Below are 124458 nucleotides of genomic sequence, written 5' to 3'. Positions count from 1 at the left end.
TTAACCTATGTATGTCTATATATAAAATTAGTAAAAGTCATATGTCATACAAGTATTTATTTGCAAGCAAATAATGCAATGATATCTCTCTTACATTTGACCGCACACGTGTAAATTGGTCATAACATGTACCAGTATATTTTTTTTCCTAAAAGTTTTCTGTAATAATTCTAGTGTCAACGTTTACGCCACTTATGAAGATGGCTAGATTAATGATTTGGTGTTGATTTGTCTTTTAGCAATTCAGCTGCGGTTGATGTCGTGAGGCAATTAAACTAGACCAGCTCCAATCATTCATTCATGCATGGGCATTACATACACATATATTTTGCATGTCCCTGTGGAATGGAGAAGACTCAAGCAGCCAAGCAGGTCATGTGCAAATTTGTCCCGGCCGGATGAATGATTGTTTATTTGGTCCGTATATATAGGCCGTTCTTGGAGGTAATGGAATGGACCAGCCTAGCTAGCCGTAGGCGCACACTACACATGGGGTGTGCCGCGTATGAGCAGCGTTTGGGCGCATGCGACGGACGCAAAGTTTTACTTGACTGACCGACCGGCCGGCCGGCAGCTCTAGCAGTGCAGTGACCGCATATGTGCAAAGTTTTACAAACGGGACTGAATTTCCTTTGCAGGAATTAGATAATTAATGAACCCGGGGCCAATGCAAAACCGGGGGCAATCATACATGCAAAGATCAGATTTGACTATTTGCACCGGCCGGTATTCCGAGAATTCGGTTTTCAGCGTGGAGCGCCACGGGCAGCAGTACTGATGCTAGCTGCGTGCAGAAGAGACATCAACAACGTCCACCCAACTAAACGTATACGGAGAACTAATAACCCCACAATCAGATTCGGATTACTTGCTAACCGTATGCGCTTAGTGATTAACTAGTGAGACTGAAATTCCACACACAGGAGAATCTTTCGGCCCGAACCGTTTTTCTCTCTTTTCTCCTCTCTCGTACAGCCTCCAACGCCACCTCCTTCTGTTCGCCGTGGCCCTCCTCTGCCCCGCCACCCAGCGGCCGCCGACGCCTCCTCCACCCCACCCCACGGCCCTCCTCTGTCCCGGCTCGCCGCTCGCCCGCCGTCGCCGCAATCTCCACCTACGATCCGCGCACGCCGTCGGAGGCACGCGACGAGGCACCGCAGCCCGCATCGCCGGACACCCCTCCTCCTTATGCCCTGAGGCCGACGCTGCCTCCTCCACCCCGAGGCCCTCCTCTGACCCGCCTCTCACCAAGCCCGCATCGCACGCCAACCCCTCCTCCTTCTGCACTGAGGCCGCCACCGCCTCCTCCACCCCGAGGCCCTCCTCGGCCCTGCCTCTGCCCGCCATGCTCGCTTGCCAACCGTCGCCGGCGATCTCCACCTGTGATCCGTGGCCGCCGTCAGAGTCCCCCGGGTCCTCGATTCCGTGTCACGGTGAGTCCGGCCTTCTGGAGCACCGAGCCGTTCTTGGCTTTCTTCATTTGATTTTAGGGTTGGTTACATCTGAAGGCATGCTGCAACTACCGAGATCTGCCTGCTAATCTTCCCATTATGTGTCAGTCTACAATTGCTTTCATATTTTTAACACAATCTGCACTTTAGAATACTAATCCTCTTGCTTTTCTCTTCTTTTTTTCTTTATTTTGCAGCCATCTAATGTAGTAAGAGAGATGTATGCAGGTACCTGGAATTGTGGATGTTCAACAAAATGTGAAACATTGGGCCCAACTGGAACTAAATATGGATATAGATAAATATTAGAATTTTTAATTTTGAAGCATCCTAGGCTCCTGGTCTGCATTATGCAGTTTTTTTTTGACGAAAACGACAGCGCCGATTCAATTAATTAAGAGTTGGATTTTACAAGCGCAAAATGCGCGAAACAGAAAGAAAAAAAAAGAGAGCAACACAGATAGCTTACACAAAGGACATCGCCACAAGAAAAGCACACACGTCGCTAGAGGAGCGCTCGCAACCCATCGAAGGGCATCTCAACACCGAGACATTGCGAAGAGCACAAACATCGCCACCCTACTCGGCAGCCATCACCATGACACTGGAGTCAACATGTCAACGAGTGCCGCCATCGCCGTCGAAGGACTGCCATCTGCCGAGACATACGTTCGAAGGGCATTAGGAAGCTGAGACCCGACACCGCGCACGAACCTTGACCGCCAATCCTGTCACATGATACCCCGAGCACGCTGTGGAGATGCTGGCCATTATCTTTTGTATGTTTTCATGTTATTTTAGTTATTTTTGCCTCAGCACTGCATAACGGTTGTTGGTGTATCATACCCAGAATAATTAGCATGAGATGAGATGCAGCCATGGTCAGGGTAACAAATTACTTTAGTTTGCAAGTGAACATATATTTTTCTGTGAATTCAAAAATATCTACTTGAGATGAGAGTTCCATGGGTACTTGTGGAATCAATATCGGTTTTATGCATATATGTATGTTTCCATGCTTCGGTTCTAAGGCAACACCTTGGTACATTTGGAATCAATACTAAGTATCCTTTCCCATTCTTGCTTTTGCTCCATCATTTTCCTTGCCCCAAGGTTGCAGCCGCAGACAATGTGAACTTGTGTGATTAAAGGAGCAGTACTTCCTTCACAGCACATCACTTCAGGTAATTAATTGGTTGGTTTTGTTTGGAAGGATAGTTACTATAAAAAGAAGCTGCACCAATGGCCATCTCATGCATGCTTTTCTGTTTTGTTTGAGAAATGGAGTGAAAGCAAAGAATGTTAAATGCTCTGGATCGAGCTGTTCTGATGATATGCTCCATTGTGTGCTGCTGTTAACAAAGAATGTTAAATGCTCCGTTTCAGAAGTTTGAGTGACACTTGGAATTTGCTCTCAGGAAAGCATGCAAAGATAATTCTAGCAGTGCCTTTGTTATCTGAAGGTTGCAAAGATCGATGACGACGATTTAAGCAATAGGGATGAGTCTTCTTGAATACTTAAACAAGCAGGTATATTCCGAATTGAGGGTAGGGAGAACACAGGTCATCTCCTTTCAATACTGATCTTTGTGCTTTTCTCTTCTTCTTCTTTTTGTATTCTGCAGCCAGCTATTGGAGTAATAGATAGGTACATGCACGTTACATTAAGAACTTAGAGCAACCTTTCTTCTGGTGTAATGATTGCAGTGGGCTTTTTAGTGATCAGAGCGATAGAGTTGTTTGGTATTGCTTTTCTCTTGTGATATAAGTCTTCAGGTGTACACATCGATTTCGAACGTCATGCAGTGGTTCTCAGATATTTTGGGAGCTTTGTTCGCATACTTATCATGCTGCTAAATGCATATTAATTAGTATGCATAATAATTGTAAAAACATAGATTAGGTTTGCTCTGCACTATAAACCACTTTGCTGCATGTTGGAGATGAGATGCGATGCTTATTGTTTTCGTTGATCTGATCTTGAGTTACATTGTAGAGAGCAGAGCCGGCCACTGGAGAGATGAGATAATAAGATTACATTTCCAGGCAACCAGGAGCTCTCCATTGGACGAGAAACCATGGGGCCCTCAAAAGAATCGTGACCGCCTCGGCCGGCAGCAGCGACTGGGCAGCGCGTTGTCGAGATTGTTGCTACTGCTGCATTACACCGACCTGAACTTAACTACGGTATGTAAGTTCTGAATCAACTTGTGACGACCACCCAGCCTGCTGTGTTCTGGTCAAGTCTCACTTCAACATTTCTGGCTGTCTCCAAGCTCGGTGACAATACACGGTATTCCTGGAAGAATTGGGTTGCATTGTAAATTAATACCTGACAATTTGATCTTATGGCCTGCTGGATACAAGACGAGATGTTCGTGGTTTTGGTTGATCTGGTATGTGCTGTGATGGAGACAGGAGAGAGCAGAATCGACCATAATGGAGTCCTTCAGAATGAATGATCGCCATGATGGTCATGGTGGAAGCTGCATTCCAACACGACTTTTAGTATAACCTGTATTTATTTTGTGAACAGATTTGTCTTGCAATATTCAGATAGAGTAAGGCACATTGCATTTAAGAATATTGAGAGGCTGAAATTTTCGTGATTAGTCTGCGTATTTGCATGTGACTTGCTATTTTTGCATGGTACATTCATATGGAGCATTCACTCTAATGTACGTACATATCTTTCCGGTTGAAACTTGAACTAAGTAGCATAAATGTTCTAGAATCATCGGTTCTTGTTTATCGTTATAGTATTGTATTTACATTATTGTATTGTTCAGGATCAATTTTTGGTACACCTGCTCAGGTATGATGGATGCGGAACCGAAGATGTCATGCTTCTATGTATTTTTAACGCATCAGAAAATTGAGCCCAATAAAAGATGCAAAATTAGTTGTGTTCTTACTTTCTACAAATGCAACGTTGATACACTTTTTTTTTCATATGGGGGTTATGCACGATGGTCGACTGCTGAATTCAACAAACTTGTTTGTAAATGGCTTCTACACATGATTTTGTACTAAAGTAGCATATAAAAACAGAATTCAAGTTGTCACGTATTGTGAAAATCGTGCAACGCACAAGCTCACTAGTTCCTCTGACATGCCATGCTAACAAAAAATAATAATAATGAGTATACGTAAATGCTTGTCATCTTCAGAAAATAACAATACTGGGCTGGAATGTCCTATGGGCTGGACCAGGCAAAAACTTGAAACTATGAAAGCCCAAGTACGGACATATAAAAAGCCTTGTTGTGAGAGTTAATGTGTCCACTGGGCTGAGCTCCAAGACTTTCGCGAAGCGGCCCATTCGGGAAAAAGGCTTCCGGTTGACCAGCTATTGGAGTTTGATACTCCAGGCCCATTTTTGTTTCTCGGAGCAGACCGAGCCGACTAGGCCCAATTTGGTTTCCTGGAGACGCAAAAGCAAATCTTGTGGGCCCCCAAGGATGACGCGCCATTGTCATACGGGCCCAGCTCGTACTTGGTGGGCCTGGCCGGAGCACGGCAACCACATGCCAAATTCCAGAAGCAGCAGCCGGAAGCAGCTTTTGCTTTTGCAAGGCAATGCAGTGCTGACCACCTCGCGAAGCAAGCAATGGCAGCAGTAGGATCCGTGACCAGCGATGATCCGATGCATAGACCGACGGACGGACGGACGGACGACGGGTATCTCGTGATCTGTGCCCTGCCGTGTTTATTTAATACCCCGCCCCTGCGTTTGCGTGTGAACGAACATACCGGGCCCGTGACCGATCGGGCAGGCCGGCCGCGTGCCGATGGATCGAGTTCGTTAATTGCTTCTTCACGATGAAGCATGTGTGTCTTTGTCTTGCGCATCAAATGCGTCTCGATCTACTGGCAGGCATCAATGCGGTGCATGGGGACGGACGGATCGAGATCGGGCGGTGGATTTGATACGGGCAGTTAATATTGTGCCAGGCCGGAGCCGGATCGAATGTTTTGCGAGCAGCGGTAACCAACGCGTAACAAACTACCCCCATTTAATGTTGTTTGTTGGATCAGTATCGTGCGACGCTGTCCAAATCTGGCCATCCATGCCCGGTCCCGGGCGGTGCGGCCGTACTGTACGCCCTTGCGCGCGCCTGCGAAACAGCAAAATAAAGTGTTTTTCATCTGAAGAATTTTTTTGGGGGCTGGCCGGCACGTTGTTTCCGCCCATTTGATAGACCATTTGGTTGGGAAAACAAGCAGAGAAAAGACCAACATATATGCAGATGGTTGTATATGTACTCCTACATTATGGAGCACCAACAGTCGTTGTAGTAATTTCCAGCCGATTTAGAGAAGAAGAAGAAAGCTCCAAATTAGGAGCAAGAGAGTTTAGCAGCAATGGAGGGAGTAACCTAGTTATAGAGTACTCCTTTAAATTTTGTGTTTTACTCCAGGAGAGAAGGGATGGAGTGAATGCAGTCTGCAGTCCGTGCACGTTTGGAGCACCCAGAGGGGCTCGTGCAAACACAGTCGGTCGTCGTGGCACTGTGTGCAGCCCAGCCGCAAGGGATCGAGATCGAGAGGGACACGACACGGACACTGTGCGCCATGAATCCGGGTTCGAGAAGCGCGTGCCCTCTGTCAGCCTCGCCGGCCAGGGCGCTGGGCACATGCCATGCCATGCCGCCGGTACTTGACGGCGCCTGGCCCGAGGGAACGTGCGCCCGCAGAGGACGACGACGACGGATGAACAGCAGCAGCAGCAAGGAAGCAACCACCTGCCAGGTAACCCGGGAATTGATGGGCTCGCATCGGTGCTGGTGCTGGCTGATGGATGCACAGAGGAAACGCGACGGATGGCGGACCGGAACAGAGAGACCAGACCAGACCATGCTGCTACACTCCACTTGTCTTGCCGGGCCAGGTGGCTACAGGCCTACACCTACAGCCTACAGGTGTCTAGTGTAGCTAGCTTTTGTTCCTGTATAAACCTGTCCATGGTCTTTGGGGTTTCTGCTTACTCGTGTAAGTCACCAATGGCCTTTACCCACGTGACCTGACGTACAATTTAGATCGACCGGTCAAGACCAAACCAAGGCGGAAAAAAAAACACTACCACTTGATTTCGGTTTCTTCTAGAATATGAAAAGTTGGTTACATCGTGTTTTGGAAAGGGATAACTATAGTATTTTGGGGGCTGACAGTAGTATTTTGGTGGGTCAAGTGTACAAGTGAAATGGCCTGTAGTAGCACCTGTTGCTACAAAATTTCTATAAAAGTTCAATGACAAGTGGAACTTAATTGATCAAATTTCTCTTCCTTTAATATGTTGTTACATTACCAGTTATGCAATATGTTACACGTGACAATTTTTCAAAGTATATGTGACATTTTGTTTCCATCAATCTGCTTCCGTGGTTACTTAGAAAACCCAGGCTGTGATTAGAAAGTAGCTCCGAGACTTGTTTTTACCTCACACGTGTCTCAGCCGCTGGATCAAGAATGGACGCCAGATGGGAGGGGTAAAGGCACCTGGTGAAGTGCAGGACCAACTTCACCGAAGCGGCGTCGGGTCTTAGGGGGCGAGAGACAGTGCAGACACCGTACGTGTTTTACGCATACGTACGTACAATTAAAAGAGTAAGTCTATAACAGCAAAGATTAGCAGGTGCTAGCAGCAGTAGCAGTAGTAGATTCCACAGGAAACCGCCATCAACTAATCGCTGACTCTTTTTTCCCTCCCGTTGTAAAGAATTTTGCAACGGAGGTGACTGGAGCCGCTGACCTTGCCACAGTCCTGAAAAGCAGACATAGTACAACCGATCTCCGGGAATAGCTACCTCGGCCACAGCGCTACTCAAAACAACAAGGCCACGACGACGACGCGACGGCTCAAAATGGTGTTGCTAGCCACGCCGCTACTCCACCTAGGAGCACTAGGAGACTACAAGGACTACGTTTCTCGCCTGGTCTGGTACGTATCTCTCACTCCAACGGTATTCGGTTCAGCAATCATTTGACGACAAATTATTTCACGAATACGTGACTAATGCGATCAAAATCATAACCACAAACAAATATATTTGTGTAGAAATATAACGAATACTTCCTCCGTCCAACAAATGATGTTTCAACTTTGACTAAATTTGAATGCATCCATACACTAAGTCGTGTTTAGATACATTCAAATTTTGACAAACTTGAGACATCTTTTATTGGACGGAAGGAGTATGAATTTATGTCATGTAATTATATATTATGTCATTTAAGAATATAACGAATATGAATTTATTGTTGGACGGAGTTAGTATTACTCGTCGGTGCATCGCTGTCACAATTTGGATCTTGTCCTCTTTTCTTCAGCCAAAAAGTAAAAAAAGCGCTGGCTGGAATCGTTGTCCTTGTTTATGGCGGCTGGCGGGCGCGAGGCCAGACGCATTTGGCGCCAAAAAAACGAAGTCTCTCGGCTTCCTCTTCCATCCGAGTTTTGGCGCGAAAACAAGACGGTCTCGTGGCGGGAAGAGCGAGTAGCTTCAGACAGACAGCCAGTGGGTCGTGGTGGGCGGCCACCCATAGGGCATACTCCTAGGAGAATGCGCGCGCTCTGCTCTGCTCTGCGGGGTCAAAAGGACATTCCGCGCATGCGCGCCGCGTGCGTCTTTTAAAATCTCATCTTCTGATCTGCATCCAACGGCTGGTGGTCCAGGCCAAGGTCCATCGACCGTCCACAGGCATCGGGATTCAAACAAGACGATTATCTGATCATGCAAAATATCTCAGCAGGGCGTCGCGTGATCTGTGCTGTTGTTGTTGCGGGTTGCATCGAGACATTCGAAGGGACCAAAATGGTAATTACAGTTAAAATCAAGGGACTTCGTTTTACAGCCTTGTCGCTGTAAAATCGATGCAGCCTTGGGATGAACCGATCGAGTACGTGCGGCGGCGCATGCACTGCAATAAACAAGACCGTAGTATTTATATTTTTGAAAGGAACAAGACAGTATTTCTAGATCAAGATCTTTTTTCTTAACGAAAGTGAGCCCTCGGAGAACACACAGTTACTTTTATCTCGTGACTTTTCGTGGTCAACACATGACTTCTCGGCGAACGAAAGCAACTGTCAGTTCCATCGTGTACATTCTTTGTTCTTGATATAAATTGCACTCTCAAGAAATCTTTTTTATTTTTTGACAAACGAGGAACACATTTTTGTTCTTCTGGCTTGGTGAGTCCGGACACATGAAACACGCCAAACCACCATTCGCTTATATGCCTCGATTGATACTGCGCTGCACTAGTGCACACCGTGCAAGCTAGGGTTGTGATCATGGTAAGCACATTCATGCACGACTCGACGCGACCTGTAATTCTCAGCGGCCGTGCTGGGTTCATTGGGCCATGATGAGAACCGCCTTCCAGAATTTGAAGAGCCAATCAATTAATTCGGCCATATGTGTATTTTTCGGGGACAAATCAACGGCCAGCCTGTGAGATCTCACTACGTGCAGCAAAATTAAATTAATATTATCCGTGAGGTTCATATGAGTTGCCTCGTTGACCTCTAACAAAAAACACGAAGATGTGTCAACGGGTGTTTAAAAGAGGAGCAGTAGTATATGAGTAAAATAGAAAAATGTTTCTATGCATGGACAAGTCAAATGATACAAAATAGGCTGTGAAGGAACACTACCCCGTACAATTATGGAATTCACAAGTCACAATAATTAAACACCATTATTTCTGTTGAGATAGTAGGAGGGACGATCGCCAGGATAGGAGTAGGCGGACCAAATTTCGGCAACCCATTTTTGGTCTGTCAGAAGTGTTTTTTCTTTTATTATTCTTAAATTTATTTGTAAACTTTTGAAAAAAAATTCTCGCTTCAAGTTACAATTTTTAAAATCTTTTAATTTAAAACTTTAGGTACAGAAAAATGAACTCCCAGCAGCATTGACTCCGGTTCGGCGGCGAACGCGATGAGGGTTGCCAGTCCGTCCGCAGATGGCTGCGGCGGAGCGGCTTTGGGCGGAAGGGAAGCCTGGTGGGATGGATCTAACCTCCCTCTGGTGGCTAGAAAGAAGAGCCACGGAGGCGGGCACGCGAGAGGCGGCACGGTGAGAGGAGTCGCTAGGATGTGCGGGGCCGAGGGGAGGGAGGGGCGGTCGGCGTGAGAACGAAAAGGGGAATGGGTGGGGCACAACGCGTCTCGAGTATGCACACCGTCAACCGGGGTCGACAAACACCAAAACGAGAACCCGCTATCATAAATCAATCTTTAGGATCAATTATTTTAGTTGAATCTTTTACTTTTTCGTCGAAGGAAAGTCTTGTCGGGGGACAACACCATCTCGAGAGATTTGTCAGCAGGAACGAAACAAAATGGCCGACCGTGGATGTCAAACGCTAACAATGAATCGGCCGGTCAACCGCATATATAACCCCCTAATTAATTAGCCTATCCTTGCACGACACAAACATCCAATAAAAAAAAATAACAAGACGCTTGCAGGCGTAACGCAAATTAAGCCGTCCCATATGATGTCATTTTCCTTTCCGGGCGGGGCCGGCGTCCCTTCACGGCCAGTAAAGCTAGCTCACGTATGTTTGACCGCAGAACATATGGATCGTGCATGCATGCGCGCGGCGCACGTACGTACCACAACGTCCGATTGCACGATCTAACCACATGCATTGCATGATCTCGAATCAGACCATACACATACATTCGTGCAGGGATTGGATCGGACTAGTGTTAACCACTAGCACCATGTCTGTACTAGTACGAACCTTAATTAACGCATTTTTATTCACGAGATGGTCTGGAAATCTTTCCATGTGATTTTGATTTTGATAGGAGAGCGTGCAGTGGAAGTGGAACGCAAAATGCTCGGCGTGATGGGCGCGTGGTGGCCGGCATGCTGCATCACATCCCTACTGCTTGTCGTATGAATCCGTTAATTAAAACCAGTACTCCGTACTACTGTCAGATCTGGCCGTTCAATTAATGCACATCGCCGTTTCCCGCGCGCGCAATCTCTGCTCGATCCATCCATCTCGTTTGCGCCATGAATGTGCCTTCACGCCGCGCGCATGCCAACGTCTCCCTCAATTCCAGATTATATTAATTACTGATGTGTTAAGGTTCAGTTTCGCATCGTTGCATTCTGCTCAAGTTATTTTATAATGTCACGTGAAAAACACACACACGAAAGTAGAAAAAAAAATGTTAGCTAAATGAAAAAATAGATTAAATAAAAAAGGTTGGAAAAGCTGGGATATCATAATCCTAAAACTCACAGTCATTTGGCCTCCGTCTTCAATCGTGGCCCAGCTCCACTGTTGAGTTAAGTTAAGCCAGGCGGCGGCGGAGGGATACATGCACTGCATATTCGTTCAGTGATTTGTCTTGTGGAATAATGAAGTAAGTACTCCGTGTTTGACCTGGTATCTGGGACAAACTATGCTCCGGTTTTGGATGGCGTCGGCTCAATGCAAAAAAGCAGGCCTTAATTTGTCCGTGCCACCGTCTCTTCTCTTGCAGCGGCACCATCGATTGATCGGTAGAGCCAAAAATCTTACAGCTCCAAGACACTTACAACTGTGCTTATCAGTTCCATTCTCCTATATACGGTGACATAGAAAAATTTAACACTACGGACTGTGAGTCGTACTACTACTAGCACGCCACAATGTCGCAACAAGAAATTTACTGTCCATAAGGGAGAAAAAAACACGCGTGGCGTACGTGCTTAGCTACTTTTTTCAAATAAAGAAGAGGAAGAAACCTGCAAAAGGAATTGTACTGGAACTAGTGATGGACGAGTCAAATACAAACAAGACGGAGGGGGTGAATGAAAAAACACGAGGCAGGCAGGCAAGGCCAATGGAATGGGCCAATGGCCATCGGGAGTTCCGAAGCTGCGAAAGATCCGGATCCATGTTTCCGTGGGCTCGCGCCGCAAGGACAGGACAGGACCGGACCGGACAGCAACGCGACAATACGGGGCCGGCCGGCTGCGCACACGAAATAACCAGCATACCCCAGCGCATTTCCGGATTTGCGAAACTTAGCAAGGGCAGTATGGTCAGTTCACCCGAGCAGTTAGAGGGATTCCTTGGGTTTGGTTGGTTCGGTGCGGCGAGCAGCGTCCGTAACGACTACGCAAGAGCGCACCACTGCCGAACCGCACGGGGCCCACTGGCCAGACAGAGACAGCTTGCTCTGCTCGTACAGAGACAGCTGCTAAAACAAAGCTTTGCTTCCGTACGTCGGTACGTGCGTGCGGCCCCACCCACCAGAGAGCAGCTCCTGTGCCGTTCAAATTCACAAACAGTTACTCTTCCATCCTAAATTCTTTCTCAAATTCGTCATGTATCTTATTTTTAAAAAGCGTGTAGATACATGTAATATTTCATCTACAACGGAGCAAACATTTCTGCCTTCAGTTAGTTTTAAATAAAATAACCATTCGAAAATGTTCATCCTAGCTTCTAGGAATTCTTCCTGTTCTGTTGCCATTCTTCCAAACTCACAAGACAAACAAACACCACCTTGTCTCAACTCTCAAGCCACAAACGCAGGTAGCTGACTTCGAATTTCTTTTTACTTCAAAAATTAGCCGGGCGTGATGGCGAGAGCCTGAGGAGTGCAAGGAAAAGAAAAGGGACCCCGTTAATTAAGCCGGACGCAAAGGCAAGTGATTTGATTTTTTGCCGCGAAAATTGAGTTCCAAGGGACAGTCCACGTGGCGACACACCTGGCTCCCACGACCGGACCCGGGCCCACCACCTTGTTTGCACCAGTAAAGTCGCCCGTTAGCATAAATAAACTCGCCCCCGCCCGCCCCCAATTCCCCATTCTCCGATTTCCAAGTTCAAACGAAGCCAGCCAAGCGAAGCGAGCAAGAGAACAAGGAAGAAGAAGACGCCTCCAAGGCCAAAGGGCGAATTCCCCCAAGCGCCTCGCTCCCTCGGGTCGTCCCCTACCTCGCCGCTTATATATAGCCCCGCCCAAGGCGCAGGCGAGCAAGAAAGAGGAGCGGGAGGAAGAAGAGGTCGAGGTCGGCGATAATGGAGTGGCTGAACGAGTACGAGAAGCTGGTGATCCGGATGGACACCCCCAAGGTCGTCATCGACAATGCCGCCTGCCCCACCGCCACCCTCGTCCAGGTCCGTCTTCCTTCAACCTCGATTTGGTTCTTCTTCTTCGATTTTGGGCGCGGAGATTGATTGATTTTGGTTGGGTGGATTGCTTTTCAGGTGGACAGCGCGAGGAACAGAGGGGTGCTGCTGGAGGCGGTGCAGGTGCTGGCGGACCTGGACCTGAGCATCAACAAGGCCTACATCTCCTCCGACGGGCGGTGGTTCATGGACGTCTTCCACGTCACCGACCGCCGGGGACGCAAGCTCACCGACCACTCCGTCATCTCCTACATCCAGCAGTCGTTGGCCGCCTGGAACGGGCCGGTGGGGATAGATCCCTCGGCTTCGGCGGCGGGCATGGAGGGGCTCACCGTGCTGGAGCTCACCGGCGCTGACCGCACCGGGCTCATCTCCGAGGTCTTCGCTGTGCTGGCTGACATGGGCTGCGGCGTGGTGGATGCCCGCGCCTGGTCGCACCGCGGCCGCCTCGCCTGCCTCGTCTACCTCCGCGACGCCGACGTCGCCGCCGCGGGTGCCGCCCGCATCGAGGCCCGCCTCACCCCGCTCCTCCGCGGCGCCGCTGCTGCCGAGCCCTTCTCCGACTCCAGCGTCGTGGCCGCCGTGCCGGCATGCTCTGTTTCCCACCCCGACCGCCGACTCCACCAGCTGATGCACGCGGCCGCCGCCCGGGAACACGACGACCGGCGCGCGTCCCCCTCCGAAGCCGACACCCCGTCGGTGTCCGTCGAGAGCTGGGCGGAGCGCGGCTACTCGGTGGTCACCGTGCAGTGCGGCGACCGGCCCAAGCTGCTCTACGACGTGGTGTGCACGCTCACGGACATGGACTACGTCGTCTTCCACGGCACCGTCGACACCTCCGCCTCCGGCGGCGCGCGGCAGGAGTTCTACATCCGCAGCGCCGACGGCAGCCCCATCAGCTCCGACGCCGAGATGCGGCGGGTCAGCCTCTGCCTCCAGGACGCCATCGAGCGGAGGTCCTTCGAGGGGGTGAGGCTGGAGCTCTGCACGCCGGACAGGCCGGGGCTGCTCTCGGACGTCACGCGGACGTTCCGGGAGAACGGGCTGCTGGTGGCGCAGGCGGAGGTGTCCACCAAGGGCGACATGGCCAGCAATGTCTTCTACGTGACCGGCACCACCGCCGGCCAGGCCGTCCACCGCAGCGCCATTGACGCCGTCAGGGAGAAGGTCGGCGTCGACAGCCTCGTCGTCGAGGAGCGCCCGCCGCAGCTCCACCAGAAGGAGACCCGGCCGGCCGACCGGAGCGACGGCGGACTTGGGCTGTTCTACCTCGGCAACCTCTTCAAGAGGAACCTGTACAGCCTGGGCCTGATCAAGTCTTTCTCATGAGGCAGAAGCTCTGTTCCTGCCTGGTGCATCAGATCTGGCAAGAGTCCTGCTTTGCTTCCAAAATCTGTTCTTCTGCATTATGGATTCTGCAGGACAAGACCAATGTGCAAACTGAAGAGATCCACACTTCTGTCTTGAGCTCATCCAGGTCCAGACAACCTTGTAACAAATGGAAGATGAAGATCATGGAAAAGACAGCTGCACAATGGAGCAGGATCATGATCCAGGAGCAGGATGATGGAACCTAGTAGTAGACAAGTGTAGCTATTGTGTTGTAAATATGATTCAGGAGCAGGATTTGATGTAATGCTATTTAGTTAGTTAGTTAGTAGTGCTAGCGTCAGTGTGTAGTGAGTGCATTCATGATGATTTGTCACCTGTACCCTGCTGTTGTTGCCACCATCTTTGGCTAAAAATTCTTTCGGGGTTAGTTGGCCCTTTCGTTGTTCCTCCCTGACATCCTGTGCTGTGTCTGTCTGCCTGTGGCTGTAATTAGCAGTAGGTTCTTTTCTGCTTTGCTGATGATTCAAGCTGCATCTGCATGTCATTCTATCCTAGTATTCAGACCAAATGTGGCTAGTTCCTTTTTGTAATTATGAAGCTGCTGGAAGGAATGTTGTTGCTTTGATGATCATGTGCTGTTGCTTGCAAGGGAAATAATGTTCTGGCCTGGGGGCCTGGTAATCAAAGAGTTTTTGCTGCATTGTCTTCTGACAAGTGGTAATGGCTCATATGCAGGGATAAATGAGGAGAAAATGTCAAAGAAAATAAAATCAGATCCTTGGCCCGTATTTACAAGAAACCAGCTATCCAGGAGGACATAAATTTGACAAGAAGCTCAAATATCTACTACACTTAAAACTGTCTAATAGTAATAAGTTCTGGCGAAGAACATGGGCAACTGTTATCTATCTGCTCTTGACCACTTTTTTTTCAGAAAGCCCAGCACCAACTGGGATTAGCATTTGTATCTACGTGCTGCCCAGCCAGATTCCATTAGTCAAATGCTGACACGGCATAAAAAGCAAGGTTTTGGCCTTTCCCAGAGACCGGCATGCATGTCTCATGCAATCATTCAGGTTAGTCTAAACCTCATCTCTTTTTTAAGCAGCTTAACTAACTTCCATCCCATCCAAGCTCTGAATAAAAATCCAGCATGGCTCGCAGCTCCAATCAAAGTGAGCCGCCGAAAGTTTTCAAATAACAATTTGAAGGAGGAACAAGATTAAGTTTAAGATTAAGCTGATGATGCGATGTCCTGTCCATCTTGGGATGACAGAGTTCTTCGTTGTTCTTGGTCATAAACAAAACACCGGTCGGCAGTTGATTCTCCCCCATCAGTTCTCAACATTTCATTTCAGCTGCAAACAAACAAACAACATTTCTATCTAAAAACTTGAACTTGTGGTTACATACTGAGATGGTAGTTTTATTACTAGTATACGTAAAGAACAAAACGGGCATCTGCTGCGTCCGTCCATGAGAAACTCCAGGCAGGCAGGCTGGCCGTTGTTCAGACCGGCCGGCGGTGGCAGCTTTTTCCGTTTTTTGCGTTGTTTTGTTTTGTTTCGTCTGCACTGTTTGGTGGTGTTGTCCTCTACTGTTTGTGTCGTTGCTGCTTGGATTGGATCGGTGAAGGATTGAAGGGCTTGTCTGGTTCCCTCTGCCATGTGGAGATGATGAACAGTCCGTGGCGAGGTTGGGCTGAAGGTCTTACTGACAGGAGAAGTCAAACATGGGCCCGTGAAGGCGTGCCCTGGATCCGACCTATGTCCACTTCGATGTTTGGCTGACAAGTTGGCAACAGTATAACATGAAAATTATCTATAGTAATATTTAAAAAATAGTAGATTTATATATAATTTGATAATTTTTAATGTAAATGTAGGGACGTCGGACTCTAACATAAGGGTCTCTTTAATTCGCAGGCTTTAAAAATTCACGAACAAAAGAAAAACACAAAATTTGTGATGTTATTTCCGTTCGAATCCTATAGAATTGTGTATATATGCATCAAAGTTGGTTTGATTGAACAATTGATAAAAACAAAATTGTCTTAACAAGAAATTTAACTAGATTGGAAACCATGCGGTACGTAGTGGAGTACAAAAGAATACTTTGATTTTTTTTCTCCATATGAGACAATACTACATACCAAACAATCCATGTAGCTCTTGAGAATGCAATTTCTTAAACTTTTTTCATCAAAGAGGTCCTAAGCTTACGGCTTGGTGTATCTGAAAACACCGCAAGTCAGCCATTTTCAACAATGCGGTCCCAATATCGCCTCACACCTCAACCTGATAGTAGCACACTAGGGTGTGGCGTTGTAATCTGGTGGGGTCGTCCTCAGTGGACTTGTAACATAACTTTCTTTTTTCCTAAAAAAGCAGGCCCTTATCTTCCTAAACTCAGGTTTAAGTAACTTAAAAAAAAATCAACGCATGTAGAAGAACTCCGGTTCAATTCTTCTCCAAATGATCCCTCCTCGAATCGCACTGGACAGGCACGCATGCTTCACGCGCGCCGTCTCAACTATGAACTCTGAACCTGAAGTCGCATGCAAATGCATGCATGAAAGGACACGCAGCAACTGAATCGAAGCGGGGGAAACGAGAAACCCAAAGGCGGGCGCCGCTATTCAGCCATGGCCTCTTGACAACCACCTCTAAGATCGAGCTTTCAGAGGACTTACCTTGTCTCGATCAGAGTCCTGTTGTTGTCGCTTTTGTTGTCTGCGCTGGCCATGGTTAAATTATTTAGCTGTAGAATTAGGTTAACTACTCGATGCAGTACAGCTAGCTGATTCGCCTTTGTCTTCTACCTCTCCAATGCTTCAGGCTACCTCTCCAACAGAATTGTGTTGGATCGGCACCCTTAATTAATTCATGTCTCTTAAATGTTCTTTTTTCTTGTGTGAATCATCCCGTGCCTCTCTATCTAGCAAAGAACCTCTTCTTCACCTCGAACTTCCTGATGATCGCACTGCATGGACTGAAACTACCCCTTCTTGAAGTTCTTCCACAGCCACCCCAAGCAAAGCAATCCGATGCCACATCCACCTGCACCATTGTGACCCTGCAGATCACTGGAACTGCAGGCCAAAACTCCAAGATGTGTTAACACAGCAGAGAAACTGAATTTAGTAATGCTAATTTCCTCTGATAAAAGAATTTTCTTGAACTGAGAAGTTACGTCAAGGAGATACTTACATCTAAACAAAGTTACCGGCCTGTGTATGGATCCAGACAAGTTAACTTAGACTGCTACCCTTCAGACCATGATTATCGGGCAGCAAGAGTGTCTCTCTATCTCTTGTCGGCTTAAATTAAAAGCCATCTTATCTTAGCACTACTACTACTGCTAATCACGTGCCTGCAGCCTCAGCCGTTGATTCGCATCGCACTGCCTTTCCCATGCACGCTCCCCTGATGCTACAATCTGCTGCTTAACTGTACTCCACTCGATCATCATCACATGGCCATATCCCTTAAGACCAGGACACTGTCGCTGCATCTGCATGACTGCACGCTGCCCTCCTTTTAATCAGCCAGAGAAATTTCATCACTAATTGTTTATTAGGGAAGCTAATAAAGCGACTGTTTGCACCGTGGGCTAATCATCGGCCCCGACGACGACCACGGCATCTTTTGACCAGCCAGCTCACCGAGGAGAAGAGCATATGCGAATTTGATTATACAGTAAGTAGTAGGTCTGAACATGATGTTAATTTATCACAAAGCTTCTTCACAGTCACTGACAGTTAAGGGTCCACAGATTTACTAGGCTTCCATGTCCTGAGTCCTGACCATCAAGCCCATTGTCAGTGAGAGAGGAAAATGAACACCTTATTTGGAGGCAAGCAGATTCAGATTGGGCAGTGAGACATGATCAGTACGGGTCCGATCAGTGCAACATAGGCAACCTTCTTCTCTGAACAAGTACATAATTTAGGAGACAGAAATAGTACAGCATGAACAGTGGAGAGGAAAACTCTAATGCATGATTAATCCGAGTAATCCGACAGATGAAGAAGGCCTAAGAACACACTAATAATAATACAGGTGTAGCAACTACAGACTGTCAAATAAGATCGACACGCTACAGCAGATGCAGTTAGACTCAACTCTTTCAGCTAGCTTGCCTTGACAGAGAAAAAAACCTAGTGGGACTGCAGATCATAGCACATCTTTTACAGGTCAGAAGGAAATGCACCAGGCCAAAGGCCCGTGGATCGAGTTCGTCGAGTCCAGTAGGTCCGGCGTTGGTTTCAGGCACCCGAGGCAGTGAGCTTCAGATCGCCCGACGAGGTCCTGGATGAGTCAACAACAGGCGCCGGCTGGACTACGGCGGGTGGCCAGCTTTGGTCTGCGCTGTATGCCGAGGTTACAACATTCGTCGTTCTCGGGGCGGCGGAGCTGTGCTGCTGCCCTTGTTGCTCGCCGCTGTGTGTCTCTGCACTGGAGAGTGGAACGGCGGGAGGTGTGTGGATAAGGACCGGTGCTGCTGCTGCTGCGTCCACCCTCGCCTTCTTGGGCTTCTGCTCCATCTGGTAGCTCGGCAGGAAGGTTCCAACAACGATCTGGCAAACATATGAGAGAACTTGTCACATATTTGCACACAGCATTTACGACTAACTAAAAGGCATTTGATGATCTCATTGCTGATGAGCGTAATAGTTTCATTGTTTGTTTTATTGGAACTATGAAAATGAGATGTTAGTCTAGAGTTTTAGATGGATTTCAGAGAGAGAAAGTTGAAGAGAGTTGAACTCGCAGGCATTCAGGTTTCAATGAAGGTATGCTGCAGCACCTGAACAGGACTTGCTGCCACCAGAAGGCCAGCAACACCACCACCGACAACACGGCCATCTGGACTGGCAAGAGAAACGCTCATCCCGCCTGATCGACTCCGTGCTCCATTGCTTTCAGTTGGCATAAAGGAGCCAGACAAGGACAGCAACTCGAAGCGTCCCTACAAACAAAATTGTGGGAAATAAGAATCATCTGTCTAGTCTTGACACCTATTCATCAAATCATCTGATGGTAAGGTATATTATGTGTATCACGGGCCAGTTAACAAACCTCGTAAGTTAATGTGCCACCAGATGAATCCGGTTGGCGGAGTGTAACGTTTGATATCACACCGTTAGCAGAGAGAATACAAATAGCTCGCGGCCCTTGTTGAGAAAATGATATAACCTTCATCGTCACATCCTGCATCAGCATGCCACAAATGTTAGTACCACTGATCATTAAGGTCTTCAAACAAAACTATATATCATTCACAAACAATATGTAGAATTGCAGCTATATAGCACCCGTAAGAGTAGCAGCTACTAAACAGGCAGTAGCAAAGTAATCAGAATTAAGGAAGACAAGTCTGAAGGCTAAAACACAATTCATGGATAGCATCAGTCTATCAGATGCATTGAGTTTATACACTAGTCTCAAAATCTGAGGAAGTACATTTGTCCAATCAAATACAGTTTATGATCTGGTGGAACACATGTCTCATCAGAATACCCATGCCAACGCAAGACTTCAAAGAAAACGTTCAAGTCCATACCTCACCAGGAGCAACAGTGATGATATGAGGAGTAAAATTACCACCAGCAGAACACGCCACCATGTCACCTGCAAGCACATACCGTGGTTAACAAACTGACAGCAGAACACCACAAAACAAAGTGAACACAACCTAAGATTACGAGTTAGCAGAACATCAGTAAGTTATCCTTAGTCCTCAACTCAAACCCAAATCATATATTATAAACGCCGAGTCCTAGCACTTTATGCTTATGCATTCACGGCGGTGCTCCACAAATTTGTTTGAACTCTAACAATTCTCCTTTGTACCATCAGACATGTAAACCAGTTGCATCAGGGCAATATCCATTGCAGTTGCACGTTGCCATCACCACAGCAGCACAACAGATAGATAAGAGGTGACCAAAAGGTACCAAGGCTGCAAGGCATGCAGGAGGAATCCTCTACATCCATCCCAACAGACATGATCCATCTCCCAATTTGGTTCCAGAATCAGAACCACCACCAGCAGCACCAAATCCACCATACCTCCCCCACAACGGGCAGAACCCCCGCCACGCAACAGCACGAAGTGCAGCAAAGAGAAGATTCAGTGAGGATATGCTGCCTCCATCTGGCCCCCACACTTAGCTCCCAGAGCTCAGAATCTTGGAAGACAGCACTAACCTAACAAGGCTGCATGAGGTCCCTGATAAGATGGCCATTGTAATTTGGATCATGGATAGAGGCGGAGGAGAAAGACAAGGAAATATTCGGGTGTGAGAGGGACAGACACAGACAGTGTCATGACAAGGGTAGCGACTAGGGACTAGAGAGTGACGCCGTTGACGAACTGCTACTTTGCCATTGGTCCTTCTGAACTGCAGCCGGCACCCACTTTGTATCTCGAAATCTCCGAGATGTAATCTAGGAGGACAAAAACACGAAATAATCCAGGCTTTGTTTTGTCGTGCATCAGCAAAAGGGTTCAAAGTTTCTTCAGAATTTTTTTTTTTGGGGGGGGGGGGGGGGGGGGGGGGCGGGGAAGAGATTTGGGGGAGAGATGGATACTGACCGATGGAGTCGAAGTGGAAGCCGAACTGCTGCTGGGTCTGCTGCGGCGGCGGCGGTTGCTGGTAGTGGTGGTAGGGCTTGGCCATGGCAGCGGTGGAGGAGGAGAAGTCGAGGGGGCGGCTGCCCCGGCCGCGCTTCATGGCGGCGCCGACGGCCGACGCCGGCGTGTACTGCCCGGGCGAGACGGCGGCGGCCAGCATCGGCGCCGATGCGGAGATCGGCGTGGCGTTGAGCGGCCGGATCAGGCTCCCGTCCGGCCCGTACTTCCGCGGCCTCCCCCTCTTCTTCCCCCCAACCTTCGCCGCCGCCAGACCTCCTCCTCCCATCGCCATGCCCGGCGGCGGCACCAGCACGCCGCCGCCCGAGAAACCTCTCTCCACCGCCGCCGCCGCCGCCGGTGACGACTGCGGCTGGAAGCTCACCGTAGCCTCCGAGGACACCACCACCGGTGACGGCGACGGCCCCGCCGCCGTCGCCGTGGCGCTCACTTCCCCCGACTTGTCGGCCTCCATGCTGCACAGAGAACCACCAACTACTACCACGGCTTCTCCCCTCACGAGCTCCCGCCATTGGAGCACCCACGCTCCACTGACCCCATCTCCGCCAACAACACCTCCTTAAAACCCAACCTCAAAAATCCCCAGATTTTTTTTAAAAAAAAACACAGAATCAGAACAAAAAATCCCACAAAATCCCGAAACAAAATCCTCAAAAAAATTCCCCCGATCCGCTGCAGCCGGGAAAGAGGCGAGAGGAAGAAGAAACAGCGAGCGAGCTTGCGCAGAACAAAAGGGAGAGAAGGAGCAAAGCAGAGAGCAGAGCTAGCGAAGGAAGGAAGGAAATAAAAAGGCGAAAAACTAAAAGCAAAAAAGGGAGAGACGAGAGCATGATACAGAAAACCGTAATTAAAAAAGAAATAAAGTAAATTATCGGGGGCGGGGATGCTACTGCTGGTAGTATTAAATTACGGGGTTAAATTATCGGGGCCGTAAAGAAATCGGGCGCGGGATTGTCGCTGTACGCTGCTGCATGAAGCGACGGGGTTTTAAAAACGGGCAGAATTCGAAAATTACCAGGGGCAGAAGGGGAAGAGAGAAATGACGCGTTTAAACATTAATGGTGCTATTAAAATAGGCTGCAGAGTGCGTGATTAGGGCCGGGTGTTACGGGTGGTTTGCGGGATTGGGCCTGGGTTTGAGGGGAATTTGCGGTTTTGCCACTGTGAGCTGCTGGCTCACTGGCTGGGCTTGTTGTCGCTGGCGGCTAGGCTTGGCTTTGGCTTTAGCCTTGTCGTTGCATGCGAAGCGCAAGTCAAAGAGTCCAAGTGTGGAAACTGGAAGTGCCCAATTTTCAACGGCTAGTCTCGTCTGAACTGAAATATCAGCTGCATGCGTGCATTGGCGGCCGATCAGCTGGGCGAAATATATGTCATTCATATACTGAATAACAATTTCTTAAAAGAAACGAATCTTCTTACCCACTATTTGATTTTTCTAAACATGCAAGCATGTCACATCATCATATAATTAATTTGTTCACACCTATTTAGTGAAAAACTCATACTTTTGCACATGCACGCATGTTACTTCCATCAAACTATTTCCACTAAGTGAAGATTGTACAATTTTATTATATGTTTTCAATTTGAAATACTCATTCCGTCCAACAAATGATGTCTTAACTTTGACTAAATTTGAATGCATCTATACACTAAGTCATGTCTAGATACATCCAAATTTTGATAAACTTGACACATCTTTTATTGGACGGAGGGAGTACTATTTATGTTAACTAAAATTTCCGCAACAACGTGCGGGACATCATCTAGTTAATTTGATGTACTCCCTTCGATCCATATTAATTGTCGAAATATTACATGTATCTAAACGCTTTTTAAGCATAGATACATTCATATTTGAACAAATTTGTGACAACTAATATGTATCGGAAGGAGTATTTGATACGTGCCACCGCAATACTGGTGTATTTGAAAAATGGCACTGCAGTTCTCATATTTCGAAAAATACCACTGCACTTTCGACCCACCGTGGTGGTATTCTTCCATGGATACGTAAATTCACGATGGCAGAAGAAAATCGTAGTATTATGGTACTATGATTTTGGAGTTATGAAGAAAATCATAACTCAAAAAAAATGATCCGAATAGACTGTAATTTTTTCTATTCGGATGAGGGGCGGCAATGTGGATAGGTTCGAGATTCGGTCACAGAGCACCCGCAGGCTGCATGCGTTCGTCCGTGGCAGCTTTTCCCGTAAAACACTGTAGCTGCTTTCTACGTACTCTGGGCATCACGTGATGTACATCTGCAGATGAGATCGGTCGGTGGTCAAAAGAACAGGACAGCTAAGCTAAGCCCATGATTAGCCCCATGCTTGCTAGAGCTAGACCAACCTAGGTTCATGGAACACGACACTTCGTGAGAGCTTGTGCGCCAAGACCAAAAGAGAGAGACGCAGGGCTGTTTGGTTCTGATTATTTATGTCTTCTCAATTTTTGCCGACTATTATCTAGCCAAAAAAATTGCTAAGGATTTGTCAACTCATAGCTGGCCAAAATTTTAGCAAAAGATGTGAAGAAGTTGGCAACCAATTTTTGGTTACCAACCAAACAGACACCTAAATAACGTTGGTTGTCATTTTTTTTGGTAGGACAAGTTTTGTCACGATCCAAACAGCCCCCACTCTCTGTGTTCTTAGATGTAAGAAATTTCAGCTTTGTTCTAAGTTAACATTTTTTAAATTATGACCAAGTTTATCAAAATTTACCAACATTTACATTCTAAATTAGTTTTATTAAATCCATGATGATACACATTTTTTATATACTGCAGTTTTTTATAAAATCCATCAGGGTTTAAAAAGTCTGATTTAGGACATTTTTTTTTCTTTTCAAGAATGCATTTAGGACACTTCTTAGGAACGGTGGCAGTGGATACAAAGATACACAGAGCGTAAGGAGTCAACTAGCTGTTAGGTGGTTTACTTTTGTTTTGTCCAAACCGAAAGCTGTTTGGCCGGCAATTAGGGAAACTTTCTGGGAGAGGATGGATTAGGTCTTGTCAGGTTAGGCATTTTTGGACTAGCAGCAGCTGCTGTCACTGACTCACTGCACTGCGCGTCGCGTTTAGGAGGATCCAATGCGGCGCCATCTCCAGATCCGCCGGCTGGCTGCTGGGGCCAGCGGGCCCCCCATGTCGGAGAGAGGGCAAAATCGGAATGTCCTTTTCTCAGTTTGACCAACCGGTACGGCGTCCGTGCACTCTGCTGCCCCCACCGCCGTCATTAAACTCTCTTCAAAACGAACTAATCATAAGCATGATGATTAAATCAACAGATTTTTATTTGCATAATCTAGTCTCAAAAAAGAGCATACACTTTGCTTATACTCCGTTAATCGGCTGGATCTGCCAATGTCTGCCCCTGAATGCTAAATCAACAGATTTTTATGTGCCTAATCTATTCTAAAAGAAGAGCGTACATTTTGCTCATTTTGCTTACACTCCATTAATCGGCTGGATCTGCCAATGTCTGCCCCTGAATGCATACGAACAACGAGCCCGAGTACCTATCGGTTTTTGAGAGTCCTCTCGAGTGGTAAATCCTCGTAGGGTGATGGTCTTTCTTATTTGCTGGATTTGTAAAATACATTGATAGAAGAAAAAAAAATGAAGGGATATAATGTTATGTTGTACGGAAACTTCTATCAATGTGTTTGAGCGGATGATATTTGTTTGTGTTAAATAGAGTGCAATGTAATTTTCAGAAGAAACTAAAAAATAAATTGTGTGAATCAAACGACCAACGTAGTGAAAATTTCTAATAATTTAAATCTTCAAAAGACCTTATAAAATTCATTTGAATTAAAGGAGCCTTTAGTCGGATGAGTCTCTAGTCAGATACAAAATGTTCAGCGTCATCGGTTGATGTATTCTACAAGAGTAGCTAGAAGCCTGGCGTTGTTTTGGTTTGGTTAATGATAGATTACCTCTGTTGAAATTTGAGTACATTACAAGGGAGATCGATGGACGCCGAAAGTTTAGCAAGAGCAAAAAGAATATGGAAAAGAAAAACAATTCACTGATGCTGCTGCTGCTTTGCTATTTTTAAGACTCAGCATGCTTAGCTAACTGTACACATAAGCACGCAGAAAAGTCAATAGTGGACAGCTCACCAGATTCAACAATATTTTTGCCCCTTTTCGTGAAAAACAAATGTATCATTATCCCTTTCATTTTCTTGCAAGGTAAGCATGGAAAATGATACAATATATTAATTTTAGCAGCCCAACAAAAACAAAAGGCATTTCGTATGCTTGGATTAGGATGGAAACATTTTATAAATGATGGCAATTGAGCAGCTAGCACTAGTGAAAAGGAGTCAATACTCGGCAGTTCATGAAAGCAAGACAGGACAGCGCGACAAAAAAATTTGGATTAATTAGTTGATTAAGATATACCTAATGACAAGCTTTAATCTATCTACCACCTATGATCTATCCATCTAATCTTAATAAATAAGAGGACAAGGAAAAGGAGATTAGATCATGGGCACTCCACCACCTGCTAACCTGTGGGAGGACAAGCAAGCAACCAAAAAGTAGGGGGATGCATTTTTGTACTTAAAGGATGTTGATGTGCAAGTGGGTCTGTGAGTCTGTCCATAGCTAGCTACTAACATGTGTTAGTTAATTAAAAAGTATACCATTAAGTGAGCATTAAGCACCCACTTAATCACAACTTGTTTGCAAAAGCTAAAACGCAACCCTAACTGGGGGGCCCATCACCAGGAAACAAATGGCACAAGCACAACCACAGCACAAGGAAGAAGTTCATCAGCTATTTTGGAGGCATATGCACATGCCCACACCCTTGATCAAAGCCTTTATATGCAACCATGTGCATATAAAGAAACATCTCCTCTCTCTTTTTTTCAGATAGTATGGATAAGGATAAACCTGTCATGTAGGATAAAAAAATTAGTCATACGATGATGATCCAGAACTCAAGAATTAAACCAAAATAAGCAGGGATCGAGGGATATGCAGTTTTTCAGTACATATATATGCCATCTAAATTCAGCAAAAATAAAATCGATGTAAATGCCTTCAAGCCTTGTGTACTTGATCGAACATATTTGTTTGGCAAAGATTCCAGCAACTGGCTTAACAGCTACAGTAACAAGGTTTTCCATTGCTTGCAGGGTTAGTGGAGGTTTGCCCTAATCTTCATTAGCCCTTGGAGGGATATATTCCTTATGCCTACACATGCATGCACGCTAATGGTGGTAGAGCTCGCATGCTTCCAGTTCCAACGCACTAGAGTAAGCTAATTTAAGCATGCACCCAACCAAACTTAGCTAATTAAAGATTATCCACTAAACTCGCTTTGGTCCTGCGTTGCATATTTGCATCGCGGCATATATATTCCGCCCACTTTTTAGTGCATGCTCTTTCTTTTGGGCACAGGCACAGCACAAAGGTACAAATGCATGCAAACACTTCTGTCATTGTGTGCACTGTGTAGAGGGGATTTATCGATCGACCTGCAAATAGGATTCCAGCACGTACGTATGTACACCAGCTGCTAAGACGCCATTAGTTTGGCACATGGCCAGTCAGAGATCAGAGAACACTGTCCATTAGTTATTGAGATAATCAATTGACACATGGCTAGTTTAGGGACGTGTTGGGTCGATATTATCCTTAACTGAAATAAAAATAAATGGTCCATGTAACTGATAAATCTCTTTCAAAATGTACGGTGCTTTAATTTTATATTCTTTACTATTTTTTACCATTTGAACCGCATATATACTGTTCGAAATCTCCATCTATTACATAATTCTTGTCTCAAATTTGCCAAAAAAATATGTGTATGTATTTCTAAAAACCGTCTAGATATATGTAATATTTCGACAATAATTACGGAACGGAGGAGTATATATATCGAGCATAATAAGTGGATCAAGAGTGTGGTAGTTAAAGAAACGGTATAGTAAAGAAGAAGGCAGCCATTAGTTAGTTCCTTGAGAGCTTCAGTAGGCGTGCATATATGGCCAGGTGCGTGCGTTCCATGATTGCGACCATGCACGAGTCATTTCTGAGATGCCCAAGGAAAGGAAAGGAGATTCTCACGCCATGCATGAATACCGTACGTACTAACTGTGTTCCTGACTTCCTGTCGCCTTGGAACTACTTTTTTTTTTCTCCTTGGAACTACTAATTGGCACCTGTCGGATGCCGAAGGAAGAGAAAGCAAAAAAGAAAGAAGGGATGGGTCAAAATGGTATGGGCCGGTTTCCGGCGCTTTTCACAGGCTCACGATAAGAAGCAAAGCACTCTTTTGCTGGGCCGGCATAACAACCATTAACGGGCCCGACGCCCATGGAGCCCTCCCCTCCCGCGAATTCTAGAAAGAGAACAACCCCCTGGAATCCCCACGCGCACCAGCACGACACGCCGCAGCAGCACTCCTTTGCTTCGCTTCCGCTTCCGCTTCCTCCCTCTCCACCGCCTAGAATCGCGAGCGCCCCCGCGTAGATCGCTGCCGGCCCGCCGCCTCGCCGGGGATCCTCTCATCAGGTCCGAATTCGGGTTCCGCTCCCCCCTAAGTCCCGCCGATGTAGTGGCGGTTCCCATTTTGTTTTTTCCCCAACTGTTTTCTCTGTTCGTGCTCTCTTCTGCGGCGATTAGGTATTTTCCTGCGGTAGTTTATCGATGTTGTTTGATACGAATCCGATCCCGCTGCAGGAACGAACCAGGGCTTTTTATTTCGCCAGCGGATTATGGGTACTCTGCGTGGATGATTTTTTTGGTTTTTGTGCGTGCTGCGAGGGGGGAAAGCAAATCCGAGCTAGGGTTTGTGCCTGTCGGGGTTTGCCCGGCGGTTCGATCCGGTAGAATGGTTTTCCTGGTTGAATGGATGCTGAATTGTTGATTCTGTGGTGATGTCATTACGATTGATGCGACGTGTTTGGTTTGCCACGAGTAGGCGGGGCTGATGTCGTGTCATTTATCAGGGCTTCCATAGCATAGGTCTAATAATGCGATGATAAAAACATAGGATGGCCGATCGCTGCTGCAGCCATTGCTACTTAATTGAGCAAGGAAGAGCATTTCAGTTTTTTTTTGGAAATTCCAGCATATGTATTTGGGTGTGTGGGTATTGCAATTTTGCAGGTTGGCTTGCTAGAATGGAACATAATGGGTAGCTTTGGTACCTTAGTAGGTTGCTTCTGTTTCGTTACTCCTGATGTAATCCATTATCGAAATTATTAACATCCTTTTTTGATAGGGAAAATTATTAACACCTTAATCTACCGCCTGCCTTTTCATTAAGTACAAAAACATCTGCTCTCATGTTTGATCCTGTAGTACATGCTGTCCTGCCAAGTAGGGCCTGGTGTGTAAACTTATGTTTTGTTCTTTTTTACGTCATCTTAGAGAAATTGTTTTGGTGCTAGTGTATATTCCGTTCACTTGTACTGATTTGCATTTGAGTTCTGGGTAGGACCGTAGGAGTACAACTTTGTGACTCTGTTTGATATAACTATCACAATTTCGTTATTCAAAAGAAAATTTCACAATTGTTTACATTTCACATGCCTTCGAACTGGGCAGAGAACTCCACAAGATGCAAAGGGGAAGAGGCGGGAGGGGTGGTTTCTTTGGTTTCGGAGACCCCTTTCCTGGTTTGGGCGGTTTTGTGCCACCTGGTGACCTTATGTCCAGTTTCTTTGGTGGGACAAATCCGTTTGATGATCCTTTCTTTACGAATCCTGCCAGTGCTATGATCAGACCTAGCCTGTTTCAGCAAAGCATGTTTAGGCCAAGCATGTTTGGGCCCCACATAGATCTCAATGGAGGAGTGATCAATTCTGGAGGCTTCCAACAGCTAGGTCCTGAACCAAGCCGGCCAAAAGGGCCAATAATCAAGGAGCTGTCTTCAGACAATGAGGATAATGCGGAGGTGAACAAAGAAGATGAGAAGACGAAAGCCAACCCTATGAAGCATCCAAGGATAGGCAAAGAGCCATATGTGCAGGACCCTGAGGAAGAATTTCAAGGTTGGCTTATTTTGTGCTGTCAATAGAAGTTCTTCCATGTACCTTTTTTTTTTTTCCTCGATCTAACTTCTTGTCAGTAAGTAATCGTTAGGTGCAATAGTAACTGGTAAAGTTATATTCAAATTCATCATTGTTTTTTTTATATCATTTGGAATTTGTGCTAGCTGGAAATTATGCTAGTGTTAGACAGCCTACACAGCTGATATATTGATGTTAATAATTTTTTGGATACTCAGTGTCTCACTCACCTGTGATTCTGATTCACAAAATGACTCAACAAGGGGAAGGTAATAATGTTTTTATAATTTTTAACAGATAATAAAAGACATAAGTGTGAGCAATTTGGGAGGGAGTATGTCAAAGCTGGCACATCATACCCCCAATCGCAGACCTTCATGTTTCAGAGCTCAACAGTTACGTATGGTGGTGCAAATGGGGCCTGTTATACCGCTTCCACCACTAGGAGGAGTGGTGGAGATGGAGTAAGCCCCTTTCATCAGTGGTATTTTCACTCATCCGTGTAAGGTCCGAAGTTCTAGCTTTGATTGTTTGCTCAATATTTGTTAGGTTACAATTGAAGAAAATAAAGAAGCAGACACAACTACTGGTAAAGCCACTCACAGAATTGCACGCGGAATTGGTAGTAAGGTGCTTGATAATCCAGAGTCCAGACAGATTATTTACTTTATTTCTTCAGATCACATTGAAGGAATATTTGAGCTATCATTTCGTTGCTGCAGGGTCATGCAGTAACAAGAAAACTTAACAGCGATGGAAAAGTTAACACCATGGAAACTTTGCAAAATTTGCATGAAGGTCAGCCCTCTGTTGCCAGGGCCCTTATTGTTGTTGTTTTTTTCAAGCTGGTTCTGATGCAATTTTCTTCTGTTACAGATGAGCTTTCTGGGTTCGAGGAATCATGGCAAAGAAATGCAGGGCAGTATTTGCCTGGTTGGGATCCCAGATACAACATGCTTAGCAGTGGTACAACCCCCCCCCCCCCCCCCCCCCTTCTCTCTCTCTCTCTCATTCCGGACATATGCGTGATATCTATGTGTACCGTGCTGATTTTCACCATTTGTTGTTGTTGGTTATTGCCATAGCAATGCTTGCTTATCTGGTTGTGATGTCCTCTGGACCCAAATACTTCAAAATGGGGTACCCGCACTAGTGCAATTGGATAGTATATCAAATTAGAATCATATATCAGTATCCGGATTCATTTCAGCTACACCTCGGAGATAGTTCATCCCTGGAAGCACACTATTGATTTATGTATATTGTTATGATAATGCAAGAAATTCTATCGTAGATTAGAATTATGTATCTCTGCCATGAGGTGGCTTCTTGTTTTCAATGAACACAAAAATGGACTTGAGCACAATTTTGCAGAAGGGTAACTAATGCGTTAACAAATCCTTAGTAAAGTGGATGCCTTTCATTCGTCTTTCATGATCTTGGTCATCTGCGTTCATTTATCCATGCTATTTTTTTCTGTGCATGAGTCTGTTGCGACTTGTTAATAATCCGAATTGCCATGTTCCTCAGATTTACTGGTTCAAGCTTTGTTCCTGTACTTTCCTTTACTCTTCCTAAATAAAGCAGGAACTCTACGCCCTGGCATCCGAGAGGAGAATGGAATGTTTGCGCTTCCAGCAACCAGTGAGAGGTTTGCGCTTCCAGCACCCGATCAACCCCGTGGCCCCAGTTCCTCAAGGATGAAGAGGCGCCTGCTGAACGATTCTTCCCAGGGCCGTCCCCGCTCATGAGTTCCTCCTTACTTTAGCAGGATAGCACATAACCTGCACGGTTTGCACGCACAGATATGATGTATCCCTAGCTCACTCCGGCTGTTCAAGCAAACCATGCATGCTAGCTTCAGTGAGCATTTGTTTTAGAGTTCTGATCTAAACGAGTACTCTCGTGTGAAGAAACACTGCCTGTCAAGTGATCCTGGAGCTACTTTGTAGTATAACTTGAAGTTCTACGAAATGTGTAATTCTGGCTGACAGTTGAATTGCATCTACTCGGAGTTGAATATGAAATGTTCAGAAATGACTTGAAAGGCTGCAGTTTTATTACAACTAGGGATATATCGTTTTTAACATAGTAGCAAGTTCTTCATGTTTTTTGCTGTTGCAAGACACAAGAAATCATTTCTTTAGCGAAAATGTTGCGCTGTACTATTTCTTACCAAGTACTCCTTCCATTCCATAATTCTTGTCGAAATATTATATGTATCTACACGCACTTTAAGAATAGATACATCCATATTTAAGCAAATTTGAGACAAGGATTATGATTTGAGACAAGAATTATGAACGGAGGAAGCAGTACAGAGATAAAGGAGGCGCTGATTTTGACCAAGCAAGTATGATGAGGACATCCCAACTAATGATACAACCACAGCTCCTACAACACCTACACCTCAAGTACCGGAGATACACGGACCAATTACTAGAGCTCGTGCACGACAACTAAATTATCAGTTACTTTCGTTCCTCGGTACTTCATTTAATACTAATGAGAATATGCTGCTGTCTAAGATGGGTTCTTTTATGTGTTTTAGGAATGAAGCACCTAACTTGGACCTCAAAGATCAGCGTTGGACAGCAAACCATGGAGGTGGCAGCAAGGTGGCGGGAGCTAGCTCAAATGATGATTTCAAAACATTGAAACCGCCATAACGAGAGATGAGAAGAAAGCTGCATCCTCTTCATCAATGGGATTTCGGTCAAGTGGAGAATTCCCCCTCCAATGTGTATCTATGGGCCAAAGATGAGGGTTATAACTTTGCTTTATTGGGCTTAAGGCCATGTAATAGGGTCCAGCCAATTTTTAGATGTTTTCGTTGTGTTTTAGGAGGATTCCTAGGCCGTCGGAGTCTCTCAAGGGCCTGACCGAAAACCACCTAGTTCCCCTCCTATTTATACCCCATGAGCCCCCCTATGGAGCCTTGGGTTTTGATTAGATAAAGTTTAGCCTTTGCTACTTTCGTGTAATCGCGTGTGTCGGTTAGACCACCTGTTTTACCGTCATCAAGACTCCAACTATATTGAGTATTCAGATTCGTGAACCTTCATATCTTCTATTCGTAATTTCAGATTGTTTTTCATCTTGTTCTTGCTTGTTCTTTGATTGCTTGCAGGAACAAAGATCTTTGTGGTCAGGTTGATCGTGCACCCGCGGAATCAATAACCTTCTGGAGTTGGTGTATCGATCGCTAAAGCGCTGCCTCTTAAGTTGTAGTCGGATTGTCAACGTCACCTCTTACCAAATCGATAATTAGGTATCTCACGAAAGATCGGGACATCCTCTAGGCTATCAAAGTATAACCACTCCGAAAGCCCTGGTAGTATCAAATGACGACTTTATTGATCGACAAAAAAGGGTAGAAAGAATACACGTATTTTGACAAACGAAAAGGAAACAATTAACACACCCACCCCCATTCTGAATGGTCCGTATGATCTTGACGTAACCAAAAGCTAGCAAGCAATCGGTGGTATATATATATCAAGCCGTGGGGTAGAAGGGCGAGGTGGCGAGGCCGCAGGTGCCGTTGGGCGAGGAGAGCACGTCCTTGGCCAGAAGGATGTAGCCCTGGTCGCCCCAGTCATCGCTCCACGAGTTCTTGGCGATCCAGAATTTATCCCCAAACTCCTCGCAGTATCCCACAATGGTGACGGCATGGTTGACCCTGGCGGGGTCGCCCGAGCACGGCCCGCGGAAGATCCCTCCGGAGTAGAACTGGAACTCCCAGGTGCTGGCGTCGACGTAGGCCGTCACGGGCTGCCTGGCCACGGCCATGGCGAGCTGGTGCTCGTCGTTGGGCGGCACGGCCTTGAACCCGCCCACGGCGGCGCCGTGGTCGAACAGCAGCTTGTCCACCTTGCACCTGCCGTTGAACCCGCCGTAGGCGTACCGCTCCCCCGACGTGATCCCGCCGCGCCTCGCCACCAGGTCCAGCGCCGTGTCCGTCCGGCCACCGGCGCAGCCGCTGCTCCCGTTGTCGCAGTCCACCAGCTGCTGCTCCGACAGCGACACCAGCGTCCCCGTCCTGATCTTGTTCATCCCCTCTATCGCCGCCACCGCCGCAAACGCCCAGCACGACTCTGCGTATATATATTGAGCAACAAGAGTTAATTCAGCATTTTTCTTATACTAAATCAAAAACACTTATTATAGATCGAAGTAAGGGCGTGCGTATTAAGGTCTGCGGGCCACCCCTTCTCTCCTGCATGATAACGTTGGATTAAGATCCGACGGTCAAGCACTTCGACTGATCTATGTATATCGAGGCGAGGCACTTTAATTACTTACGGCAGGAGCCTTGGAACTTGACACCGGTGACGGCGCCGCTGGAGCGCCAGTCGACGCAGCAGGGCTTGCGGGAGTGGTGGGGGAGACGGGTGGGGGGAGGGGTTTTGAGGACGGCGGCGGTGTTGTTGAAGCCGGTGAACTGGTCGAGGACCTCGCGGGGCTGCAGGTCGCCGAACCGGTTCATGCCGACCCTGACGGTGGTCACCGTCTGCGGGGCGCCGAAGGAGCCCACCACGGCGCTGGTCGTCGTCTGCGGCGCCGAGAAGGCGCCGATGCTGTTGCTGTTGTCCCTGAACACACCGAACCGCTTCTCCTGCTCCTCGTGGCTCGGGTACCGCTTCGAGTACTTGGCCTGCCACTTGCTCCACCTCTGCCGGAGCTCCGAGTCGTCGTCCGCCGCCGGCTTACCCGCCGCTTGCTCCTGCAGGACGCTGCTCAAAGTCAAGCACAGGAGCAGGACTAGGCAAGGCGTCCAAGAAGAAGCCATTCTCATTGGCTTTAGTTGTTAGCTAGGCTGCGGATAACACATGCACCGGAGCTAAGGTTTATATAGAACACCTTGGCGATGGATGCATGGGTTAGCATGTCGTTGTGGCCCGTACGTACGCGTCTCAAGAGTTGTTGTGGGTCAGGAGAAAGACTTTGAACCATGGAGATGAGCTTCTCGATCGGTCAGTCACTGTAGTCAGTAGGGTGGTTCGATTAAGTAAAAAACTGAGTAAAGTTTAACCTATTAGGAAATACTTGATATATATGTGTAGTCTCTGGTCCTAGCTAGGCAGGTTTCTTTAGGACTTGTGCTTCCATTTGAAAGAGGAAACTGCCTTCATGACAACACTTGTTGGTACGTCGTCGATCGTCGCACGATCCAGCAAAGCCGCTAGCTCTAAGGGTTCACGGGTACTAATAGAATTGTGAGGCAAGCACGAATTCAAATCCATTCAAATAATAGGAAGAATTTTGAACATATATGCGTGCATGTCCCTGTCCGAAATTAGAAATGTCTTTTATTGAACGGTTCACGACCCTGTAGCCAATGCTTGATTTCGGAACTAATAAGTTGCCATATCGTCAAGATTTCCAGCGAGATCGCGTGCGCATAACAGCGTACGTACGTACTAAATCCTGATTTCTTCCAAATGCAAGTTGCCCACGTGTAGGAGGGATCGACCGACCGTGTCAAGGATCGGGCATGCGTTCGTAGCTAGGCACGTGCTTGTACATGTTGTGTCATGGTCGCCAAAATGTTAAGCTCGTTCCATCCTACTTCCTTGTACGCTAGCTTGTGTTATATATTTGTTTGATTCTTATTGGAAATAACTGCTAGTAGTAGCTAGCTGCAGATCGATAGATACGTTGCAGTAGTAAACAAGTGAGGCGCGACAGAGCCATGGGAACTGCACATGCGATGAGCCGTCGGCGTCAAGGCGGTCCATTTTAACTTGTTTGAGGCGGCTGCTGACTGCCGACTCGGATCCGAAACGGGCTTCGGCTGTGAATCAAAAGGGCTTGGCGTACGATAAATTCCTGTACGATCCCTGCCCGACACCGCCGGATCCTATGGCACACCGTGATGCAGTAGTTTGATCAAACGGCCATGCACTGACGTCGGACGGCCGGTGGGTGTGGTACAAAATTCTGTCGTACGTATAGACTAGTGTTGGGCTGTGAATGGGTTCTTAGTGGGCTGAATGCTTTAATGGGCCATTAATGATACTGTTGTCTAGGCCTGCATTGTACTTCTCATTTACTGAGCTCTCTTCCCTAATAAGATTATTGATGTTGCAGTTTACAAATGTTCATCCCCGTCTCCCTTTCATGATTTCATCGTCTCGATCGTTTCCTACTTCTATTTTCATCTATGTTTGTCCATCTTGTTTCTTTCGTGCATCTATTTTCATGATTATTAATTTTCAAGAGATCAGATGGAGGTGGAGACCAAACTGTTGCTTAATTTGCTTCCTCTGTTTATTTTTCTGGATGCTCTGTTGGAAGTCCGACAGATGATTCTGAAAACAGAAACTCTAAAATCCCATCTAACTTCTGATGCGAACTTCTGTATCGAACCGTGTTGTTTTTTTCTGTCAAAATTGCAGTCTAGCTTCCAAGATTTTAACATTACGGTTACAGCTAGCTAGAGTCACATAATAATGATAATAAATGGTACAAACTAGAAAGAAATTCAAGTTGTATAGCTTGTCAAACGGGGCCATCTGGCAGGTGCAGCGGTGGCTGATCTTCCGGCGGCGTCTGCGACGTCTCACCGGCGGCCGCCCTGGTCTGCTGCTGCACCACCAGCGTCGAGACGCGGCACCCGAAGTCTGCCGAGGTGAGCAGGTCGCCGAGCACGCCGAGCTCGCTGTGCTCGCTCCAGTCCGATATGCCGGCCGTGAGCGGCGACTCCCGGCTCTCGGCCCGCCGGCCGACCAGCAGCAGGTTGAACCCGGGGCTGGTCTGCCGGATGACGGCCACCATCTCGTCGGAGGTGCCCACGGTGTGCTCGTTGTAGACGACCCGGTGGTCGTCGACCCACTGCCCGACGAACTCCCTCGTGGCCTCCTCGTCGAGCCGGTCCTCCTCGGCGCCGTCGAGCCGCCGCTGCCACTCCACGGGAAGCAGGAACCGGAACACGGTGACCCCGATCGGCGCGTCCTCCGCCATGTGCGCCGCGAACGCCAGCGCCTCCCGGTCGTCCGGCCCGCCGAGGAAGTAGAGCGCCACGCGGTACGGGAACCGCTGGAACTCCTCCTCGCCCCCCGCCGCGCCCGCGGTGGCGGCGGGGGACGCGGCGGCGCCGCAGGAGAGGCTGCCGCGGTCGAAGAGGATGGCGACGGAGCACGGCGAGTAGCCGAGTATGTTGGCGTTGGCGGCCTGGATGGCGCCGGAGCAGCCCGGCGAGGTGGGCTCCACGGAGCCGTCGATGGCGAGCCGCTTGTGGAACGGCACCACGATCAGCATCGCCCTCTTCTCCAGCGCCACGGCGCACACGTCGTCGTGCATCGTCGCGTACGGCGCGATGCACACGTAGGGGAGCAGCGACGACGAACCCATCGGCCGGTTCTGCGCGAAGAACCGGAACGCGTTCACGATCCTCTCCGACGCCGACGGGATCACCCCGATCGTCCTCCCTTCGCCATCCTCACCATCTCCGCCGTGGCCATGGCCGTGCTTGAACGGCCTGAGCACGGAGCTCGTGAGCCCGGCGAGAGGAACAAGATGGAGAAGATACACGGAGAGCGGCGACAGCGGCGTGGGGCTGGACGCGTCCAGCAGCCCCAGCATCGGCTCCACGTCCGCCTGCGAATGGATGCACGCCAGCACCCGGAGCTCCTCGCCGAGCTTCTTGTGCTGCACGGTCCTCCGCCGGTACGCCACGTACTTCTCCTCCGGGTGGTACATGAACTTCACGGCCGCCGCCGTGGAGGCGCCGATGACGAGCACGTTGATCATGAACGCCACGTACACCTGGTCGTCCAGAATCTTAGCGTCCATGAACGCCGACGCGTACACCACCTCCGTGATCCCCTTGAAGTTCATCATCAGCCCGACGAAGGCGGCCTCCCTTGGCGGGATCCCGCAGTAGAGGCAGGGGATGATGCTGGCGACGAACTTGGCGGCGACGCCGACGACGAGGAAGATCTCCAGCAGCCCGCAGACGGAGGAATCGGTTAAAGCGTGGACGTTCATCCGCATCCCGCCCTGGGCGAACAGCAGCGGCGAGAGGATGCCGACGATGAGCCGGTCGAGCCGCTCCTCCAGGGTGACCCCCAGCGGGGCGCCTCCCGGGAGCATGAGGCCCAGCATGAATGGGCCGTAGGTCGCGTGGAGGCCCAGCAGCTCCCCGGCGAAGCTGCAGGTGAGGGAGATGAGCAGCACGGCGACGAGCCGGCCCTCGGAGAGCAGCGCGCCGTCGGGGACGTCCTGTATCAGCCTCAAAATCGCCGGCCGCGCCACGAGCGCCATGAGCGCGATGAACACGGAGAAGGACATCGACGACGCGAACCCAATCCGCTGCAGCTTCTCCTCGGGACTCGACGCGAGGAGATACGACGTCACCCCGGCGATGGAGAAGGTGTTGGCGAAGTCACCGATGAGCGCCGCCGACATGGCGAGGCGGCCGAGCTTGGAGGACAAGAGGTTGAGGTCGTGGAGCGTGCAGCAGACGACGATGAAGGCGGAGAGCGACCACCAGGAGTTGAGGTTGGTCATGAGGAAGGTGTCGGACCACTGCTTGGGGATGCGGGAGGAGAGGGCGGCGCCGGCCAGGTACATGGCCAGGTGCGGCGCCGCCGTGCCGAGGAACGCGATGGCGACGGCTTTCTTGCCGGATTTCACGATCATGCCCAGGTCCGTCTTGACGCCCACCGTGAAGATGTGGAGCGTGAAGGCGTAGCCCCCCACCGTGTTGATCTGCACCCAGCCTTCCGGCGACGCGAAGAGCTTGCCGACGGAGGGGGCCAAGTGGCCCAGCACAGACGGCCCCAGCAGCGCCCCCGCCTGCAATATCAAAATCGAATGAATCAAAATCAAATCCATCGATCAAATTGAATGGAACAAATCAAATCGATAGATCAAATTGGATGAATTGGGGGGAGATCGAGATCAGGGAGTCGGGACGTACGATGATCTGGGAGATGACGAGGGGGACGGAGCGGCGGAGGAGGAAGGAGTGGATGGAGTGGGAGAGGATGAAGACGATGCAGACGTGGTAGAGGAGGAGAGGGAAGTAGAACTTGAGGGGGTCGTCGCCGGCGAAGAGGCCGGAGGAGGTGGCGCCGGAGTCGACCGGGAAGCAGAAGAGGCTCTTGTTGACCGTCGCTTCCCCCAGCGACATGGCCGCCGCTCAAGGGACGACGACGACGACGGGAGGGGCGAGTAGGAATGAGGGATTTTCCATGGCTCTCCGATGCGCGCGCAGAGGCAAGACAGAGCCATGCTCCGGGAGAGATGGCTTGCTTGCTTCGCGGAAAATGCGCGCAGCCTTTCAGATCCTGTCCGGCCCAAACAAAAGGCCCATTGGGCCGGGCCTTCTCCTCTTCCTGCCATGCGCAGCCCAGATCAGAATATTCGTTCTGAACGGGTGGTTAAAATTACCGGTCCTGAATTTGCCTCCTCTGCAGACTGCAGGAGTAGAAGGATAGATGCTGTCACTTTTTTATTTACTGCAAGATCCGGCCGTAACGTGCATTGACTACCCAAGGACCGCGCAGGATCATCAGATCAGAGGACCGAAGGACAACCTTGCCGGCCTCCTGATAAATGCGCAGCATGCGAACCGCGTGCATTTTCCATCTGCCATCATCAACATTCCGATCGTTCAAAACGGGCTCAACAGTTTCAAATAGGATCCAAGATTTGCATTGTTGGAAAAACCCTGTTCAGAAGTTGATAATAACACACCACACCGCACAACACTTTCAGACATTTACAAATACAGAGGAAAAAGGAGATAGCAGCAGTACACCACTACATCAGTGATCAGTGTCTGCATAAAGCAAAAGCTAGCTTGGGGATCGATCTGTTGAGTTCCTGAGGAAGGAAGCTGATCGACCGATGGAACTGGAGCTGCTAAAAATTAATGGCAGCTTAGCTAAGAAAAAGGAGAAGCAACCAGCTGCAGCGAGCAGCCCTGGTGCCAGTGACTACTCCGGCGAGCATTAATTAACGGTTCACTGGCTTGCGCCGAGCTGCTGCACCACGGACGCCATGGCGGGCCGCTGGGCGGGCGCCTCGCTGGTGCATAGCAGCGCGATCCCGGCCAGCTTCGCCGCTTCCGGCCTCGAGAACCTGCCCCCTAGCCTGGGATCCACGACGTCGTCAAGCTTGGAACCGCCAAACTCCGCACCGGTGCCGCTGGCGGCGTTGACAGGGGCGCGGAGGAGCAGGTGCTGCGAGACGGTCTTCTTCCCTGTGAGCACCTGGAACACGAGCACCCCGAAGGCGTAGACGTCGCTCTTGTCCGTGAACCGGCCCGTGGTGGTCGTGTACTCCGGCGCCAGGTACCCCATGGCGGCGCTGCCCTTGAGCGCTGAGAAGACCACGTCGTCGGCCAGGAGCCTGTGCGTGCCGGCGCCGGAGACCCGGGGCGCCAGCTGGTGGTCCAGGAGCACCTTGTCCGCTGAGATGTTCTGGTGGACCAGAGGAGGCTTGCTCGGTTTGCTGCTGTGCAGGTACTCAATTCCTGAAAGAAAGAAAAAACAGTACCAGATGATCATCCAGCAATTTCAATGTTATTGTCTGTTTCATGCTTCGGTCGGCAGATAGAAATGGTGGTGGATTCATCGTTTATACCTTTGGCGATGCCGGTGATGATGGAGACACGAGTGGGCCAGTCGAGGACCATGGCGTCGCCGTCGCCGTCCTTGACATCAAGATACCTGGAGAGGCTGCCGTTGGCCATGAATTCGTATACAAGGAAGCACTCCCCTCGAAGCCGGGACCGGCAGAAGCCCCTCAGGCCAACGAGGTTCTCATGCTTCAGCGATGTCATCAAGCGGAGGCCTTTCAAGAAGTCGGCTTCCTCCGACTTGCAACTGCTCTTGTTGATGCTCTTGACGGCGACCACCGAGCCGTCCCGCATTATCCCTCTGTACGTCGCCGCGAAGGTGCTCTTGCCGAGCAGGTTGATGTCCGAGAAGTGCTGTGTCGCGCACTCCACCTCTTCGAGGTTGAACCTGATGCTCGGGGATCCCTCCGGCGATAGCCTTACTCCGTGTTGTGATCCCTCGGACGATGTGTCCCAGCCACTGGAGTACTCAACATTGATCAGTGAGGAGGCACTCTTCTGATAGGCTTCCTTTGGTTGGTCCAGGCTGAACCGGCATTCCGAATTCTCTACAGAGCTACCAACCTTCTGCTTCTGCCGGCGGTGCCACGAGAACACGGATAGACCGCATGCTGCGACACCAGCTACGATTATGATTGTGCCTGCAAGAACAGCCCCTGAGGAGAGATTTGATGGTCTCGAGCACGCGCCGTTGTCGCAATTTCTGCTGAGATCTGCAGTTTGTGCAATTTGCTGTGGCTTGACAGAGGTTGATTCAGGTTTGTGTGGCACTTGATCATCGATACTGTTGTCGCCGTTAGGACAGGGTTTCAGAGAATCAAACCGAGCCCCGCAGAGCTCTGGATTGTTCTCAAATCGAAATCCTCGGTGCAGTTTCTTCAGTCCTACAACAGTTAAACGGTGACAATTCAGATGGCAGCAGAAGCTCACACATTGTAACCCATGAAGACTACCTACCTGAAGGAACACTTCCCGAAAGCGTATTGTTCCGGAGGTCCAATGTTTTGAGGTTCGGGATATCGGCAAGCTTGGAAGGGATCGAGCCAAATAGGCGATTGGAACTCAGGTCCAGCCGAGTCATCTCCGGCAAGTCTCCGAGAGACGCCGGTATCGCCCCGGTGAGCTGGTTGGACTGAAGGGCAAGAACAGTGAGCTTCTTGAGCTGACCCAGCTGAGTTGGTATGCTCCCTGAGAGCTGGTTGTAGCCAAGCTGCAGCACTGCAACAAAGAACACAAACTTTTCAGCCATTAGAAATTTGAGTGCAAGGATAAATCAGTGATGCAAATTAAGTTTGATAATAATTGATAGGTAGATGCACTAATCAAATCAACCTTTCGGGAGTCTAAATGTATAATCCTCTTTATTTAATCCTGGTGGTGAACAGACAATTAATTAAAAGGCTACTGTGAGCTGTAGGATTAGGAACAGTTCATTCACGGGGAATAAATGTAGATCGGATTTAAGAGGAGGAATGCACATCTCATCAGGTAGCCGTGGAAGCGAGTCCGCCACACATGGGCCAAACTGTGGTCAGAAAATATTCAAAGTTTTCGTCCTTTCATAGGCCCATACAGGTAATCAGCAGGAAGTAAACTGGCAGACGAATACAGCAAGAACAAACCAAATGCACTTGCCGAATACAAATTCTGTGTACTACTAATAGGTACTCCTACTTGAATTAAAATCATCACTACTGCTAACAGGAGTACTTGCCCAATTCAAATCCTGTGCAATATACTAATTCAAAAATTCTGAAACGCCCACAACCAAATGTCGTCAAATTCAGGAACAGGAAACACGCATAGCTAGAACTGAGCTCGCTGGCTGACCTTGGAGGCAGCGGAGGCGGCCGAGCTCGACGGGGACGGAGCCGTTGAGGCTGTTAACCCCGAGGTAGAGCTCGGCGAGGTCCGGGAGTTCGCCGAGCTCGCGCGGGATGGATCCTCCCAGGCGATTGTAGTGCAGGTAGAGCCCCGTGAGGCCCGGGAGCATGGCCACGGCGGGGGGCACGGTCCCGGCGAGCCCGCGGCCCTGCAGCGAGACCACGGAGACCCTCCCGCGCGCGTCGCAGGCGACCCCCTCGAAGTACCCCTCGCCTCCGCACGGGCCCCCGACGCCGCGCGCCCATGAGGACAGCGCCGGCGCCTGCCCCGCCGGGTCCAGCGCCGCCTTGAGGTCCATCAGCGCGTCCACCTCCGCGTCTCCCGCGGAGGAGGATGAGGAAGAGGAAGCTGCGGAGACGGAAGCGATTAGGAGCAGCAGCGGCGGGAGGAGGAGGAGGAGGCAGGCGTTCCTGGGCCTGGACGCCATGGCTGGCACGTAGCAGCTCTCAGAGAGACGCGGAAGAGAAGAGCAGACAGCAGAGTTTGTTGGGGTTTGTGTGGGGGGAGGAAGAGGGGTGAGAATTTTGGGGTTTATAGGGGGTTTGCGGTAAAAAAGAAATGACGGCGTGGGGTCAGTCAAAAACTGGAAAGGCGTTCTCGAGGACCGGTGAAAAGGTGAAAAGGGGAGGGGTGTTTACGGGGATTTGTGATCCGTGATGACACGTGCATGTGTGGCCCCTGCGTATAAAAGACCGTATCGGAAACCGTATCTGTGTCAAGCACGAATGCACGATCTCATGCAGAAGAACAAAATACCAAGCCGTGCTACTGGCCTACTGTATCGTACGTTAAACCTTTTTTTTAGATTGAGGGCTGTAGCGGAAGATACTTGCACGGTAACACCGCATACAGATCGTCCTTATCAGATTATTGTATTCTTATTGCAAATTAATATTCATAGAGTCTGATTTAGCAGATACTTCCTCCGTTTCTAAATACTTGTCGCTGTTTTAGTGCAAGTTTGACTAAAACAGCGACAAGTATCTAGAAACGGAGGAAGTAATATTGTTGGTATTTTAGTTCACGGTTGAGGCAAGAAAAAACATCCATGTCATGCAGAAACCCCACGCATTCATGCTGAACAAGCCAGAGCCCAGAGTCCAGAGATGGATAAGAGAAGAACAGAAGATGCATGACACGAAGGAAAGGACCTAAACTGATGTAGAACAATGATCAAGGGAAATCTTAAAAAACAAAAAACTCTGTTTTCCTAATTTTGTTTGAATATGGTTTATCTGGAACTTTTAACTGTAGCTTTTTGGGTGTGTGAGTAGCAATTTGTGGCGCGTCGTGGTCGCCGTGTTTTGACCGCCTCACACCATCTTCTTCCCAGCATTTCTTTATCAGATCATCCATCTGTCAGCAAATTCTGTAGATCGTCATCAATCATTCTGCCAGCATTTTGACCATGAATCCCGACGAGACTGACCCAAGGCCAGAAACAAAAACTGTACCTACCTCCCTGCAGTCAAGCAGAGTAAGTACTAAACATGACCAGATCGATACGGGGTTAAACTCAACTTACTAAATCAAGTACTAATTGATCCAAAAAGACATAAACAATCCCCGGGTTGTACAGACAGACGCTCCAAGTTAAGCAAAAGGGCCTTTTTTCTCTAACCAACCAAAGCTGTCGTGTCTCAAAAAACAGATCTGCATCACTGTTCTCGCTAATCAAGCGTACTAGCTCCATTTGATCTCGGCTGATCATTGAACCATGCAAAGGGGTTTCAAAATTTGAATCGGGAGCGTGTGGTGTGGACTGTGGTGGTGTGGGTGAGCGTGGGAGGAGGAGTATTAAATTAGCGCGCCGCAAGGCCACCGCAAGCATCGAGCGCGCAAATTAATGGGTCCAGTGGCAGGGGACAAGATGGCGGGGCCCATTGGCGGGCCTGGAGAGTTAATAGGCCACGTGGAAGACGGCCCACGCTCGGGTTGGGCGGCGGCTATTTTGAAATCTCGGATCGCCAACAGGCCCAACCGGACGGTATCTCTTCTCATCTTTTGTGTCTTTCCCGGCATTCTCAAAACAATATCAAAACCGGTACTGTAAAATATGTTTATGACATACTCCGTATTTTTTTATTGGTGAGATAAGCATTCTAACAACAAATCTATATAGCGCAAGCAGTTGAAAATGCGCTAAGTTGCACGACGACCTGTAGCTATAAAGTTGGTCTGGCCGCTGATGGTCGTGACTTAAAGGACGCCTGCAAAGTTTGTCTCACCGCTGAGCGGTTGTAAAAAAAAAAAAAAAAAAAAACTCGTGGGGCTCTCTCAGCCAGCTTGCATGGCTAGCCGTAAAAGTGAAAAGGCATCAACCGTTCGTGCAGCAGGCTCGCTAACAGGCCTGCTTGCTTCTTTTTTTTTGAGCGAAGCCTGCTTGCATATTCCCATCTCGGGTAAATTAAAAAAACCATCGCATTAACAGATAGGGTTGTATTGGTACCGGTCTATGTTTTGTTTATAAAAAACATCGGATTACACTAAGTGACCGATTGCTAAGAAATAACTTCTGAACTGACAGGGATGGCTCACTATCAGGCCACCGTGGCGCCAGCATGGCAAGTGTGCCCTGCAGCTTCCTCTTCTCTGCTTGGACACCGTGAGCCGCAACCTTCTTCTCCAAGGCCGGCAGCCCCCATCCATCAACTATAGCTAGCTATCGACGCACGCGGTAACTCCCACCCATCAGCTCAAAGTCTGGCAGAGCCCCCCACCCATCAGCTATAGCAGTATCATGATTGTACAGCAAAGCGGACGGATTGATAGCTAGCTCCCTCCTCTCTTTCCCCGTCTTCCTCCCTCCAAGCAAGCTTGCTATAACTTTTCCCTTCCTCCCAACCATACCGGACCCCCCCTCTCTCTCTCTCTCGATTCGTCTTTGTGGGGATTAGGGGCCGCATACGCACTGCTGCGTCCTCGCCGCGCGCAGCCTCTGCGAGCCCTCACCGCAACGCCGCCCTCGAATGGATCTCCCGCGCGCCGGAACCACGTACGGCCGCGACCGTCTTCTCAAGCTCCGGCCAGGCATCGTCAAGATTGGAGCCCGCACTTCCACACCGCCTCGTCGACCCGGCAGCTTGGACCGCCACGCCGGCCACGTCTTCGAGCTCCTCCCGACGCCTAGCCGCGCACAGCCTCACTCCTCTTTCTCCTTGCGCGCCGCCTCCGCAACCTGCTGCAGTGCATCCCCCGCCGCTGCCGCGTAGTTCCCTAGCTCCGCACGCTCGCCGGGAGCTTCGATCCGCTCTTACCCGAGACGTTGAACTGCACTTTCTCCTCTGCCTCGGCCCGCGCCCACACTTCGTCTTCCACGATGCCGGTGGAGTGAGGCTCCCCGTGCAGGCCGCAAGGGAGCCGTGGATGCGTGCCGAACACGCCACCGCGTGGCCAGATCGAAACTCGGGGGAAGTCATGGCAGAGAGGCTCAGGGCAGGAGAGCAGGCAGAGGGCCGCGCGCGGGCGGAGGCGTCACATCACGTCGGAGGCAAGGAAAGAGGATGCGCGTGGGGCTGTGCACTGCAAGGTCGCCGGACTGGATCTGGAGAGCAGCTGCTGCAGTACTGGCGATGGGAAGAAGATCACTGTGGGGAAGACGCCACGCCAGGTCGGACGTCTCAGCAAGTCAGTTCCCACGCTGGCCCGCTACGTTGGCCCTATCAGTGGACCCCTTTGTCAGTTTCGTGATTATTCTCTAACAACTAAACAATTAGTATAATTCGGTGATTTTTAGTAACTAAAACGTATACTGGTACCTATGTGAAAACCTAACCGCTAGTGCGATGGTTTTCTGTAATTTACTCTTCCCATCTCGTTTCTTGTGAAAAAAGCATCTGGGCTGGATTACGAGTTCCTAGTAAGAAGTCCTCGAGTCTGCACAAGTCCGAAAGACAAGCCTGCTTTAAGAACATTCGGGCTGGCAGAGAAACGAGCCAGTCCGACAACTGACAGAAGCCCATAAAATCCCAAACGCCCACTTCTCACCGGCCAAAGCCCACGACGGCCCACGGATCATCAGTCAATCCACCACTAACTCCACGCGTTTCTTTCATTCCTCCCCCCCTCCTCTTCTCCTCTTCGCGTGCTCCTCACCAAACGCATCCCCTCACCGCGAGATCTCCCCCCGATCCGACCCTCCCACGACCACCGGCGTCAAGCCAAGCCAAGCCATGGGCGGCAAGGAGCTGAGCGAGGACCAGGTGTCCTCCATGCGGGAGGCGTTCTCGCTCTTCGACACGGACGGCGACGGCCGCATCGCGCCCACGGAGCTCGGGGTCCTCATGCGGTCCCTGGGCGGGAACCCGACGCAGGCGCAGCTCCGGGACATCGCGTCGCAGGAGAAGCTCACGGCGCCCTTCGACTTCCCCCGGTTCCTCGAGCTCATGCGCGCCCACCTCCGCCCGGAGCCCTTCGACCGCCCGCTCCGCGACGCCTTCCGCGTCCTCGACAAGGACGCCACGGGCACCGTCTCCGTCGCCGACCTCCGCCACGTCCTCACCTCCATCGGCGAGAAGCTCGAGCCGCACGAGTTCGACGAGTGGATCCGCGAGGTTGATGTCGCCTCCGACGGCACCATCCGCTACGACGACTTCATCCGCCGCATCGTCGCCAAGTAGCCTCCCCCCACCCGTCGATCGATGCGATCGGTTTCAGACTCCTTCGTATTTAAATAACTCTTCATGTGATTTCGTTTGGTTAATCCTATGATCTGATTTGCTGCGGCGGCCGTTCTCTGAATTTGATTGATACCCCGTATGTTTTGTTTCGTGTGGCCTAGGGTTTGGATTATTATTGGTGTGATTATGGATATTGCTGCAATGTAAAGTGTGGATCTGCTTTACTTTCTTTTTTTTACGGCTCTCTGGTTTGTGCTAGTTTATGTATTCATGTTAATATATTCATTTATTTACTGCAATTGATTGGCTGGATCCTATATGGTGTTAGTAGTTTCTAATGTTACTTTGAAATTTCTATGGGGCTGTAGGACCTTGCTCTGTCACATTCTGCGCTCACGCTGATTGTTATTCCTCTTTCAGTTGATTGATTCATGTCAAGGGCCTGTTTACGTCTGGTCTAGTAATACCTATCACCTAAAATGGCAAGGTTGTTGAAATTTAGGCACCAGCAATGTGTGGAAAATATTAAAATCAACCAGTCCACATTACTAATACTAGGATTTATTACTAGTTTCACTGTAGTGTTGATTGTTATTTCTTTCGTTATATTCATTGCAAAAATGGCCTGGGGGTAGCCTTTTGGCGGTGAGTGGCCTTAGTAACATTGGATGATGAGTTGCGATGGTAAGGCTGCTCCAGTTTAGGCGTATTTCGATCTTTTATATGTATGTACGGAATATTGGAATCAATCAGTCTAAGTTCAATTTACCTACAATACTATGATTTTCTAATAACACGTAGTCATTCCATATCTGTCATGTGTGCTTGGACCTGAAGAATTTGTTCACTCGGAAATCCACCGTCTCTTTGTACGTTGTCATGACTCATCAACCACCTTAAATTTTAATTGAAACCTTCTTTGTCCATGCATCTGTTTTGATCCATATATGTTTGTCCTGTGTTCTCGAGGTAAGTATCCTATTTGAGACAGCATAGCTGTAGGGTATGGGGCTCAGCCTGTCAAGACACCAAAAAACAAAGTCTTCCCTTGATTTGCGTCTTTTTCTGAATTTGATACACCTACATTTCGTGTGGCTTCCAACTGCGTAGGTTTTGGAAATTTCGGACGGTGTTGCAATGTAAAGTGTGAATCTGGTTTACTTTCTTTTTATGACTGCTTGTTGAATCCAAAACTACGATCTGTGCTAGTTAATGTTACTTTGAAGTTTTTTATGGAGCTGTAGGACCTTGAATCATTTCATTCTGTAGTTGTATTGATCGTTACTCCTCTTTTAGTGGTTGATATATGTCATTGCACTGTTAACAGTCTGGTTTAGTAATATCTTACTCGAAATGGCAAGGTTCTTTAAATTTACGCATATTTACTATTTAGAGCTATGATTTAGTAATATGTGCATTATATGGAAATCAACCACTCTACAGTTCAGTTACCTGGTAGAATACTAGGAATCTGTACTAGTTTCAAAACAAGTATCCCTATTAGTTTCATGTCATAGCTAGACAGTAAGCAATCCTGTTTCAAATGATTTGAGTCATGTTATGGTCTATTGGCAGACCTGCCTTAAAATTTATTATCGGTGAACCGTGATGGTATGGTTGTTGGTGAAATTTAGGCATAGTTCAATTTGCCTGAAAGATGTTCCTGTTTCACTGGATCTTTCCTTCCTTCATTCTAGTCATTAAATAAATCAAAATTTGTGCAATCAGATGTCAACGCCATCTGTCATGTTTCTTCTCGGAGCATGGTGCTAATGCTTGGAAGAATTTGATTTACTTTGGATTTCCACCATTTGTTTACATGTTCCTTCATTGCTTGTGCACGCTCATCAACATTGTCATGACTCATGGACCACCTTAGTTATTGAATCGAAACCTTCTTTTCCCTTGCATATGTCTTGATTCATATCAGCTCACCTTGTGTTCTTTGTCCACGGCTTGAGATGCCCACAAGATAACATGATGTTGTTACACTGGCCTGATACTGTTGTCTGTTGGTCTACAGTAGGACATCCATAAGCATTCCTTTTATAGGCAGCATACAGATATCCTTAGTTTGATTATGTTCTTGCCCAGTTCAATCATTTGCGTCAGTTTGGGGGGAGCAACAATGCACCAATGTTCTTATCTGTGCAAGCTGCATACAGATGATCTGCATTTGTTCCAAGACATATGATATGGATGTTTGCTTTTGGATTTCGGCGCCGTTCTTCCTTTTTGATTTTGCTCCTTTACGAGCGTAGTTCCACCAACCAGCCTGCGGTGGACTGTGCGATCATTCTTTGGTTTTAAGATGAACTACCTTATCGTCTGCACAATGGAAATATGGTTCTCAGCTCCATATGCCTGCCCATCAGGCTTCTTTGTTTCCGACTTCTGAGGACCTGGAAGATCCCTCTTCTGATCCACTGTAGTCAATTATGCCATCCATTTAGTCTAGCATATTGTATCTTGTTTCGACTTTCATGATCTGGGCGCTATTCATGGCCCTGATGGTTAATGTTCATCTGTCGTGTGCCTGCTGAATTTTTTAGCTCAGACTCCACTAGATCCAGCCGAGATTGTATGGTTCGAAGCGAACCGAACATTAGCAGCAATCGAGCCAAGGAAGAAATAGGATTCACTTCACCAAATCCAGGCTAGATTGAATGGTACGAACCTAATGTTCGTGATGACCAATAGCACCATTCAACCCGAGTAAGAAATGGATTCAGCAGGATGTATAAAATAGCGAGCCAAACACAACCATTTCCAGCCATGCGTGGAAATGAAATTTTATCGTCTACTTGTAAAGAACATAAACTTAAACGAGCCAGTAGAGAGATTAGGAACATATATGTGTGCGTGTTCTACCGAAAACTCGCCATCGCCTCATAAATTTTGTTCTGTAGACGAGCATTTGCACAGACTATTTTCTCAAAAGATCCTAGGTTACTCTGGAAGGAAATTTTCAATTCCCTCTAAAGAGACAGAGACAGTGAGTTAAAAAGTGAAAGCTCCAAGGTTTATTGGGCCTGTAGTGGGCCGAAACAGCGTCCGTAATGGGCAGTGCCTTACGCACGGCCTGGACCAAGACGATGCTGCCCTAGGTTCCCCGAACTCCCCGAGCTTCTTCCGCCGCTCATTATAAGTACAACCCCAAAACCCTAACCCGGACGCCTCCATACCGCCGCCGCTCGAGCTCTCCTCTCTCGCTTCGCGCCGCCGCCGCTGCAGGCAACCGCCGCCGCCGTCGCCGTCGCCGGATCCAAGACACCTCGCCTGACGCCATGGGGCGCATGCACAGTCGCGGGTAAAACTCCTCATCCTGCACATATCGTCGCTGCTTTGCTTCTGATCCACAGTTCTAATGGCGGCGGCTCCTGTACTGCTCTGTGTTGCGCAGGAAGGGTATCTCGTCGTCGGCTCTGCCGTACAAGAGGAGTCCCCCGTCCTGGGTCAAGATCGCCACTACCGAAGTGAGAACTTCTGCTTGCTCTCCGGTTTGCCAGATTTTGTTTGGTTCAATTGGTACTGATGCGGCTGGTTCGGTTGCAGGTCGATGAGATGATCACCAAGGCTGCGAAGAAGGGGCAGATGCCCTCGCAGATCGGCGTGCTGCTCCGTGACCAGCACGGTATCCCGCTCGTCAAGAGCGTCACCGGAAGCAAGATCCTACGCATTCTCAAGGCCCATGGTGAGAGATCCGCGCCACCCTTCTCGAACTACATCGCCATTGTTCGTTTGTGCTTGTAAAAATGTGTTGATGTGTGGAAATGCTGGTTTGGTTGGTAGGTCTGGCGCCAGAAATCCCCGAGGACCTGTACTTTTTGATCAAGAAGGCTGTTGCCATTAGGAAGCATCTTGAGAGGAACAGGAAGGACAAGGATTCCAAATTCAGGCTCATTCTTGTTGAGAGCAGGATCCACCGCCTGGCCCGTTACTACAAGCGCACCAAGAAGCTTCCACCCACCTGGAAGTAGTAAGTCACTCGCTCATTGCCTTCCGTTTGCATGCTTGCTACTGCTTTTGTGCGTTAGTTTTACCTGGTCACTATTATGTGCGTCGGAGTATTTTGTTTATAGTTGAATGGGTGCTAAATACTGCCTAGGAGCTGTTGGTTGAATTGTTGTGGTCACATCCCGGTCTGCTACTGGAATGGTTGCTCGTACTTATCTTGCTATCTTTTCGAACTAGCTAGTCATGAGTGAGCATGAATTGCTTTTTTGCAGTTAGCTAAGCCTTAGATATAGGTACTGGTAGTAAGTATTAACCAAAAACTTACTCCTTCATTTTTGAGTTTTCTCCAGTGATTATGAAACTGAATACTTTCGTTCTTCTGATGCGCTATCTCATGGCACCATGGGGAAGCAATTTGGAGACCTGAACTGAGGAGAAAACCATTTTTATATCTTGTTTCTATAGCCTGTTCAATTAGAGAAAAACAGTTTTGTTTTTCATGTTGCTTCACAACTGGAAGAATGGCCTGAGGATAACAATTTGGTCATCCTGTAGAGGGAAGCATAGATGAATGGAAATACCAGCCAGCATTAAACAGCACGATGCATAATCTCACGGCGTCGTGTTACCTGTCTTCTGGCACGTTTAAGCATTCAAAAATGCATTTAACCTGAAGATATAACTATGTGAGACATAACCACCAGAGTAAAGTTTTAGTTTGCAAAGATCAATTTGTAATTTTTGTGCTTTAACAGTCATGATTAGATTAAAACTGGTCCTGATCGAAGCCTATTGTTTGTATGATGTATACAAAACATTAAAAGGTCAAAGCATCTACTATGTGAAACTGTTTTTCAAAAGTCTTTCTAGGAGCGAAGTTGCATTTGTGTTCAGTATATTTTATTCAATGCATTATTTAGTAGACCTTTCGTTGAAATACTGGCAAAGTTCCATATTCCCACACGAAATGAACTTGTCCTTGCATCGTTGACAACTTGCATATTGCAGCAACTGCTTTGACCTTTGAGCTTGTAACCTGACCATTTTATCTTTACATTTGTGCAGTGAGTCTACCACAGCTAGCACCCTGGTCGCTTAGGAGAGCTCTTCCGCTGGTGTGCTCTTTACATGCGTCATGTTGGTCTAGAATTGTCATTTTTATGTAACGCTTTTGAGTTTGGAGCGAGGTAGATGGACAAGAGACCAAACGTTTCTGTGTTTACTCAGAGAATCCTATAAACCATTTTTGGTTTCGCAATTCCAGTCTGTTATATTTGACATGCATCCACATTTCATACCTTACACCTGGCAGTTGTGGTAATTTCCCGTTATTCTAGTCTGAATGGTTGCTCCAGATAATATGACGCCGGTACGATTGATTCTAGTGTGAATGGTTGATTTTCTCCAGATAAAACAACCTTCTGTTAATTCTCGTTGATCAAGCTTAATGGGTAGCTATAATTTAGCTGAATTTCTTGGATAACGAAGTGATTTTGGAAGAACTCATCTTTTCCATCAGTCAGAGTTTACTCCGATCTCTTGTTACATTCATGTATTCTGCGTGATGCAAAGCACACAGCCACAGAAAGATGACGCAGAACAGTTCTAATGGCAGATCCTTTTGGATATACGAAGTGTGATGTGATGCCTACGTAGATTAGATACACTGACATTCCCGGGATGGTATCCGTTTCAAAATGGCAATGGATGGGAGCCAGTTCCAGACACAGCTAACTCGGATCGCCCGCCAAATGAAGCAGTATGTCGGGATGATGATGCTCGCTGAATAAACCCATGGATGTAGCATGATCATTCGGCATCTACTTTCTCCCACAAATAAACCCTACGATAAAGCTGATTTGTACTCCTCCTGATCCATAACATGCGTCGGAGATTTAGTACAAAGTTAGCACGAGGGAGTAACTCTTTTTTTCTTTTGGTGGCGTCATTTACGAGCTTTGCCAGCATACTGGCTTCTCGATGCCGCCATGCTGATGCCGACTGAAGAAATCGACACTTGCAAATCCACTGCATGGCCCCATGGCGTATAGTGAGATTGCGGTACGGTTTTGTCAAATCATTGCATGGCCGGGTGCTGGATAAGATTGCAACAGATTGCGATACGGTTTTGTCAGATCCCTAAGAGGCTTCATAATGTGTGCCAAATTGTCAATTTAGCACGCAAAGGTTGATCTTAATCAAAACAGTATCACAGATGCGGAGTGGGGTGGACGTTCGGTTATAACCGAAATTTCGGTTTGGTTCTTTTGGTTTTCATGAAATTCGGTTCTTCAAATATGAGGACCGAAGTCATCTTGAAAATTTTGATAACCGAAAGTTCGGTTCACAGAAAATTCGGTTAGGTTTTCGGTTTTGAACCGAATTAACCGAACATTGTGTTTATTGCAAAAAAATAATGGAAACAAATTTAGTTCAATCTTCCGCTTACAACAGAAAATATATTTTAAGTTACACTCAAAAATAATCATATAATCTTGTGTGACACAGACACACGTAATGCCAGCGGCCAATAAATATCATCTAACATGCAATGAAAACATTAAATTTTGAAGATGCAGCAATGAACTTCGGTTCTTCTGGGTTTTCGGGTTAACCGAGGCAAGAGACCGAGTTCAACGAACAAACTTCGGTTCTTTGAGTTTGTTGACCGAAGTTTTAAACGGTTCTTCGGTTTCGGTCCAATCGGCTTCGGTTTCCAATTCTTCGGTGATCGGTTTCGGTTTCTCAGTTTTTATGCGCACCACTAGATGCGGTCATGCATCAGCAAATCACACTAGATTGAGGACCTGTCCGACTTTTAGCGGACCTTCTGGCTACTGATCGTAATGTTGTATTTTTCGGGGAAAAAAATCCATATCATGAATTGCATGAAAAGAATGTTCCTTTTTGTCAGCGGAAGGAAAAAGAATGTTCGAACAATATTTGAGTTCGTCGTCCATGCTGGGCTTTTTTCACCAGGCTTCACACGCCAGGCCTACGATAGGCTGTTTCCTGATCAGCCCAGCTCGGCCCGGCCTGGTCAGGAACGCGATGGTGGATGGATCTGAAGAACATTAGCGAGTGTTTTGAAGGGCTAAAACAAAAAAAGCCCCTCAAATAAGGGGTAAGCCCCAGAACCCTAACCAGACTCTTGTCTATCCTCGCGCCCCTCGCACCCTTCCCGCCGCCGCCGCCGCCGCAGGTCTCACCGCCGTCGCCGCAGCCATGGGGCGCATGCACAGCCGCGGGTAACCCATCCCTCCGTCGTCACCCCAGATAATCTACTCCCTTCCCCCAGTCTAGGGTGAACTTTTCTGCTCTAATGGCGTCTCCCGGGCTGTGTTGCGCAGGAAGGGTATCTCGTCGTCGGCGCTGCCGTACAAGCGGACTCCGCCGGTCTGGGTCAAGACCGCCGCCTCCGATGTAAGAGAGCTCGCCGTCTTACTCTGTCTCGGTTCGATTTGATGCGAGCTTGGCTCATCGGGGTCGATGTGTGTTGCAGGTGGACGAGCTGATCACCAAGGCCGCGAAGAAGGGCCAGATGCCGTCGCAGATCGGCGTCCTGCTCCGTGACCAGCACGGCATCCCGCTCGTCAAGAGCGTCACCGGGAGCAAGATCCTCCGCATCCTCAAGGCCCATGGTGAGATGCTGAGATTAGATTGTGTATTTCCTCTTGGGTTTCAACTGGCATGTGTTGATGAGTGGGCGACTGACTGATTTGCGTTTGTGGGTGTTGATTATCTGTAGGTCTGGCCCCTGAAATTCCTGAGGACCTGTATTTCCTGATTAAGAAGGCTGTGGCCATTAGGAAGCATCTTGAGAGGAACAGGAAGGACAAGGACTCCAAGTTCAGGCTCATTCTTGTTGAGAGCAGGATCCACCGCCTGGCCCGCTACTACAAGCGCACCAAGAAGCTCCCACCCACCTGGAAGTAGTAAGTCACTCGACCTCCACTGCCATCAATCCTTTCTGATACAGAGGGAAATGTACACTGTATTGTTAATCTGTATGGAGTAGTTGGCAATTATTCTGCAAAGTAGTTTGTTGTATGTCTGCCAATTGAAACTGTAGAATGTGTTTGCTACCGCAGCCTGTTGAGTAAGAGAAATGTGTGTCGCTTGAGCCTGTATGTAGATGCTATAATGCTAATCTGCTGGCGTCTTTGGTCCTTTGGGATTTTAGAGAAATGGGACCTTGAACTAGTTAGTTTGTTTGTGGTTGATGTTCTACTACTTTGTAGTTAGTTGGGTACTGGTTAGTCTTACATTATGGGATAGTGATGTATTTGTGGATGCAAAAGCTCATAAATATCTGATGAACTGAATCTGCTTTGACTTGCATAAATTGATGTTATATTGTCACGGAACGACAGTGCCACTTTTGGCGAAGCAACTATGCATCTGTGCATTTCATTTTGTGTACTACGACCTTTTTAAAACTGGATAGGATTATTTTTTATTAAAGTCAGTCACATCACTGTTATTTAAAAGCGAAATCGGATAACGCAACTGAAATGTTTGCAGCTTTTAAAAGTTTTAACTGTTTGCCCATTGGAATTACCAGGAACTGCAACATTTCAGAACGGCTATTATCTCTTATTTAAATCGCATCTTCCTCATATATTTATATTGGCGGTGGTTTGTTTTGTTTGCTGAAGCATGACATTATGAAGTAATCTTGCATGCATATAGACCTGTAAGAATCTGTATTAAGTTTACGAATTGGAAAACACATCTTTGTGATCTGTTGGTACCAAACAGTATCATGCATTTATGACGTCACATTTTAGTCATTCTAGTACGTTTTGGTAGCTTAAGAGTTAAGATGAATATACAAACAAAGCCATAAAAACTGGTCCTGTGTAAATTGTTGCTTTTGAATTGAAGGCAGTTCAGTTTATTTTATTGTCCCAATGTTCCTGATACATACAAACTTCGTCTGCTGATGTGACTTGGGTTATAGCTAACAAAACCCTTTTGTCTTGCAGTGAGTCTACCACCGCCAGCACTCTGGTGGCCTAAGGGAATTCTGCATCTGGGGTGCTTTTGGCTCTTAAAGCTGTGATTGTCTAGAAAATCAATTTTATGTACTGCTTTATGAGTTTGGAGCCAATTAGAAGCTGCAAAATTTTCATGTTTATCTGGAGGATGCCGTAAAACCATTCTGGTTTTGTTATTCTGTCTGTTAAACGACTGTTATCGTGTATCCAGATTTTGTTGGTTATAATTAGCTATTATCTTACATTGTGTGATCTTGAAGCAAATTATCAGATAGTACACGTTCTTGTTTTTTATTTTGCACACAAACTCGTTTGATTGATCTGATGCTGAACATTTTTTGCAATTTGCTGAAATGTTCTGGGTCATAAAGTTGTGACGAAAGCTTATGAAAACCTGACAATGAGCATTTAAGTGTGGTAGATCTGATGGAACTGTAACAGGGATGCCTGCTGCTCAATATAGAGAAACTAACTTCTTTGGTTGGCATAGAATTGACTACATGAATTCAATTTGCAATTCCATGGAATCAAAATACAACTAACCTCAATTGCTCTCTACAAGCCATCATTTTTTTGGAATTGTCTCTAACTCTACAAATTCATGTGGTAGACAAACGGAATTCAAATTCAACCAAATGAAATTTTACCAAAAATTAGATTTCATTTCATTTGGACCAAACGAGCTGTCAATGTTGAAACTAGTCCTAGTCGGAATAGATACAATTATTGGGTCAAATTTGTTTATCCTGGTTGGTTCTTGCACAAATATTGTACTGGCAAGACAAAATGGCTTCGTCATTATAAAATATTACTAGTGCATCGAAACTGAATGGTACCTGAATTCAGTCAATGAAAGCAAATGCAACTAAGTTGGTATGGCTTCAATTAATCATCGTCCTTGTGAGGCCAAGAACTGAAGAAGTTAGCTTCTGACTAAATAAATCGCCATTGCGTCTCATCTCAGAAATTCTGTTCTACACAAGCTTTGAGACTACCAGTACATGGTTCAACTCAGTCTGGTGATCCATGTCGACGATGTTGTTTGACAAAATTGGTACATCACACTCAATTACTCGGTACACACAAAAGATGTTAGTTGTGCCGCCTGTGCCTGAAGAAGGAACTCGATAGGCTAGAGTTTTCATGTATCCCGACCATGAAAGGGCTTAGCTTAACGTATGCGGTGATTTTACATGAGCCTCCCTGACAATGATGTCCCGTCCATGAAAATTCTGTTGCAAAAGCAAGAGTTGACATAAGATATGATGCTTGTGAATAGTAGCGATCTCATAGAGAGTGACAGCAAAACACATGAGCAAATCATTTTGGAGGCAAGAAATCTATAGGAGTATAGTGTAATGAACGAAGAATACGAAATGGGGTTGATTAGGAGGCCTCAAGGAGCTACTGGTAAGCTTCTAATACAAACTTACTCCAGATTGCTTACGCAAAAGTTACACCAAAAGCAGTTTCTAAAGGAAATCCATGTATGAAGTTTCTTGAAATAAATTCAAATAGGAAATCTATATACAGTTTCCATGTTGACATCAAATTGTTGAATGATGAAACAAGTAATAAAACAGAGAGCTTGAAGCACTATACCGTATTGTTAAGCTTTAATGCAGCGTCAAGCTCTTCGGGCGAAGAAAACGAAAGGAATCCATAGACGCGGTTTCGCGCTCCTTTGCGATCTGTGAGCAGCCTTGTACTAACAATGTTTCCACACTGAGTAAAGAGTTCTCTCAAGTGCTGAGGTTGAACAGACCATGCAAGGTTGCCAACGTAGATCTTGTATGGACTTTCAAAGATATGATCCTTCATGGGGGCCGTATGGGACAGGCTGGGATTTCTCCTATTAGAAACGACGTGTGACGCTAGTTTCACAAACATCTCACGCCCATCCAAGTCCTATATGTAAGAGGAAGATTTCAGTAAAAGATAATGATTCGTAAATGGGCTTTACTCCACGGAACAACAATTTCATTTACAGAAAAACGTGTTAATTAAGAAGAAACTACAGAGAGAAACTGAAGCTATTGTGTTGTGTGACTTACAAATCCATCCAGAGCATTCATGGCTGTTCTGGCTGCGGCGAGAGAACGCATCGTAACAAAACCGCATCCTCGACTAATTCCGGTCTCAGGGTCGCGTGAAACCTGCATGCGGGCTTCAAATATTAACATCATAACCACGCCTCTGTAGTCTTAATCGGAAGCAGCGAAATAGTATTGCCCCAAGGATTTTGACTCCGTCATGTCTTTAGACAGGTAAGTATACATACAAGGCAGAAAATGGAAAATGGAATTTTACACAGAACTGAACCAGGTCACCAATCCAGCAAACACTAGCTAAATGGCACCAAGTTCATGTGTCGCTCCAATAGTAGCAAAAATAATGTGCCGAGGCATTTTATTTTATCTAAACCCCTCATGATAACCCATGGTTTTGACTTTTGAGTAAGATAGTACTAGTATCACGGAAGCGTAAACGCACGGCAAGAGCTGCCGGCAGGGATTTTCTAGACGTGGAAACAAGAAACAAGAACCTAGAGCAGAGCATAGCAATTCTTCAGGGATAACAATACTCTTCTGCAACAGTACGAATTCGGCAATGCAGGAAAGAGTGTGGGAGTGTGTGTGCGCCTGTGTGTTACCTCGACCGAGAGGACGGTGCCGTAGGGCTGGAAGAGGTGGAGCAGGTCGTCGACGCCGCAGCGCCGCGGCAGGTTGCACACGAACAGCTCCCGCGGCCGCGGACTCCGCTGCGTCCACCCGCTCGAATCCCCCTCAACGCTCTCCCCGCCATCCTCCTCCTCCTCCTCGCCGTGCGCCGCCGCCGCGCCGTTGCCGCCCGCCCACTCCTGCTCCTCCTCCTCCTCCTCCTCGTCCAACCGCGCCTGCGCAGAGGACCACCGTGGCGCCTCCGCCTCCTCCGTTTCAAACGCCACCGGCGTCGAGGAGGAGCGCGCGAGGCGGAGGCGGTGGTGGCGACGGCGTGCGCGGGGAGAGAGGAGGTGGCGCGAGTGGATCGGGTTTGGCAAGTGGAGGAGGAGGAGGGCGTGAAACGAGGCGGAGGCCATGGCGGTTCTGCCTAGTCTGGTCGGATAGGGGGAGCAGACCACGGAGGAAGAAGAAGAAAGGAGAAGAAAGCGGCGTCCGTGGGTAACTGGGCAGTGGTGTAGATGAGCGGCCCGATGGCGAGACACGTGTACAGGTCCGTTCAACGTGGGCTCTTTTTTTTTTGACACATTTGGAGCAATCTCGACAACAGGTGTGTCCAATTTGAGCACAACCCAACCCCACCAAAATTCGGCTACTTTTGCTGTCAATTTTTTTTGGCTAGTTGATAACTCGTTGCTTTTTGCTAGTTTTGGTTTTTGATTGCGACTAATGTTGACAAGAAAAATAAATAAATAAATAGGAGTATCGACTAGCAAAAGCACCGGCATGTCAAAATATTGACTACCATCCGAACATAATCGAAATTTTGTTCATCACCGAAAAATACTTCCTCCGTCTCACGTTGCAATAATTAAGGAGTAGCATAGTTGATTTTGACCCCCCAGAAAAAGAACATGCCCATAACATCATCAGAGTTTGCGTACCAACATCAAAGAGGAACGGTGGCTGAATTAAGAGGAACAAGCAGAGACAGTAAAATGTTTTAGATCCTCGCAAAAAAAAGTAAAATGTTTTAGATCATTTGGTGTCAGGAGTAATCGAGGAACGAATGCCCGTGAACGCTGGGTAGCTGCCTGTGACATCGGTCAGTCAGTCCGGCACGAACCCCAAGGGGCGGAGGATGGCCGCCGGCAGAAACCCAAGCAGCAGCCCGCCGCCCCATCCTTCGGCGACGGCATCCTGGGCGCGAGCAGCGATCTCCTGCGCGACCTCCAGCTCATGCCTCAGCTTCTCATTCTCGTCGGCGAGCTGCAGACACATCAGTGCACCGCCCGGAGTTACAACTCTGAGAGAGAGCCAATGTATGTACTCCTGCGGGTTTGGTGCTATCTATACCTCTTGCGCGGCCTCGGAGAGCTCCTCCATGGCTTGCAGGAGCGACAGGATCTGCTGGGCCGCGGCGTCCTGGCACGACACGGAGCCCGGGTCCAGAGCGTCGTCGGCGTTGAAGATGATCCCTTCTTGGATGAACAGCTCCTCCAGCAGATCGACGTCTTCCTCCCTCAGGCTCAACCTTAGCTGAACAGAAAACCGTCGGTTTGCAAGTCAAGCTAAGTTACTATCTCCTAAGGCAGAATGTAGGAGTAGATATCAAATCAACCACCTCTGTCCGTACGAACCTTGGTTAGTATCCTGTCGCGTAAATCGACTTGGTCACGGAAATCGAGGCTGGGATCAGACACATCTGATTGGCTGCTGACAGGCTTGCTCTGTGCCCCATCACTCGGATTGTCTTGATCGTGCGAATGTTGGGGTGTGGGCTTCTTACTGCTCTCCGCTTCAACGGGGATCGGCTTGGGCACAGTCTTTATGAGCTTTGTCCTGGATGGATATTACCAAACTCCTAAGTAACGACAAAACTGCAGAATGGCAGCAGTCCATATGTTTTGTAAGTAGCATGCGACGTTCAAGGGACGTGCCTGGTTCCGAAGCGGAGGGTAGAGAGACTTTCTGGTGAGTTCAACGCACTGGGAGAACAGCAGCACAGCAGCGAAGCTCTTGAGCTGCCTCCCTGCAAGCAGTAGTCTTTTAGACAAACCTGACGGTTTAGAAATCCTGAGGAAAATTTTGACACACCAGTGAATCTTGAAGGATGCGGGTAAGCTTTGAGTCACGGTAAGGCACATGATTTGATTTACCTGGAAAATGCAAATATAAGACAGGTAAAGCTGATATTTAGTGGAGTAACTTCTTTTATGTTTATTATTCACACAGAGGAGTGTTGTGTTTACCAGTAGTCAGGGCATTGATAACATTCCCTAGAGCTGAGAGAGATTTGTTAATTGTTTTCGCTTCATCAAGAACTCGCCCTTCAGCACCAGTTTTCTCAACTTTCTCGGAACCAGCTAGGTCAACTAGAATAATCTTCCCCGCCCTTACCCTGCAAGGTTAAAAGAAGGTCACTAGCTGCCCACATTAGCAGCATTTTCTTCAGCATTGTGGTTTACATGCAATACAGGCAGATATCACAGTCTATGGCACAAGGAAGGAGATTTGCAGTGACATAGAAATCAATGGCTGTTTAGTATGAATGAGCACAAGGCAGATCTGGTCAATCATAATATCATAATATTCAGAGCATATCAAAAAGGTTATATGTGGTCATATACAGTTACGTCAATTCAAAAGAGAAACAAGAACAATCCAACCAATCATTGAACTATTGATGTTTGTTATTCAAGCATACCTCTCATCTGGAGTGGATGTGTGCTGCACTGAAAAGATGTACAAGCAGTGACTTCTACTGCTGGCCAGGTTCATTTCTAAATATGCACTTAGGATAACAAAATTTATAAACTCAAATGTTTTAGAACTATTTCAGAAATGATAAGTACAGGATACGTGTTTCTCCAACAGCTCTGTTGGCAATTCCTTCCTGTAATTTAGACCGTAAACAGAAATAAATTGGCATGTACTAAGTACTAACTAAAAGGTGCTCCAAGAAAAACTTGACAGCAATTAGAAAATAAAATCGACAGCAATTCAAAAAGCAAAACTCAAAATGACTTACAGAAAGGCGCTCCAAGGCATCTGAACTATTCATAATAGATATCTGCAGATAACTTAAACAGTTACAATATATAAAAGGAAGCCGCGAAAGGAAAGATGCCGGATACTTCTTTTTGATATGGGAGGAAAATAAAGATGGAAGGACATATTTGTACTTTTTTCTGACCTCTGTTGCTCCAGAGATGTAAATCCCTTGGCTTTTACTCTCCTTGATCTGTAGGTTGTCTTTGGACAAGTCAAGAAGGTCCCTGAGATATGAGGAGCCAAACTTGATTCCCCTCTTAGTAGCATTTTACAAAAGAAACTCAAACCAGGATGCATATGAAAACAAAAAAAGCAGATTCTCACCTTACTTTTTCCAAATATATCTCCACCTGAGAAATCATAAACCAACGTAAGCAAATATCTATCGATGTGAATTCGAGATCAGCATGTGAGGATGGTATCTTACCATTGACAGGTTCACAGTCCATGTAGCCATGCTTGCTGAAGTTCTTAGACATTCAAATAGATCATTTACAACTCGCTGAACTAGTCCAGTTTTCTGCTCATTGCAATGCAAGATGCTTGGCCCCTGTGTCAGCATCCAAATTAAACAAATTCGTAAGGACAAAGATGAAGTGACACAATCACTAATCATTCCATAAATTTAAGCCCAAGGATGTTCACTTTACCTCCATGCTATATGTTTTTCCAGCTCCAGTCTGTACAAACGTGCAGTTCAAATAAAATGTTAGTATTGTTACAGGCAGAAGTACCTCATTTCATACACTGGTAAGAGATGCACTATTTAGTGCAAGTTTGAGACTGTAGTAGGCCAAGCATAGCTTTAAGCACACCGTGTATGTATATACGTATCATGATTTTCCAAACAGTTGTGTGCAGACGGCGAGTAAGGACACATGGTGTTTGCAGCAACACATACCTGACCATAAGTAATTATCGTCCCATTTATTCCATTGACAGCATCTGTTTCCAAATTAGTTACTCAATTAGTACTATATGCCATATGGTCCACAACCAGAAAACGTACAATAGTGGTTATTAAGGAATACATCCATGTCCAAACTGTAGTAATAAGAAAAGCGATGGCTATCTTGCGAATAAATTTAAAAGAGATATAAAGAACCAACACCTGTGACAATGGGCACTGCAAGGAACTTATAGACATCAGACTGTTCAGCATCATCGTAGAACACCTTGTCAAAGCTGAATATGACATCTTCGTCCCGCTCATCCTAACCCAATTATTTTCCAACACACCAGGGAATGATCAAACATAAGGAAACACAAAAATCACACAAACAACATCACGGGCATATCTCACAGAGAATGAATCTACAACAAAAGCAAAAAAAAACAGCGAATGCATTCCTCACTTTATTAGTACCAGCTTATACTGAGCAAAATACAGCGTATGCATCTCGAGCAGGTTAATGTTCAATCAGAAGGCCACGGGGCATGAGATACGTTGAGAAATCCACTAATCTGGAAGCGCATAAATACCCCATATCACATAGCTGAAGGCAGAAGAGTGCCCCCAAACCTTGAAGACGAGAGACTCGGCGTCTAATTTCTTGAAGCAGACCTTGTCGCCATTAGCCTTCCTCTCCTTGTGGCTCAGTGGCCTGAACCGCACGCACACCCTCACGTTCGACATCCTGGCATTCAAATGGGGCGTCAAATCCGGGGTAGAAAAACAAAATGGAAAACAGATCAAAATGGGCGCTAACCGCACTGCCGCAGAGACCTAGAGGATGGAGATGGCAGTCAGCAGGGAGGCGGGTGAGAGGCGGAAGGGGGGCGGCGACGGCGCACGGGGAGAGGGGAGCGGAGGGGAGGAGGGATTCGGGGGCGTGAGAGCGGCGTTGGCGGTGGTAGGGAGGAGAGAGGCGCTCACTGAAGAAGAGGTTTCATTGGGGTCGCTCTGCAGAGGTTTGGGGGTTTTGTGGATTGTGTGCTTCGCTCGCTGTTAATGAATCACGCACGCTCTGTGAAAGGGAACTGGAGTATGTTCAAATTTTGAAATCAGGCTTAAAAAAACACTGTGTCTGGAGAAATATAATTTCACGTGACGCTATATATATGAAGTAAGAAACCTACCGAAAAAAATTCAAGTATAACTAGAATGTTATGGATAAGGAGTTAACGGTGGCGTGACCAATCGAAAAGCAAAACTAGACACGTGGAACGCATGCTAGTCAAAACAAACAAACGGGGAAGCTGGTTCTAGGACATCAACAATAATAGAGTCAGTATCAATTCTCCACATCATATAGAGTCGACGATAAATAACACATACGATGAGTTGTGTCTTTAAACTGATTCTACGCAACTTACTTGTTCTTTTTTTTTGATATTCTAGCACATGAATGATGACTTGTTTAGAGTGAGACATACAATGTCAAGAGTCGACCTTTGCGGTTACATTTAGACTTGGGCAATAGGAGTAGTCGAAGTTAGTGTCAACCTAATTTCAAGTTTGTAGATCGAAGTGGTGGTTGTGGTGTGGATAAGATTAGGGATCATGGATGCATTTTGCCATGGCTGGAGTTTTTATTTACAAGTCACCTTTTATTATGGACAATTGCACTTCTTTCGTGTACGATTTTCTTTCTCACGAGAGGCTGCCGAGACTTTACCAGAGAAATGCACTCCCCTCTTGTACAAGCCTTAAAACTTATTGAACAAATGGTCAATAATGTATCGCACCTTCTTGCAAGTGAACAGAAATCCCTTTAAATTCGAGAGCATTGATTTGCTGTTAGGTTGCACACACAGCATCTCCCGCGTTGCACGAAAGAAAAAAAGATGAAAATCAAAAGCAGAATATAAAAGTGGGTAAAGCGCATTGCTGTTTAAATGTTTCTATTAAGGAGTAATCACTAATCAGACAGTACTGCTCTGCATCATCGCCACACGTACTACTCAATTAGCTCGTGGGTTGCTGATGACTAATCATGCACAGTAGTACTGGCGCAGCACCACATGGGATGGCCATGTGCAACGCAATGCTAGATATAGCTTTCATCATCGAACGCTACCAATAGAACCGGAAGAATAAAATCCACCCAAAATGATGGCAATTAGTGTGCTACTAATGTGGCTTGTGTGCACACCCACTCAATCACCGTTATCGATGTGTTTTTGGACGAGACCGCAAGAGGAAAATTGTCCCCTCTTTGGCTCTTGCATTTTATATATCCGGCACTGGTAAATCCATGAAAAATGTCATGGATAGAAAAATGAGAAGGTCACCGTCATTTTTTATCTCCTTGAAAGATGCCATCATTTTCTGTCTAATGATGAGCAAGCGATTAACATAACATAAGCGGCTATAGGGCTCATCATCAAGGGAACCGCACGCATATTAAAGCAGACAAAACGGGCAGCCCTCTCAATGACAGTGCGGGCCCCGGCAGAAAATGATTTCCCGGCCTTTTTCATCGGATGCGTATCAAGCGCGCACGGAACCCAGCGTGGACCCGTGCCATGCCACGCAGCAAACCCCCGCCGCTGCACGAACCTTTCTTTCCGTTCCGCCGTGGCCCGTGGACCTCGTGGGCCGGGCCAGGTCCTTGCTCCCTCGGGGGACGGCCCAGCTCCTGGACCCCGGCTTGTCGGTGCGTGGTGGTTCTTGGAGCTGGGAGCGCCGGGCGCACGCAGCCAGCCAGCCAGCGAGGCCGTGCTCTCCCCTGCCGCGGCAGCGAAGAAGAAGAGGACATAGCCCGTTTCGAGCTAGGCTACAAAAAATAGTACAAACGGGGGGACAGGGACCATTAATGTTGCTGTCCTTGGTATATGAAGCATGTATGGACCTGTTCCACCATGGAAAGAAAACTCTGAGGTGAAGGAACAAGGTACATTGTACACGGGACGGAATAGTGTCAAGTTTAAGGATAATAACAAGGTTTTATTAGTAGAGAGTAGTTAGTACTGGATTAGTGTGGGTGGCTTTTGGGTTTTCCTTGCTTTTCTTGTAAGGCTCAACGTCTTTGAAGGAAAAAAGAGGGTGAACAGTACAGAAAGGCATAGCTGGATTGGAATAATAAACAAACAAAAACAAGTATGATGAGTGTTATCATTTGTAGCTTTCGGTGCCTGCAAAAGATACCTTGTTTTTCTTTCAGAAGGCACACAGTTTGATTTGTCTGATGTAAATTTCTGATTGGCCTATACAATGGTTTGACGAAGTAAGGGAAACAATTACATGGATATGGTACTCAAATGTCTCACTGAAAAGGCAAAGAAAACTTCGACTAAAGAATATGATAGAATCGAAGCCTTTGTAACATTTTTCATCGTCGCATCCGTCACCGCTCGCCACGCTAGAGCAGCAAGGGAGGATGGAGACAAGACGACGGTTCTCGTACGACTTGCGTCCGACATTGCATCGAGACCGCACAACACCAGGCATCAAGTGAAATCAATGGTGCCCAAACAATATAAATTTTCGTCGTACGCATAGCCAGCACGACCTTGCAGATGATTCATTCATAGTGTTATTATGGACTACAATTTGACACTTTTGAACTGTTTTAGGCAACGCAGTCTTATAATCAAAATCCATTTTTTTATTTCAAATAAAAAAACCAAGGACTATAAAAAGCACCGAATTACTTTATTTATAAATCCGGTGGAAAGGAATTGTACTTTTCTGCAAAGGGCCACAAATCACGGATGGGGCCTCGCACCAGGGGGGGCACAGGCATATATGCACCGAGTCCACGGAACAGTGAGCGCCGCGCTGCGTTCCATTGCAGATGAGCAGGGCAAGGCAAAAGCAAAAGAACCAAAGAGCTCTCTCTCTGTTTCTCTCTCCCCCACGGCTTTCCCTCTCCTCCCGTTCGAACGAGGAACCCGAGAAGAGGGCCGGCGGCGATGGCCGCGGCGAGGCCGCACCACCACAGGGCGCTGCCGCCGGGGCGGGTGCCCACGAGCTGGGTGGCCGCGCTCTGCACCGCCTGCTTCCTCCTCGGCGTCTGCCTCGTCAATCGGTTCGCCTCCCCCAAATCCGTCATTTCTCTTGGATTTCCCCCCTCTCCCTAGGCTCTGCCGCCCCTAGTCCCTTCTTCTCGCCACGAACTGAGACAATGCTCGTCGATTTCATGGCCGGAGGTGCTGATGTCCGCTCTGCATTTTTGCAAATTTGCAGGTATTGGGCGGTTCCAGAGCCACCCGGTTGCCGAAACAAGGTAATGTATGCGCTAATCTGTCGCTGTATCTTGTCTTCTCGACCTTAGCAGCTAGCTCTTGACTCGATTGTTCATCCGGGCGCGCTTTGCGCCGATCGATTTGGCTGGCAGGCAAGTTCTGATCGTTCGAGGGCCGGCGTGCTGAATCAAGTCTCACAGACTCGCGAAGTCGTCATGTAAATTTCTGAGCCTCGAGCCAGCCATGGCTCCATGACCATGAGTAGCTACATTCAGGTTTGGGATTTTTGCTCATGCTGGTTCTGATTGCAGCGCGCTGGACAGGACGATCTCCGACATCGAGATGCGGCTCGCTGCTGCCAGAGCTGCTGTGCAGATGAGGAACCAAGGCGTGTCGCCGAGTGATTCGGCGGTTGACCAGGGAAGCATGCCGCGCAGATTGTTTTTCGTCATGGGCATTTTCACAACGTTCGCTAATCGGAAGCGTAGGGACTCTATCAGGCAGACATGGATGCCGCGAGGTAGAATTGAACCCTTTCAATGTTGTATCGCATTATATCGTTCGTGCTTCGTATCAGTTACTAATGCAATGATGCTTTCTAGGTGAGCATTTGCAAAGGCTGGAGAAGGAGAAGGGCATTGTCATCCGTTTTGTTATTGGACGAAGGTATATTCTAGTTTAAAATCATGGGGGAAAACAGTCAGTTTTCCAGCTTAATATATTACTGAACTGAATTTGGAACCTTCTGTAGTCCTGACAGTGAAGTGGAGCGTGCCATAGATGCCGAAGATAAAGATCACAATGATATTTTGAGACTCGTATGCTGAGTTGATTGATTACTTCCGAATGTTTCAACTTTTACCAATGATCAGCAGTGTTTATGTATTCTCAACAACTGGCCACTCTTTGCAGAATCATGCCGAAGGCTATGGTGGTCTACCTTTGAAGATTCAGATGTTTCTGTCAACTTCTCTGTCCACATGGGATGCTGATTTCTATATCAAAGTTGATGACGATGTTCATGTCAACATTGGTATGCCAACCCGGGACCCTTTAAGTCTCGGTTGTTGTTGCTAAATATTTAAATGGCATTCTGGTCGATCCAGGACGTACTGATAATGCTACCCTCTTAACTCAGGTGTCATCAGATCGATTTTGGCACGGCACAGGTCAAAACCTCGGGTTTACATTGGCTGCATGAAGTCCGGACCTGTTATTGCTAATAAGTAACGCTCTAGAATCCATGTTTCTTAGTTGACTTCAGCATTAAACATATGTGTGAATGTGTGAGATCATGAGAACTTACATTGAAGCGAGAATGCGAACTCGTGATCTGAGCTGTCCGATGGCATGAGGAAGGAGTATCATCCACCCGATTATGTGAAGTTAGTGTTGCTACTTGCTAGCAAGGCAAATGTCTTATTACACATTCAGACAAACTTAATTCGTTCCCATGCTGGTCGAACAATTGAGATCACGAGTTTGCATTCTCTTACTGCAAGGACAGATCATATGCCCCCAAATACCTTCTAGAAATCTATGTAATGTAGCACCTGCTTATTGTTACAGTGAATCTGAGTATTATGAACCGGATCATTGGAAGTTTGGCACTGAGGGTAACAACTACTTTAGGCATGCTACACGGCAACTGTATGGTATAACCAGGGATTTAGCGACTTACATATCGATAAACCGGTAAGTTCTGATGTGAATGTGCAATGCCAGATAAACATACTACATTATTGCTTTATTTCGTATTTGTTTTGACATCACTTTTCAGGCATATCTTGCACAAGTTTACAAATGAAGATGTGTCATTTGGTTCTTGGTTGATCGGGTTGGATGTTGAGCATGTTGATGAGAGAAGCCTTTGTTGTGGTACTCCTCCAGGTTGGCATCTTACTTTTTGACTACTGATTTTCCATTTTGCATCAGCAGATTGTCCTATTGTATAATTATTGCATGCTCAATAGGACATCGCTTGACCTGGAAGTTATATGCTTTACTGTACTAAGTAGTTGAGCTAGCTAATCATTTTGAAATTTTCTACTGATAAAAGGATGGTACTAATGTCTTAACAACTACAATGTTTGTTAGCACCTATCTCCCAACAATCAGGCTTCAAGACTTACCTTTACCACTTTTCTGTCCCCTCCAGCTCTCCAGAAGTTGCTCTTGACATCAAACTTGTTCGGATATCACAAAAAAAAACACACTTAGTACCTGCTGCTTACTCTTAACTTGGATGACCACAGAATAAGACGACATCAGTGGCAGTGGCCTTTGTTTGGAAATATAGTGGGTGTTGTGGACCTATCTTCTCTCTGTCACTCTTTTGTCTCTTGCACTTCAGTAGCCATGGGCACAACACATAGTTATATCTTCTCATCTACTATGTGGTAAGCGAGAAAAATGACCATCAGTAAAATGTCTTTTTCATCATTACATTTTTTCTTAATCCTCCTCTGGGAATGTACTTACACAAATCATTACTGGCTCGTACCACCAGCCCTGGCATGTGTTGTGATGCACCTAAGCTCGCCTCACCCATCTGGCATTAGTCTACCTGGCATTTGTTGCAGCTGCAAAGCACGGGCGTCATCTCTCACCGCTTGGCTCTCTGTAATCTTCTTCTCTGATCATGCAGACTGCGAATGGAAGGCACAGGGCGGGAACCCGTGCGCAGCATCCTTCGACAGGAACTGCTCCGGCATCTGCAACCCGGCGGAGAGGATGGAGGAGGTACATCGGCGATGCTGGGAGCATCGCGTGGCTCCGCCGCAACAAGCCCAGTCTTGAGTGGCACTGGCACTGGCACGGCACACTCTGCAGCAAGCGCAGTTTTGACGACCAAGAAGGGTGGCATTGGCATCCTCGTGCTGCTGCTCCATGTAAACTCATGTAAATTGTTGGTCAGTAGACGCAGACAGAGTAGCTGTTCTGCAGTGGTCCGGGTACATTTGCTCGAACTGGAGAAAAAGAAAAGAAGTTCATTGCACAACACGACACAAATTCGAATGCAGCTATAACTGCAGGGTGAAGATTTTAGGTCGTGTTAGATATCTGAATAGTAGTATCTCATATGTGGAAATGAATGCAGGAATGTATGCAATGTCTTTCTGGGGGCTTCTTGCTGCGCCTGTTTTTCACTTATTTTTTTCCTGGCCGTTTTTAGAAACTGATACTGTATATATAGTTTGATTTTTCTCTTTTAAAAACACCGATTACAATATAGACGCACACACTTCTGCCACCCATAGCAAGACCAGAATTATTGGAATTCTCTCTTTATAATGTGCAACTCACTTTCTTCCTTCTCGTTGTGACATGACTGCTGCCACTTGTCACCTACCCTCTTTCCAATCAATGTTGCCACCGTCATCTGCCGTCCCCCGGGCCTCTTCCTCCTGTCGCGTTTTTTTTCTCTCATTGTTATATTTGTCTTGTAAATTTCTTTCATGTCACAGTCATTCATTTTGCTAATTTTGTATATATGTTATAAGTCAAACTGCCATTCATTTTGCTAATTTTGTATGTACTCCATCTGTTTCATAATTTTTCTCACTAAGTTTATCCAAAAATAGATGTATCTATTTCTAAAAAATGACAAGAATTATGGAATGAAGGGAGTATGTTATAACTCAAATCTATAGTCAAAATCGGATGCATTTGAGTCTGTGAAAAATCGAACGTGTGTTTCAAATTTTGAAAAAAAGAAGAAGAAACAAAACAAGAATGCATGCACAGAAGAAGTACAAGTACATCGCACGGTTTCATCCCCGGCGGCCGAACAGAGCAGCAAAGCCGCGACACGATTCGCCTGGCCTTCCTCCCTTGGTGTGTCTGTCTTCCTCCTCCTCCAAGCAAAAACCAAACTCTCAAACCCACCTCCGCCTTCCTCCTCCCCCTCAGGCCCTCCTCCCCTCTCCCGGCGCCATGAGAGCGCGGGTTCTCTAGGACGACCCCTCCTCAGCCACCGCCTCCTCCTCCGCCGCCGCCATGTTCGAGGGGGTGGTGAGCCAGGTGCTGGCCGGCCTGCTCGGCCGCTACGTCAAGGGCATCCAGAAGGAGCAGCTCAAGATCGGCATCTGGAACGGTTCGTCCCTCGATCCCTTTCCCCACCCCCGAGCACTAGCCGCCGCCCGCCCCGCCGTTCCACCGCTTGTGCCCGCCCCAATCACACGCGGGTGGCTCTGTCTGATCCCCCGCGCTCCTCTAATCCTGCTGCCGCAAAGCAGTGAATTTGTTGGCTTAATTCTACGGCCGCGTTTAGTGTCTACGGTCGTCTGAGTCCCGGTTGGAGTGTGATTGGCGCCCGAGTTTGATGCGCCGCGGCTTTTCTATGCACAGTTTTGTGTTGATTCCAGTGTTTGCGTCGGTGGTAGATAGTGATGTAGGAGTTGCTGAGTAATCATTGCCTAAGATTATTAGTAGCGTGCAATGCGGCCGAGCTCGGAGTTGTGCTGTGTCTCTGACGGTGGTTAAGCCTTTTGACTGTTTCGTTTGGCTGCAGAGGAGGTACTGCTGGAAAACGTGGAGCTCATTCTGGAAGCCTTCGACTACCTGCAGCTGCCGTTCGCGCTTAAGACTGGTATGTTGATTTATGATCCCACCTGGACTGGCTATTTTTGTTGCGTGTAGATGAAACTATGTGTCAGTGGTAAATTTCTAAGTTCCCCGTTCTACTGCTCTCGCAGGACGAATCGGGAAGCTAAGCATAAGGATCCCATGGAAGAAACTCGGGTGGGACCCTATAATTATTGTCATAGAAGATGTGTTTGTATGTGCGTGTCCGCGGGAGGATTCTGAGGCATGTCACTGAATCTGGTAGTACATTGTTGAATTTAGCTTCTCAGTGGTGTTTCAACCATTTTGACCCAATGAATGCTATGCTTCTTTATCAGTGGAGATCCGGGTCTCTTGATAAGAGAGAACTAGCTGGGAAATTGGCTAAACTTAATGCTATAGAGCTTGCTAAATTTTCCAGAAGAGTGACAGGTCAGTCTTGATACTTGTTTCTGCCTGCCAACTCATCATCAATTTGTAACATATTTGATATTTCTTTACTTAGGTTTTAAATTTTTTGCGAATCTCATTTTGTTTGATGAGTTAGAACATTGAAAGGTATACATAAAAACACTAATTCTTTTGACTTCTAGATAACCAAACGGGGCAATCACTTCTATCATACATGTCAGCAAAGGTAACAATCCTACTATTTTGTTGTTGCAACAATAGTAACATTGCCATGCTGAAACATTGATAATTTTGCTGCATTTGTTTGACTCTTATTGGCAGATACTCGACAACATCCAAGTCTCCATACGAAATGTCCACATCATATATGTTGATTCACACAAAGACCAAGTATGTGTGTTCAGGAGTAGTATTTTATTATTCTGTGGATTGAGGCTTATGTACAGTCTCTTTTGTTTTGATCGACATTTAAGTACGCTTTTTCTTGCCAGATGATTTTTTTAGATAGTTCCATTCTAGTATTTACTGGGAAAATATCTAATGCACACCCATATTTGTGCGTTATGCTATTATCATGCGGGTAGTTCGGTTTAATTTGCATTGATCAAATTTAGAGGGACTTAAGGTGGTGATGTATTTCTCACATTATTTATAAATTTAGAGGGCTACATCAAGATAGTTCCCTCTCCATTTCGATGATATAACCTAGTGGTTCCTTTGCACGAGGCATTCTTGTTAGTTCTAAGTATTAAGGTTAAGCAGTAGCCTGCTATTTTTGTATTGTCACATATTTGTACCTTATTTTAAACTCAAAAGGAATGATTTCATATCTACATACATACCAATTTTGCATATTCTTGATAGAACTGTCTCAAAATATCTGCAAGTTGAAATTCTACCATAGAAACTTACTCAACGCTCTTTTGAATCTGAAACATCAATTTTTGTAAAAAGATGACCTTGCAACAAACTTGCTACTTTCCAAGTGCACTTCACACCTGTATCCCTGCATCTTCAGTTCTGATCTTCAGTGTTATCTTTATTTATTTTTCCAGCTGATATGTTCTTAGCTATACCTGTTTTTCTTGGTAATATATCACCAGGGGAACTTCATATTTGGTTTGGAATTCAACAGTCTCTCAATACAAACAGATACGCAGAAGCAAAGTTTTGCCATGTGAGTTAGTCCAATCATTTTATTCCTTTTGTTCTTAGTTCTTACATAGCTGAAAAAATAATAAACTAAGAACAAAGCTTCACTTTGCTAGTTGCGTGCAATCTTCTACGTATACAACTTCGCTGTTGTGGTACCAACGATTATGACATTTAGAGGCATATAAAACTGAGATGAAATTTCTAGGCAGAAAATGTTTGGGAAGTCAGTGAAGTTCCTTAAAATGTCACAGATCATTGGAACTTTTTTAGTAACTAACTTTTACACTGGAGGTTACTTCAGAAACAGCAATTTGACATAAATAATTTGACTTTTCAATTCTTAAAGGGATAAAAGATTTCACTACTGAAGAATGCATTGATAGTTTCCTGATGTACTCTAAAATTGTACAGTAGTGCACTCTACTGAATTGTTTTTTTGTGTGGGTATAGCTGATGTGCCATATACCATGAAACTATAAGGACTTTCTCTATAGCATTGTAAACATCTTACAGTACTTTGGAAAAAGAGTTCTGATGGCTGTGTGATATGGGCCAATATGCACTGAACGTTACTGTTTATCTGGGTTTACAGATAATTTGGTATTTCATGCATTTGATTGCACATGTATAATTTTATTTTGTGTGCTTTAGGTCATTGATGGCTAGGTCCAGACAAGATGAAGTAAACAAGAAAATAGATATATCAAATGTTGGAATTTACTGTCATCAGTTAGAAGAACAGCGTGATCTATATGATGTTGGTGCTCTTACTGAAGCTCAGTCTAGTTTCAGTCTTGGGTTGGCCCACCGGAGAGATGATTATCTTATAAATCCATTTTCTGTGTCTGTGTCTGTGCTTGTAAGTGCATCTCTTCTCTGTACATATTTTCACCAGTGATGATCTTGTGAGGCAGTATTGTTTGGTCAAAAGGCTTTCAAAAACTTTCTGGTTACTTTCAGGTCGGCCTAAAATTATTCCTTGAATGCTGAGCAACCTGTTCTAATGGAATTTCGTCTTTATCACAGGCTAACAACTCTGTAAAGCGTGATGGTGCACCTCAATATGACATGACTGCAGAGTTAACTAAATTGGTTCGTCCCTTTCCTACTAACAGCACTATTTAGCTTTGTTAATTACTTCAGGGATGATTTATCCTTTACATTTTTCATCTTCTTCATAGGTTTTATCAATTGATGTAATCCAGCTTCAGCAAATTTTGGATCTCATTGATCACTTCACCATCTGTGCTTTGCGAACAAAGTAAGCTGTTCTAATTTACAAGACCAAAAACTGATATCCTATTACTGATATCTATTGTAGGTTCCATGTATTTTATCACTGCTTTTTATTTGTTATTTTTGACAAGAAACTTATCGCGGACTGTAATGTAAGCCCTAGTGCACAATATTGTGCTACCCCTTGATTTTCTACCTTTGATGGAATAGTGCCGGACATCGTCCTAGCATGGAAACCTGTACCCAAATATAGAGAACTTCTTGGCTTCACTGATTTGCTGAATATGAATAATAGACGGCAAGCTAGCATTTGATTTACCTTGAGCATTTGCTGATGTGGTAAATAGAATCTAGCAATAAATCATTACTGCCTTTAGTACTTATTGCTGTTGTTTACTTATTTCACAGGTATGGTCGTTACCGTCCACCACAAAGCTTTTTATCTAAGAGACATAAAGGTTGGAGGATAAGGTGGTGGCATTATGCTCAGGATTCTATTATAGCAGATGTTCGCAAAAGACTGAGGAAAACCTCTTGGAGGTTCTTGGGACAGAGACTGTGAGATTCTTGTTAACTCTTTTCTTGTTCAATCAACTTGATTGGCAAGGTGTGAAATGGACTTAAAATAAATAATGTAGTTTCTTTTGTGGGTAAAAATAAATAATGTAGTCGAATGGGTGCAGTTGTTGCTAGAAGGGATGATATTCATATATTTAAAATGAGTGTTAATATGCGGGCCATTGTAATTTCTTACACATGGTGGGCATGAAGATTGCTTGAAATTTTGTTTCTGAGGGCAATTCAGAAACCTGATGTTTTGATGGTTTTGTTTTGATACGCAAACTTCAGCTTGTCATCGTTTCCTGTTTTCAATGATGGCAAATCATTTGGATAAATATATGCTCTAGTTTCCTGTTTTCTTTCTGAGAAAGCTTCAGGGAGGTCGGAACTTTGCAGCTAAACAAGACATGCACCTATCTGCTGATAGATAGCAATAGCCTGATAGGAAATCATCAACTTTTTTTGGCGTAGAGGATGCTAGCAATTGCATACGTTTCTTGCCCTAACCCAACAAACATGACTCTTGTTTAATTTGATAAGCAGGAGACAAGGCTCTGTGTTTAAGCACTTTCAGTTTGATGATTTTATGACTTAATGTTCGCTTGTCTGTACTCCTTTGGTATTGACCTGTTGCACTTGCACTGATATTTTGTTGTTTGGCCATCTTGTTTTAAGTGGCGTTAACAATTCTTTCATCTTTCAATCATACTACATGTTTTCATCTACTATTTTCCTGATTAATGTTTGTGTATATTTGTTTTAAACATGATATCTTTAGCTACTCTTTGGTATTTTTAACAGGGGATACCGTCGCAAATATGTCAATTTGTATCGAACAAAATTGGAGCTATTGCAGAAAGGACAGGTTGTGTGATTTTCTGAGTATAACATGCATTTTCTCGTAACATTTTAATGTTTGTTACGCACACATAACCAGATGGTTGTTACTTGTAAGTTCCTGCAAGGAGCTCAAGGTTGGGTAGTTTGTAATTTCTCTTGGTTGTACGTTACATAAAGAAAAAGGGAAGACGCTAGAGCAGGACGGAGGTGTCTATAATACACATTGTCTTTATGCCTTATGTCAGACGAAATTGGTGATAACACGTTTTGCTACTATGTTTATTATCTGTCCGATGGACCAAATGCGTATAATACATACCAATATTTCTAGTATGTCACACAAAATTGGTCTTAACATGGATTTTCTGCTATTTTTTGCATAAACTGCATAATAGGCCAAGTGCGTTATGCACATAATACGTACCAACATTAATGAAGAACTTCTAATCCTTAAAGAGAAACTTTCTCTAAATACCATAATGAAGAGCTCTATTATCCTAAACGGACATGTTTTGTTAGCTGGAGCCTGCTTCTGATTCCCACCTCATTTTAGCTTGACATATAAAATATGTTCATGCTTGAAGTGATATTCTGTATCATTTTTGTGTAACGATGTCGACTTGTTAGGAAAATGCTGAGATGTCGCTCAAACATCTTTTTATATGCACAGTGGTGTCCCCACCGCCCTCCGGACATTTTTTGTGCGTGACCAAAATTTTATTCCAGTGAGATTTGTTGATCTAGATCCAGTTAGATATGTAAATCTAGTTATATTGGTGACACAAGCCCAGCCTAGTTTGGTAATTCTGTAACCATTCTGGCGCGTATACATCATACTGCATACTGTGTATTCCGTCTTGCCACTAAATGTTCACTTTTAGATAAAATAGTCTATTTATGCCATGTTTTCCATGAACTTATTTTGTTTAAGCTTACTATTTTCAGCTTGTAAGTAAAGACATTCTACAGCAGCTGGAAATTCTGGACAAAGAATGTGATATAGATGATATAGTTAACTACAGAACAATTGCAGAGCAACAACTACAGGTACTTGATACTTTTATTTGAAGAACAATATAGTGATACTGTGATTTTTTTTCCGGCAATCATCTGTTTAACCACTGAAGTTGAAACTGTCTTCACCTATAAACCTTTTAGTCACTGGAAACTGTATTTACTCCTTACTAAACATTTTACATCTAACATGCATGTTCATCATTACCATACCGGCTGCCCAGCTGATTTACACATATTCTTAATCTTAGGTGATGGCATTTATAAGGTTTATATTAGTTGCACTACATTTTAATGAAATAGGCAGCCATTTAGGTCTTCTGTAGAGCATGCGCTCATTCATGTTGTAGCATTTCTGCCTTTTCCTGGTAACATCTCACTGGTCATTGGCAGGAGTTGGTGAAATCTACGAAAGACAACTTTTCTAGTCCAGGAAGTCCTCAAAGTGATGAGCAGTCAGCAGGGGCAGGTCGAGGATGGTTAAACTGGCTTTCTCTTGGAATGCTTGGTGCTGGTGGAACAGCTGACACTAGTTCATTTGCTGGTGTTGTTTCAGAAGACATTATTAAGGTTATAATTTAAAGTACAAGTTTCAAAAAGAAGTACAGAGCCATTGACTTGTTCTGTATAGGGTCAGCCAATTTTATTTAGGAAAATGCAGTTCTAACATCTTAGTTTTCGATTTCAGGATATATACGAGGGGACGGAATTTCATCCTGTTTCCTCTACTGAAAATCATTTGACGAAAGAAAACTACTACTCTTTGAGACTATCTGTTTCTCAGATAATCACAACTGTCACCTCAAGGCAAGTGTCTCCTCCCTCCCTGTCCTCTCTGGTCATTGCATATTTTTCTGTTGCAGTAATTCTGTTGTCAACAGCCTTACGGTCTGTGGCATTGCTATGCTGTGCTGTAGAAGCAATTTAGCAAGTAAAGTTAGTCACAGATGCTCTTTGCCACTTTTAGTAAAATATTTCCGTAGTGGCTTTAAATAGTTTACGCTTATTAATTATTGTTTCCCAAGATAGTTAAACATAAGTACCCAAAGGGACACTGTAGTGGCAAACACTCCAATCACAAATTACTTCTGACAGTTATGCTATTTGCTGCCTGTTTTTTTGTTTCCTGCTTACATGGCTTAGCTTATGTTAGAGGTCCTTTGCAGCTAGCTAACTTTGCTATATTGACTGATTAGGAGGTTTGGCATGAAGCTTGTTGACGCGATGTTTACTGGGCTTGGTACTGAGTATAAAATATGGGATGATTCAGCAACTATCCTTGCCTGGCTCGATTCACTTCAGATTACTAACCCAGTGAATGAAAATAAAGTCGTGCTGGCAGAAAAGGTACACATTACAGTTCGCTCCGCAAGATCTTTTGGGCCCTTCTGTGAATTGCATGTCTTCTAAATCATAAAATATCTTTAGTGTAGCACTGGTGATGGTCTGGGGATACCTGTTATCAGTGTTCAAGTTGACTTTCCAAAGTCAAACGAAAACACAGAAGCTTCAACACAGGTACTTGTATTCTTTCCAGAAGAGAGTTGATTTTTTATTTTTTTTGTGGGAAGATGGGAAGAAGAGAGCTGAATTCATTACATAGTATGTCTGTGGTGCTCTTAATTGCTGATTTAGTTATTTTTCCTGTCATTTGACAGGTTGTTGTTCAGGAATTCAGTGCCATCTACGAACCGGAATTCTTCTTTAATCTCCTGCACATCTATGACTTGTTTTCCTCTTTCCAGTTTCAGCATGATAGGGTAAGAATTGTTGTTGTGTAGCTATGCTCTACCGTTCAGGAAAAGATGTATTATTTTGTAGCTTCTTGCTTTGTTTTCTGTGCTCGTGTACACATATTCAATGTTGCTTACGATTGGTAATGATTAATGAAGCAAGAGATAGATGCAATAGCCAATGTAGTTGGTTTATCAAGTGAGACTATTTTTGTGACCACATGTTTTGTAGAAGGAAGAACATTCACTATTGTACCTACTCTGTAAAATCTGTTTCCTCATCCGTTTGTAAAGTGCAGGGTTAGATTCTCGAACCATGAATATGGTCTTCTATACTATGCTGCTTTAATTCTGGGCTTGAAATCAGTTCACTTTCACATTTAGTTGCCGTGCCTTTCGAGTAGTTATAGTATTAACTGTTAACTGCTGCTTGGTCTTAGATTTAATCATTTGAAGTAAATTATACAAAGTTTAAATGCCAGAATAATATTCTAGTCATTCTGCATTCACGCAGGTGCTTTCCTCACTAAATCGTTTTGATAATTTTGGGACAAGACTTCTCTCCAAACTAAAGTAAGTCCTCTGCATTTACTTTTATACTGTATTTGTTTTACTGTGGTATGCCAGTAGAATGTGAGTCATTGTTTTTATGTGATTCTAGGTACATGTCTGTGAACCGAAAGAAGCTTCTTTGGGATTTAAGGATTCACCACTTCATTGTTAGGCTACCATCACAAAATTGTGGAAGAGAAGAACTTACTATGGTATGTGCTAAAGATGAAGAACATTGTTTTTACATTTTGGCCATGGAGAATGTTAGTTCCATGGTATATCTATGGTCACAAGGCCCATGCATCAGTTTTTGTGGATCCCCTTTGGCTGGTTGCCAGTTACAGGATCTCCCTATTTATTTCAAGTTGGAAATTTAAATTTGACAATGTAATAAATAAATTACGAAAGTAGGCATATTTGGGAGGCTATAATTATTGTTTTATGCTCGTCTCATTTGCCCTTGATTTGTTTTAAACACAAGTTCCTATGGAAATCAATGCTGCAGTTAGTCCATGTTTTTATTTCAACTCCTTCCACGTTAGAATTGAGTCAAGATTCAACTTTCTAAGAGGTTAGAAAAGTTGGCCTTTTCTTTCCTCACCTTGGTTTCAAAGTTTCTTAATCGTGATGTAAAGGCCTGTAGTACTTATAATTTGAAACAGAGAGCAATAGTTTAACTGGAAGACAATTGACCCTTTTCTCAAAAATAGAAATAAATACAATGATCTAGAACTAATGCAAGGTGTTAGTGGTAAATGATTGGAGTGTCAGCAGCCAGAGGAGATAGCCACAGCTAGGTTGGTGAGATGCCAGTGTCTTGTTATGTGCTTCAACAGAATGTGTAACACTTGGTCAAGATAAACATATCTGAAGGATAATGCATTCATGGTGAATGCACATTGGCAAAAATATTGGCATGCTTAGAAACCTCGCAGCAGTGTTTTGTTGATAATAATTAGCTTGAAGCCTTCAGCGGCAGAATACTTTTCCTTTTGTTCATTGCACTAAATTAGGCAACATAGACAGGTATGTCATGTAGCAAAAGCCTGCACAATAGTAAAAGATCGGTTCTGTGGATGAATTGACTTTGCAGGGCCCGTACTAGATTAATGGCCGCCCCGAACACACGTGCACGCCCCCAGTGTAAAAAACTGATGTCCAGCTCAATGTTATTATGGTTATTATAAGAAAGACGGTTCCAGGTGTCCCTCTTTGTTTTCACACTTTTAGTTGGTAGTAGATAGCTTTGTCGTTGAAACAAGTACAAATTGCAGGTTTTTGAGGCTGCAGATGTATCCATGCGATCCAAAGATACAGTTGCGGATGATTCTCAGACACAAGAAGCCAATTCTTTTCTTGATTACATGTCAAAGAAAACTTCAAGTTATTGTTCTGACAACCTGCTACCTGGCTTAGAATTTGATGACCTATACAAGTATTTTGAGGTTAGCCTCACCAGATTTGAGGTTAGGCTTTGTGCATATTCTGTTTTTGTATTTTCCTCATTCAACATCCACTTGAACCAATGAGAAATATATATGTGCATGTTTGCAGGTGAAGGTGTTGATGTCTGCTAAATGTGATATCGCTTCCACGTTGGTCAAAGTGGATGCTTCCATTATATTTGGATTGTGCGTATTTCTGGATGAACCAATGCTGAAACAGTTGGAGGTAAGGTGACTTCTATGGTTTTGATAAATTTATAGAAATGCATTCAAAAGATGGTAAACTGGTGTATATAGTGTGCTCTATTGCCATACAAGTCTCTGTAAACAAACTTTTCGAAACTATTGTTTTGGCAGATTGCTTCTATTGTGCCATCTCTCGACATATACTTCTCTCAGACAATGTACAGCGCTATTGTTAATTTGTGTACCTATCCGAAAGAAAGTAACATAGTTGGAAACAACACTTCTGATGATTCCATGTCTACTGGACCCAAGAAACCAGCCTTAAATATGTCTGCATCCCTCAAGCTGGACAAATTGAATTTGAGGGTCGACCTTGAAGACAATGGAAATGAATGTTCAGTCATCACTGTGGGTGTTCGGGATATTGATATCAGGTTAATAGATGTTCTATTGTCATGCAATCTTGATTATATTCTGTGATTTTTATGTCTGAGTTGGTGTAGCTATTTGTAGGTATGCTATCTGGGAATTGTCAGAACTTTGGATCATTACCAAGATGGTTGAAATCACTTCCGCTGGTCTGGAGGACAGATCGAACTTGCATGTGCTATGTTCTTCAGGAAGCTATAAAACTAGCACAGCATGTCCTGAAAGTTCTGCTGCGGAGGCTTGCTTAAAGCTGCATTACAAAACTCATAAATATAATGAACAAGTTCATCATGTGTACCAGCTGAACTTAAATGATGTTGATCTGCATGTTAATCCTTCTGTATTTGGTCAGATAAACAAGTTTTTGAGAAATCTTGATGCAGTATCTCCAGCTGGCAGTGCTGTTGTGTCCAAAGCGGCTGATCAGAGTTCCATGAAACCTGAAACGGCTAATGCCAAATTTCCCAATCTCTCATTGTCAAATTTCTGCGGCACTGAGAGCACATCATTTGGAGGAGTTTCTGTAGATCACTTCCCCTTCTTACATACTGATATCATATCTGGACATAATTTTGCATGTTTAGAAACTCAAGGTGTCCAGGCCTTGGATATTACATCCTCAAAGAGTAGACAGTGTGATGAGATTTCAGGTTTAAATGGCTACAGTGCATCAGAGCTTGCAAACAATGTACAATGCAAAACTGAGCATTCTAACTGTTCATCCACCTCACCAAATAACACTAAGAATGTCAACTCAGCCATTATAGATCTATCACTTGTTTCGGTTAGAGCACATTTCCATGAATCTTGTGGTATTTTAGCAACACTTACTATTCCTGAGTCCATAGCAACACTCTCATTGGCAGACGCAACCTCCTGGGACCTGTTATTGTCAGCTAAAGATGTAATGCTTGCTTCACCGTGGACGCCACCAAGTATCGATAAGCTACTCTGGGGAACTTATTCGCATGGTAATGCTAATGCACTCAACATCCGTGTTAAAAAAGACTTATCTGCACTCTCGACTGAAGTATGTATTGGAGTTCAGAATGTTTGCTGTGTATTACCATCAAAGTTGCTGGCTATGTTTACTGGATATTTTTTGTTGGATGATTGGAATCCTATGGTGGAACAGCACCACTCTGTGCCAAGCAATAATCATGAGTGCCCTGGAGAATCTCATGACAGTATCACTTACAAATTTGAGATATGTGATTGTGCTATATTTTTTCCTGTTGAAAATCAAGAAACATTTTGTATAAAGCTTGGGGTTCCATTTTTTTTCTGCGAGTTCATTCCAACTGGAATTTCGGCAGAATTTGTAAAGCGTATACCCAAAGAATTCTTCAGTTCAGAGTGTGCGCTTTCAAGTAGAGCTGATGTCATCAGCCTATGTTCAAGAAATGCATCCATATCACTTGTATTCCTGACCGAGCAAACAAATTTCATCCTGAAGCTTGATGAGGACATGCCCACCAAGATCCAGTCTCTCGTGGAAAATGTTGATGCTGGTATATGGATTCAAGTTCCTTGCAAAGAACTATCCTGCTCCGACCAGCCATCTTTGCCAACATTCATTATGAGTAAAATATCAAAATGTGACTTGATTGCTGAAGGTATAGACCTGTAATAATACTATATGCTTTTTAACATTTCTTGAAACATATTGGTTATGCAATAATAACATGTTCTTTGCCTTCTCTTGTACAGATCTCTATTTTATGGATGGCATGGAGGCAGTTTCTCGTATTACTGATAAGTTAATTTCAATCGGCAAAGAAAGTAAAATGTACAAAGGCAATGCCAAGCAGTTTTTAGAGAATAGAAGTTTGAATGAGGAGAGCTCTGAATCTAATGATCCCACCAATATTACTATTTCTATCAAGGATCTAATGGTTCTCTTTGGTCACTCAAAAGATAAGGGTTTGCCATTGGAGAAGGTTGCCACTGCAAACCTTGAGTTTGATGTCTCTGCTGTTATTGTTGGTGAAAAACCTGAACGCATTGACACTGATATTGTCTCTTTAGCTCTGCGGTCATCTGGGGGTAACACACTTGTCTCCATAATTTCTGATGAGCCATCATGTCCTGTCCTAATCAAGTTAGTAAAGCATCATGCGGGGCGAGATGAGATTTTAATTGCTGTACCTTTCATCGAGACCTGGTTATACTTAGTTGATTGGGATGTCATTATCAATCATTTCCATTCCTATATAAGAAAGGAAGAGAACAGTTTGCATGTGGGACATTCGGCAGCTCTGCCCCGTTTTTCAGACTCTGCAATGTCATCATTTCTTGCATCAGATTTTGATTCGCGAGACGATTCTGACTTGGTGGTAACATGTGAAAATATTGCAGTTGTAATTCATGTACCTATCTGGGAGAAAGAGAAAAATCAGCCAAGCAGTTATACAGCGATAGATACGAGTTCTAGTTCTTGTTTAACACAAGATGAAACAAGAGGTTGCAAGTTTATCAGCCTGACTTGCGAGAGTAAACATTTTGTGGTCATGGTAGGTGACAGTTGGGTGAAGTTCAGATGTGATTTAGATAGAGTGAAGATAATACTGGAAATGATTCAAGGGAACAAGGGTACCTCTGTTCCTTTTATGCATACATCTAAGATTAAAGCTGGTGGTTATATTCATAAATCAGAAACAGACTTGCTACATCTTTCTGTTGATCTACAAGCAGAATACTTGGATGTTGGTTTTTCGCACCAGATATTTAGTTTCTGGCGTAGTGTGGAACTCCGATATCCTAAATCATCATCGGCTTCCTCATTTTGTTCTGTAACACTGAAGGTGGGATTGAGAAAAGGTTCCCTTCTGCTAAATGATGGAAGGGTAAGTTATACTACATGGCTAGTTTTTCTTTCACTGTAATGAAACACTACCAATGCAAGGCGTAGATATGTACTCCCTCCGATCCATAAAAAGTGTTGCCCACTTAGTACAAAATTTGTACTACCTTGGTACAAAATGGACTACACTTTTTATGGATAGGAGGGAGTAACAGATATCCTTAAACTGGCTATTTATGAATTTTTAATTAAGGTTTGTGAGGTTCAGTATCACTACAGAAAACTTGCAGTCTCGTGTGACTTCGCCATTTTCTGGGTCAATTCATAGACAAACATTAAAAATAATTTTAATATATGTCCTTTAATACAGCAGTGACTTAGCCATTTTCTGGGTCATTTGGTAGCCAAACATTGAAAACAATTTTAGTAATATTAACTTTAAGAAAGGAGCATTACGAAGTATTAGAGTGAGCTGGATAATGGTGAAAGATTCACAAAATGAAACATTGTCTTGTATTTCGAAAGATGATTTTGTACCATGAGCAGTAATGGATCGTGTTAGCTTACTTTAGTCAACCTTGCAGTTGAATGTGCAAGACTATTTTGACGTTTATTTTTGCCCCTTGACGAAGAAGTGTCCATTTTGGAATTTAATCAAACCATACAAATTTGCTTATGTTTGCATGTCCTTTTTATGTAACCAGATATGCTAAGTGGCATATGTTCTATTCAAGCTTTAACATTCTCTTTCTGGTTCTTGGTAATACTTTTGACAGTGGAGCAGTCATGGGCCTGTCATAGAGACCTTGGTGAAGAACTTATCTCTGAAATTTAGTCAAATGGGTGATGAGACTGAAGTTTGCACTGTTGTTGACTTTTTAGTAAATTACAACAATATTGACAAGGTAAGTTGTGCTTCCTTGCTGCCTGTCTTTTTTTTTTCATGGTAAAGGAATAACAATGTGTATGTGTTTAGGTTATGTGGGAGCCTTTTATAGAACCTTCAAGTTTTCAGTTAAATGTACTTCAAAAATGTGCTGATCATGCATTGGATATGTCTCCCAGTACTGAGGTGTCGCTGAATTCAGGCGAGCAGCTTAATCTAAATATATCAGAGCCCTTGATCGAGGTACATGATACTGGCATATTGTATTTTGCAAACTTGTCAAGAAGAAAATTCTATACCCTATCTTAAAGTGATCGACATCATAGGTTTTAACTGTCATTATCATCTTGCTTTAATAGTGATGCAGGTATCAAGGCATTATGTTCTGCAACTGTTATTTAGAAAGTAGCTATATGTTCTGAATGAACATCGGCACTTATTTAGCTTGGCATGTTCTGTTTCTTTAAAATCAACTTACTGTTACTCTGGTCTCGTCATTTGTGTATGTAGGCTATCTTCAGACTTACTGAGATGATCACAGATTCTCTTAATCCAAGTAATGGAAGTGGTCTTCAAGAAGATCCTGGTATCCTGAGGTTGAGCCGTGATGACATGCACACCAGAAGATACGCGCCATATATTCTCTCAAATGACACATCATTGCCATTTAAATTCAAGGTGTATCGTGGTGCTGTTAATTCAGATGACATTGATAGTTTCTCTGTAGTAGATGAAAATTATGTGCCAGCAGGATATTCTGTCCCAATTTATGTTGAAGAAGCTCTAGATGAATTCTTCTTCCAGCACAGGGAAGCACGATCTTCTGAACACCTCATCGAGAAATGGATGGGTGCAGTGTCACACTACATGATCTCCATTGAGTTTGAGGGAACTTCTTGGTCCTCTAAGCCAATGTCAATTGATCTTGTGGGCATTTACTTCTTTGAAGTAAACTTCTCTTCAAGTAAGAAGCCAATTCTTGGTGGAGAAAGCTTGGAAGCATTTGGGTCTAATAGAAAGAGTAGTCATCATGATGGATTAATTGTGCCTGTAGTACTTGATGTTTCCTTACAGAACTACAGCAAACTTGTACGAGTTTACTCAACGGTAATGACCTTTTGAATGATCAGTCACATTACTAGCCGTATAGGTATGCTTACGGTCTCTTTGTGTAGGTCATACTCTGCAATGCAACATCAATGCCCCTCGAGTTGCGATTTGATATACCATTTGGTGTTTCTTCAAAGGTATATGTACCTCCTAATTTCGTTTTGCAACTGTAACAAGAATCTCAATGAAGGTATTACAGGAGTACGAGAATAACTAGCTAAGTACCCGTGCGTTGCAACGGAGACACAAATATTTCAATGATTTACGTCTCAAATATAGATTACGCATGTCCATCGACCGATCGAATTTTTTTCTTTCCAAAACGTAATTGACAAACACAGAACTTACCTTAATTTGTGGAACTTACCTTCCACATAGGCTTAATTTTCTCAAATATAGATTACGCATGGTTTTCTTAATTTGTGGAACTTACCTTGCGGCGGGACTGCGTCCCATGGCGGCGTCCATGGGGACTGGCAGTGCGGCACCCCATGGCGGCGGCATCGGGGACCGGCAGTGCCGAACCCCATGGTGGCGGCGGCGGCGTGGACCGGCACATGGAGGGACGGGCGCGGGAGGGATGGTGAGGGAGAGGAAGGGATCGAGTGGGTTCCGGTGGAGAGGAGAGATTTTGGGAGAGGAGAGGCTGGTGGGCGGTGGCGGCGGCGCGCGGGGCGGGGAGCAGCGGTGGCATGCGGGCTGGGCGAGATGCGAGAAAAGGAAAGAGAAAAACGAATCGGGAGTTCGGGCGGTGGCATACGGATGTAATTTCTGTGAATTTGGGGGGAGGGACCGACGACCAACCAAACTGCAAATTAAGTAGTAGTAAAGATTTAACGTTCGCCTATCGGTGCCTTTAGTGTCAGTCGTGTTCTAGATTAAAAAAGCACGGAAAAAAACTGCTGTGAAATGGAAAAATCAGGTGGTTGGTAACTTGAGTTCAAACTTAAAGGTCACATTTAGATTCAAAATATTTATTTATTAATGAAATAAAAGGAGACCAGGTTTCTAATGGGCAATCCTACCATGAACTCCGATAGCTAGCCTGCTACCAGTAGCTTTAAACTCTGTTTCTGTTCTTACACAATGCAGTGTATCTGTGTATGCTGACTGGTTGCTAGCCCTGCTCAAATCCGTGCATTTTTACCCTTCTGAATTTGTTCTTTGTATACTTTATTGGCTGACTAATCTCAACTTCCTGACCACTCACAATCGAAACTCTTGGTCACATTTATGGTCACAAGGAGCCAAACACGGATTTTCTCAAGAAACTTTGTCGTGCAGGTAATAGGACCAGTTGCTCCAAACAAAGAGATTCCCCTGCCAGTTCATTTGTCTGAGGCTGGCCAGATTAGGTGGCATCCCGTTGGCAGAACTTATTTGTGGAGTGAAACCCACTCCCTATCAACTTTGCTTTCACGCGAAAGTAGGGTTGGGTTTATGAAATCGTCTGTGTGCTATCCTTCTCACCCTAGTAATGATCCATTTCGCTGCTGTGTATCTGTTGAAGAGTACAGTGTTCCTTCATCTAGTAGTGCCCAGAAAGGTAAGTACTGCACTGAATATTTGAATACACAACAAATTCTGGGAAGTCCTGCTCCAAAGGCTTCTAAGCAAATGTTCACAAGGACACATTTCATCCGGCAAGTCAGACTTAGTACACCTCTTCTCATAAGGAGTTATCTCCCTGTGTGCATATCTTTGACAATAGATAATGGTGGGGTTGCACATCAGGTCTCACTTAATGAGGTAAGTTTCTGGTGCCATGCATACGTATTACAACTCTTTTCTTTCTCTAATTTGTTAATGATATTCTCAGGTAGGTACTGCCTCTATTTATTTTGTTGACCCCTCCAACGATCTTGGAATCACATTTCACATTCAAGATTACAGATCCTTGGCCATAAAGTTTCCTCGTGTAGAATCATTCTCTACTGGAGCTAAATCAAATGGCTTTAAATTCTCCCTAACAGAGACGCTTGCATTCTACTCAAATGTGTCGAAATGTATGCAGTTCAGCCTTTCTCTCTACTCCTAATAATTTGGTTATGCAAAGCTAAAATTTGGTGGTTGTTTGTTTTGCAGGTCCTTTCAATGTTACGCTAGACAAAGCAACAGATGCTCATTCTGGTGCAAGAGAGCTGCACCTTTCTGTGCCATTTCTGTTGTACAATTGCACGGATCTCTTGCTTACAGTCACAGAAAGTAACTATGAGAGGAACGGGTCCACAGTTGTGATTCCTTGTAGTTTTGAGATAGATGGGCACACAAGACATGTGCTCGGAAAAAATGGTCTTTCTCTTGTTTCAGAAGACCCGTCCATACAGTCAGTGGCTTTCTGGCCCTTAAACCACGTATACTTGTGTTCAAAACTAACTCTGCTTTTTGTTTTTTGGCATATCTAATAACTTCTGCATTTTGTTTACCAGGAGGTTTGCAAGTAAAATGCCACAGTTGGATTTTGTTGATGGATGCAGCTCTTATTCAAACAGGAGGGATGCAAATAACAGTGAGCATGTGCAGAAAGAATGTGAAGAGGCCAAAGCTTATATGTTTGCACCTGCTGGACATACACCCGCAACTGAACTTTTGGTTAAGCTGAATGCATCTGTACCTAATAGCGGAACGGAAACCACTCGACGGGATTGGTCAAGTCCGTTTCTCCTTTCCCATGCCAGTGGTCCAACGAGTCTTACTATTCCACAATCATCTACTTCCAGTGCCTTTTTAGTTGCTGTAGCATCTATACCTGTTTCAACGGAACTCTTTGGGAGGACAAAGGCTATTGCTTTCCAGCCCAGGTATTGGAAGGTCCCATTCCATCTAGTGTTTGTTATGGTGCCGAGATTTTTTTACAGTTCTCATTGTTATCTATCCACCTGTAATAAGTTTTGGAGCCAGATCCATTTACCATAACAAATGAAAATTATTCCAACTACTGGTTATTCTTTGTAGCATGATTAATATTTTTATTTTCATTGTAATCTGGAAATGCTATAATTTTGGACATAAAAATGTTCTCTTATACTATTCCATTGTAGCCTAACCCTGTAGCAACCAACCAAAAGTACTTTTTTCTTCTTCTTTTTTCAGCCATGTAACTTCATTTTATGTTGTCCTCTGTTCCTTCTATTTTGCAGATATGTTATTTGTAATGCATGCAGTAGTGATCTGTTCTATAAACAAAAGGGTACAAGGTTTTCTAAGCATTTAAGTTCTGGGCAACACTCTTTTCTTCACTGGGCTGATACAGCGAGGTGAGTTATTATCCTCTGTATCTGGAGCTTGCCCATGAAAAGTTTCTTCCCAAATTACCTTGCTTTGTTTGATTTTTGTGAAAAGGTAAACGGATAAAAATGGACGAGCCTACAGTTCATGCATGTACATTTTAGAAGATTTTTTTAAAAGATGGACTCCATTTTTCCTTGGTGGATGAACTTCGCAACCCTTGCGTATTATACTAATAGTACTTGCATAAAAACTTAAACTGAATTCAGTTGTAAATCTTTTTGAGAACGCTATGGTCATATGTGTTTTCATGGCTTTTTCCAGCATTTAATGTTTGTGACGAGCAAACTTTGTTTGCAGAGAGTTGCTTGTCTCCATTCGATTTGACGGGCCAGGATGGCAATGGTCTGGTAGTTTTTTCCCTGACCGCCTGGGAGATGCTCAAGTGAAAATGAGGAATAGTGCCTCAGGTGTATCAAACATGGTTCGAGTGGAAGTACAAAATGCCGATCTAGACATACACAGCAACAAAATTGCTGGAAGAAACAATATCATTACTGGTACAATACTGATTCTGCTTTCTGATGACAAAACTGGTTTTGTACCATACAGGATTGACAACTTTTCGCTGGAGGTAACTAGTTCTTGCTGTGTTGCTTTCTTCCAAACTCCATGGTTCTCAAATTTATGATTGTTTTTGCAATTCAGAAACTGCGGATATATCAGCAGAGATGTGAATCTATTGAAACAATTGTATATCCTTACACGTCATGTCAATATGCCTGGGACGAACCTTGCTATCCTCATCGTCTTACTGTTGAGGTACTATATTGAGCTTCTTTCTTCAGTTATTTTTTAATAGCTTGTTTTTAAGTTGATTTGTATTGAACGAGTATACTACATGGCTTTTGCCCTGTACAATTGTGCAGGTTCCTGGGGAACGGAGTCTAGGTACATACAATCTGGATGTTCTCAGTGATGATGTTCCTGTATCCCTACCTTCCACACCCGAGGTAATTCAATGTCTCCAAGTTGGATGCAGCTACTGCTTACTGAATACATTCAAGGGCAAACTTGGCATTTCTCTTTCTAAACAAGATACTGTTGACTGGAACCTAAAAAAAATCTAAACAGGCGTCTTCAGATAATTAATTAATCAAAAGTCTTGCTTAAGCCCGTTTTGTGCTTGAAAATTGTTGTGTGGAGAGTGGAGACGTGTAACATCGGGAATTATGTTACCCAATTTCATCAAAGGGGACCATCTGGATTTTTATGTATTACACAATCTTAGTTGTTTCCGCTTATCAATGTTGATATTTTTCCAGTTTCTGACCTAGTCTGTTCAAAATATTATTAACAGAAAGTCGAAAGAAAATTCAGCATCTCGGTGCATGCAGAGGGAGCAATTAAGGTTGTTTTTCGATACCTGCTAACTATCAAGAATTGGTCAGCACATTTCTTTTGTCAGTTATTCAGTGTGCAAATAATGAACTGCAGGTGCTCAGTATTTTTGATTCAAATTGTCACAACATGGACAAAAAAGGAACAGGTTTCCTTGGATCAAGGGAACCAAAAGATGCTGATCAGAAACACGAGATCGAGTTACACTTCACTGAAGTTATCAAAGTACACTTACCATTCATAGGGATATCTTTGATAAGCTCTTCTCCTCAGGTGAACGGAGTGCTATAATTGATGCTGAATCCCAACAAGAATTTTTTAGCACTTACCCAAAAAAAGGCGTTTGTTTTACTGTATTTCTTTTTCTTGGCAGGAGTTGTTGTTTGCTTCTGCCAAAGATATGACAATTGTTGCCATGCAGAGCTTAGATCAGCAGCGAGTCACGGTTGAAATACAAAGTATGCAAATTGATAATCAGTTCTCTGCTAGCCCATACCCTGTCATGCTGTCATTTGAGGGAAATCATAAGGGAAAATCCATGAATATTTTGAAGAGTAAGCAAAGATCCCTAAATGAGAGTAAGACTTCTTCTAATACCGAACAGCCTGTGCTGCACTTTGCTGCAGTTAAATGGAGAACTAGAGATGCTTCATTCGTTTCGTACCAATGTATAAACATAAGGTATTATTTACCTATTAGTATATGTTCTTTCATAAGTTAGATCTGAACTTGTGGTAACTTTCTTCATTTGGTGGTTCGCAGTGTAGAACCTTTCCGCCTCGAACTTGAAGAGCGACTTGTCCTGAGCATGATTGACTTTTTTAGATCTGTTTCCTCTAGAGTACATTTTGGGCAGTTGGAGAGAAGTGTTGACTCGAGTATTTTGCACGGTGCTACTGATATTTTTGGTGAACACGAGAAAGTTTCAAAACACTTGTCAGACAAGCCCCAAAGTTCCTACACGGCGGATGCAGATCAAGACAGTGGAATTCTGCCTTCTGTTATCCCAATTGGTGCACCATGGCAACAGATACACCTATTAGCCAGGAAACAAAAGAAAGTATATATTGAATTATTTGAGTTGACTCCTGTCAAGTTGACTTTCAGGTTATCGCTTCTCTGTGTTTATGTTTTTCTGAACACCACTACAGAAAAAGAATTATCGGTTTACCAATAACTGTTGTGTTTTTGCTGTAGTTTTACTAGCACTCCATGGCTCAATAGGAATGAAGGCGGCTCAGACCCCAGCACAAGCTTCAACAACAGTACTGCAATTCAGGTCGAACAATACTCCATCCAACTTGCACATAGATATTTTGCAAAAGAAATGCTTTTGATTTATGTAGTGTTGCCTCTTAAAAATATATTTAGTGCTCATACATATCTACATACCCTAAAATGTTCATGACATCGTTTTGTAATTTGTACTACAATTTCATGAAAAGAAAACCCTTTAGAGAATGGTGTTCACATCAGAGCACTGGTCGTGCTTTTGTTGTCTACTTGCACAGGCTGTTCTTTTTTTCTCCTTTGAGAAGTTTGTACATGTTCATTTTACGCTCCGATAGTAACAGCAACAAAATAAAAAACTGGACCTCTTCTGGTTGTTACAGTTCACAAGGTCTCTGGCTCTTATCTTAAGTTGGACAATCTGTGAATAAAAATCACAGACATACCGAACCACCAAACAATATATTTGCTTGTCATGAAGCTCTAAACTAGTGTAGGTAGTGTTGACTACCGATGTTCATGTCATCATGTGTAAATAGCTCCCTGGTAGCACATCTGCACATGGATTTTTCACAGCACTTGGTCTGTATGTATGCTCTTCAAAGTTATTTAGGAGTTTATTTCCTCGTCTGACATCTAATTAAGCATTTTGGTTGCAGCGAGGCCTTATGGCTCTCATTGATGTTGAAGGAGTGCCAGTTCATCTTGGAGAAATAATGGTGGAAAATCTTATGGCAAGCTGGCAATCTATTCAAGACATTCTCGTAAGGCATTATAGCAGGCAGTTGCTTCATGAACTATATAAGGTAAATGTGTGCCATTCAAGCTAGTATTCCAAAATAATCTTACTAAAATAAGAATGCTTATTGGACAATCCTGGAACCTTTAAGGATGTTTGTTCTCCCTCTCATATCTTTCGCTGAGTATGAAAGGCTCCAACCATGTGCTTGTGCCAGCATTTACCTCCATTTCTTTCCTTTTCCCCTGTTAAGAGGGCGGTGTGAATTCTGCAAGGACTACCTTGGGTTGTATAATCTCTATTTCCAATGTCTAGTAGTAGTATATTTGATTACTTGAAATTTGGGAGCAGAACTTGTTGTGATACACTGTAAGTGCAGGTTTTTGGCTCTGCTGGCGTTATAGGGAATCCTATGGGTTTTGCCAGGAATGTTGGGTTTGGTTTAAAAGACTTCATGTCTGCCTCGCGGAAAGGGAAATTGCAGGTTTGTAAAGGCAGTCTTAGCAGGAATTAGCCATTTTCTGATCGTATTTGTTGAAAGTCTATGATTTGCTCTTCGACAGAGTCCTGTTGAGCTATTAAATGGTATCGCACAAGGTTCAAAAAATCTTATTGGAAGCACAGTTTATGCAGTCAGTAGTGCCACTTCTCACTTTAGTAAAACTGCCTATAAGGTATTTATGTTGAGATTCAGTTTGATCATTGGAAATTACAGTCTCCAGAAATCAAGGGCTCACAGCTCTTTAAAAATGCATCATGCAGGGTCTCGTTGCATTTACATATGATGATCAAGCTGCTTCTAAAATGGATGAACGGGAAAGACAGCTAGGCTTGCATGGAGAAGGAGTACTTAATGGGTTTCTAGAGGTGAAAGCCATCTCTCTTGATTCTCTTGATTAAGTATTATGATTTTGCTTCGTCCCATGGTTTTGATAGGTGTATACGATTCCTATAAGCGCGTTCTTGCACTGACATAAACTTGGGAAGAAAATATCACCGCGTGTTACAGCTCACAGCTATTATGTCTCCTTTCAGTTTTCACTCTGCCATGTAATCTTGTTGGACCTGTCTCTAAAGCTGCATGTACCTCTTACATTTCAATCTTGTTCTGCAGGGTCTGACTGGGCTTCTCCAATCACCAATCAGGGGTGCTGAGAGACACGGTCTTCCTGGCGTTATCTCAGGTAATGCCATTCAAATAGGCCTTTGTATTGAGCTGTTGTCGTTCCAATCTTTGACCAACTGTACATCTGTTTTAACAGGTATAGCAATGGGAACAGCTGGGCTTGTGGCCAGGCCTATGGCCAGTATTCTTGAAGCCACAGGCAGAACTGCACAAAGCATAAGGAACCGAAGCAATCCTCATGAATCTAACCGCCTGCGTGTCCGTTTCTCGAGGCCAGTGGCCAGAGATCGTCCTTTGTTCCCGTATTCCTGGGAAGAAGCAATTGGAGTATCTTTCATTCTCCAAGCTGATGGTGGCAGGCTAAAGGACGAGACATATGTCATGTGCAAGACACTCAGAGAGCCTGGAAAGTTCCTTGTGCTTAGTGAGAAACTGCTTCTGCTAGTCTCGAGCCCGTACTTGGTGGCTTTAGGTTCACCGCAGTTCGTCGGTGTTCCTCCTGACCCACAGTGGGCGATTGAAACAGAGATGAACCTCAAATCCATTGTTCATCTGGACAGAGCTCAGGAGGTAGTAAACATTGTCGGGAGTAATGGAGAAACATCACCACGGGACAAAAGGGGTAGAGCGAGAGACATTGCCATGAGCTCAGCCTTTACTCCCCTGTTTCATTTCAGCGTGGAGCTGCCAAACGTGGAAGACGCAGAGGGTACGCTGCAGTTCTTAACAGCACTTATTGAGAAGGGGAAGGCGAGAAGATGGGATAAGAACATCCTTCACCGAAGCAATATTAGCTGAGTTTGCTGGGTCTAAGTCCTTGCTAAAGTTCTTATCAGTGGGAGCCGTCAGCATATACCTCAGAGGTCACCAGCCATGATTACTTCCCAGCGTCCCCTGGATGTCGATGGCCCTTGGAACAACCGAAATTTTGGCTGCTGAATCCATACGAGATGTTTGCGGAGGCGCCTGAAGCACATGTATAGTCATCCAGAAGCACCTGCTGCCTGTGGATAGATACCAGGAACTGGAGAAGGTAGCGTGTAAGTTTGTTAATATCCGTAGCTGGGAAGTGATCCACCACGGAACAGTTAGCGGGCGTTAGAGAATTTTGTAGACCAGATGTAAACATGTAGGCTTAGAGAATTTTGTCCATAGCTCCTGTAAAAATGCAAGTGACATACGAGATATTGGTTATCCGCTATCGTTCTTAATTGCCTGCCGAAAGTCATTCTTGATTCTGTAGTACCAGACTGTTAAGAGATGAATTTTACACCATTGCACTGTGGTCGCCTTGCATCTCCTGCAGTGATAGCCATGACCGACGGAACTTTACTGGAATAAGAAATTTTCGTGGCGAACTGATTTTAGAAACTTTAATTTGCACGGTAACTAGAACGTAACCGATTGCACAAATTTGGGAAAACACTGCCTTTCCGTCCCATTTGAAAACAAGTGACATGGATTTATACAAAAAATAGTTCTTCCACCAAGAGTACTATTCCCTCTGTCCAATATTACATTACTCAAATTTGTTCAAATATGGGTCGGAAGATGTTATTTCCTCTTCTTATATTACTGCCTTTTACTTTCTTCATTGGAATCATAGGAATCCCTTTTGATATACTCTTGTCTTCTGAGAAGAGTACTTTCCATCTAACGCAACATTAGCTCGCAAGTTCAACACCATAAGCCAATTAGCATTATAAGGTGCCGAACACAAAATTGCTCAAACAATTAATAAAACGGGCTTCACAAACAAGTAGAAATAGAATGTAGAAACAGTTTCATTCTAATAGAAACATCCAGAGAGGTTCACAGTACTCGCTGCGCAGATACTAAATCAACATCAACAGTCACATCAAAACCTCAAAACTTGTACTTGTTGCTAGAAGGCATAACATAAGATAATCTTGGCAAGCATAGGCGATTTCACTAAGTAAATGGGGCTCAGGACTGCTTAGTCGAACAAGCTGAAGCCCATGTCATCATCAGACTCCTCCTTGGCCTCTTCCTTCTTCTCTTCCTTTTTCTCCTCTGCGGCAGCAGCACCACCAGCAGCTGGGGCAGCGGCGGCAGCAGCAGGAGCACCGCCTCCACCTGAATACAACAAAATGGCAGGGCACGTAAGTACATGATGAAATTCGGGCTAGTGATAAACTAAATTTCAATGTACATAACATCATATGTTCCAATGAACTAAATAATTGCACGTACATGATTCTAAATAGCAGCAGTTAAATTATTATAGATTGCACTGAGGTTTAACAGACATGACATTATTAAATTCATCAAGTTATCAGCTTTTACATGACAACATTGCAATACAAGACACTGATTTCACATTAGAGTACTAAATTTAACACATTCTCATACTGCATAGCTAAACTGGCCTGTTGTACAATAACTCCATAATATGTGAATCGGAAGGCACAAATGCTACCGATCTACACCCACAGTACAACATCGCAGGACTAAAACTAAGTGCTCTGGCTCTACTCAACATCATGTGACACCATTCGGACAATAATCGTGATGTACACAGACTTGAGTAACTAGCGAGATAGATTCTTCCCTATGATGTGTTCAACTAACAACGCAAATAAAAGCAATGAAGAGAATAATATACGCATCGAGGCGGGAGGACGTAGAGTAATGGGAGGTATACCAGATCCGACGGAGAGGATCAGGTCGTCGACGCTGCGCTTCTCCAGAAGCTTGGCGAAGAGCGCCGGCCAGTAGGCCTCGACCTTGATGCCGGAAGCCTTGACCACGGTCGCGATCTTCTCGGCCTGCCAACAAACCAAACCAAAGCTCAGGCAACAAAACCAACCGACAAACCGACGGATGAAGCGCGAAGACGGGAGGCGAAGAGAAGGAAGAGCTTACGGTGATGGGGATGTTGTCGTCGTGGAGGATGAGGGCGGCAAGGGTGCAGGCGACCTCGCTGGACGACATGGTGGCGGGCTTCTCACAACTGCGGATCGAGATCTCTGCGGGGATCGACACGAAACGAACAACGAGATGAGACTGGAGAGCGGGAGGAGACGAAGAACAGGAAGGAGGAGGCGGCGGCGGCGGCTTTACCTGAAGAGTGGAGGCGCAGGAGGCAGGGGACTTCTAGGGTTTGGGGGGAGGCGGCGTCGGGTGGGAATTTATAGGTGGGTTTGGGGGCGACCACTAGGGTTTCGAGGTAGCATTTTTGGGCCGGCTCGGGGTGGGCCGCCTTATGTGGGATTTTCGATTATGCGTCCTGTCTGTGGAACATGACTATTGGGCTTCTAAAAAAAAAAGACTATTGGGCTTAATGTTCGTCGTGAGGATGATGGACCGTGATTCAGATCCTCCAATATCCCAGTATCTATATATACCTATTAAAAAGTACGAATCGTTTTCTTCACCGTCGTCCGTCAAATTTTTCAAAAAAATTATGGGCCCATCTAAAAAATACGGACCGTTTCCTTCACCGTCTATCAAACTTTCCAAAAAAATTGTGGGCTCCCAAAATTGCATGTATATTAGGCCTACTAAGTTGGCTGGCCCGTTAACTGCACCGAATTGGACTAGAACTCCGCGAGGGAATCCATTGCCAGTGGGATCGTTACGAGAGTCGCGCAACAACTCTGAATCTGACAAGAAAAGATCACTCCACCGAAACACTACGGGAGTCGGAAGATGAGACCCAATCGGGCAAGGAATCGAAGCCACGGCTGGTCCCCTCTTCCGTTTCCCAGCCATGACCGTATCCTCCTAGGGCTAAATTACACGAGGAGATGGAAAATTGTTAGAAAAAGCTGATGAGACAGACTGCGAGAGAGAATGGTGACGGCTCCTAGGGCTTAGTAGAGAGAACGAGAGATGATGGCCGAGTGTAGAATTGGAGATGGGAGAAAGCGGCTCGATACCTTTCTTCTGTGAGCCTGACGGAGCGAGAGAGATGGCCAAACAGGCCAAGTTGATGGGTCATCAAGTCAGGACTACTGGGCCAATTTTGCACTTCGTCTTTATTTTATTTTTTTACAACAAGGTTCATCCGTTAATCCTTATTGCATCAAAGCGTCCACATTTCGCTAAAAAAATCAAAGAATCTGTAATAAAAATAATATTTAGTTGATTAAAATATTATCTGGGCGACCCATCGGGTATCCATGGGTATAAACCAAAGATGGCAATAGAGCCCCGAAACCCGAAAACCCGTGGGTTTTTACTCCATTAGGGGACGGGCTTGGGTCAAATTCAATCCCCGCGGATTTGCTCATGGGTCAAAAGTGAAACCCAGCGGGTTTCACGGGTTGAGACCCGGTCCGGCAGTCCCCAAACTCGGTACCCGTGAAACCTGCAATTCCAATAGCCCATTAAAATGACCCAACACAGCCCATATATCTATCCAACCCCCCACATATACTGTCAGATTGTATGTTTGGACCAAGTTGTGTTGTTGTCAACTTATATGTTTGGACCAAGTTATGTTGTTTTCATCTTATATGCTTATGTCTGTATGCGTGTTTGTGTGAACTTGTATGATATCATCTATTTTGTGTGAACTTGTATGAGATCCTCTATTTTGTGAGAACTTTATGCTGCCGTCTTATTAAGCGATGTTGTCATGTTGCTGCTATTTTAGCTCTCCTGTGTATATATGTTACCTGGCGGGTTCGGGTTCCCCGACGGGGACGGGGCGGGGAAAAATCTCAAACCCGTGATCGGGGACGGGGACGGGTTTGGGTTCAGGATCGTGGGGATAGGTTTGGGCAGCCACTACCCAGCGGGTTTGGTCCCCGTTGCCATCCGGAGTATAAACTTACACCCATACCCTATCCATGACTAATCGGGCGATCCATCGGGTATACCCATGGGCGTAAACGTCGACCCACATTCTACCCACTTGGGTCAGATATCCGCGGGCGAGTTGCCACATTTAATACTTACTGGCCATATAAGACGAATTCTAACCGTCACGCAGAGAAAGGACTACGAGCGGACAGATAGCCGAGACGCCAACGACTTCAAGTCGTCTGAACTGCCCAAAAGCCAGATCCACCGAACAACTCGAACAAATAATTGGAAGAAAAAATACACGTGCACTGCCAGTTTATTAATTAGGCTTCATTTAATCTAATATTGATAAGCTCCTTCCGAAAACCAAGAAAATCAGAATAGTCATACTCAACAAAATAATCAAATGTCTATACTCATAAACGAACATCCAGCCGCAAAAACATAAATGTCCTTCTAACTCTTTGTTTTAACGGCTGAAGCAAGATAGTGGAGAGAACTAAAAAAATTAAGTGATTCCGTCTCAAAACTTCTTTGACCGGGTGATGTTATATAATTTTCAAAAGAAATGTATTGTTCTATTTTGAGAGACTAGAGTATAGAGACACAATCTTCGGAAGAAACCTTTTTTAAAGGGATATTTGGTGATCGTTAAAGAAGAGCAAAGGGAGGTTTTGATGCATGTTTTTGAATGTATCATTTTATTTTGTTGTTCCGTTGCAACGTACGGGCATTTCAGCTAGTTTAGGACAAAAAGTCAAAAATAGTACCGAACAACCACTCAAAAAAAATAGTACCGAACCCATCTAAAAAAACGTAATGGTAGTCCCGAAGCATGTGGAAGTCCATGTCTATTTTTTTTGAAGAAAGTAGTAAATTTCACAGAACCACACTTTTTGGGACAGCTCTGTCGGGGAGCCACAGTTAACGCAATACCGTCCGCAAAACCATAGTTTTTGTGTCAAACCGTCTCACCTAACCCGAAACCGCTTAGCTTATGTTTATTGGTTTTGCCCGGATACTGATCGTGGGGTCCACATGTCAGGCGAGACGCCCGCTGCAACCCTTACCCGACCCGTTAGTGCCCGGGATCGGAGCCAGAGGAGGCGGCGGCGCCGGTGCTGGCCTTGCTCACCATACAGCAACAGCCAAGAAAAAGAAAAAGAAGATCTGATTCTCAAGGGATCAGATCGGCTGTACATCAACCAAAACTAAGAATTTTCAGCGGCGACGAGGAACTCCATCAATCAGGTGCTTCACTGCCAAAACCGTCGCCTCCTTGCCCTGGAAGATCCTGCGATTCTGTTCTTTCTTTCCAAATATTCCACCCCACACACACCCCTAGCGTGACAGCATCCTTCCGAGCATGCGACGCCTCGTGTTCTTTGTCTCAGGCGGCCTCGCTGCTGCCGTGCGGCAACACGACGGTCTTCTCCGACACCGGCGGGAGGACGACGTCGACGTCCTTCTGCACAGGAGGAGCTGCATAGAGAGCAACCGGCTTGGTCGCCGTGACGGGGACGGAGCGGAGCGGCGGGCGGGGAGACGGCGGGGGGCGCCGTGGCGGGCAGGGAGAGCCGCCTGGAGATCTGTGGGCAGACGGAGGGGGGTCGAGACGTCCGAGAAGGAGGTGCCAGGGGCGGCGACTGCGGCCCTCCGCCCCTGGAACCAGTACCTTGGCCGGGGCTCTCAGTCCGCTATGGACGGCTTCAGGCTAGGAGATCGATGGATTGAGGGGCCGGGTAACAGATCGGGTTGACCCACCGTCAGCACTCGGGAAAACCACCAAACATAAGCAGTTTCGGGTTAAATGAAACGGTTTGACACAAAAATTGTGGTTTTGCGGACGGTATTGGAACTACCTCAAAAAGTGTGGTGTTGTGAAATGACATCTTTTGGTAACTCTATGTTTTGCAATGCAAATAAAAGATGTTTCTGATTGGTCGTAGCTACCGGGCATTGTCAACAATACTGGCATTTGAAACATGACGCCAATACTAGTTGAATTTCTACATCATCAGATTTTTATAAGTGAGATCCATGTCGGATGAACATATCCAATATTTTTCATGCGTACAATAGTATTGTCTCCGTGTAAGATATTTTAACTTTGTTTTAGCAACGACTAGTTAGAAATGGAGGCAGTACTTCTTAAAATTTAGTAAATTTGAAGGCACCACAATTATTCAGACATGCTTCTCACAGAACCACACTTTTCGATAATTTTCTCGCAGAACCACACTTCTTTCGACTAATCTTCTCAGTTTATCCAAAACCGATGTTTAAGCGCATTTGACACTTTTCCTTACAGGTGGGGCCCACTGTCAGGTCCATCACATTTATGCATTTAGCCCCCACATATTTTCACATTTATTTTCTCCCCCTTCTTCTTCCTCTTCTCCGGCTGCCCCTGCTCCCCTTCATCTCCTCCTCCTCCAAACTAGATGCGGGGGACTGCTCAAGAGGATTCCTGCTGGAGGCACGCGCGGTGATGGAGAAGCAGTACGGCGAAGAAGCTCACGACGGCGGCGGTCGTCGGGCTTGAGGAAGAGGATGGCGTCGCGGCACCCCGAGCCACGGCAAGGCGCAGAGGGGAGCTCGCGGCGTGCGCGCCGGCACGAGGAAGAGGATGATGGCGGCGGCGGGGCAGATCCGGCCCTGCTGGAACGGCGGCAGCCGGGCCGGCCACGACGCCTGCGGCTTGAACGCCCCGGTGTCCGCTGACGCCGAAGCCGAAGAGTTGAACCGGGCACGGACGAGCTCGATGCCAAGACGCCGTCCGCGCCGATGTTCACGACGAATGCATGCTCCGGAGACGGGATCGTTGTCTTTGTCCCCTTCGGCGGCATGGCCGCCATGCCGCTGCCGGGGGTGGCCGGCCTCGCCCCCAGCGGTCCGTTGCAGCTGCTCGACCGCGTGTGGTGGACCTCGGCTAGGACGTTGGGGGAGGCCAGCCGCGTCATGGTCCGGACACGCTGCCCGAGCTCCCGCAGCACCTTGGCGCCCTCCTTCCGCACCATGTGGAGCTCGGGGCCCACGTACCTTGTGGCTCTCCGGCAGCGCCTGGATCTCCGACGGGATGCACCCGTGCAGCGCCATCACTGCGAACGAGCAGTGCCGCAGCGCGCTGCCGACTTTGGTGTAGCTCACCCATGGGTTCTTCTTGTATGGTCCGGCTCCCAGATAGCAAATCCTAGCTGCAATCAACAGAAAATTAAGAACAAAGGAAATTCCTCCTAGAAGAGTTACATGCAACCTTGACCAAGAAGAACAGACCAGGGTACCTCTTGTGCCTGTGCCTCCACGGCTTCCCTGTACCCACTGTAGAGAGGGTCGTCAGAAGCCTGGTACGTGAGAGGGAGCGGGGGAGGAGGCGACTGGACGGCTGCCCTCCGTGCAGCAGGTCGGCGCATCACCGCAGGAATCCATCGAGCTGTTTATCAAAATGTGGTTACGTGAAAAGCTGACCTCAAAAGCCGTGGTTCCTTGAAATTTATTTTTTTATTTTATTTTAATAGGAGTCAAGTGGGAAACACCCGTTTGTTTTTTCTTCCATAAACGACAGTCTCAACAGCACTAGAGCAGATGGGGCGGGGCAGTTGGCGCTGGGCTCGGCCGGCCAGATAGCCTGTGTTATTTTGTGAGAGCAAGGGAAGGTCGCTGCACTTCAGGAAAAATTAAAGCCCAGGCGGAAGTTGCTATGCTTCTGGCGGGCCGCAAAACGAAGCAACTGCAAAGCAACTAGTTGGGCCTCTGCAAGTCAAGTGGGCCGGGCTTAGTTCGAGCAGCCCACGATGAAACAACTGTAAGCAAGTAAGCCTTTTGCGATGCGTAGCCGCGTAGGGGAGTAGTTTGATCTGCTTGACCTCACAAAAAAAAACACTGCTTGACCGGGGTTAAAGTAAAGAGGCGCTGTGAAAGAGGGCAGGGACAGACGAGAGGTCTGAAGAAACGAGGAGGCAAACAGCCGAGCGGTATGCAACAAATTGCATAAAAGATAAATCCAGATTCTAGAAGCCCAGCCCTCTGCATATACCAGTATTACCACACACACGGTCACACAACACTTTTTACAAGCAGCTACCGGTTCGAGCCCGGGCCATCCCATTTTCCTTGTACAGAGCCGCTCAATTAGCTCGTGACGTCACCCTCTGGAAAAAAAAAGCGACATGAAAAGCCCGGGCCGATTTCCCAAAACCCGGAGTCTTTTTTCCCTCCATGCCAACAATTCCAATGGTGGACTCGGCCCGGCTAGTTCGAGCACGATGCAATTCAGCAATTGTGCCATGGGCCAGCTTAGCAGTCTCTAGTCTGCCTGACGACCTCTTCTTCTTCTCGTTCCTCTTCTTGGACTATGCGACATCGCGATCTGTCCAACTGTCCGGGTTGGGGGTTTTACTTTCTCCCGGTTCGCGCGCAGAAGACCCCACAGCCAGCGCCCAACCACGCGTGCACCGGTATTTTTATTCAGTATACTAGCAGCTGTCTGTCACGGGCGGCACGGCACGGACAGACGACGGGTCTGAAGAAACAAGGCAACTGAACGCAACGCTTCATGTTCCAAATTCATGCTAGCTCCATTGGGAACTGATGGACGGATATTCTTCTCCCTCGCCATGCAATGCGCCAAACCGTCTCGCACACAACACACGCAGAAAATTTACTGGCAGCAGCAGTTCAGTTCGTGCGTGACGGCACCATCTCGAGTGCTTGTCCTTCGCTGACACGGCCAAGGGAGAAAAAAAGGACATGGGAAAAAAAAAGGGAGAACGAGATAAGCAAAAAAGAAGCAGCACAGTACGAAACGGCCCCCAGCTTTTGGTCTGCTCTGCGCCCTGCCCAACCCCCATCCTCTGACGATCGCCTGCACGCAACGCAACGGCCGGAGATAAACACTGTTGTATACTGTTTTCCTAACGCTAATCACTAAACAGATATCCAAGCACTTATCTTCTTCTTTTTCGTTCTTCTTGGTAGATAAGTTATGTACCTGCCCAGCATTTTGGAACGTGTACATTTTTCAAAAGTTCGAAATACTGCTGCTTCGGGTGATGGTGTGATGGTGTGAGCCTACAAGCAGTTTAGCTTCCACGAGTCCCTGCCGCCGACGTGGCGTGATGGTGTGAGCCTGCCTCGCGGGCCCTCGCTGGCTGAGGAGAGGACACGTGTGCGCTGCTGCTGGTGTATGAATCTGGCCGTGTACCGCTGCCGGATGTTGAGGCATAGGTATACGTGTGCGGACTGCAGGTCAGCTCCCTTGGGACGCAAACAAAGGAACTAGCAGCAAAAAGGATGAGGCCTGCAGATGCTGCTGCCTGTGCCTGTGAGAGGGAACCTTCCTCTTCTTCTTATTCTTTTTTGTTTACTTACACAACTCTCTTGATTTTGCATCCATGACCTTCTTTTCCTTGGAAAGAAATGCGTTTGGGGGTGTGTGGGGGGATGTTGGAAATCTGAACAAGATGGACCAAAACTCGCCGGTATTCGCAAAAAAAGAAGAAAGAGATAAGGACTCGGCAATAACATACATTATGACACTTTTTTTTTTACGCATGATGATGCGTCTAAATTTACGATGATCGATGGTACCGTGTTTGGTTACAAGGCCTCGGCGCTTCAACCTTTTCGGTGTCCATGATCTAGGTAGCACACACATGCATCTACCTAGAGAAAACATGTTTTAAGTATCCCGGTAAGCGTCAGATGTCGAACGATCGTCCTCGGGTAAACTGCATCTTCGAACCTAAATCAATTATTTGTTCAACGTTGTATGCAATTTTTTATACAGGTTCAACACATGCTGCTACGTATGCGGTCTTTGTTTTGGCATGTGGAGGACGAGGAGTTGGGTACACATATGGCATCCACGCGGATGGGAGCGGGTTGCCCAGGTGGTGTTCTCCTGGCTCCGGCGAGGTTGCTGTACTGGCTCAATTAATACGAAAAATTGCCGAAAATCGTCAAACTATTTATCTTTGGAAATAATATCAAACCAAAATCAAAAAGCTTTCTTTTTTCTGAAGAAAAATACAGAATCAGTTTTGGGAGGGAATAAAAGGATGGGATTTTCCAGTAGGAAGCGAAGAAAACGACCGAGTACTCAATGGTAAATCCCACCACGGAGTATATTTATTTGTAAAAGCACCCTCGTCGTTGAACCCCGTCCGTAATTCCGTACCATTGCGAGGTGTTCCCCGCGAAAACGCAGCCCCCGGCGGGTAATACGGGGGGCCGAGAAAGAAGAAAGAAAAAATGCGGCCACCGTACCGGAGCAGCAGCCAGGCCAAGAAGTCTCCTCCTTCCTCCTCCCTCCTCTCTCACTCTCTCTCTCTCTCTTTCTTCTCTCCCGAAAAGGCAAAGCGAAAAAGGCAGCAGCGAGAGAGAGAACCGAGTAACAACCAAGAGAGAGAGGCAGAGGCTCTCTCTCTCTGCCTGCCGGCGGGCATCTTCCCTCCCCTGCTGTCCTCTGCTTCTGCTGTGCTTCTGCCGCCGGTCGGCTGCTGTCCCCTGAGCCTGATCGATCTCGATTCCCTGCGCCGGCCGACCAACCACCCCCGCCGTTCATCTCTGTCCCCTCCGCCCCGATCCGCCGGGGAATCAATCGAGGATTCGATCCAGCCAACCAGCCATCCGCACCCAGCCTACTAGTCTATATATAACCCACGCCAACACCACCGCCGGGCGTCTCTCTCTCACCTTCTTAGCAGAACCTCACCGACCCCCGAATTCTTCTTCCTCCTCCTTCGGTCCGGTTCGATTTTGGGATGGCCGTAGTCGAGACCTCCGCCGCCGCCGCCGCCGTCGCCGCCGCAGCAGCGCCGGCTGCCGGCTCTGACGGCCATGGCGTCGCGGCGGGGTCGGAGGCGGGCGGTGGCGGGGACGCAGGGGAGCGCGAGATGCGGGATCTGGAGGAGCTCCTCTCCAAGCTCAACCCCATGGCCGAGGAGTTCGTCCCGCCCTCCCTCGCCACCGCCCCGCACCCCACCGCCGCCGGTTACGCCGCCGCGGCAGGGTACTACCCCAATCCCAGCGCCGGCGGCGGGAGAGGCGGCTTCGTCGCCTCGCCGGCCGCACACCGCGGGGTCGTCGGTTTCCCCGCCGCCCCCGCCGACGGACGCGGCAGGGTAAGCGGCTTTCTCCACCTTTCCGGTTGCGAGATTCCTCTGTTTTTCTCACCGCCGGGCTTTCGTCTGATCTGCTCGCTCCTTCTCGTTCCCGTGCGCAGAAGAAGTTTGGCGGGTACGCCGGCGCCGGCCCCGGCGGGTACCCCCAAGGCGGCAAGCGGCGGGTCAACAGCCGCACCAGCCAGGCGCAGCGCGACGAGGTGATCCGCCGGACCGTCTACGTCTCCGACATCGATCATCAGGTCGGTCAGCTCACGGATCTCCATCCCCCTGCACCCACCTTCGTAGGCCAGGATAAATCCGACATGCTAGGAGTTTATTCACCTACCGATCGATCGGTTTCGATTCCATTCCGTTACTGGTATACTACTTGTTCCTCGTGATTATTCCGTTAGATTTCAGGTTCTGCGCTGCGACTTCTGTCTCGGCACGCGCGCGTGCTGTTCAGCGGGAACAAAACCATATCAGGATGAGGAGACTTGAAGTGAGAGCGTGACTGCCTGAGATCATGGGTGGGATGGGGTTGAGGGAGATACGCTACCATGTTGCTACTTTTGCTCATCCTTTCCTTGCTTTCATAGATTTGGATGCCACTTTCTCACTGTAGTATGCCTTGCAGTTCTTTGGTGTTCAATTTTGTATGGAATCTAGAAAGTAGCATGACTGGTTTTCCGTTTATGTGCCTGGGTGAGGTGCAGCTAACATGTACTACTCATTTACTGTCTTCTTATCCCATCTGGGGCCGGGTTGTTATTCCCATGGCTTTCTTCACATAGCCTGCACCTCTATTCTTGGCATGCCTGGCTGCTTTGATGCAAACCACCATCTTTATCGGTTTGTCATTAGATTTCTTGTTGGATTAGGATGCGTGTCACTGGTACAGTAAAAAACCCCATCATTTTTAGTAAGGCACTAAAGCAGTGTATTCCTGGAAGTATCTTGTTTTTTTTTTTTTTGCAGGGTGGAAGTATCTTGTTTATGAGCCCTGCTTTCATGTTCCTTTAGTAGATAGTAGTTCATCTAGTAGGCAGGGGATTCCTTTTTTATGAAAGACCTAGGTAGTTCATTCCCGGAAGTGTCATCTCTATGAGCCCTGAGCAGTGAATTCCTTTCTCCTTTGAAAGGCCTGACCTGGGTAGTGTATTGCTGGAACTGTCATATTTATATGATCTTGGCTTTCACGTTCCTTTTATGGAGCTATCATAGGAAGGAACAGTAAATAGTCAAATTTCAGATGTCTCTGGCCTACGGATTCCTGCATTTTTTAAAGAATGCTAGATCTGAGAGTAAATGCATGCAGATTATCTATTTGGTGGAACACAGATAGGCCCTGATTTACAAGTTTCTGTAACGGGCATGCATTGTTACTTCATGCTTTTAATAGATCCTTGTACATGGTTGTCGACTGATTCGGTCACGTGCAGTACGGATACATGAATTGGCCACATTTAGTACTCTTGCTTGGTCTTCAGGGTTCTGGTATGCTATTCCAATTGCTTTCTGAAAAGAAAGTTTTATTTTTACTGATTTCTATGCGTAAAATCATAGCTTGTCGTGATGCTTCTTATATCTGTGTATTGAGAACCAACATGGAATACTTGATTGTGGTTTGCAGTCTGAAAGTTTTAAACTTTTAGGTGTCTGATACTGTTTACTTGTGAGCTCATTTATTCTAGTGCATGGTGATCAATGTCAATTAGATTCATTCCCGGAAGTGTCGTCTTTATGAGCCCTGAGCAGTGAATTCCTTTCTCCTTTGAAACGCCTAACCTGGGTATTGTATTGCTGGAAGTGTCATATTTATATGATCTTGGCTTTCATGTTGCTTTTAACGAGTTATCATAGGAAGGAACAGTAAATATTCAAACCATGCTCAATTTTAGTCTGCTTGATACAAATTTAGATGTCTCTGGCCTATGGATTCCTGCATTTTTCAAAGAATGATCTGAGTAAATGCATGCAGGTTCTCTATTTGGGGGAACACAGATAGGCTCTGATTTACAAGTTCCTGTAACGTGCATGCATGTTTACTTCATGCTTTTAATAGATCCTTATACATGGTTGTTGACTTATTCGGTCACGTGCAGTACTGATATGTGAATTGGCCACATTTAGTACTCTTGCTTGGTCTTAAGGGTTCTGGTATGCTATTCTAATTGCTTTCTGAAAAGAAAGTCTTATTCTTATTGATGTCTATGCTTAAAATCATAGCTTGCCATGATGCTTCTTATATTTGTGTATTGAAAACAAACATGGGAATACTTGATTGTGGTTTTCACTCTGAAAGGTTTAAACTTTTATGTATCTGATACTGTTTACCTGTGAGCTCATTTATTCTAGTGCATGGTGATCAATGTCAATTAGATTGCGAACCTTTTCTCTAGAATAAGTATATTTAAGAACAATATTAGCACCATGTTTATGCATTAGTTGGCACGCGCATTGCACGTACATTGTTTTACATAAAGGTCTCATTTGAGAAGTTTACACTTTCTCATTTTTTGTCTCATTTGATAAAATGGCAATCTCACTAATAGGGCTTGCCTGGTTTCGTTCCTGATATGAACCTGGAGCACTCTTTAAGGACCACTTCGCTCATAATCCGTCTTTGGTCTTAGTTTCTAGTAGGCAGCGAGTTGCTTTAGTAGTTCATCTTGTAATCGATGAGCCATAATGATATGAGTATTGATATTTTAGCAAGCTAGTTTTGGGGAGTGCTATGAGAGTGAAGAGGTCCTTAAAGAGTTCTGTGGGAGAAAAAATTCCGTGTTATATATATCTTATACGTCTTCACTATTTTCCTTTGAAGAGTCGTGCATCTGACTCTCTTTTCAGAGAGGATGTTTCCTCTACTGTCTATTCCCCCATGCTGTTCTTTCAGTAGTTTTTTGCATTTTTTTTCTTTTCTCACGTGTCCGTAATGTTATGTTGGTTCGTAGGAGAGAGGTGTAATGCTGTGTGTATATGACGGACCTTTAGCAGTTATTTATTTGTCAATTGGCTACTGTGGAGCTTTGTATTTGATAAAGTTTTTTACACCTAACTGATGGAGCCTGTTGAGTTCCATATTGCTGCTACATTTGCAGTTTATTATTTACCCACACTGTTGTATAAAAAAAACTTCAGGTCTCTTAATATCAGGTTGCACACCGGCCGTTATATGTAGGTTTAATTGATCATATGTTTCTTGTTATTTAGGTCACCGAAGAGCAACTGGCAGCACTATTTATCAACGTAGGGCAGGTATATCCTTTTGTTTTTAGTTTACATTTATTGTTTGAGACCAGCTTGGATAATGTCAATTTTGTCTTTCTAAAGGTTGTGGACTGCCGCATGTGTGGGGATCCAAATTCAGTTCTTCGCTTTGCTTTCATAGAGTTTACTGATGAGGGTAAGTGGTGCAGTAATAATTAAAGATGCGTAGGTCGATTTGTCCATTGGTTAATAAACTGCCATGTTGCAGAGGGTGCAAGAGCTGCTCTAACTCTGTCAGGAACTGTGCTTGGGTATTACCCTGTCAGGGTTCTTCCTTCGAAAACTGCCATTGCTCCTGTCAATCCAACATTTCTTCCCAGGGTAAACCAAATTTCTGGAACACACACGCATATCTAATTTTCATTGCTCATGCTTATTTCAGTGGATGTACAACTAATGTCTAAAAGTTAACCCATTTTGTTTGATCTGCAGTCTGATGATGAGCGTGAGATGTGTGCGAGGACTATTTATTGCACAAACATTGACAGGAAGGTTTGCTATCTTACCATTGCACTCTGTATATCCATACTCATTACCCCAACATTTCTGTTTTATTGATGCACTTGGTGCAGGTCTCTCAGGCAGATGTGAAATTGTTCTTTGAATCAATATGTGGAGAGGTTGGTCATTCGTTAATTCAAACTTCCTTTCCCTATTATAAGTGCAACTGCATTGAAATGCAGTTCAAGCAGCAACTTGTTCATTCTTTCATTGTAATATTTCCGTTGCAGGTCTATCGGCTGAGGTTGCTCGGGGACTACCAGCACAATACTCGCATTGCTTTTGTGGAGTTTGTTATGGTTAGAATGCCTTGTCCGTTTCACATTTTCTTATTTTTTGTTTGTTTCAGAAAGCATTTTTTCCAAAATTATTGCAATATACTGCATGTATCTTGTTTTCTTACTATTACTAGTGGCAGTGGGTGAGAATATCCAATCCTTAAATGCTAAAGTGTCTCTCAGGAATCATATCATATTGTGGACATTCATAGCATGACGTGCGTTTGCTTGAAATCAGGGTTTCCTGTGTTGTTCACATAGTACAACATGTACCACCGGATTTTATTGCTGACCCGTTTGCTGTAAATATGATTGAGCCTTGATGAAAGAAACTAATTGAACCAGAAATTGGCATGAAGTGCTCTTATATTTGTGTTAGTTTTATGTCCAATCACCTAGATTAATCAGGCCGAGAACAGCTATGAACCAGTCATGTTTAAGTATAAACTTTAGTTGGACTGTGGGGTATTTGTTTTCTGAAAGAAAACCTTTCTTGTTGCTGTTCTCCTTTTTGTCTACTCTAGTACTATATTAGTAGTTGCTGACCAACACTCAGTTGATGAAACACACACCTTGGGTTGGTTGGTACCTGTGAGTTATGATATGATTTTCTGATCCCTAGAATTGCACGTCAATTTAGGTGGATGTATTAGTATAATGTCTTTGAACCTGAAGTGGTACCTAAGATTTGGGGTATCTTGGAAATGTAGTTCATATATGATTTCCCCTTTTCTATAACAGCATTGTCATCAAAATGGGGGCTAGTCCGTAGCAGACTAATAACATATTGTTGTTTTCCCTCATTTTGTAAGTATCTGAAGGTTCATTTATTTCTCAACTTTCAGGCTGAAAGTGCTACTGCCGCTCTCAACTGCAGCGGCGTGATACTGGGTTCCTTGCCAATAAGGTAAAAATTGTGGTCTCCCGACTCAAAACTGTTAGTTCTGGAAATGACGAGGCACATTTGCTGATATATTTTCAGGGTCAGCCCGTCCAAGACCCCTGTGCGTCCCCGTGCGCCTCGCCCACTGATGCATTAGGTGTTGTAGGTACAGGAGGGTGCCGATGGGCACTGCTTATATATAGAGAGATCGACATATGTGAAAGAGAAATCAAGATATATGTCTTTTCTTCTTCCAAGTTATCCGCTCGCCCTCCTTTTACTGTACCATTGGTAAAGTATCCACACTCGGAGAGCGGGGAGGGGGTGAGATGAGAAAGAAAAGAATCAGAAACGCGTCGTCATGGTCGGTGTTTACCTTTTGCACATAGAGCTTCTTAGAAGCGGGCCTGATGCTAGAAGCAGCAAGGCCAAAGAAAACTCTGTGGACTTGTGTTTGTTCTTCAGTTGTTTGCTACTACTACTACTAGTAGTACTTACTGGAAACTTAAGTTGCAGCAAGTCTTTACCTGAAGATGGATCAGCGTTTGCTTGCCGTTATGCATTGCTCTGACCATTTTGTTTTGTTGCCCTGTGCTGTTTGTTTTAGTTATGCATTTCCATTTTATGCCCAGTTGTTTTACTGTATTTGCTGGAGCATCGGAGTTTGGTCTTCATGGGACTTTCTTTTGCACATTATTGTGTGTACTACATAAATTGTGACAGCGAGCTAGTGATACTGTAGAGAGTAGAGACTTGCGCCGGAAGCTCGTTGGTCTTAAGATTGTGTTTGTTTCTACAAGTGAACGGCCGCTCCTGTCCGATCAATTTCCCAGAGGGCAAGCAGATTATAAGCAAGCATGCAATTTTATTTTATGCTGTATATATCTTAGTTAGGGATTAAGAGTAGTTTCGTCATCTTAGCTGTTGTCTCAGTATTTTGCAATATTTCCTCAGATCTTAAATTCTTGTTTCAAATTTGCCTAAATATGAATGTATATATATTTTAAAAACGTTTAGATACATATAATATTTCAGATCGGAGAGAGTATTTTACAACAGATGAATATATACTGTTGGTCCCTCTCAACTTTTGGAGAAAAGTCAACATATTTTTAGTCCCATGTCTTTTGGTTGATCCAATGTAGGCACGTGTTCAAGGAGCTTGAGAATCCATCCAAGGAATTGCAAGGAGGCATTCCAGGTGGAGCTCATAAAAGAAAACAAAAATGGCAATGAAGCATGTATTCGTTTGAATACTTTTCCATCTACAAAATTACTCATGGACAATTGTCCGCAACCCTTTTCTACTCTAAACCCAAATCAGTACATGTTAATTAACTACTCCCTCCGTCACATGATACTTGTCGCTGTTTTATTTTTATTTTTAACTTGAACTAAAATAACGAAGTCACATAATACTTGTGGCTGTTTTATTTCTATTTTTAACTTGAACTAAAATAACGAGAAGAATTATGGGACGGAGGTAGTGTCTTTTTCTTTGGACCTGGGCGGCCGCCACCGTGGGCCTCCACATTGCTCCGCCTATGATCCGGCAAGATGACCGTCGATTTTATCATGCATTTGGCAAAATGAGAGATAGCATGTTCATAGCGAGTTTGATATTTGAGGTGGATTATGATAATCCAACTTTTTAATCAGTTTTTGCTTATTTTTTCTGTTTTTTAACATATATATTCCCTCCGTCCAACAAAAAAGTATCTCAAGTTTATCAAAATTTGAATGTATCTAGACATAACTTAGTGTATAGATGCATTCAAATTTAGTCAAAGTTAAGACATCCTTTGTTGGACGGAGGAGTATTTATTTTTTGTGTGTATTTTTTGACGATAAATTACAAAATAAGTTCAATAGAACACCAAAAACTGATCCTTAGACTGTTTACAGATATTTTTTTTACTTAATCTAACAACAAGATACGGGTAGAGTATAATTGATTGATTGATCCTTATTTCATGATAAACTATTGGATTAGGTAACTTTGGTTCGACCACGTGGCAAATGTGGTTAGCAATTAAAAATGCAATCAAAAAGTAACTTTGGTTCGAATTAATAATCGCCTAATTCCTCAGATCAGCCGGACCCTAAGTAGCGGGAAGGTGGATTTTACCGTATTGACACCATCCGAGCTGAAGAGGCGTGGATTATCCGTGAACAGCCGCCGAATAGTGGGCCCCTGCGGCAGAGATCGCCGGCCGGCGGACCGGAGCAGCAAAGAAGCCATCCAATTCTTTCTCTGGAGGTGGAAGAAAACGGAGGGTTCCTTCCTTCATTAGGTGCTCAGTATTTGTGGGCCACGAAATCGTTTCGTAGAGTTGGGCCAGATGGGCCAAACAAGGAAAAAGGAAGGCTGTTCCAGCCCTCTATTTGTAGTGGCTGCCTCACACGTCATGGCTTCTTAGCAGGCCTAAGCCCAAGAAGAGCGGCCCGTGGTCAGGCCCACCCTATACGGTGCTACGATAGGTGGGTCACTGACGATTTTTCTCATGCAGCATGCTTTTTTAGAAGGTAGTCTGTCCATTAAATAAAGAGTAAAATATACATGCGGTCCTAATTCTTTGGTAAAGGTGTCAAGTTAGTCCCAAATTTTTGAAAATGCACGTTTGAGTCTTAAAAGTTTTATAAGTTGTTCATCGCAGATTCTAAGTGTGTTTGCGCCCCTCTGGCCGGTTGACGTGGTGGTTTGACTTATGCCACGTAAGCATGGTCCCGCTTGTCAGGCACCCCCCTTGGAAGGCAAGCTAGTGATACAGTAGAGGAGCTGGTACCTGCAGTGACATTGAGCTCAAGTTTTTTGTTTCTTCTTACACAAATACTAAGTGAGCCGAATTATTATTTTAAAACCCAGTTTCGAGCTCTGGAAACATATATGTACGTGTGTATTTTTGTCCAACTAGCTGTTTGCACGGAACACCGGGAAGATCCATCTACAGGCCGGAGGCCTCGCGGCGACGCGTGAGCCACTGATCAGTCATGCCGTGACAAAAACAATTCCTTGAATATATAGATAGACATCTAATAAATTTCTACTATCAGGAGCTTCTAGCTTCCACTGTTCCCCGCATCAAATTTCTATCAGCTGATATAGCCGTTTCTGTTACATATACAATTAATACAAATGCAGCCAATTAAGGGACAGCCAACTCATGGTCCAGCTCCAGCCATGCAGGGAAGAAGGAAGAAGGAAGAAGTGTGCAGCTAGCTCCACAGTACGTCGACACCTGTCTTAAAACAGAAACAGTCGTGGTTGTCCTCCTAGCACACTAGCTATAGCAGAGATCGAGCTGGCCTGGCTGGCTTACGTACGCATCCATGGACGGATGGTCGTCGGACTCTCTCTCGATCGATCTCTCTCGTCTTGCATGCAGTTAATTAATTAACACTGCAGTACGTACGTACGGGTTAATTGGATTAAGGCCTCGATGATCGATCGAGACAGATCAAGTATATATATGTACGTGCACGAGCGAAAGAGTCTCCCGGCTGGTTAGAAAATACCAGCTTGCATATTCATTTGGAAGTGTGGACTTAGAAATAGTTATTTCTCAAGCCATAATCTAGCCTTCTGTTTCTCAGCATTAATTTTGTGCTTGTATCAATCTCAACGACCGGATCAGACAGTTGTTAGCATCAGCTATAGATAGTTATTTTCGAGGTCCCGCCTCAGACAGTTGCTAGCAAAAGTGCAGAACCGTGTGTATATATTTGGTATTCCTGATGTGTGAAATCTCTGAAATCTTCTTGTCAGTCAGTTAGTATGTATGTATATATGGTCTGGTCACATGTACATGTCATGCATGCTAGCCCGGGCGGCCGGAATGAATGAATGAGGCATACATTCAAGTTGCTTGCACACAAGAACAATCCCAGTTCCTCCGCGCCCAAGGAAACCATCCAGATCCATCCATCCGGTGTGTGGCCGACCGATCTAGGTTGAGTGAAAGAAACATGCATGGATGATAATCTCTATGGATATCTATCGATAGATAGATTTTATTTTATTTTTCCGAAAATATTCTCCGTAAATAGATAGCTAGTACTAGTGTATAATGTATGTTTCTTGCCGTCTTCAGCCATTATCAATTCCATCGGTAGATCACGCTTGATATAGTGGCATATATATGCCACAGCATGGAGCCCTGGTTGTCTTGACGCTTGTCCAACTCTCCATGCATGCATTCATTCACTCATTCATGCGCTTGCTTTGCTCGTTTCATTGCTTCTGCGTGTGCGGCGTGTTTCTTCTTCTTTTTGCTGCTCTTTCTTGTTTACACCATTTTCCCATCCGTCCATCCATGTATACATATATACTAACTCCGATCCATTTATATATATTAGACATGTGAAAGTGCGTCAGGTACAAAGCAGTACTGTGTAGTACGTACAGCTACAAATCGTGATCCATCGGTCAATTAATTAAGTGTGTGTTTGTATACATGGGGAGCTGCGCGTCGACGTCGTCCATGGTGCACCCGTACTGTCCGGCGCCGGTGGTCTTCGGCGGCCAGCAGCAGCGGCGGGTGATCGCCGTGCGGATGCGCGCCAGCGAGCTCCGCGCTCTCACGGAGGAAGTACTAGCCGGCGACGGAGAAGAAGAAGAAGAAGAAGGCCGCATCGGCCGGGCCATCCTCGATGGCTGCACCGCCGGCCGCTGGACCTGGACGTCGTCCTAGCCAGTCGGCAGGGCTGTAAATAGAATGCATGGACACTACTCTAGATTGTAAATACTCCTGGTACTAGTACTGAGTACTTTGCAGAAAACATGAGGAGACAATTTGTGGTGGGGGGAGAAAAAGGAACAGAATATAGTTGACTATATATCCCCAGGCAGATTAGTTATGAAAAGCTGCCTGGCCGACTAGTTTGTCCCGTGGATTAGTTGGAATATTTTGCATGCATGCGTTTGACTTGGGATCCATCGATTGATTCTGTACGAGCGTACGAGGCGCACTAGCTAGCTTGGCTTGCTCTACTGGAAATTCAGTGAGAGGCCTAGGCTGGCCTTCATGTGGCTGGTTGTTTCTTCCTAAAAGTAAACTATAGCTTTATCTTATCTCCATCGATCGATCGGACACTGACACCGATGTTATCCACTAACTCTCACTCTCTCTTTGTTTTGTCCGTTTTGACTCTCACTCACTCGATCGATCGGTAGATCTCTCTACCTAATGCAATCTATCTGTCTGTCGATCTCTGCGAATCTATGCTGTTCTTGGCGGGCACCTGGCGGCCGGCGCACATATGGTGGGGATCAATTGAAGCATATGCATTTTGTCCGAGGAATCTTGATTTGTCGTCGATCGTGTTCCGATCGAAATTTCCATCTGACACGACTAATTGATCTGTCAATCAACCTTAATTTCCAGGTTAGCTAGCTAGTAGTACTAGATAACCCACCGACACATCAATCTTTTCCCGGTCACCACTAACCACACGCATCTGCATCTGCATATCCAACTGCCATGGGTTAATCTTGATCGATCGATCAGGCCTTAATTTCAGCTGAATAGTTGCACGCGAGTACGTACTAATAATTCAACTTTGCCTACATTTGATTTATAAAGAATAGATTGATCAGAGATATATGATGAATAATGTAATTCAAGCTTTAGTTGTGTTCAGACGACGATCCAACGATCGATGTACAAAGCACGCACGCACGCAACATCGATCGTCAGCAGCAGTAATGATTTCTTAGATAATGAAGGAAGAATATATACTCCTTAATTTGATCTCGATCTGCAACATGTATATGGTGCACGGCCAAGATCAGTCGGTTGTTAATTACTGCTGTACTAGCTATATAGCTTAATTTGCTTTGCATGTACCTCTCGATCTGCTACCTGCACTACTGAATTTTCTGCATCTGATGATTAAACTTTGATCGGCAGCTAAGCTAGACATATGTGCATGCAGCTTAGCTTGATAGGTCTTCATTTCAATTTTTGTCCTGCCTACGTACGTACCCGTTGACCTAGATGAACCGTGCATGCAGGCCATTTCCATGCATCATGATGATAACGTGACAATTGCCAAACATGACATATATAGCTTGATCAACATTTCTTCGTTCCATAACTGCAGTACCCAATTAAGTCCATGCTATCATCTTCATCGTCAATATGATATAAAATTAAAAGAGACAGGTCATATATATCGAATAGTTTTACGCGTGCACGGCGATCGAAACCGTTGAAATGATGTAATCCTATGAACATATATAGAAGAACAGGGAAGGATTTTTTTTTTTTGATTGGAACAGGGAAGGATTGCAAAGGAGGGAACATGCATGCACACCAACAACTTGAACTTCCATGTGTGTGCAGTGACTTAACTCATGATCGTGATCAAATATCCCTCTCCATGCATACTTTCATCTGAATTCAAAGATATATAAGAATTAACAGATGGATCGATCGATAGGTATGACCGAATGTGTGCAGTGCATGCTCATTTGTTTTCAGTTAGTTGTCCTGGCAATTTTCAGGTATGGATGAAATGAAGATTGGGGTGTATAGGAACCGAATCGATGGATGCATGCATGAGACAACATGCCAACAACTAAGATTCCTTGGTGCAAAGTCAAAATTGGGTGAGGTGTGAACTGCTAGCTACAACTTTGCATGCATGCATGGTTTACTTCCTGGATGCTGCCTCCTTCTTGGCAACTAAACCTTTCACACTTTTGGAATGTTGGTTTGGTTTTTTCTCTAAGCAGGAAGTTTGGTTAGTTTTAGCCAAATCACAGCTTAGATTAATAACAGGTAGTTAACTAGCTAGGTAGCTAGCTGTGGGTGTGGCCTCAGTATATCCATGTCTGCAGGGGTGGTTTGGTGCAGGGGTGTTCTGTGCTGACTAGTACTCTGCACATTGGTTTGACACATCTTTGCAACCAATACAGTGCTTTGCAGTCACATTAAGTAACATTTGCACATTAATTTTCCACATCTTTGCAACCAAAACACTGCTTTCTAGCTCTTTTTATCTGAGCTCAAATCCCTACCACTCTGACTCTAACTTTACATGATTGCCATCTCTCTCTTTAATTCGGAGTAATCTTTTTTCTTTTCTTGTTTTTGTTGTTCAAGGGTGAGTAGTAATTTTCTTCTCTTGCAGTACTGCAGCAACAGATCAAGTTTCTCAACATGTTTTTTTTCGAAACATAAGTTTCTCAACATGCATGTTATTAATTCAGAATAGACACGGATACTGAAAGATTTGCTTCACCCAAGTAGAGTAAAGAGTGTTCTGTATGTTCTTTTCAGTCTCGGAGGTTATGTTCCTTTTTTGCTTGTTTGGGGCTTCTTCTCATTCTTCTTTGACACCTACGGTTAGAGATTGAAGTACTCACTCCGATTCATATTAATTGTTTCAAATTTGCCCAAATATGGATGTATCTATGTTTAAAAAACATCTAAATACATGTAATATTAAAACAATTAATATGAATCGGAGGGAGTATATAAGTATTTATTTGGCCCCCAAAATGGATTGGTGGGTTTTGTATCCTTCGGAATCCTTTGCATTAGGAGTTACGCCATCGTTTCCGGCCGCTATTCGCCGATTACTTCAGTTCGTAAAAAAAAAAAGGTGACAATGTGAATCTCGCAGTGAATTTTCTCATGGCTAGCTAGGCCCGCCGCCACGGCTTTGTGCAAATAATTGAGGAAGTGGTTGTTCCAATGCACGGGGACTACTACAAATGTGATTGTTCTCAACGATTTACTTTTATTCTACTGACTTTTATTTTTTTACTAACATTTAGAAAGTAGTTTTTTTTTCACACTGAAGCACATGCTGTCCCCAAGTATGTGCACCTTTGAATTAGTAATCATATATCAGCCTACCTAGATTCTTCTTCTTTTTCCGTACATCATTTACATTAACAACAATGATAGATGAGCCTATCAGCACCATAAAAAAAAGCTAGCCACATGAATAGTGAACAAATTGCTTCTCCTTTTTCCCTTGGCTCTCCATCAAGACAGTTCTTTCACACCAAATTCATTATACACTTGTTGTACTATACTGCTAAGATCAACAAGAAAAATGTCACTAGCTAGAATAGATCAACTCCATTAATCGTGATGTTTCGATAATGCTGAATTAATGCAAAGCTGTAGACCGTACCATGCCCCCCCCCCCCCCCCCCCCTAACAGGGTTTTGTGAGCCACACGTCGATTTGCGTTAATGCAAGCATGGCCTAGCTAGAAATCCAGCCCCCCCTAAGTCAAGTGATTATTTATTGCAAAGGATTGGACCCAACGACCTCCTCTCTTTTTCTCTGTCGACCTCTCTCTGTCTAGCTAAGCTCTCTCTTACGAGAAACATCAGTAGCTATAGACCCCCAAAGTTGTCGCCATTGCTGTGACTATGTTTTGGTGTCATCTTAATGGTGGCTTCACTTAATTACGTACACGTATAGAGGTAGATTGGTCCAGTGCGCCACAGATCGATGTAGTATCTCTGTCTTGTTCTCTTTAATAACCTTAGCTAACTTGCCATTGACATGACCCTATGCATGTGTGTACGTATGTACCAACGTACAGTATGCATAGTCCTTCCGATGGAAAATGTGACAGATACTAGTATTATGATTGATGTTTGGCTAGCGATGGTTAATAACAAAAGGCACTAATTTTTAACTAAAGATAACTAGTAAGAAGTATCAGATATATATTTTTGCTTTAAAATCAATACACTAGCTTGCACCGATGTTTAGAGTTAAACAGCAATTTCATTATACAAAAAAGCACGTTATCGGGTTCCTGAGGCAAGACACCATGTCAAGATTCGATAGACACCAAGTTGATTCATATCATCTGAATTATAACATCAGACCTTATATTTAACGGTCCAAAGTTAATAAGGAAAATAACGATGAAACCTCAAAGTGGTTAAAAGCACACATGCATGGCACAATATATTAAGGTATAGTTAGTGGTAACCCAATATTTATCTGTATATTGCCATACACAACATTTTGTTAAATGATCAATAAGTTATGACCTCTCAATTTTATTCTTCGTTCTTTTTTCACGCATCATGGGAACATTAAGAAGTATAGTAAGCCCAGTTTAATTCGTCGAATATAATATGTTGTACTAAAATAAAACTTTTATATGGGCCGGGCCGTAAATCCTACGTGGCGACGACTAAGTCAACATTTTCCAAGCATGAGTCAAGACGCCCACGTGACACCGTCAATCCTACGTGGCAAAGGAAGACAAGTCAACATGTCAAGCCTCTCATGCCATGGTCAAATGGTCAAATGAGTTAGAGTAGGGGACAATAAAGGTGTGAGGAGGCGGCTCTTAGTCCATGGTGGACCATGGACCAAGTCTCACTTTTCTCACATGGTGCACACAAAAGTTATGGACCAAGGAGCTACTTTACCACTTTGCCCTCACTTTTCTCTCTCCCTCAAGGGTAGCCATGGACTTTTGTCATGGACCCCTAGGCTATAAATATCCCCCCTTGGGGCATGTATCATTCACTCTCACTTGAGTAAACTCAAGGGGAGAGGGCTAGAGTGCTCCCTCTAAGGTTCGCTCTCGCGCGCCGCTCTCGACTGAAAGTCGACCGGCCTCGAGGAAGCCTTCTAGAGGACTCTAGTTTCGAGGCTCCGAGCTAACCTTGGTTGGCACGGGCTTGAAGGAGAAGGGGTTGGGTTAGTGTTCCGAGGGTATCCTAACCTCAATACTTGGAAAGACGCGTTAGGTCCAAGCACGAGGCGGCCCCGACGAACCTCTCGCCAAAAGGTGTCTTGGGAAGATCCGTTCAGCTCAAGCCCTTGGCTAACAACCCCCTCGAAGCCTTTCCTAACATAAGATTAAGTCGCACCCACAGGGTCGACCTAACCTATTCAAAAAATATCGACGTGTCAACTTGTCCAAGTGTACGTCGATCTTCGCTATAAGGCCGGCGTACATGCCCTACTTTTATACCCGCACTTGTGCCATTGAGCATTGGCATCCCTTAATCTAATTGTTGTCGAGAACAACAACAATGGCGCTGACCGTGGGGAACCCTCGCCGCAATTGAAGATTTAATGGCCCCGACGAAGCGTACTTCATCGAGTCCCCAACTTGCCGCGAAGTCTACACGGTTGCAAACGAAGAAAGCAAGTGCCTCGGCGGCTCCCGAGGAAGAAGGAACCCTCACCAATCCGGACGTCACCGCAAGCATGGTCGCCACGACAGAAGTCACAGTCACCCCTCCGCTACCGGCCATCCCGGAAGGAACCGAGGTGCTCGAAACCATCGTAGGCGGTCCCTCGACACTCACCAACTGTAACATCCCAAATTTTCAAAACTCTCCATATGCATTGCATTTCATAGACGTCATGCCACCCTTGCATTTAATCACATTTAAAACCCCAAAGTGAAAACCCTTTTACAAAAGTGCCCTTATTTGAATTTGGGCTTTGTACTTGCTTTTGAATAATTGCATTTTAACCATGAGTGTTTTGGCATAAAAAGGGATTTAATGCATATATAAGGCCATCCCATAATTTGGCTTTTGAAATTGTTTAGAAAAACAAGTTATTTTGATAGTCTAAAAGGCCTTAAAGGCTAATTTATAGAAAAAAGTATTTTTAAATATTTTATTTAGAGGGAATTCTTGTCCCAAAAGTTAGATCATATGAAAATATGATTTTACAAATTTTGTTGCAATTTATTTGGAGTGATTTGTAGCTTTGAATCAATTTTGGTGTTCAAAAACAGAAAATGGAAAAAGAAAAAGGAAAAGAAGAAAAAAAAAAGAAAACCGAGGCCGGCCCGGCCAAATGGGCTGAACCGGCCTGTTAACCGGCCGCGTGACCGAACCGGACCAAGCCGGCCCAGCCGAGCCGCGTGCCCGAGCCGCCCTGTCGCTGCCATGTGGGCCCCGCCGTCTTCTTCTCCAACTGCCAAGCAGAAGAAACCGGCCACGACCGCCGTGAGCACGCGCCCGCGCCTCCACTCCGATTCCTTTGTGTCCATGACTCCAAATCCGAAGCCGAGCATGTCACATCGAATCCCCGTTTTCTTTTCCCCCTCCTCTCTCGCCCGAACCGCCACCGAGTTGCCCGAATTTCGCCGTCACATCTTGCATCTGCAGCCGCCGTTTCGAGCTTGTCGCCGGCGAACCAAGAGGTCCGAGCCACCGCCGCTTGTTTCCCCTTCTTCCCCTTCTCAATGCTCAACTTTTGACGTGGGTACTTTTTATTTTGGAGCACTGAAGCTCGAGTTCGCCATCTCGCCCGAAGCTCGCCGGAGCCCGAAGCCGCCGCCGCCCTTCCCGAGCACCAAGTGCTCACCTCCGTCCATGCCGAGGGAGACCATCACCGCCAAAACCTTCCCCGATCCAAGCCGCACCGTTTCCCCTTCTTCCCCGAAGCCGAGGACCGCCAGATCGCCCGCGCCGCCACCGCCCGAAGTCCCCGCCGCCGCCGAGCTCACCGGAGAAGGAAACCCTAGCCGGAGGTGAGCCAAATCGCGTCCTGTCCGTCCGATCCCCATCCTAAGGCTGAGATTAGTTCACTTAAGTGAACCGGTACCGCGCTATAGGATCGTGCCACATGTCAAGTAAATTTTAAATCTTATTTTCTCGGCCAAATGTGTGAACTTTGCAGAAAATCCCCTGTAACTTCAAACCTTCATAGATTTCAAACCGTTTGACGAAATTTGAAATTGTATACCTTTATGGAATCCTCGCAAATTGTAGAATCTTTTGATATAGTTTAATTTTGAATTTGAACAACTTTACCAGAAGCAAATGACAGAATGCTTAATTATGGTTTATTATTCAAATGAATTATTTCAAACTAGTTTTGGGCATGTTAGCTTGCTGAAAAATTATTTGAGTATGCTCTCTGTCCATTGGGACCAGAGTGGAAATTATTTTGTAAATTATATGGCCACACAGATTTAATCTTGCTCCATGCTTTACAAAAATCATATAAGCTTTTAATTAAAGCCCATCCTTGTTTCATGCATAGTAATTACCTCCTTATTATTGTATTAATCTGTCCAAATCATTTGAGAAGCCTTTCAAAACAGAAACTAAACAAGTTACATTTAGAAGTAATCCTAAGTGTGCATCATCATGTCATATGCATCATAGCATGTTTTTGTATTGAATGGCATGTTTATTGTGTGTGTGCCTTCTTTTATTTTAGATTGTGCGGATTGTGAACCTTGTTGTTGCGAAGAGTGCGAGAACTACCACAACCTTGGACAAGGCAAGTTTTGATCATATTCCAAATATTTTTACTATGCACCAGTTGTTTTATTAGATGCATTAGGAATATTACTTGTACCTCTATGCTAGTTATAAATCCCAGGTAGTATATTTTACCCTTGCCATTACCTTGCTACCAAATTGCCATCGATTGTAGTTGAATGCTAGGCTATGGTAGTATCGGGGGGGAAATTACCACATTATGATATTGTTATGCCTATGGAGAAATGAAATGTTTTATTAGAGTAAGGCAAAACAATTAATTCAATGAACCATCATGGGTGGGTGGCTTTGAGGATTTTGAGAATTAGCGGTGTCAGGTCCATTTCTATGAGTCCCTCTGAGTCGACTTCCCGTGGATTCGAGAAGGGATCTTTCATGGACGTCTCTCCCGTGGATTCGGGAAGCACCTATGTTGCAAATATGGAATGCCACCTGGGGTAACCGAGATTGGACTAGTTTTCCTATTTAGTAGCTTCCAGTACAACCACAATGCTATATGGGCTTTGGCGAGACAAGAGTAAGTTGTATGAACCTAGACCCGAGAAATTGTACTGAGGTAGAATGTGTAGGGGGAGTGTGATTCTCTCGTGGTTTAGGAAATTACCTATGAAAATCTCGTAATCGACGCCGTTGCTACTCTACCTTGAGGACATCAAGAGATTAACCCGTCGGTTTCTTGTGGGAAATGTGTACCAACTCTCGAGGGTGTCAAAACTAAGTACTTAGCCGTGTCCCTAGTTATGGACAATTATGAGCAACTAGATGTGGAGCTGTAAGGAAAGTCTCACTCATTCTAATTTCTAAATAAAATGAATGGTTTGAACTTGAGTTTAGGAGCATTGATGTGTCTACTCAATGTCCTTAGTTTAATAGGAGCATGGGTGTGTCTACCCCATGTCCAATAGTGATAAAATTCTATTTGATTAAAAGATAGGACAAAACAACTAAGCTTTTATGCAAATAGCCTTGAACCCCACTTTGCCACATTATGTATATACTTGGTAGGTTCTGATATAACTCCTAGTGATCTTGCCAATACATTTAATGTATTGACCCTAGTGGTTGCATCGTTTAATGATGCAGGAAGCACCGACGAAGAGTAAGAGTACGTTCTGCTTGTTTGGGTTACGGGCTATATTCCAACACGCTCTCACCGTGGTGTTGATGTAGCCCTTGGATCTTCCGTTTTCCGCTGTTGAATAATTGTTTTATTTCCAGCTAACCCATAAGGTTATGCGAGTTTGTAAGTACTTTTAAATTCTGGATGATGCGTTGTAATATTGAAACCTTTGTTCTATGATATTACATCTTGAAACAGTGTGTGCTAGTGAGTCGATCCAGGAACTAGCACTAAAAGCACAGAGATCGAACCCGTGTACGGGGGCGGTCGCTTCACCAACGTAGTGGCAAGGATCGGCGAGCTGCCTACGGTCGCCGCCCCCGCAGGGGATACGAAACTCGGCATGCCTCGCTCGATGGGCTTCGCGCCACCTTCCCTACAACCAGTGGTAACCCTGCCCTCGGAACCTACAAGAGGAAACAATGTGGCGTCGGGAGGATCCGCGCCAGAAAACCAAGGAGTCCCGGCCTACGGCCCCTCCAACCCGGGATTACCTCCACTGGCGCTCGCCCAAGGAGCTCCTTGGTATCATCCTTATTGGGGGCTTTCGCCGCAAGGCGCTCTCCAAGTTGCACACACTCAACATCAACCTCGCTTTGCAAGTGCCTCGCAAGCGCCCCTTGCTCCCCCCGTCGGGGTCGAACAAGGCGGCCACCAGGTACCACCTCAAGCTGCGCCTCGCGGAGAACGAGACCCCAGCGTGCATGGAAACGAACAAGTGACAGAATCTGGAGCTCGTGCCGACGGCGAAAGGAATTCCCGTCGACGCTCCGACCCTCCAAGAAAGCACCGAGATCATTCTCCAAGTGACCCCTCTAGCGACGAAAGCGACGAGGGAGGACCTCGCCACCGAAGGAACCAATAGAATCGGCCGACCTGCAACCCGCTCATGGGGGAGATCCAAGATGCGCCTTTTCCGCCAAGGTTCAAGCCACCCACAATACGGCCGTACGACGGGAGTCGAATCCTCTTCAATTTTTGGATGTCTACTCCACCGCCATACGGGCCGCCGGGGGAGGTCCCGTTTAGATGTGCAACCTCTTTCCGCTCGCGCTCACTGGAATGGCGCAAACTTGGTTTTATAACCTGCGGAAGAACTCCGTGCACTCGTGGGAACGCCTCCAAGAGGTCTTCATCGCCAACTTTCAAGGAAATTTCAAAGAACCCGTACAAGCTCACGAGCTATACGCCGTGAAACAAAAGCCGGGGGAATCCCTCCGAAGCTTCTTCCATCGCTTCGCGAAGGTACGAAGCCAAATCTCCAACCGCCGTCAACCACCGTGATCGACGCATGCATCAAGGCCTTCTCCAAGGAGAAGTAAATCGGGTCCTAAGTCGCAATTCTCCAAACGACCGAGTAGCTTTATCGGATCTTGCAGGAATACGCCCGAGGCGAAGACGGGGTCATTGCTAAGAAGGACGCGCCACGCGCCGCTCCCGAAGGAACTCACTCGTCCGACAAACCCCCTGCGTCTGCTTCATCTTCCAAGAAGAAGAGGAGGTGGGGGAAAAAGGGCGCCAGCGACCAATCCCGGAAAATCTTCGCCGTCGAAGGATAAGCATCATCCCAAAAGACCTAGCAACCCAAGAAGCCACCTCGTCCGACCGAGGGAGGAACTGGGAGATGCCTCATCCACAACTCGGCAAGGCATAGCACCGAGGAGTGCAACACTCTCATTGCGGCTCGCGAAGAATTCCAGGTACGAATGCAGGCCTGGCGCAAGGATGAAAAAAGTGCTAAGGCTCCGCGCCCCGCCAACGTCCTCGTGGCTGACTCGGCACCTAAGGAAGACCACCTCCCGTTTCAAGAACCCGCGCATCACATCGGAGTGATACTCAGGCCGGGGATCGAAGCGACAACGCAAGGAGTATGCTCGCGAAGTCAATGTCGTGGGAACGTTCACCCCGACACCACCACCGAAATGGGTCGCTTCCCGCACCGAGGAAGACGCCAAGGGGATACACTTCCCGCACGACGACGCCCTCTTCGTGACGGCGATCGTCACTAATTGTGAGCTCAAAAAGATTTTGGTGGATGGCAGAAGCTTTGCCGACATCCTATATCTGAGCACTTTGAAGAACCTGATGGAACCACAAG

At 45.5% G+C, this 124458-nt stretch overlaps 15 protein-coding genes, 1 long non-coding RNA gene and 2 other non-coding genes across 29 annotated transcripts; 11 read left to right on the top strand and 7 right to left on the bottom strand.

Moving 5' to 3' along the window:
• The first annotated feature begins 930 nt into the window (after positions 1-930).
• Positions 931-4168, top strand: LOC104583531. Of its 5 annotated transcripts, none has more exons than XR_001406636.2 (3): positions 931-2635; positions 2838-2981; positions 3448-4168. It is a non-coding gene; the product is annotated as an uncharacterized LOC104583531 (long non-coding RNA). The 5 variants fall into 5 exon arrangements; XR_001406637.2 differs by having other exon boundaries at positions 933-1433; positions 1680-2981; XR_731347.3 differs by having other exon boundaries at positions 933-1433; positions 1649-2981.
• Positions 4169-12269: 8101 nt separating this feature from the next.
• On the top strand, positions 12270-14385 carry LOC100825212 (ACT domain-containing protein ACR8). Its single transcript, XM_010235963.3, has 2 exons — positions 12270-12587; positions 12678-14385. The coding sequence occupies exons 1-2, from the start codon at positions 12489-12491 to the stop codon at positions 13926-13928; spliced, it is 1350 nt and encodes a 449-aa protein (XP_010234265.1). The 5' UTR covers positions 12270-12488; the 3' UTR covers positions 13929-14385.
• Positions 14386-17834: 3449 nt separating this feature from the next.
• LOC100824915 (AT-hook motif nuclear-localized protein 1) lies at positions 17835-21617 on the bottom strand. The gene is made up of 5 exons (XM_014900091.2): positions 20532-21617; positions 19497-19564; positions 19013-19144; positions 18741-18902; positions 17835-18510 (listed from the first exon to the last, which is right to left on the bottom strand). Exons 1-5 carry the CDS (start codon positions 21040-21042, stop codon positions 18199-18201), a joined length of 1185 nt encoding a protein of 394 aa, XP_014755577.1. The 5' UTR covers positions 21043-21617; the 3' UTR covers positions 17835-18198.
• Positions 21618-26974: 5357 nt separating this feature from the next.
• LOC100824297 lies at positions 26975-30687 on the top strand. Of its 2 annotated transcripts, none has more exons than XM_014899993.2 (7): positions 26975-27131; positions 28170-28615; positions 28931-29097; positions 29183-29263; positions 29356-29431; positions 29510-29599; positions 30221-30687. In XM_014899993.2, exons 2-7 carry the CDS (start codon positions 28183-28185, stop codon positions 30382-30384), a joined length of 1011 nt encoding a protein of 336 aa, XP_014755479.1. In that variant the 5' UTR covers positions 26975-27131; positions 28170-28182; the 3' UTR covers positions 30385-30687. The 2 variants fall into 2 exon arrangements, with proteins under 2 accessions (XP_014755479.1, XP_024318097.1); XM_024462329.1 differs by having other exon boundaries at positions 30218-30687.
• Positions 30688-32012: 1325 nt separating this feature from the next.
• LOC100823990 (ervatamin-B) lies at positions 32013-33439 on the bottom strand. The gene is made up of 2 exons (XM_003571278.2): positions 32939-33439; positions 32013-32730 (listed from the first exon to the last, which is right to left on the bottom strand). The coding sequence occupies exons 1-2, from the start codon at positions 33429-33431 to the stop codon at positions 32132-32134; spliced, it is 1092 nt and encodes a 363-aa protein (XP_003571326.1). The 5' UTR covers positions 33432-33439; the 3' UTR covers positions 32013-32131.
• A 1576-nt stretch (positions 33440-35015) lies between these two features.
• LOC100823380 (cation/H(+) antiporter 15) lies at positions 35016-37857 on the bottom strand. The gene is made up of 2 exons (XM_003571276.3): positions 37560-37857; positions 35016-37435 (listed from the first exon to the last, which is right to left on the bottom strand). The coding sequence occupies exons 1-2, from the start codon at positions 37770-37772 to the stop codon at positions 35138-35140; spliced, it is 2511 nt and encodes an 836-aa protein (XP_003571324.1). The 5' UTR covers positions 37773-37857; the 3' UTR covers positions 35016-35137.
• A 416-nt stretch (positions 37858-38273) lies between these two features.
• Positions 38274-41605, bottom strand: LOC100839621 (leucine-rich repeat receptor protein kinase EMS1). The gene is made up of 4 exons (XM_003573257.4): positions 41055-41605; positions 40182-40442; positions 39230-40108; positions 38274-39119 (listed from the first exon to the last, which is right to left on the bottom strand). The coding sequence occupies exons 1-4, from the start codon at positions 41533-41535 to the stop codon at positions 38608-38610; spliced, it is 2133 nt and encodes a 710-aa protein (XP_003573305.1). The 5' UTR covers positions 41536-41605; the 3' UTR covers positions 38274-38607.
• A 3550-nt stretch (positions 41606-45155) lies between these two features.
• LOC100840235 (probable calcium-binding protein CML7) lies at positions 45156-46026 on the top strand. Its single transcript, XM_003573259.4, has one exon. It carries the CDS (start codon positions 45281-45283, stop codon positions 45725-45727), a length of 447 nt encoding a protein of 148 aa, XP_003573307.1. The 5' UTR covers positions 45156-45280; the 3' UTR covers positions 45728-46026.
• Positions 46027-48877: 2851 nt separating this feature from the next.
• Positions 48878-51014, top strand: LOC100840839 (40S ribosomal protein S13). Its single transcript, XM_003573261.4, has 5 exons — positions 48878-49037; positions 49131-49203; positions 49283-49421; positions 49520-49706; positions 50750-51014. Exons 1-5 carry the CDS (start codon positions 49015-49017, stop codon positions 50781-50783), a joined length of 456 nt encoding a protein of 151 aa, XP_003573309.1. The 5' UTR covers positions 48878-49014; the 3' UTR covers positions 50784-51014.
• LOC112272068 lies at positions 50027-50122 on the top strand. The gene has a single exon (XR_002965767.1). It is a non-coding gene; the product is annotated as a small nucleolar RNA Z159/U59 (small nucleolar RNA).
• On the top strand, positions 50186-50331 carry LOC112272127. The gene has a single exon (XR_002965823.1). It is a non-coding gene; the product is annotated as a small nucleolar RNA snoR137 (small nucleolar RNA).
• Positions 51015-52776: 1762 nt separating the features above from the next.
• On the top strand, positions 52777-54958 carry LOC100839929 (40S ribosomal protein S13). The gene is made up of 5 exons (XM_003573258.4): positions 52777-52932; positions 53035-53107; positions 53187-53325; positions 53433-53619; positions 54673-54958. Exons 1-5 carry the CDS (start codon positions 52910-52912, stop codon positions 54704-54706), a joined length of 456 nt encoding a protein of 151 aa, XP_003573306.1. The 5' UTR covers positions 52777-52909; the 3' UTR covers positions 54707-54958.
• A 586-nt stretch (positions 54959-55544) lies between these two features.
• Positions 55545-57831, bottom strand: LOC100823068 (28 kDa ribonucleoprotein, chloroplastic). The gene is made up of 4 exons (XM_010235961.3): positions 57338-57831; positions 56739-56840; positions 56287-56592; positions 55545-55916 (listed from the first exon to the last, which is right to left on the bottom strand). The coding sequence occupies exons 1-4, from the start codon at positions 57761-57763 to the stop codon at positions 55851-55853; spliced, it is 900 nt and encodes a 299-aa protein (XP_010234263.1). The 5' UTR covers positions 57764-57831; the 3' UTR covers positions 55545-55850.
• Positions 57832-58168: 337 nt separating this feature from the next.
• Positions 58169-62324, bottom strand: LOC100822754 (kinesin-like protein KIN-1). 4 transcript variants are annotated; one of them, XM_014901302.2, is made up of 17 exons: positions 62108-62324; positions 61921-62035; positions 61510-61612; positions 61300-61343; positions 61049-61078; positions 60826-60948; positions 60723-60748; positions 60541-60622; positions 60376-60417; positions 60207-60240; positions 60052-60127; positions 59597-59745; positions 59442-59503; positions 59285-59376; positions 58985-59186; positions 58701-58883; positions 58169-58613 (listed from the first exon to the last, which is right to left on the bottom strand). In XM_014901302.2, exons 2-17 carry the CDS (start codon positions 62032-62034, stop codon positions 58455-58457), a joined length of 1521 nt encoding a protein of 506 aa, XP_014756788.1. In that variant the 5' UTR covers position 62035; positions 62108-62324; the 3' UTR covers positions 58169-58454. The 4 variants fall into 4 exon arrangements, with proteins under 4 accessions (XP_014756788.1, XP_010234262.1, XP_014756789.1 ...); XM_010235960.3 differs by having other exon boundaries at positions 62125-62324; XM_014901303.2 differs by having other exon boundaries at positions 61881-62035; positions 62108-62322.
• Positions 62325-65126: 2802 nt separating this feature from the next.
• On the top strand, positions 65127-68681 carry LOC100839319 (beta-1,6-galactosyltransferase GALT31A). Of its 2 annotated transcripts, none has more exons than XM_014901307.2 (11): positions 65127-65371; positions 65530-65569; positions 65681-65745; positions 65852-66048; positions 66131-66194; positions 66280-66346; positions 66441-66561; positions 66667-66754; positions 67098-67223; positions 67309-67418; positions 68176-68681. In XM_014901307.2, exons 1-11 carry the CDS (start codon positions 65256-65258, stop codon positions 68325-68327), a joined length of 1146 nt encoding a protein of 381 aa, XP_014756793.1. In that variant the 5' UTR covers positions 65127-65255; the 3' UTR covers positions 68328-68681. The 2 variants fall into 2 exon arrangements, with proteins under 2 accessions (XP_014756793.1, XP_014756792.1); XM_014901306.2 differs by having other exon boundaries at positions 65128-65371; positions 65840-66048.
• A 623-nt stretch (positions 68682-69304) lies between these two features.
• LOC100822443 (putative vacuolar protein sorting-associated protein 13A) lies at positions 69305-93454 on the top strand. 2 transcript variants are annotated; one of them, XM_014900880.2, is made up of 48 exons: positions 69307-69624; positions 70042-70119; positions 70226-70338; positions 70433-70526; positions 70688-70731; positions 70827-70895; positions 71609-71682; positions 72312-72519; positions 72687-72752; positions 72842-72921; positions 73305-73454; positions 74259-74322; positions 75243-75344; positions 75705-75881; positions 76000-76118; positions 76508-76658; positions 76740-76829; positions 76970-77071; positions 77559-77617; positions 77706-77808; positions 78871-79062; positions 79151-79267; positions 79399-79661; positions 79741-81272; positions 81367-82502; positions 83236-83364; positions 83436-83588; positions 83856-84452; positions 84521-84592; positions 85740-86204; positions 86275-86461; positions 86541-86781; positions 86885-87256; positions 87596-87712; positions 88044-88317; positions 88392-88505; positions 88613-88696; positions 89044-89094; positions 89181-89357; positions 89458-89765; positions 89847-90191; positions 90282-90363; positions 90974-91120; positions 91433-91537; positions 91617-91727; positions 91816-91920; positions 92168-92237; positions 92316-93454. In XM_014900880.2, exons 1-48 carry the CDS (start codon positions 69528-69530, stop codon positions 92975-92977), a joined length of 10248 nt encoding a protein of 3415 aa, XP_014756366.1. In that variant the 5' UTR covers positions 69307-69527; the 3' UTR covers positions 92978-93454. The 2 variants fall into 2 exon arrangements, with proteins under 2 accessions (XP_014756367.1, XP_014756366.1); XM_014900881.2 differs by lacking the exons at positions 90282-90363; positions 90974-91120; positions 91433-91537; ... (2 more) ...; positions 92168-92237; positions 92316-93454 and having other exon boundaries at positions 69305-69624; positions 89852-90025.
• Positions 93455-93913: 459 nt separating this feature from the next.
• LOC100839013 (60S acidic ribosomal protein P1) lies at positions 93914-95397 on the bottom strand. Its single transcript, XM_003573255.4, has 4 exons — positions 95264-95397; positions 95066-95169; positions 94845-94968; positions 93914-94276 (listed from the first exon to the last, which is right to left on the bottom strand). The coding sequence occupies exons 2-4, from the start codon at positions 95132-95134 to the stop codon at positions 94137-94139; spliced, it is 333 nt and encodes a 110-aa protein (XP_003573303.1). The 5' UTR covers positions 95135-95169; positions 95264-95397; the 3' UTR covers positions 93914-94136.
• Positions 95398-103206: 7809 nt separating this feature from the next.
• On the top strand, positions 103207-109575 carry LOC100821818 (polyadenylate-binding protein-interacting protein 11). Of its 2 annotated transcripts, none has more exons than XM_024461786.1 (10): positions 103207-104076; positions 104178-104318; positions 107275-107310; positions 107395-107467; positions 107540-107652; positions 107764-107823; positions 107904-107951; positions 108063-108131; positions 108956-109017; positions 109093-109575. In XM_024461786.1, the coding sequence occupies exons 1-10, from the start codon at positions 103717-103719 to the stop codon at positions 109148-109150; spliced, it is 1020 nt and encodes a 339-aa protein (XP_024317554.1). In that variant the 5' UTR covers positions 103207-103716; the 3' UTR covers positions 109151-109575. The 2 variants fall into 2 exon arrangements, with proteins under 2 accessions (XP_024317554.1, XP_010234260.1); XM_010235958.3 differs by having other exon boundaries at positions 107275-107319.
• Positions 109576-124458: the final 14883 nt, after the last annotated feature.

Source organism: Brachypodium distachyon, chromosome 3, assembly GCF_000005505.3.
Source record: "Brachypodium distachyon strain Bd21 chromosome 3, Brachypodium_distachyon_v3.0, whole genome shotgun sequence".
In the NCBI taxonomy this organism is placed as follows: Eukaryota; Viridiplantae; Streptophyta; class Magnoliopsida; order Poales; family Poaceae; genus Brachypodium; species Brachypodium distachyon.
The sequence above is the reverse complement of the archived record's forward strand: the minus strand, read 5'-3'. Positions and strand labels throughout refer to the sequence as shown.

What these genes read in the sequence shown, in the direction of transcription:
- LOC100839013 (XM_003573255.4), bottom strand. Translation starts at nt 95,134, where the DNA reads ATGTCGTCCAGCGAGGTCGCCTGCACCCTTGCCGCCCTCATCCTCCAC. An exon ending in ACGACAACATCCCCATCACC is followed by an intron (nt 94,969 to 95,065) that starts GTAAGCTCTTCC and finishes GTTTGTTGGCAG; the next exon opens with GCCGAGAAGATCGCGACCGT. An exon ending in GATCCTCTCCGTCGGATCTG is followed by an intron (nt 94,277 to 94,844) that starts GTATACCTCCCA and finishes TGTTGTATTCAG; the next exon opens with GTGGAGGCGGTGCTCCTGCT.
- LOC100823068 (XM_010235961.3), bottom strand. Translation starts at nt 57,763, where the DNA reads ATGGCCTCCGCCTCGTTTCACGCCCTCCTCCTCCTCCACTTGCCAAAC. An exon ending in GCACCGTCCTCTCGGTCGAG is followed by an intron (nt 56,841 to 57,337) that starts GTAACACACAGG and finishes GCCCGCATGCAG; the next exon opens with GTTTCACGCGACCCTGAGAC. An exon ending in CATTAAAGCTTAACAATACG is followed by an intron (nt 55,917 to 56,286) that starts GTATAGTGCTTC and finishes CTTTTGCAACAG; the next exon opens with AATTTTCATGGACGGGACAT.
- LOC100839319 (XM_014901306.2), top strand. Translation starts at nt 65,256, where the DNA reads ATGGCCGCGGCGAGGCCGCACCACCACAGGGCGCTGCCGCCGGGGCGG. An exon ending in GCAGACATGGATGCCGCGAG is followed by an intron (nt 66,049 to 66,130) that starts GTAGAATTGAAC and finishes GATGCTTTCTAG; the next exon opens with GTGAGCATTTGCAAAGGCTG. An exon ending in CGTTTTGTTATTGGACGAAG is followed by an intron (nt 66,195 to 66,279) that starts GTATATTCTAGT and finishes AACCTTCTGTAG; the next exon opens with TCCTGACAGTGAAGTGGAGC.
- LOC100822754 (XM_014901302.2), bottom strand. Translation starts at nt 62,034, where the DNA reads ATGTCGAACGTGAGGGTGTGCGTGCGGTTCAGGCCACTGAGCCACAAG. An exon ending in TGCAGTGCCCATTGTCACAG is followed by an intron (nt 61,344 to 61,509) that starts GTGTTGGTTCTT and finishes ATTTGGAAACAG; the next exon opens with ATGCTGTCAATGGAATAAAT. An exon ending in TCTCCGAGGCCGCGCAAGAG is followed by an intron (nt 58,614 to 58,700) that starts GTATAGATAGCA and finishes ATGTGTCTGCAG; the next exon opens with CTCGCCGACGAGAATGAGAA.
- LOC100822443 (XM_014900880.2), top strand. Translation starts at nt 69,528, where the DNA reads ATGTTCGAGGGGGTGGTGAGCCAGGTGCTGGCCGGCCTGCTCGGCCGC. An exon ending in TCCAGTTTCAGCATGATAGG is followed by an intron (nt 77,072 to 77,558) that starts GTAAGAATTGTT and finishes GCATTCACGCAG; the next exon opens with GTGCTTTCCTCACTAAATCG. An exon ending in TTGTACGAGTTTACTCAACG is followed by an intron (nt 84,453 to 84,520) that starts GTAATGACCTTT and finishes CTCTTTGTGTAG; the next exon opens with GTCATACTCTGCAATGCAAC.
- LOC100821818 (XM_010235958.3), top strand. Translation starts at nt 103,717, where the DNA reads ATGGCCGTAGTCGAGACCTCCGCCGCCGCCGCCGCCGTCGCCGCCGCA. An exon ending in TATTTATCAACGTAGGGCAG is followed by an intron (nt 107,320 to 107,394) that starts GTATATCCTTTT and finishes GTCTTTCTAAAG; the next exon opens with GTTGTGGACTGCCGCATGTG. An exon ending in TTGAATCAATATGTGGAGAG is followed by an intron (nt 107,952 to 108,062) that starts GTTGGTCATTCG and finishes TTTCCGTTGCAG; the next exon opens with GTCTATCGGCTGAGGTTGCT.
- LOC100824915 (XM_014900091.2), bottom strand. Translation starts at nt 21,042, where the DNA reads ATGGAGGCCGACAAGTCGGGGGAAGTGAGCGCCACGGCGACGGCGGCG. An exon ending in GTGGCACATTAACTTACGAG is followed by an intron (nt 18,903 to 19,012) that starts GTTTGTTAACTG and finishes TTTTGTTTGTAG; the next exon opens with GGACGCTTCGAGTTGCTGTC. An exon ending in TGGCAGCAAGTCCTGTTCAG is followed by an intron (nt 18,511 to 18,740) that starts GTGCTGCAGCAT and finishes TATGTTTGCCAG; the next exon opens with ATCGTTGTTGGAACCTTCCT.
- LOC100825212 (XM_010235963.3), top strand. Translation starts at nt 12,489, where the DNA reads ATGGAGTGGCTGAACGAGTACGAGAAGCTGGTGATCCGGATGGACACC. An exon ending in CCACCGCCACCCTCGTCCAG is followed by an intron (nt 12,588 to 12,677) that starts GTCCGTCTTCCT and finishes ATTGCTTTTCAG; the next exon opens with GTGGACAGCGCGAGGAACAG.
- LOC100840235 (XM_003573259.4), top strand. Translation starts at nt 45,281, where the DNA reads ATGGGCGGCAAGGAGCTGAGCGAGGACCAGGTGTCCTCCATGCGGGAG.
- LOC100840839 (XM_003573261.4), top strand. Translation starts at nt 49,015, where the DNA reads ATGGGGCGCATGCACAGTCGCGG. An exon ending in GGGCGCATGCACAGTCGCGG is followed by an intron (nt 49,038 to 49,130) that starts GTAAAACTCCTC and finishes TGTGTTGCGCAG; the next exon opens with GAAGGGTATCTCGTCGTCGG. An exon ending in CTTCCACCCACCTGGAAGTA is followed by an intron (nt 49,707 to 50,749) that starts GTAAGTCACTCG and finishes ACATTTGTGCAG; the next exon opens with TGAGTCTACCACAGCTAGCA.
- LOC100824297 (XM_024462329.1), top strand. Translation starts at nt 28,183, where the DNA reads ATGCAAAGGGGAAGAGGCGGGAGGGGTGGTTTCTTTGGTTTCGGAGAC. An exon ending in CCCTGAGGAAGAATTTCAAG is followed by an intron (nt 28,616 to 28,930) that starts GTTGGCTTATTT and finishes AATTTTTAACAG; the next exon opens with ATAATAAAAGACATAAGTGT. An exon ending in ATACAACATGCTTAGCAGTG is followed by an intron (nt 29,600 to 30,217) that starts GTACAACCCCCC and finishes TCCTAAATAAAG; the next exon opens with CAGGAACTCTACGCCCTGGC.
- LOC100823380 (XM_003571276.3), bottom strand. Translation starts at nt 37,772, where the DNA reads ATGTCGCTGGGGGAAGCGACGGTCAACAAGAGCCTCTTCTGCTTCCCG. An exon ending in TCGTCATCTCCCAGATCATC is followed by an intron (nt 37,436 to 37,559) that starts GTACGTCCCGAC and finishes TTGATATTGCAG; the next exon opens with GCGGGGGCGCTGCTGGGGCC.
- LOC100839929 (XM_003573258.4), top strand. Translation starts at nt 52,910, where the DNA reads ATGGGGCGCATGCACAGCCGCGG. An exon ending in GGGCGCATGCACAGCCGCGG is followed by an intron (nt 52,933 to 53,034) that starts GTAACCCATCCC and finishes TGTGTTGCGCAG; the next exon opens with GAAGGGTATCTCGTCGTCGG. An exon ending in CTCCCACCCACCTGGAAGTA is followed by an intron (nt 53,620 to 54,672) that starts GTAAGTCACTCG and finishes TTTGTCTTGCAG; the next exon opens with TGAGTCTACCACCGCCAGCA.
- LOC100823990 (XM_003571278.2), bottom strand. Translation starts at nt 33,431, where the DNA reads ATGAGAATGGCTTCTTCTTGGACGCCTTGCCTAGTCCTGCTCCTGTGC. An exon ending in CAAGTTCCAAGGCTCCTGCC is followed by an intron (nt 32,731 to 32,938) that starts GTAAGTAATTAA and finishes ATATATACGCAG; the next exon opens with AGTCGTGCTGGGCGTTTGCG.
- LOC100839621 (XM_003573257.4), bottom strand. Translation starts at nt 41,535, where the DNA reads ATGGCGTCCAGGCCCAGGAACGCCTGCCTCCTCCTCCTCCTCCCGCCG. An exon ending in TTCGGGAAGTGTTCCTTCAG is followed by an intron (nt 40,109 to 40,181) that starts GTAGGTAGTCTT and finishes TAACTGTTGTAG; the next exon opens with GACTGAAGAAACTGCACCGA. An exon ending in CATCACCGGCATCGCCAAAG is followed by an intron (nt 39,120 to 39,229) that starts GTATAAACGATG and finishes TCTTTCTTTCAG; the next exon opens with GAATTGAGTACCTGCACAGC.